Source organism: Microcebus murinus, chromosome 2 (genome assembly GCF_040939455.1).
Source record: "Microcebus murinus isolate Inina chromosome 2, M.murinus_Inina_mat1.0, whole genome shotgun sequence".
Lineage (NCBI taxonomy): Eukaryota > Metazoa > Chordata > Mammalia > Primates > Cheirogaleidae > Microcebus > Microcebus murinus.
Window position 1 is genome coordinate 100,840,082 of NC_134105.1, and position 125,925 is coordinate 100,966,006.

Consider the following 125,925-nt stretch of genomic DNA (forward strand, 5'->3'; position numbering starts at 1 on the left):
GGGGAGAAGTGAGGTAGTGGCCAGAGGTGGAAGTAGAATCAAGAGAGAATTTTTAAATTAGAGAAACAATGGAATGTTTGTATGCTGATAGGGAAGATCCAACAGAAAGGGGAAAAAATGATAATGTGGGAGAGAGAAGGGAGATGTATTGGGACAATGCTCCTGAGTAAACAAGAAGAAATGAGTGTTGTGCATAAGAAATAGGGCTAGGGGTCGTCCTTTGCCTTCTGTGTGGACAGATTTCCCACAGATACTGGAGAGAAGGTACAATAAATGGGTAGAGGTGGCAGGTGGAGAGATGTGATGGTGGGAGCTTGTCTCTTCTGAATGCTTCTAATTTCTCCATGTCACAGGAAACAGGGTTATCAGCTGAGTGATGATCAGTAGAAGGTGGTGGTAGGAGTTTGAGTAGAGAGGACCAGGAATGCAACTGTCACCTAGGAGAGCAGGAGAATGAATGGCCTAGGGAACTCAGGGTAATTGCAGGGCAGCATTGCAGGCTGAGGGGTAGTGATCATGACTTTAAAGTGTAACTGGACAGCATGGTTGTATGTTTTTTCTCTGGCTGTGTTCAGCTGTGCAATGTGCAGGGGGAGAAAGGGGGTAGAGATTTGGATTTAGCCAGGATTGCGCTTACTGTTTGACAATTCACTTTTCTGCTTCCTCTCTTCTTCCGTTTCCTTCTTTTTGTGAACAGTAATTTAAGGTTGTGTACGAGGCTGCATACCATCGGGGCTGCACAGCAGTGGGATTGAAAACTGACTACAGATATCCACAGCCTGGCTGTATTAGTCAAGGTCTGACCAGGAAAATGGCATGTGCTGCATGGCTTGACAAGGGAGTTTAACACAGGAAACTTGTTACAAAGGCGTTGGAAGAACTTAAAAGGCAAACAGGATGGTGAAGGACTGACTAGAAGGATTTGTAACTATGGATACACAGTCATTACTTAAGTTGCCTCCCAAAGCAAAGAAAAGGGGAGAAATACTCTGGCTTCTCCCTTCTTCCAATCTGCTGCCAGAGCCTTCCAAAGCCAGATGACAAAGGAGACTGGAAAGTGTAGTTTGCAGGCACTAGCCCTCTGCAACATAAAGCAGGATGGGAGGCTGGGGATCTGTGAGCAATCAGACAAATGACTGGCAAATGCATAGCCAAAAGTTGGATTGGAACAGTAAGACAACTGACCTGGAAGGAACTTTGATGTCACCTCACCTACCCTCATTTTTGCAGAGCAGGGAACAGATCTAGAAAGAAATTATATGCTAAACAGTACCAGAGTTGAGACTAAGTCCTAGATTTTCTATCTTGAAGAGTACTGACTGTTCTTTCTTGTACCCTAAGGGTCTTTGGATTCAGGTAGAGCTGCTCCCTTGAGTGAGGACTCAGAGTGCTGCCTCCTCCCCTCCCTCTGCACCATTGCTGCCACCCCTCGAGAACTTCTCAAATGACCCAGGGGCCGTCTCTTGCTGGTGCCGTTGTAGAAGGACACTTAAGAGCCTGGGCAGTACAGAGTGCTTTCCTGGGTCCACGCCAGCTGGACCTTTCCTCCAGGTAGGCAGGCAACTGCTACAAGGCTCCCTGGCCTTTTGGGTCCTGTGGCCTTGAGTGGTGGCCTCATGCAGTGTGACTTGGCCACCAGTGTTCACTGTGGGCTCTGGTAAGTGATGGGGTGGTGACAGACTGTGTCTTGAAGCTCTGGCTTCTCACCCAGGACCTGTAATGAATGACCTGTCTCTGTAGTCTCAGTTCCAGAAAGAGCTCAGGGGGGCCCTTCTTTAAGAGCTGGTATGAGCTACTGACATGCCCTGCCTTCTCGAACTGGTTGATTTTACAATGGCCGTATTCATTCTTTGGTTTCTCTTGGCACTTGACTCAGGCATCTGGAGAACATATATTCTCTGATATATTCTCTGCTTTAAGCAGAATAAGCTGCCGCATTTGCCTGGGTGGCCTGCTGGCTTCCACCCTATCTACCTCTGCAGTAGCTGCGTTCCAGATAAATGCTTGACATACGGGAATGGGTTTGCAAATGTGATGGCAGCAGCTCCCCTTGCCTCTGCCAGACAGCTGCAGTACTTGGCCTCCTGGGAGAGGAGAGGCATCTCCCAAAGCCCCCTAGACCAGGCGTCCTCAAACTATGGCCCGAGGGCCACATGCGGGTGTTTTTGCCCGGTTTTTTTTTTTTTTTTTTTTTACTTCAGAATAAGATATGTGCAATGTGCATAGGAATTTGTTCATAGTTCTTTTAAAACTATAGTCCAGCCCTCCAACGGTCTGAGGGACAGTGAACTGGCCCCCTGTTTAAAAAGTTTGAGGACCCCTGCCCTAGACACTAGAGAAGTATCCCAGCAGCCGATGACCTTATTTCCCTTACCAAGACCCCTGCCTACCCAGCAGGCCTGACCCAGTCCAGGCTGACACTCTGAGCCTGGCTGTGGGGCCCTGCCCGAGAGGCTCCCACCTCTCGGGCAGGGCCCCTTGACTGGTGGCCAAGTCACACTGCATGAGGCCACCACTCAAGGCCACAGGACCCAAAAGGCCAGGGAGCCTTGTAGCAGTTGCCTGCCTACCTGGAGGAAAGGTCCAGCTGGCGTGGACCCAGGAAAGCACTCTGTACTGCCCAGGCTCTTAAGTGTCCTTCTACAACGGCACCAGCAAGAGACGGCCCCTGGGTCATTTGAGAAGTTCTCGAGGGGTGGCAGCAATGGTGCAGAGGGAGGGGAGGAGGCAGCACTCTGAGTCCTCACTCAAGGGAGCAGCTCTGCCTGAATCCAAAGACCCTTAGGGTACAAGAAAGAAGTGCCTATTTCTCTTAGAAACTGGCCCCAGCAGAGAAATGCCTGGATGCATTTAACCTATTATGGAAACTCAAACACAACTGTTTTATTTTTCTTCCTTTTCTTGCCTATGTAGGAAGGATGGTATATATTTCCCTTCTCGGGAATGTTAGAATGAAGATTAGGCTCTCCTTGACCATGAATAAAGGGAGATGAGTTTTTCAGTAGACTCTGGGTTTAATAGATTATCGTGGGCAACCGTGAAGGAACAAAAGGAGAAAGGGATTTTTGTGTGTATATGGGGGAGGGGATAGTAGATTGTGATAAGGTTTTTGGCCATGGCCTCCAGTACATCTTTAGCTTTTGGAAGGCACTGGGTCAAGGCCCTTCAAATTCATGTCCACCTGTCCTTTGCCCATCATTTGAGATGGATGTCCTAGGAAGTGTATGGTCTAGGTCCTGGAAAGGGAACCTGGTCCACATAACTCCCACCACTGCTGAAATTATTTATGTACAGCTCTCTGACCCTGTTCCATGAAACAAAGGGTTTCATCTCTCTGATCTCCTGAATCCCCAGCCCCAGCTCCAGATCCTGGACCCCTAGCTTAGGCCTGAAGCCGGCCAAATCTTTCACCTGGCCCCTGGATGCCAACACCCAGCATGACTTTGGAGGTCAGGTGCAGGATATGGTGGAGCTTTGTCAGCGAGGCTCCTGAATGACTCCTAGACACCACCAGCTGGACTTTCTGTGAGTAAGAAATACATTCCTTTGAAGATGGATATTAAGCTATGGAGATTTAAAAATTTATCCACTTTAGCATTTGGCTTTGCTGTACCTAATAATAAAATCCTTTATGATATGGCCCTAGAAGCTCTCATTCTTTGGTAAAACTTCCCCAACCTTGACCTACATCCCCTCCCCCTACTGGCCTTAATGGAATTCTGGCTATCTCAGGACAAGACACCTCTTCTCTTACAGCCCTCCCTATAAAAGCCGCTCAGTTTTTCACCCTTCCCCTCCCCAGGCCCAGAGGAGCTACCGGCTTCTCCAGGGTAGCCATTGCCTGCTCCACTCTGCTGTTCTCCCTCATGGCAAATCTCCTCCTTAGAAATGTGCCCCAGCCATATTGCTCTTTCCTCCTTTCCCACCGTTCTCACCTGACTTACCTGCCATGCCCCTGGGTTTTGCCGGCTGGCTCCCATCTCCTGTCACCCGAGGTGCCACTCCAGACCCCTGTTTTATTCCAGCAGCGGGGCCCTCAGCATGCCTCGACCACACAGGTGATCGGCCAATTTGTTTTCCTGATCTCTCCAGTGGCTTTCCCAAGACATTCCCCTTTCTTCAGACCCCTTCCCCAACTGATGGCCTTGGCCCCTCTTTCACTGAGAAGGCTGAGGTGCTCTGGCACGAATCCCCCAACTTCCTGTCCTGCTCTGCACCCCACCTCCTTCCTGCTGGGCTCAGAGTCATGCTGATGCTCTCCCATGACCCCGTCTCCACTCATGCCTTGATCCATCTGTAAGACCAGAGAGCTGTTCTGCTGGATGACACCTCTCTCCTAAAAGTTTCAGCTTCTCTCCTCTAGCAATGTATAAACACAGTCAGATCGCTTTCCTTGAATAACGACAACAAAATTCCTAGAGTTATCTACATGCATTTCCCCATTCCTATTTTTGTCCACTGTAATCTGGATTTTGCTCCTACCTCCTAAAATGGCTCTGGCAAAGGAGACCACCACCTTCCTTACTGCCAAAGCCAAAGCCAAAAGCTTTTGTTTTCATCTTCCTTGCCTTCTCTTTAGTATTTGGTACCACTGACTTTGCCCTCTTAGGACAGTCACTCCAGTCCTGTTCTCAGCCTCCTTCGTGGGTCTTTGGTCTTCTGTCCCAGCCTTAGTGTGACCTAAGGTTCTATCTTTGACCTCTTTTCCCCGTCCACTGACACTGCCCTGCCCCCTCCTCATTTTCACTCTGCATAAGCCATTCCTAGGGGTTCCATGTCGGATTTTATATTGACTGACAGATGTCTCCTGAGCTCCGAATCACAATATCCAAGTTCCTGCTGGCACATGCCACTTGGAGAAAATTCCGTGGAGCAAGTTCCGTGGGCACTTCAAGCTCAATGCATGTAAAACTGAGCTCAGTCTCTGCCCCCACCTCAAACCTGCTTTTTCTGTACTTCCAGTGATACCACTTGGAACCTCCCAAGCCAGAAGCCTGGAGTCACCCTAGATGGCTCTCCTTCACTATGTTCAATTAGTGGCAAAGTCCTGCACTTGTTTTATTGGTAACATTTCCCGTCTCTCTCAACTTCGCGGCTCTGACCCACACGGGCACTACGGTGTCTAGTGGAGCCTGCAGGGGTTTCTTAACCAGGGCTCCTGCCTTCAGCCAGTGACCTCTTGCTGCCACCAGAGTCATCTTTCTAAATAACAAAGCTTTCTGCGGCTCCCCAGTCCAAGCCCTTCAAAGGCTCCCTGTTGCCTGCAAGACAAAGTCGAAGCTCCCTCCCAGGGTTTGTGAAGCCTTCCACGGCTGCTCCCTGCCCACCTTCTGTTCCCTCTGCTGCAGCCCTGCAGCCTGCTCCACACCTCGCTCCTCCCGGAGGCCTTGCCCGCTTTCACACCTCTGTACCTTTGTCCTTACGTTGCTCTGCCTGGAATAGCCTCCCCTGCCTGCCTGCTGAACGTTACTTAACTTTTGAGACTCAGTGCAGGCAGAGCTTCCTCTAGAGAACCTTTTCTGATCTCTTCATAGAGTAGAACTGACTCTGCTCCCTTTGGGCCTGCCCTGCATTCACGGTGGGAGCCAGGGTGGGCCTGGGAGGAGCTTGATGGGGCACTCTGTGCTCTCAGCCACTGGCCCCGGCCCCCAGTTGTGCATCTTGAGGCTGGGGACCACGTCTCTCATTGCAGCTGCCGTGCCTCGTGCCTCACCCAGCGCCTGGTTCCTGGCAGGTGCTCAGTAAATCTTTCCTGTTGGTGCTGAAGGAAGGTGGGTATGTGGGATGCCTTAGACAGAGTTTGATTTCCAAGCACTGAAAGGTTTTGGGCTGAGAATGGGGCTGTGAGACTTTATTTACTTGGAAGCCAGGGCCCTCCCCCTCCCCTCGCCAATTCTTCCTGGGAGACCTCCCCGCCCCACCGCTCCCACTCTCCAGTGGGTCCCAGGCAGGCAGGGCCGTCGGCAGTAGGCTCTCCTGAAGGCACAGTGACTATTGCTGGGATGACTCTGTTTCCAGCTGCAGCTGAAGGAAAACACCTGCAAGAGAAGAGTAAGCTGAGTGGCTAGGGCTGGGACTGAGGTGGCAGGAGCTTGAGGGGGTGCTCTGAGTGAGCATTTGGCTCCAAATTACTGGTTACCTGTATGCTGTCTGTGCAGTATGGGTTGGGTAACTCACAGGTAGAAAGAAATCCTAGTTGGCTTCTCCTGCACTTCACTTGTGCCTCCAGTAGGTGCCCAACCCCATTCCTAAAAGAGCTGGAGCCCAGCGGGGGACCAGATCCTCTCACCTGTTTGTCCTGGGGGTGGGTGGTGGCCGGACAGGGCCTGGGGCTGAGGCTGGGGACTTCTTTACCTGAGGACTTGGCATACACTGTCTGCTGGTCTCTGCTCTGCGTGACGCAGGATATATAAAGCTTCTGGTCCTCAATCTTTTCCACGACAACGTTCAGGACAGCCAGAGAGCCCACGGGGATCAAGCTGGGAGAGGAGGTGGAGTAACCCGTCCCTTCCGTGAGCCCCAGCCCCCCCATCCCTTCACCCTCTGTGCCCACCCTCTTCATCCCACCCTGCCTCAAGGCTCACAAGTGGCCCTGGGCTCAGGGTCAGCCTGTCAGCTCTCAAAGTTGGGTGGCAGGGTTTGCATCCCAGGGGAACTGCCTGGGCTGGGTGTCAGCTGGGGAAGGAGTGTGGCAGCCAGGGCTCCAGTGCCAACGATGGCCACCCCCAGAAGTGAAAAGGGCCATGACTTTAGCCAATGCCCTGAGGATCCGCACTTACTTTTTGAATCTGATGTTGAGGCTTAGTGTGAACAGCCCCTCTCCAGCCAGGTAGGCAGTTTTAGAAAAGGTCTCGTCCATCATGGCTGCTAGGGACCCGCCGTGGGCAAACCTGGGGTGGGGGCAGGGAGCGAGGCTAGGGCTGGGGTTGGGCAGACCATCCCCCTGGGCCTTCCGTCCACTCTGTGGTGGAACTCTGCCTCTCCCTTCCCCCAGACCCCTCCCAGCACTGATCTTCAGCCTCAGGGCAGCCACAGAGGAAAGGAAACAGGGCTGCATCCCATCTGATCAAACTGGTCAAAATCAGCTGAGCTTTTCTCCTTTTTTGCCTCAGCATGTGTTAGCAGCCACTGATACAATTATTAATATTTTAATTCACCAGGAAAATTTATTTTTCTCATTAGAGTTGATGGAAACATTTTTCTTATTCATCACCTAATGGCTGGCAACAGTTGCTGTAATTTGGAAGGGTGCACACATACAGGGAACCTGAACTTTTTTTTTTTTTTGAGACAGAGTCTCACTTTGTTGCCCAGGCTAGAGTGAGTGCTGTCGTGTCAGCCTAGCTCACAGCAACCCTCAAACTCCTGGGCTCAAGCAATCCTATTGCCACAGCCTCCCGAGTGGCTGGGACTACAGGCATGCACCACCATGCCTGGCTAATTTTTTTTATATATATTAGTTGGCCAATTAATTTCTTTCTATTTATAGTAGAGATAGGGTCTTGCTCTTGCTCAAGCTGGTTGCTCACTCCTGACCTAGAGCAATCCCTAGGCCCTCCTCGGCCTCCCAGAGTGCTAGGATTATAGGCGTGAGCCACCACGACCAGGGGAACCTGAACTTTTTGACTTAGACTTTGGAGCACAGCCTTAGGCCATCTCTCACCTTACCAGTCACTATGGCCAGTGCTGGGCCCCACATTTCAAGGCAGGTAAATGTGAAACGTTACTTATGCTCTAAAAAGTGCTGGCAAGGTAGACTCCTGAGCAGCGCTGCCTGCAGAAAGCCAAGAGCCACTTCAGCAGGACCCCGCAAACATTTGCTTTATTTAAAGTGCTTACAGTTTTCATTCTCTCTTGTGCGAGCTCCATGCCAGGTACTACATTGTTGGTAGAATTGGGGAAAATAGAAAAGTAAAATAGAATGCAAATAACACCAAACATTTGAGTTCTGATTTTCAAATGTATAATCCCAGTTCTGTGGGGACCCAGGCCAGGTGTCCTTGCCGTACTGCACGGGTTACCCTCTTGCCCCTCCTTCCTCTGGTGGAGAGAGCTGGAGGCAGAGCAACCACGCCCACCCGGTTTGAGTCCTTGCTCCACCACTCATTACCTGTCTGATCTTGAGCAAGTTGCTAAACCTATCTAACCTTAGTTTTCCCACTAGGAATTGCGAATAAAAATAACTCCTATTCGTCAGATTAAATGAACAAATGTTTGCAAAATTTCATGCACACTTCCAGGTACTTTCCTCTCTACCTCCCAGATTGCTTCAAAGAGGTTAAAAGGAATGTGTCAAAGAGCCCTGGACCTGCTCTTCCCTCCTCGTCCCCACTGGCCAGGCAGGGACACATTGGCATTACGTGAGTCTGCAGAGTAGCTCTTGACCAACAATTTTGTCCCTCCTCCCCTCTTCCCATTGCCCAGGGGCCTGGTGGGTACTGTGAACTAAAATGCTCACCCGTCCCACAGGCTGACTGAATGGACCCCCTCATGGCCAAAGGAATATCCTAAAGCAAAATTGCCTGCCAGGAGGAGGGAGGTCAGACTTGCCTTATCATGCCCCTCTCCCTTCTTGGAGAATTTTTTTGTAACCCATTAACAGGCCTAAGGGTATGCAAGACAAACTTGCAGGTCCTCAATTTGGGCAACAAATGGTGGCTTATCTCTGATAACAACTCCTTATGTTGAAACATTCCAGGCCTTTAGACAAAGCTTCACGTCTTTAGTCTTTAGCCAGTTACAATCCAAAGAATCTTTAAACCCACCTATAACCTGTGAGTCCCCCCCAGCACCTCTCTTCCATATGACCCACCTTTTGGGGCCAAACCAATGTATGCCTCCCACATATTGATTGATAAGTTTACCTGTAACCCCTGTCTCTGAAATATACAGTAAAAACCAAACTGTAACCCAGCCACAATGAGTCCACTTGCCCAAGGTCTCTTGGCAGTGGCTCCGGGTCATGGTCCTCAAATTTGGCTCAGAATACATCTCTTTAAAATTATTTTGCAAAATTTGGCTTTTTTCCGTTGACAGTACTGATTTCTTCTTTGGACCCCTCCCCGATCCATTAACTGGCCTTGGTGTTGGATGGTTCTCCTCTGCCTCTTCAGCCTCACCTCCACGAGCCCCTAAATAAAAGTCAGCCCCACTCCTGCCTCCTTGGGGTTTTCCTCTTTGGAAAGGAGGGTGCCAGGGCTCTGCTGTACCCCCAGTGTCTGCATGCACTCGTTTGAGGAGTGGTGCCCCATGGAGAATGCCTTCAGGATGGCCAAGGTGACGGAGGGCTGTATAGTCTATTTAGCACTCTGGATTCTGTTCAGCCCCGATTGAGCCCTTCTCCGGCCACAGGACCTTAAAGCTGCTTTGACTCTCTCTTGCCTCACTCTCCCCTGCAGGAGCTCCAGCACCACCAACAGCCTTCAGTCTGGAGCAGGAACAGGGATACAGGAGAAGGCAGACAACCACATCTTGGTGACCATGTGACATTAGGCAAGCAGCCCAGGCCTGGTCTGATTTCCCTGTGGAAGTATTTATGCCCCTTGTGAGTTCTGCCCTACTTCTGTTCCAAGCCCGGAGACAGCAGAGTACAGTGGAGAGAACAGTAGACTTGGAATCCCAGCTCCTAGATTGGAGTCCTGGAATTGACTTCGATTGCCTGTGCTATCTTGGTCAAGTCCCTTTACCTCTGTGCACCCCCATTTCCCTGTGGATAAAATGTGGGGTTTGGATAGATGGCGTTTGATAGCTAGATCATGCTTTATGGTTCACGAGCACACACATATAGGCCCATAAAATCATATCTCAGTCACCCTGACAGGTAGATATTATTGCTCCAGGTTTAAGGTAAGACTAAAGACCAGAGGTCAGATTGCTTGCTTGCAGTCCTGAGGCCAGCAGCAGCAGAACAGGACTGGAAGTTGGGCTCTGAATGCCAGATCTTGCCCTCTGGAATGTGTACCACATTCTTCTTAAAGCGGACTCTCAGGTCCTTTGCCTAGAAAATTCTGAGACCTCAGTAAGGGGGCTCTCCCCTATCTGCACAGTGGGGACTAGATTGGATGACCCAGTGTGTCCTTCCAGGCCTGGCCTTGTGAGGCTGAAGCCCAGTGCCCCACACCCACATCCTCACTCCTGCTGAGCCACGCCCAGGAGGCAGCCAAGGGCCTGCCTGTGGCCTTACCCTGGGGCCCCCTCCAGGTAGGGGCCTGGCTGGAACAGACAGACGGATTTCTTCTCGGAAGGGTGGAAAAAGATGGCATACTCATAGCCTTGTCCTTCCACTGGGATGCACCTGGTGAAGATGCGCCAGTCACCTTTGTCTGGGGAGAGACAGGCAGTGTTGTGGCTGGAGAAGGGACGGTGTGGGGGCGTGGGGCCTGGTCAGGATGCAGCACCGTGGTGGAGCCCTGCCTTGGGTGCAAGGTCAAGGAGGGAGAACCAGAAGAGACCAGGCTCTGCCCTCAGGAAGCCTTTCTTCTAGGAGCAGAGGCATGCACGGTCCCTGTCCTTAGAGAGCCCTTGGTCTAAGGAAGTGTCCTGGCTGAGGGTGCAGATAGGATCAGGGCCAGATTGAGACTTTAAGAGATCATAGCATTGAAAACTAAAGATGTAATTACTCAGCCAGGAGCAGTGGCTCATGCCTGTAATCCCAGCACTCTGGGAGGCCAAGGCGGGAGGATTGCTTGAGCTCAGGAATTTGAGACCAGCCTCAGCAAGAGTAAGACCCCGTCTCTACTAAAAATAGAAAGAAAATTAGCTGGGCAACTAAAAATAGAAAAAATTAGCTGGGCATGGTGGTATATGCCCGTAGTCCCAGCTACTTGGGAGGCTGAGGCAGGAGGATCGCTTGAGCCCAGGAGTTTGAGGTTGCTGTGAGCTAGGCTGATGCCATACAGCACTCTAGCCCGGGCAACAGAGCAAGACTTTGTCTCAAAAAAAAAAAAAAAAAAGATGTAATTACTTATGGAATCCACATATCAAAATAACAATACTAAACAGTAAAATACGTGCAGAAAAATTCACCAAAGTTCTGATTTCTTCCCAAGACAACTACAACAACAACATCCTTTTTGGGAAGTATCAAATTCCTATAAAATATTATTTTGTGTACCTGCTTTGTTTGCGCCATAAACCCAAGGGCATCTGCCCACTGTGCCACCCATTTACCACTGGGCAGGACGACCACATGGATGAGTGAGAGTGACAGGAAGACACAGACAGACAGACAGACACACCCAAAGACAAAGGCAGAAGGTCTACCAGCGGGATGCCCTGGGTGTGTCAGGAGTGCCGGGCCGGCAGAGCAGGCCGGTGTGCCAGGGCCTGCAGGAGATGAGGGGACCCAAAGGCTTTGAAGGGGCTGGGGAGGAGGGTTGGCAGAAGGGAAGAACAGCCAGGGAGAAGCCAGAAGGGGCAGGGCTGAGTGGCAGTTCTCAGTGGGAACACGCTTGGCCCGGAGCAAAACCAGGCCCGCCAGGGTGTGTGCGCTTCACAGGGAAGGTGGGAGCCAGAGACCTGAGCAGACGCTCACCCACCCCCTGCCTGGGGCCCAGAGTGAGGGTGAGTTAGGCAGCAGAGAGCACTAGGCTGAGAACTGTTAGGGAGCTTGTGAATCTCCAGCCAAGAGTCTTGGAACACAGGTAAAGGGGCTGTGTGTACACACGGGCCCTCGCAGGCCAGCCTTACCCGAGGCGACTGCCAACCCGGATGGGAGCTTGAGCCCCTGGATGTGGTCTCTGTTGGACTTGAAGGAGGGCAGTTTGATCCAGCCTCCAGACTTGGTCTTCTCCAGAAATTCTTGGTACAGGCTCAGCATATCTGGACACCAGCTGGCATTGGGAAGGGCATAATCCTTCAAGTCTGTCTTCTCTGGACAGAATCTTGAGACCTGTGCAGGAAGAACCAGGGGGACTAGCCAGTGTCCTGAAGGATGAGGGCTGCTGCCTGGGCTGCGGGACCTCTAGGTAGCCAGTTCCTGGGTTCCTGGACTCCTTGGTCCCTTCTGCCTGTGTTAACCTGGGGGGGAGGGCCCATCTTCCTGCAGAGGGTGCGGGACCTCTGTGGGTGACTGGGCAAGGAGGCGCTAAAGAGCAAAGGGAGGAAGGAGAAGGACTGGGCGCCAGAAATTCCAGGCATGCTGCTCCGTGGTGGTGTATTACCCTCCTTCTGCTTTGAAGCCAGAAGGGGCAGGGCTGAGTGGCAGTTCTCAGTGGGAACACGCTTGGCTGAGAACTGCCAATATTGGCCCCACTGTACAGATGGGGAAACTGAGGCAATACCACCAAAGTTGCCAAGCTTGTGAGTGTGAGAGTGGGCAGTCGCACTGGACTTGGTCTGCCCTAGGGAGTGAGGCCACAGTTGGTGAGGGCCACTCTTCTGAGCCCTCTCTTCTGGGGTTAACCCAGGGCTGTCCCCAGCTGTGGGCCTGCCCAGGCAGGGCGGCTCCTCTGAAACACATTTGGGTCCCCACAGAGGTGTGGTGGCATGGCTGGGGCAGAGGCAATGTGTCCACATGTGGAACAAGGGGTGTCCTGTAGCATCAACTGTTCACACACCAATCACAAGTGTGGGCAGCAAGCGAGCTGCTTCTAGCTGGGGATACCCCAACTTAGCTGCAACACTCTGAGCGAGTAGAGGAAGGTGATTTGTTGGTGGCCACACAAGGTTCAGACCAGGATGCAAGTATTTTGCTGGTCTTAGTTTTGAACCAGGGCTACTTGGTATACCAGAGCACCCCCTCATGCCAAATCAAATAGCTCCCCAAAGCCAGCGAGGTGGCTCACGCCTATAAGTAATCCTAGCACTCTGGGAGGCTGAGGCGGGAGGATTGCTTGAGGTCAGGAGTTCCAGACCAGCCTGAGCAAGAGTGAGACCCCCGTCTCAACAAAAATACAAAAATTAGCTGGGTGTGGTGGTGTGCACCTGTAGTCCCAGCTACTCAGGAGGCTGAGGCAGGAGGATTGCTTGAGCCCAGGAGTCTGAGGTTGCTGTGAGCTAGGCTGACGCCACGGCACTCTAGCCTGGGCAATAGAGTGAGGGGAGAAAGGAAAGAAAGAGAGAGAGAGAGAGAGAGAGAGAGAGAGAAAGAGAGAAAGAGAGAAAGAGAGAAAGAGAGAAAGAGAGAAAGAGAGAAAGAGAGAAAGAGAGAAAGAAAGAAAGAAAGAAAGAGAAAGAAGAAAGAAAGCTCCTTAAAACATTACCCGCCTCCCCAAGCCTTGAGCTGAGAAGAGATCTGGGTGCTCCTTAAACTCTAGGCTCCCCAGAGAAAGGCTGCTTGTCTGGCTGAGCTGGGAGCTCACTCACCAGGGAGTCTGTGGAGGATCCAAATGCTGAGGCAGGGTTGAGTCCAGGCAGGATACGGGGGGCCCTAAGGAGGGCTCCCTGTTGGCCACATCTTGCTACCACCTGGAGGGCTCTCCTTAGCATGGCTGGGTGCTGGGATCCCAGCCCTGCCTGGATGGGGACCGACTCCTGAGGAGTGCTGTCAGCGCCCCTCCGGGTGTAGGTGCAGCCGCGTCCCACAAGCCTCTCCCTTCTGTCACAGGCTGTCTTTCAGCAGCAGCTCCACTGCAGAGAGACTGGGCAAGGCCGGGCTGGTTTGGTGCAACACCCACAGATGCCTGCAGCCTTTATCTGGCCCCAGAGCCCCACCTAAGCGCTTGGGGTTGGGAGGAGCAGATGCTGCTTGGGCATGAAAGAGCAGCAGGACTGGCCTGAGTTGCTAAAGGAGTAACAGTGTGCTTGAACAAAAGGCATGGGGCACCTGGAGCCTTGTGGTTTCTAGTGGAGGATCCAAGAATATTTCCAGAAGCACAACAGAAATCTGTTCTGTGATTGGAGGGTATTATTGGTGGAACATTTGTGGTATGTGCTCTGCAGTAAGACTTAGAAAGCTCTGGTATGATTTAGGGACTCAGAAACCCAACTCACAACCCTTAGACACCCCCTTCCTATATCCCAGATAAGGATGAGCGCAGGGAAGTCTCACCTCTGGTCCCTGGCTGGGGATAGGAGTTGGGAGTTGGGGAGGGCTTGAGGTGGGAGCACAGAAAATCATCTGGGAGGAAGCAGCTTGGCAAGGAAACACTCATGCTTTGGGAACCCCAGGGAGGGGGTGGTGGCAGCAGATAGTGCTGGGAGCCCAGTGGGAGTGGGGCAGTGGGGACTCTGCCGCCGGCAGGCCTAGAAGCTTGGGTAGGTGAGTGGGAGGAGTGCTCTGCCACTGTCTGCAACCGTGGGCTTTTTTTGGTGGCATTGTTTCTTCAATTGAATTAAAACTGCCCATTTTCAATTGGAAGTCACAGTTTTTAATTTATTAAAATAAAAGCACATTCTAAAGATCGGAACTGGGGCGGGGCATGGTGGCTCATGCTTGTAATCCTAGCTCTCTGGGAGGCCGAGGCGGGACCATTATTCAAGGTGAGGAGTTCGAAACCAGCCTGAGCAAGAGTGAGACCCCATCTCTACTAAAAATAGAAATAAATTAATTGGCCAACTAAAAATATATAGAAAAAAATTAGCCAGGCATGGTGGTGCATGCCTGTAGTCCTAGCTACTCAGGAGGCTGAGGCAAGATGATGGCTGGAGCCCAGGAGTTTGAGGTTGCTGTGAGCTAGGCTGACACCACTGCACTCTACTCAGGGCAACTGTCTCAAAAAAAAAAAAAAAAAAAAAAAAAAGATCAGAACTGGGCAAAAGTGGAATCATAATGATGATGATGATGACAATAATAATAGTGACAACTATGATAGTTTGGCAGTTTCCAAAAGATCAAACTGATTTAATTTGGAAATTTAAAGGGTTTGTCTCACCCTATGGATTTGGCTGCCCTAGAAGACTAGAATATAAACATCTCCCCTTACCTCCTGTTAAGGTTTGAATTAAACTTCCTTAAGGACTGGGGGAACCAGTTTTTTGATTGATTCAGGCTCTGGGTCTAACGAGAGATATTTGAATTAGTGGCTGACATTTAAAAAACAGGAAGTTTCCTATAAAGCAGAAGGTCGAGGATCTCCAGAAAAGTGGGACGATCTGCCAGCAATCACCTTTGTTCCTGGGCAGCAGGTTGCTGCGCCTGGCGCCCTGTGGCTGTGCTTGCCCAGGCCTCCCCAGGACTGGGCACCCTCCGTTCCCTTGGCCAGCCTCTGTCTGTGGTCCTTGACTTGGAAGGTGGGACTTGAGGAGGAGACAGGACAAAAGAAGAATCCTAGAGAGGGTAGAGGGACTGGGGAGGAGACAGGAAAGGGGAGTGGGGAGAAGGGGGCTCCTCGGGTGCCCCCCACGGCTGGGGCACCGTGATCCCAGCAAGGAGGACCCAGGAGGAGGAACGGGCTTGTCTTTCCAGGAACAGTGGGCAAACCTGGGGAGGAGATCGCTGGGAGCCCAAGAGCCACCTGGGAGCTGGGTTATCTTCCTGGCAGGGGCAGGTACATGCAGTGGGATCTGATTCGCGTGTTGCCCGACTAGAGGAGTAACACCCTCCCACTTTAGTCATTTCACAATTTTTTGTTAAATTGACTTTCAAATATTTACATAATTATTATGCAACATTTGTTCTCGGCCTTGCCACACGCTATGCTTATATTTCCTTTCTTGTACGACTTTTATTTTCCTGAGTTGATAATTTCAAAGGTTCAGGTGGGCGATGTGTGCGAGGGAGCGCAGGGGGGCGGAAGGAGCTGACGAGTGGCTGAGGTGACCATTTCCCAGCTGCGGGGGGCGGGGAGAGCATCCAAAAGGGAGAAAATAAAAGAAAGGAGGGCTTTCCGCTCGGCTGTTCTCCTGCGCAGGAGGGCCGTAGGCAGCCATGGCGCCCAGCCGGAATGGCATGATACTGAAGCCGCACTTCCACAAGGATTGGCAGCGGCGCGTGGCCACGTGGTTCAACCAGCCGGCCTGGAAGATCCGCAGACGCAAGGCCCGGCAAGCGAAAGCGCGCCGCATCGCCCCGCGCCCCGCGTCGGGACCCATCCGGCCCACCCATCGTGCGGTGTCCCACGGTGCGGTATCACACCAAAGTGCGAGCCGGCAGGGGCTTCAGCCTGGAGGAGTTAAGGGTGGCCGGCATACACAAGAAGGTGGCCCGGACCATTGGAATTTCTGTGGATCCAAGGAGACGGAACAAGTCCACCGAGTCCCTGCAGGCCAACGTGCAGCGGCTGAGGGAGTACCGCTCCAAGCTCATCCTCTTCCCCAGGAAGCCCTCAGCCCCCAAGAAGGGAGACAGTTCTGGTGAAGAACTCAAACTGGCCACCCAGCTGACAGGCCCCGTCATGCCCATACGGAATGTCTACAAGAAGGAGAAGGCCAGAGTCATCACAGAGGAGGAGAAGAACTTCAAGGCGTTTGCCAGTCTGCGCATGGCCCGCGCCAACGCCCGGCTCTTCGGCATACGGGCAAAGAGAGCTAAGGAGCCCGCAGAACAGGATGTTGAAAAGAAAAAATGAAGCCTTTTTGGGACTTTTCAATAAATCAGGAGAGAAGCTGGGAAAAAAAAAAAAAAAAGAAAAAGAAAGGAGGATCCGGCGATGTCGGGTGACGTTGAAGAGCAGACACGGAAAGACATCTGAGGAGAACACCTGTAGGTGACACCGAAACCATGGGCGTGGCCTTCCACTGGGGTGGCTGCAGGAGGTTGGAGGAGCTTATCCAAGTCCATCTGGGAAGAGAGTGGTTAGGACCATTAACAAAGTGCTCCTTTTCCCTTTTCCGACTCCTTTTCCTACCATACTGCACGTCTTGTGGATCTTCTCTGCAACACCGAGCCCTTCTGGGTGTGGGCTGAGTGGTCAGCGATCCAGGGAGGTGGAAAGGTGCCTGGCTAATACTTTGAATGGGTTTTCTTTTTTTCTTTCTTTATTTTTTTTGAGACAGTGTCTCGCTTTGTTGCCCAGGCTAGAGTGAGTGCCTAGCTCACAGTAACCTCAGACTCCTGGGCTCAAGCAATCCTCCTGCCTCAGCCTCCCAAGTAGCTGGGACTACAGTTACGCGCCACCATGCCTGGCTAATTTTTTGTATATATGTATTAGTTGGCCAATTAATTTCTTTCTATTTATAGAAGAGACGGGGGTCTCGCTCTTGCTCAGGCTGGTTTCGAACTCCTGACCTTGAGCGATCCACCCACCTCGGCCTCCCAGAGTGCTAGGATTACAGGTGTGAGCCACCGCACCCAGCCTTTGAATGGGTTTTGTTACAACATGAGCTTTGGCCCCCAACCCTTCTCCCGGTGTACGGATTAAGCTCAGAGAAAATTAAGAAAACTCAGCTTAGAGAAAGCCTCTCCTTAGACCAAGGCTCCCTGGACACACAATCAGAAAAAAGAGGAAAGTCAGTGAAGGTTAAGCGTAACTGAGAACTACTGCCGGATTCTGATTTAGCTTGTGGCCTGCCTGGGTCATTTCCAGCTTGGCACCCATGGGTGAATGTTGAGTCTGGGGGCTTCTCTTGCTGAGATACGACCTGTCAACACGTCCTGGCCCCGTCTGACTGGTGGTGCACAGGACAAGCAGTGGAGCACTGGCAGGTGTTTAACCATCTTCTCTGGGGTCAGGGGAAGGTTAGGGGAGCTCTGATTTGTAACATTTTGCCAATTTCTGCAGTGTAAATATTCCCACTGCAGCTGATTTCAAGCTGCCAATGTGAAGTCACCCATGCTGGGTATGAAGTGAGGAAGAGATGTGCACAGCTGGCTCTTGTAGACCAGTAGGAACTGGCTCTGGCCACTGCACTAGCGACTTCTCTGGCTCGGAGTGAAACAACAGGGGTAACCAAGGCCTTGGCAGTTTAGCTGATCAGTTCTTGGTTCTCGATCTAAACTTGCTTGTACTTCCCAATCTCTTGGGGTTTCCTTCCCTTGTAAGACTGACTGTGGAGTGCTTAGTCTCTCCAGCCTGTCCTTCTTGCTCCCTGCCTCCTAAACAATAAGACATTTTTTGCATGTTTAAAGATATGTAGTAATTACTAAGAGGAAAATTATTAACATTTCCAGAAATCTTACAAAGACCTCCACATCCTGGGTGGCTCTGAGAACCCTTCTTAGACGATTCTGAACTTGCGGTGGAGCCCCCTGACCTGGGCTGGCTGAGGCCCTGCTGCGATCATGGGAGTCCCAGCACTTCGGAGTGGTTCTGTCGGGGCTGATTCCTACCTGGCCTTTCTGAATGAGGAAGGAACTTCCACAGAACAACATGCCTGACCTCAGATCCCTCCTGAAGACTCAGCCCTGTAGGGTCACCGTAGGCGATTTCTGGAGGGTGCCCAGACTGCCCATTTCCCTGCAGTCTGTGGTTGACTCCCAAACTCCTACCCTCAGGAAAGCTGGGTTTCTTGATCTTCTAGCTAATGGCCAGAGGCCAGCTGGGCAGGAGCAGCTGTGTATAATAGTGGCGGTGGGCACACCTAGGGGTACTCAGAGGGGGTGACCCTTGTTCCGCTCCATGCAGGAGTTGCATGGTGGAATGTGTGCCCAGTTGCCAGCGCTTCTGATTTTCCAAGAAAAGCTGGTGCAAATCTAGACTGTGTGGAACCTTAGAACCTTTGGATGTTGCAACTAACTTATAAAAATACGGAATGAATGAGCCAAACTGAATGTCTCTGATTGGATCTTATCCTGTGGGCTACCTGGTTCTAAACTCATTCCCGAGCATCCCAGGAGTCTGCCCTTGTCTGCCCCAGATCTAGTTCTGATTGTTCCCAGATTAGCTACCATTTCCTGGTTCCCTCTGGGAGGGGCCTTCCTGAGACCTATTTTATACCCTGATGCCCATAGTGGACCCTTTGGAAAGTAAAATAATTGTCACATGTTAAGATGAATGAATCAGTTGGCTCTACACCGCCACGGGGTTTGTGCTTCATCTGGTTTCTAAGGGTTCTGGTTTTTGCTGTTAGAAGGTATTAATGTGCAGCTTGGGGAAGGGCCCAAGCTCAGTCTCAGTCCAGGGATGTCCCCAGAAAACTCTCTTGACAAAACCTGAGACATAGCATGGGAGCTAAAAGAAAAGGTTGCTGAGTGCTCTGCCCAGAGGGGCCCGAGGTGGTTGGACTCGATGTGCCAGCCTGGGTGAAGAATGGCCCAGGGCTGTGGCAGAGGACCCTGTGCCTAGGGCGGTCAGGGCAGCTGATGTATAGGTGCTGGCTCCAGGTGGCAGCTGCCAGTGTGGTCACAGGGCTGAAGGAGGGGGTCTCAGCAGAGAACGGGGACAGGGAACTGGGTTGGGGCCAAGGAGAACCTGAGGCCACTCCCCAAATGTCAGAGCCCCGACCACTGCTCAGCTGAAACTGAATTCCCGTTTGTGAAATGCTAAGAGAGGCAGGACCTCTAAGCTCAGAAAGCTGCAGTGACAAATCCTGAGGGGGGGTTGTGTGTCTGTACACACACCCAGGGTGGGGCTCACAGGCTCTGCCAACCCGGTTCCTGAAGTTTCCTCCTCCTCAAACCCAGGCAATAATTTGAGAGGCGACACCATCAAACCAATGCATGGGACAGCCACACGGTGCCACTGGCATATCTGCTTCACCAGCTTGGGTTACAAAGTAAAGCCACCTTCCTTTTAAAAAGCATATTAAACAACTGACACCCTGATATCCTGAGCCCCTTTCTCCCCTGAAAACTCTGAAACAGGGGTGTCACTAACTGTTGAGCCAGCCCAGGAGCCACGCTCCTGAGCCCTTCAGATGGTGACTTCATCAGCTGCTGGGAGTGCTCAGGACTCCAGCCCCCTTTCCTCAGGGTTGTGAGCATCTTGCTCCCATGGCCCTGACAGGCCATTGTCCTTGTGATGGCCACAGCAGGGGCTGGGGTGGGGCGGGGGTGCAGGTTAGTCCTGTTCTGGCCTCAGGGGTGACTCAGCTCCCAAGCCACTCCAGAGGGGCCCTTGAGCACTGTCCCTGCAGGGGAACCCCCAATGTTCTACCACCTCCACCCCTGCCTCGGAGCTCCCCGGCAAGGAGCTCTCTCCTTTTGGGGCAACTTTCCCTGACAAATCCCCTGTAGCCACCATCTCGGCCTCCCTTCTCCCAGCCAGTCCTCTGCCGCCTTTTGGTCAGGCGTCCTCTTCTCAGAATTCTTCTCATCTTTCACAAGAGTTCCCAGAGTATAAAACTTGGGCAGGAATAATTAACATCTAAAACACTGGTTCTTCTTTTCCTGGTAGGGCTCTATCTTCATGCCTCTAGAGGGTGAGGGGAAAGTTTCCTACTAAACCAGCCTGCCCATAGGTTTCCCTCCTCGGAGCTGGGCTGTCCAGGAGCGCCCGGCTTTGCAACTGTGGACACAGTCTGGGTTCTGTTTCTGAAGACAAAGAACCCATTGGGAAATCCCTTCCTTCCCGTGGCTGTGGCTCCTGGCTTTCGGCAGGGCAGGGGAGCTCTGGAGATGAGCCCTTCTTGGAGGGGCACCTCTCCGGTCCATGCCTGGGCACTGGGCACACAGCATCCCCACGGTGCCTTGGTGGCTCCATCAGTCATAGCTGCTCCAGTGTAGAGTTTCTCAGTGCCAGAGTGCGAGAGAAAGCCTTGCTCCCTCCCCAGCACCCTCTGTTAGGCTGAGCTGGCCTGCCTCCTCGGCACTATGGGCTTCACTCCGTGCCCCCGCCATCAGCAGCTGCGGCTTCAGAATGACATGGTCATTTAGTACATGCACAGGCACATGCACATACGGGGGCACATGCACATGCACACAGACACAAGTATGCTGTGTGGTCACGCACATACGCATAGTCACACATGCATGCACGTGTACTCACATTCACTCACATCCATAGATGTGGACACACACTCACAGAAACATACACATGCACATAGCACACAGGTTTATGCACACATACATACATGTACTCACACACACATGTATGATGCCCACACATGCACATGCACATGCACAGGCACTCAGCTTCCACCTCTTTCAGGTGGGAATCATAGCTCGTAGAGAGGCTGTGTGCTATTGGGAAATTTACTTAAACCTCACACAATTTGCTCACCTGTAAGTTGAGGGTATCAATAGGATCTAAGAAGTAACGGAGGTGACACAAATAATGTTTACACAATGCCTTGCAAATTGTAATTTTAAGTAATAACTATCATTTTTTTCACAGTTAATGACTTGTACTGCAGCAGGCTCGAACCACTGAAGAGCAGCGTTATGGGCTAATTCATCTTCATTCTACTCACGGATGGTTGATATGGTTTGGATATTTGGCCTCTCCAAATCTCATGTTGACATGTGATCCCCCATGTTGGATGCAGGAGTGGTTTGGGTCATAGGCACGGATCCGTCATGAATGGCTGGGCACCCTCCCCGGATAATGAGTGAATTTTCACTGTGTTAGTTCACAGGAGAGCTGGCTGTTTAAAGGGCCTGGCACCTCCTCCTCCATCTCTTGCTCTCTCTCTTGCCGTGTGACATACCTGCTCCCCCCGACCGGACTGGAAGTTCCCTGAGACTCCACCAGAAGCTGATGCTAGTGCCATGCTTGTACAGTCTGCAGAACCGTGAGCCAAATAAACCTCTTTCCCTTATAAATTACCTGGCCTCAGGTATTTCCTTTATAGCACTGCAAAATGGACTACATTGATGGATACAGTCCCTTCATAAACAGAATCTGTATGTCTTTTTTTTTTTTTTTCATTTAAAGGTTTATGGAAAAAAAAACAAGGTGGATCTAGAATCATAAGATTTTAAGAAAACCAAAGCAGTTGACAGATGAGAAAGCTCAGTTATAGATGCAAATTTACAACTAAAATACTATGGTAGTACAAAAATACATTTAACTGTATGTCATCTTTCACAAGATAAAAATCTTGCATTAAATCTGTTGCACATATGCTCATAAAAATGTTCTTTAAGGTCAAGGTAAATCACTGCCTCCGAAGCTGACATTCCTCCATTTTTGCTCCCTTCTTTCCCCACCCCTTCTGCTCTTGGTAGGACCGTCATGCTCTGGAAGCAGAAGGCTGAGCTCTGGAGAGACAGGGCTTGCAGGAGGGACGTGAGCTGCCACAGCTAAAGGGTGGGCACATGTCCCCAGGGGAGCCAGCAGGGACCCTCATTTTCATTAAAATAATTCATAATTGTACATACACTGTTCAGGGTATGAATACTGCTCTAATAGAAGATGTCCCAAGTTCGATCCATGAGCTGCAAAGCCACCCTAACCTGTGCAGGCAGGCCATGAGTCATATCTTACTCTGTCCCAGGGTTGCTTCCTGTAGCAAGTCCAGGAAGCCAGGAGCCACTAGGGCCAAGGGGACAGACCCAGTTCCTAACATGGAAAACAGGGTGGGAGGACTACTGAGGGACCCAGTAGTCTTTGATGCTGGTGCTGCTGTCACCTCTGCTGTGTCTCTACCCACTGTGTCACCACCCACTGTGGTGGGTGTCACTGTGGTGGGTGTCAGCGGGTGTCACCACCCACTGTGGTGACAGAGGCACATCCCCCACTGAGCCCATCTTTCCTCCACACTTATGGCCACCTAAGCACACCCTTGCCTCCATGATAACAGCCACCATGACTTTTTGGGGATGGGGTGAGAAGAGGAAGTTCCTCTCCCAAGAGTGAGGCTCCCTTCTGGGTGCTCCCACCAGGTGGGCCTGGGTCCGCACTGCTATGACACTCAACAGACAGCTTGTCAGCTGTGGTCACATATGCATGGCCACCTCCTTGCATTCAGACTCTGTCCCCAAAGGCTGAAGGGGCCCATTTTGGAGTCCAGCCACCTTGTGGCCCTGACTCTACAAACCCTTCTCCTTCTGGCTCTTGCCCACTGCTCCTGCCTTTTTCTGCCCTGGTCCCTCCCATGGGAGCCCTCCCCCCATGCCACCCAGATACTTCCAGACACAGTTCAAACACTTTGAATCTGGAGATCTTGGTCCTTTCCCTCTTAGAAAGACCCAGGATGCTTGTGCAAATCACCCCTCCCTGCCTCTGCGATTGCTCTCCAGCTGCACAAACCAGCAGTTAAAGGGGGTGTGCGTGGGAAGAAATGTGACTTGGCTCTACCTGTCCCTCTACCTGCCCGACAAGATTCCATGACTGGGGACATAAACAGGGATAAGTCAATAAGAAGTGGCTAAATCACCTGGAAAAATGCTTTGAAGTATTTACTCACCAAGCACTTCACTGTTGATATGTTGAGCTTATCTCCTCCATTGTCCTGTAAATTCCTTGACTACAGCTATGCTTATTTACTATTCAAGCTCTGAACACTTAACACATTTCTGTGTATTTTGTGGGTTCAGAAGTATGCTGACCTGGCTCCAAACCAAGGTGGGCAGAGTGACCATAATGGTAAACGTGTACATGGGATTACCAGGTACCCTTCTAATTATTTTATATTTGTTGACTCACTTCATCCCATGACAATCCTAGGAAACAGGGACTAATGTTACTTCCATTTTGCAGATGAGGACACAGGGGTGCTCAGAGGCGACCTAACTTGCCCAATGGCACAGAGCCAGGACTGGAACCCAGGCGTCGATCTCCCAAGCCCAGGCTCCGACTTTCTTTCACTGTAACAAAGACCGACGGGACATGGGCTGCCAGAGGACTCCTTGGAGGCAGTCTAGGCAGGATGAGGAGCCACCAGAAAAAGGACCAAGAGTTGCCGAGTTCTCCCACCAGCCAGAGGCTGTAACTCATGGCCCAAGGGTCTCCTTACATGAGCACGGAGCCCAGCCCTGGCCAGCAGAAGCCAAGTTTCAGTGAGTTTCATCTTTTCCGTAAGGATGGGGTGTCCACTTTTCTACCTGGGATGGGGTGGGGGGGATACAGACATATATTTACTGAACACTGGACATGTATTATTTACTCTTTTAAGCCCCGCGACATCCCTATGAGGTATGCACTATTTTAAAAATTCAGTTTTTATCAAAGTAGTAGTTGCATGTAGTTGAGAGTCAAACCTTGCAGAAGCAATGTTTATTACTGAAAACCTGCATTCCTTCCACCCTGCTCCATTTTCGACTTCCAGAGATTCTATCACATTTAACTATTATAGCTGTTTCTTTGGTTTTCAAAACTTTTTGCTTAAGGTGCTACATTTTTATTTTTTAGTATGAGGTTTAGATTTGACAAGGTACTCTGATTTCATTTCCCTTACCATCATTTCCACATTTTATTTTGAATTAGAACCCATGAAACTTCAACATACATACATTAGGTTGTTAAAAGGAGCTTTGTAAGAATTTGCGTATTTAGTGATTAGATGTTTAAGATTTCTATTATATTGGAGTGAATTATCTCTTTTTTTTTTTTTTTTTTTTTTTTTGAGACAGAGTCTCGCTTGTTGACCAGGCTAGAGTGAGTGCCGTGGCGTCAGCCTAGCTCACAGCAACCTCAAACTCCTGGGCTCAAGCAATCCTTCTGCCTCAGCCTCCCGAGTAGCTGGGACTACAGGCATGCGCCACCATGCCCGGCTAATTTTCTCTATATATTAGTTGGCCAATTAATTTCTTTCTATTTATAGTAGAGACGGGGTCTTGCTCTTGCTCAGGCTGGTTTCGAACTCCTGATCTCGAGCAATCTGCCCGCCTCAGCCTCCCAGAGTGCTAGGATTACAGGCGTGAGCCACCGCGCCCGGCTTGAATTATCTCTTAAGGAACAAAATAACTTAATACTGGCATTGGGAGGCTCAATCCTACTCTTCCAAATTCTCAGTCTTCCACCTCGCAATTTATCTGCTGCCAATTTTTAAGTCCTGATGGTTTTGTTTCAACAGCATTTCCAGGCTTTTATCACAAATATACAAGTTTCTGTGTGGATGTAGCTTTCATTTATCTTGGATTTATACCCAGAAATAGAATTGCTGGGTCATATGGTAATTCTTTGCCAAACTAGTTTTCCACAGCAGCTGCACCATTTTATATCCACCCAGCAGTGTATGAGGGTTTCTAATTTTCTATGTCCTTGCTGACACTTGTTATAGTATGGGTGTGAAATGGTATCTCATTGTGGTTTGATCTGTATTTCTCCAGTGATTAGTGGTGTTGGGCATGTGCTTATTGGCTATTTCCATATCTTCTTTGGAGAAATGTCTATTCAAGTCTTTTTGCTCATTTTAAAATTGAGTTGTGTTTTTATTGTTGAGTTGTAAGAATTCTTTACATATTCAGAATACTAAATGCTTGTCAGATATACAATTTGCAAATATTTTCCCCATTTTTTTTCACCTTATTGGTAATATTCTTTTTTTTTTTTTTTTTTTTTTTGAGACAGAGTCTCACTTGTTGCCCAGGCTAGAGTGAGTGCCGTGGCGTCAGCCTAGCTCACAGCAACCTCAATCTCCGGGGCTCAGCGATCCTCCTGCCTCAGCCTCCCGAGTAGCTGGGACTACAGGCATGTGCCACCATGTCCGGCTAATTTTTTTTTCTATATATATTAGTTGGCCAATTAATTTCTTTCTATTTATAGTAGAGACGAGGTCTCGCTCTTGCTCAGGCTGGTTTCGAACTCCTGACCTTGAGCAATCCGCCCGTCTCGGCCTCCCAGAGAGCTAGGATTACAGGCGTGAGCCACCACGCCCGGCCGGTAATATTCTTTAATGAACAAAAGTTTTTAATTTTTATGAAGTCTTGTACCCTGCAACATTGCTGAATTCATTTATTAGTGCGTTTTTTTCTTGTGAATTCTTTGGGATTTTCTATATGAAGGCATGTTGTCTGCAAATAGTTTTACTTCTTCCTTTCTAATTGCATGCCATTTCTCTCTCCTTAATTTCTATGACTGGGGCTTCCAGTACCACGTTGAATTGCAGTAAAGTAGAAATCCTTATCTTGTTCCTGACCTTAGAAGAAAGATTTCTGTTTTTCAACACTGGGTATGATACTAGCTATGTGTTTTTCATAAATTATGTTCAGGAAGACCTCTTCTATTCCTAGTTTTCTGAATGTTTTTGTAATGAAAGGGTGTTGGGATTTTTGTCAAGTGCCTTTTCACCTCAATTGAGATGATCATGTAGTTTTACTCCTTTGTTCCATGAATGTGGCATATTACTTTGATTTTCTTATATTGAATCACTTGCATTTCTGGAATAAACCCCATTTCGTCATAGTGTATAATCTTTCTAATGTGCTATTGGGTTTGGTTTGCTAGTATCTTTTTGAGGATTTTTGCATCTGTGTTCACAAGGGATATTGTCGCGCCCGCCTCGCCAGCAAGGAAGACGCGGCAACCGGAGTTCTTCTGACAGTGCTTTAATGGGGTTCCCTTTAGACTTACATGATGCGGAAGACCCAGCCCGGCAGCGCGCAGGCCGCTATATACCCCAGAAGCACAACCCCTAAGCTGGGATAGGCCGCTCAGCTGTCGAGCCGCCAAAGCATTAGTCCATAGCAGGACCCTTCGTTTGCATTCTCGCGCCACAGGGCAACCGACAATTGCGCATGCGCTGAACTTGTTAGCTGCTCTAGGCAAAGCCGGAAACAGGCGCCAACTTGTAAATGGTGTTGACACCGCGCCCCACAGGATATTGGTCTATAGTTTTGTCTTGTCTTTTTTCTGTTTTGGTGTCTTTGCAGCCCACCTAGTTTTAAATCTATATTTAAGAACAATTGGAATAAAACAATTCTATAATTCTAAACTGGCCATAGGAGTGCTAGACCAAGAATACTATCAAATGATATTTTAAACTTGAGGCATAAAATCCATGACTTAAATTTGACAGAGATTGAGTTGTTTCCTCCATAGATAATGTTGTATATACGTGGCACTGAAAAATATATGTTTGTGTAGGGTCCATGATGGCTAGTTATTAGGTAGAACAATAATCTGGCCTCACAACTCCCCAGTAGGGGGAGGGCCAAGGGTCTGGAGACGGTAATGGGTGGGAATCTTCATTCAAAATGTTATTTAAGGCCGGGCGCGGTGGCTCACGCCTGTAATCCTAGCTCTCTGGGAGGCCGAGGCGGGTGGATTGCTCGAGGTCAGGAGTTCGAAACCAGCCTGAGCAAGAGCAAGACCCCGTCTCTACTATAAATAGAAAGAAACTAATTGGCCAACTAATATATATAGAAAAAATTAGCCGGGCATGGTGGTGCATGCCTGTAGTCCCAGCTACTTGGGAGGCTGAGACAGAAGGATCGCTTGAGCCCAGGAGTTTGAGGTTGCTGTGAGCTAGGCTGACGCCACGGCACTCACTCTAGCCTGGGCAACAAAGTGAGACTCTGTCTCAAAAAAAAAAAAAAAAAAAATGTTATTTACCATGCAGTGCAAAGGGGGAAACAGGCAATGAGGAATAGTTTCATTAGGTCACACAGCAAGCTGGTGATGGAGGGGAACGAGACACAATTCTGATGGCATCTCCCTCCCTCCTTCCGACTGTTCAGCCACCTCTTGCCGTTTTACCTATTGGTCAAAATACAGCTGATGGGGGCAAGAAAGCCAGGGCTTAGGGAAGCCTACGAATAGGCTGCTATAAAGCAGGGAAACCCTGTGTTGACAGTGACTGGGCTTTTCTCTTGGTGGCTCTCGTGCAGCATCTCACTCACATGCTGCAACGACCTCGGACAGGCTCAAACCAGTGTGAAAACTAAAACTGTAAAAGTGGATAGAAAGCGGGGTGAGCATACTTAATAGGAAGAAGAAAAACTGGTCATTTGGCCTTCTTTAGTTAGGTTCTTCTGCCTTGGGTGGAGGTCTGATGTGCTGCTGCAGTTTTGCAAGCCTGTCAGCTAAACCAAATGATGAGAGTAAAGTGCTTTCACTGTTAAAACTTCCATGTGTTAAGTGAAACTAGACAGCAGTGCTGGCTCATTCCTTCAGCTTCACATTTTTCAACACGTGGGATACAGCTGTCATAAGAGCCCACTGTGTCTTGCAGTTTCAGAATTAGCTGGAAGGAAGACTGGGAATAAAGGCTGGCTGTTGCCAGACATGTAAATTGCAAGGCTGTGAGCTCAGCCGTTTGCCAGGCATGTTTCCAAGGAGAAGGAACTACCAGCTTCACCTCTGTCGTGTCCCTCCCCCCTCTGCTGGGCTCCCCATCTACTGGTCCCTTTCCTGCAGCTTGACACTGGAGACACAGCCTCCCGGACTTGGGTCTTCTTCTGGCTTGGCTATTCCAGGGTCAGTCGGCTCTGGCAGTGGAGGGCTCCTGCTGATATTTTGGCTATGGGAGGATGACTGGGTAGGTATCACAAGGCTTACCCTAAGTTATTAGGTAAGACCATAGGAAATTGTCAATATTTAACCATTCTGATCTTCAGAAATGGTGATTTCATATAGTTAAGCTTAAACTTTCAATAAAGGGAAAGAAAGGCAAGAAACTGAAGCCCAGATAATCTATTGCCTGCATTAGGAAGCAGACTATGTTTTCCAGAACATTAGTCTCCCCATTCATTTTTAGTCTTATCTTAATTGTGTCCCCCCCTAAAAAGGTAAGTTGAAGACCTAATTTCTAGTAGCATATAATGTGACCCTATTTGGAAATACAGTCTTTTTTTTTTTTTTTTTGAGACAGAGTCTCACTTTGTTGCCCAGGCTAGAGTGAGTGCCATGGCGTCAGCCTGGCTCACAGCAACCTCAAACTCCTGGGCTCAAGTGATCCTTCTGTCTCAGTCTCCTGAGTAGCTGGGACTACAGGCATGTGCCACCATGCCCGGCTAATTTTTTGTATATATATTTTTAGTTGGTCAATTAATTTATTTCTATTTTTGGTAGAGACGGGGTCTCGCTCAGGCTGGTTTCGAACTCCTGACCTTGAGCAATCCGCCCGCCTCGGCCTCCCAAAGTGCTAGGATTACAGGCATGAGCCACCACGCCTGGCCGGAAATATAGTCTTTACAGAGGTAATCGAGTTAAAATGAGGTCATTCAAGTGGGCCCTACCAATATGACTGGTATCCCCTGTATTTTATTTTCTTTCTTGCTTGCTTTATTTTTTGTTCTCCCCCTCCCCTGGTATCCCTGTAAAAAGGGGACATTTGGACACAGAGACAGATATGCACAGAGAGAAGATGATGTGAAGACACACAGAGAGGATGACATGTGAAGATGGAGTGATGCAGCTACAAGCCAAGGAATGCTTGAAGCTACTAGAAGCGAGGAGAGACACACGGACCAACCCCTTCCTTAGCACCCCCAGAGGGAGAACAGCTTTGTTGACATCTTGAATTTGGACTTCTGGCCTCCAGAACCGTAAGACAATGAGTTGATGCTGGTTTAAACCACCCAGTTTGTGGTGCTTTATCATAGCAGCCCTAGGGAACTCATTCAGCACACTTCCAGTGACAACTATGGTGCAGGGAACACGCAACAACCTATGTTAGAAATGGTACAGTAGTTTAATATCTAGAATCCTAGACAACAGATGTGAGGTATCCATTCCTACAGGAACTGGTTGTGTTTCCTACTCGGAAGAAAAAGATTTGTTCGCTTAGAGACAACAAGACTAGCTTTGTACTTACAATGTGTATGCATATGCACACACACCTATGTATATATTCCTTCATTTGGTTTTCTAGCATTTCCAAGTTTGCAGTAAAAGTTTCAACACAAATTTTTTCTCCAGGGAGGGGAGAGGCGCGGATAGGTATTTTCACACCTAATGGGTGTGGTGCACACTGTCTGGGGGATGGATACACTTGAAGCTCTGACTTGGGTGGGGCAAGGGCAATATATGTAACCTAAACATTTGTACCCCTGTAATATGCTGAAATTAAAAAAGAAATTAAACAAAATTATTAAAAAATTTTTTTTTCTCCAGTCTGCTGTGGGACAGACATCATGCTTGTGCAACTTTAAGGAGCCCATTCAAAGCTGAGGAGAACCAGACACATGTCCTAAGGAGACACAAAGAATTGCTGATACTCTCACTGTTTCTGTGCTAAAAAGTTTAGAAGGTGGAAACTTGGTTCCTAAAACTGTATTCAGAAGACTGCTTAGGAAGGTCTGCCGGCTTCTCCCTACGGGGGATTCAGCAGTGGGTGAGCAGAGTAGGTATGGAGATAACTGCTTCTTCCGGAAGGGGACAGCCTTATGCAGAATGGTGTGGAATTCACCAGTAGCTCTTTTATGTCAGACTTTTATCAGGATCCAGCTGTATAAATAAGCCTAAACAAACAAAATAACAGAAGATGATTATAAGTCAACTGACTTCAATCTGATGGAACTCAAAATAGACATATCCAAAGGAAGGCATTTAGATTCATATTTGTACCTTCAGTCTATATGCCCACTATCACTTTTTAGCTAAATTAAGAATCAACTTTTGACTATCACAACACTGTATTACCTCCCCCTGGGTAACCAGGTCCTCACCACTTGGCCATTTCACGGTTCATTACCACTTCCATTAGAGATAGTCAGGGAAATGAAAAGAAGTAAAATTACAACTGAACCATCTGGCACCTTTATGATACTGAAAGGTTTAGTAAGACAGTACAAACTACAGCCTGGAATGGAATTCTTAAATTGACTGTGGACTCAAATTATTATCTTCCTCCTGTGCCTTTTATCCATCATTCCTGCGAACAGCTGATACTTGGGAGAAAAACCAATTTCTTAAACAAGACACAAAAAGCATTAACCATAAAGGGAAAAATCTAATAAATGTGACTATATTAACATTAAAAACTTCTGTTAATAAAAAAGATACCTTAAAGCAAATAAAAGACAACTTATGTGCTGGAAGGAGATATGTACAACTTATATGTCCAATAAAAGAATTAGTCTAATGTAAAATACATAAGGAACTCCTAAAAATCAGTAAGAAAATGAAAAAATAGAATGAGCTGAATTGAACAAACAAGAATTTCACAGAAAAAGAAACAAATACAGTCATAAATATATGAAGAGACAGTCAATTCTTCAGGGAGTATCTCAGGGTAATCAGGGAATACAAATCAAGATTACACTGAGATACCATTTTATAACCATTTGATTGGCAAATATCAAAAAGTCTGACTTCACTAGTTGCTAGAGAATCAAAAGAATCTCATATATTGGGAGTATAATTTGGTACAGCTTTAGAAAGTAATCTGGCATTATTCCCCTGTGAAGTTGAACATTCACATACCCTATAATCCAGAAATTCTACTCCTGAAGTATATGCCAAGCTCTTGCCCATGCAGGCCACCAGGAGACATGAACAAGAATGTTCGTGGCAGCCCCATTCATAATAGTCAGAGGCCCGTCATCACAAGAGATAAATGCGTTGTAGTATAGTCACATGTGGAGTGTTACACAGCAGTAAAAATGAGTAAACTACACAGCCAACGATATGGATAAACCACAGTAACATAAAGCTGAGTGAAAAAAATCAAGTCCCAGGAAAGGATATGTTATGTCATGATCTCTTTTCTACAAAGTTCAAAAATAAACAACTGAATGAGATATTCCTTAGGGATACATATATTCTTTTTTTTTTTTTGAGACAGAGTCTCGCTTTGTTGCCCAGGCTAGAGTGAGTGCTGTGGCGTCAGCCTAGCTCACAGCAACCTCAAACTCCTGGGCTCAAGCAATCCTACATCCTACTGCCTCAGCCTCCCGAGTAGCTGGGACTACAGGCATGCACCACCATGCCCGGCTATTTTTTTTTTTTTTTTATATATTTTTAGTTGGCCAATTAATTTCTTTCTATTTATAGTAGAGACGGGGTCTTGCTCTTGCTCAGGCTGGTTTCGAACTCCTGACCTCGAGCAATCCGCCCGCCTCGGCCTCCCAGAGTGCTAGGTTTACAGGTGTGAGCTGGTTAATATTTGGATGGTAGAATGGGAAGAACCTCTCTGCTTTTTCTACACTAATGATAACATATTATATTCATTGTCCTACATCTTGTGTTCTTCATTCAATATACGTTAATAAGATAGCTCCACGTCAAAGAACTTCCTTATTCTTATTTATGGCACCACAGTATTTTTTATGGCATACACACACAATATAGTTTATAGATGAGCTGTAGTTCTTTCTCCTATGGATAGCTATGTTTTGACAATCGTTTGCTATTATAAATAATATTTAACGAGTAACACAATTACTGCAACCCACAGCAACCTAATACATTATTATTTTGCATACCTTAATGTACTTGTGAGATGAAGTCCTGAAGTGGGCCAAAGGGCACACAACTTTGTAATTTTGATAGATATTGGCAGATAGCCCTGTACCAGCAATGTATAAGAATACCTCTAACTTGTTCTTTGCATGAAAGGGAATTAAGAATTTCTAAGGCTGGGCATAGTGGCTCATGCCTGTAATCCTAGTATTCTGGGAGGCTGAGGCAGGAGGATCGCTTGAGGCCAGCAGTTCAAGACCAGCCTGAGCATTTCTACATAAAATAGGAAAAGTTGGCTGGCATGGTGGCACGTGTGTATAGTCCCAGCTACACAGGAGCCTGAGATAGGAGGATCACTTGAGTCCAGGAGTTTGAGGTTGTAGTGAGCTAGGCTGACGGCACAGCACTCCAGCCTTGGTGATAGAGCAAGACCCTGTCTCAAACAAAACAAAACAAAACCAAAAACAAACAAAGGAATTTCCGGGTTTGTGTGGGTTACAAAACCAAAGCAAAAAATCAAACTAAACAAACCCCGCTCAAAACCCAAACCAAAAAGCAAACAAACGAAAACCCCAACCCAACCCAACTCCCCAAAAGAAATAGTAGCAGCTTCTTACCTGTTGCCTCTGAGTGTAGGGTCTTCTCATCAGCACTTTGAACATTACCGGAAACAAAAATTTTTCTTCCTTCAACTTTATCAACTTGGCTATTTATCACAACAACAGAACAAAGAGGGATAGGTCTGCAGAGAAAAAGAAAAAGGAAAAAAATGAGTTTCAGAGTTATGTAACATTGAAAGATGATCAAGTGTATGACAAGGGGTGGAAATTTATAATATCTGATATCAGTGAGCATTGACTGCCCTGGGTAACACATTTCTCAAGGGCTCAGGCACCAATTCCCTCTCATGCCCCCTTTTCCCAAGCACCACTGTTTTCAGAGGGTGGCTCCTGGTCATACAGTCCTTGTCTGCCCTTCTGGGTTTGGTTTGAAGAGATTACCAGGGATTCCAGCTCTGTGATAGCAGAGACTGTCCCCTTTGGAGACCCAGAGCAAAGTCTGAAGGGAGCCGAAATCTTTTACAGAAGTGAAAATAGGGTCATGGGATAGTCCCAGGTAACTTCTCTCATTTCCTCTGTCATTATCAAAATTTCTTATCTAATTCCCTTTAGAGTACTGTCACTAGAATATACCTAATAACAACAAATTGCTGATAACACCTTACTGTTGTAGGCCAGTGCTGTTCAGCATAACTTTCTGTGATGATACAAATAAATGCTCCATCTCTGAGCTGTCCAATATGGTAGTGCACACTGAGCACTTGAAATGTGGTTAGTATAAATGAGAAACTGATTCATTAAATTTATTTAATTTTAAGTAACTTATATTCATATTTATTTATGTTTATTTTTGAGACAGGCTCTCGTTCTATTGCTCTGGCTAGCGTGCAGTGGTGTCATCATAACTCACTGCCACCTCAAACTCCTGGGCTCAAGTGATCCTCCTGCCTCAGCCTCCTGAGTAGTTGGGACTAGAGACAATGTCTCCCTATGTTGCTCAGGGTGGTCTCAAACTTCTGGCCTCAAGTGATCCTACTGCCTTGGCCTCCCAAAGTGCTAGGATTACAGGTGTAAAACACTGTGCTGGCCTAATTTATATTTAAATGTAAATAGTTACACATGACTAGTGGCTATAGTCAGCTCTGGGAATCTTGGATGTACAGTATCTTAATGAAAAAGATATCTCTTTAAAGGTGAAATTTCAGTGAGCAGAAACATAAGGTAGAGAGCATGGAAGCGCTCCTACAGTGCTACCAAGTAGATGATGGAACCACTCCAGGCAGAGAGGAAGTTATCACTGTGATTATTCCTCTGCCCAGTTTCCCTTCCTATAATCTTTTAATAACTACTTCTATTAGCTTTTCATGAACCTCTTGATGGAACAACCCAGCTTTGCTATTTTGTTGAGCCAATTCAAAATTGACTAAGACCCTGGGGACAGTAGATGTTCTTGCCTGGACAGCATCTCCCTTTTCTATTGACATTACTCTCTTCATTTACCTAGCCACTACGCCTCACTTCATTCTCTCTTTCACACACTCAAAGACTCATTCACTGGGGAACCATCTCTCCCTCATTCTTAGCCATATAGGGTGACTAGAGTTGACAGGTTGATGCTCCCCACCCACAGTGACTGGTTGTGGGGGTGGGCACAGGCTGAAAGAGTCAATCCTTGAACTTATGCTGGAGCCTTTGGAGCTGGATTCTTTTTCCCTGAGGTTGCTGGGCTTATAAGGTACAAGCCTGGCTGGTGGCCTTTGTGCCGCTCCACTAGGAAAGGCTACCTGAGGATGAAGCAGACTGAGAAGAAAGCGTGGCTGAGATCCCAGCCATACCTGACTTCTCAGCCACACAAACTTTACATTATGTTACCTTTTTTTTTGCTTAATCTAATGAGTTAAGAGTTCCAGCTCTTGCAATAGAAAGTCCTAGAATCTTAGAGAGGCTTATAGGAAGGATCTCAGAAAATACAAAATAACGTAACTACTATCACAACTATGTTTATAGAATACAATTTTCTATATGTAACTAATATTTAGGTGCAGGTTAGTTTGGTTGGCATAGAAAACTGGCTTTAGATCATTTTCCTTAGTCCAGTTTTGCCAGACAACTTAATTAAACTTGTTATAGAGGCTGAAAGGTGATAACAATGATAAAAGCAACATTTAAAAATAAAAGAGAAAACACACACACACACACACACACACACAACACTTCAACAAAACCGAAAGACAGCTCTTTGAAAAGACTACTAATCTTTGGCAAGACAGATAAAAAAAAAAAAAAAGAGAGAAAGCATAAATAAATACTATTCGGGCCCAAAAAAACCTACAGATTTAGCTGAGATTTTAAAAAAATGAGATTATGAATAACTTCATATCAATATATTTGAAAACTTAATTGAAATGAAAAAAATCTCAGGAATATGTTATGAAAATTGACAATAAAATGATTAGAAAGGCGAATAGTTAAATAAAGACATTAATGCCCTATGGGGATAGAACCACACTTGGGAATGAGCCTGGGTCTCTGAATCACTTCATGGGAATAGTCTCTCACTGACCAGTTTAACCACATGGGACTCTTATGTAAACAAAAAAAGTCTATTGGTTTAAGGTAGTAAAATATAAGGGCTGTTACAGTAGCTAGTGTTATTATAACTTACTACAGATTTTAAAAAAATTCTCTTATTTTTGACTTTCTAATTTAATGTGGCCAGAGAACTTGGCCTGTAAGATTCTAATTCTTTAAAATTTATTGAGATTTGATTTGTGAACCAATACATGATCAATTTTTACAAATGTGTGTTGGGAAAGTACCTTTTTTCTCTAATTATTGCATATAGAGTTTTACATTTGTCCAACAAGTCATTTTGTTATCTTGTAGTGTTTAAATCCTGTTTTCTAATTTTTTTGTTTGCTTGTTTTTTAGAAATGGAGTCTTGCTGTTACCCAGGCTGGAGTGCAGTAGCTATTCATAGGCATGACTATAGCACAATGCAGCTTCCAACTTTTGGCTCAAGTAATCCTCCTGCCCAGCCTCCTGAGTAGCTGGGAGCATAGCTACCACTGTAGCCACCACTGCACCACCAAGCCTGGCTCTAATTGTTTTGTCTGCTTGACCTATCAGTAATTGAGAACAGTGTGTTGGAATGTCCCACTATGAAGCTGGATTATTCAATTTCTCCCTACTATCCTACAAATTTTGGTTATTTATTTATTTTTTTTTGAGACAGAGTCTTGCTCTGTCGCCCGGGCTAGAGTGCTGTGGCATCAGCCTAGCTCACAGCAACCTCAAACTCCTGGGCTCAAGCAATCCTCCTGCCTGAGCCTCCCGAGTAGCTGGGACTACAGGTATGTGCCACCACACTCGTCTAATTTTTTTTCTATTTTTAGTTGTTCATCTAATTTATTTTTATTTTTAGTAGAGATGAGGTCTTGCTCTTGCTCAGGCTGGTCTCGAACTCCTGAGCTCAAACGATTCACCCACCTCGGCCTCCCAGAGTTCTTTCTTGCTTTTTAAAGAATCGAGTTTTTCTATTTATTTCTTTGATTTTTATTCTTTTACTGTTTTAGGCATTACTTTTATCTTCATTTTCTCTTAATCATGCTCCCCATTGAAAAATACAAGGATGTTTGAACATTAACTTTGTTTGCCCTCTCCCCAAAATGCTATTGTTGTCCAGTATTTTAGCTATCCTTTTGTTAATCCCTGGAATTTAGACATTATTATTACATATATAGAGACTCTATTTAGATTTTTGTTATCTACATGCTCACCAATTTATTTGCTCACAATTCCTCTTCCCATGCTCCTGCCTGTTAGAATTACTTTCCTTCTTTTTGAAGTATATCCTTTAGAAGTTCTGTGGGTGTTGTTCTGTTGTTCCACAAACTCCATTTTTGTTTGAATGAAAACACCTTTATTTTGCCCTCATTTTTGGAAGTTAGCTTTGCTGAGAGCATGATTTTAGGTTGATATGTTTCAGTACTTTCAAGATATTTTGTTGTCTTCTAGCTTCTCCTGTTCCTACTGAGGTTTACTGCCAGTGTTATGGTGCCCTCTTGCTTCCAAGAAGCAGGACTGCTGTGTAATGAGTGATCTTTTGTCTCTGCTTTTAAGATGAGCAGAGACATCTGCTCTGTGCCTTAAATATTTTACAATTTCTCTATATTTCTAGGTATGAATTTATTTTTATTTATCTTGCTTGATATTTATTGAGTTTTCTCTGTGCATTCATGATTTTCTTTTTTTAATTTATTTTTATTTTTTTTATATTTTATTTTTTTGAGACAGAGTCTCACTCTGTTGCTTGGGCTAGAGTGCCATGGCATCAGCCTAGCTCATAGCAACCTAAAACTCCTGGGTTCAAGCAATCCTGCTGCCTCAGCCTCCCGAGTAGCTGGGACTACAGGATGTGCTACCATGCCCCGCTAATTTTTTCTCTATATATTTTTAGCTGGCCAATTAATTTCTTTCTATATATAGTAGAGATGGGGTCTTGCGCTTGCTCAGGCTGGTTTCGAACTCCTGACCTTGAGCAATCCTCCCGCTTCAGCCTCCCAGAGTGTTAGGATTATAGGCATGAGCCACTGCACCCGGCCCATGATTTTCTTTAGTTCTAGAATATGTTGAATCCATTATTTCTTCAAATACAGGATCTCTTCCATTCTCTCTATTTTATTTTTCTAGGACTCTGATTAGATCATATGATAACTTTATATTTGTCCTCTATAGCTTAAGCTGTTTTTATACTGTCTATTTCCTTTTCTCTCTGTGCTGGATTCAGGGTAATTTTTCTTTCCTTCCCTTTCTTTTCTTTTTCCTAAGCCTAGATCTGAAAATAATAATTAAAAAGGCCCATTTGACATATTAAATTGCTAGCTCTAAGTACATTAACTGTGATTTTCAAACACTTCTCTAAGAAAAGTATTATTGTCCCTGGTGAATAGATAGGAAACTTTGGCCCAGAGAGGTTAAGTAACTTACCAAAGCCACATCTATTTGGTGGCACATGTGGGATCCAAATCATTATCAGTCTGATTGAAAGTACTGCTTCCCCTTTTGCACTTGGGCTTGTTAGATCTGCTAAATGACTTAGTGAGGTGGGAATTTTGATGTATTTATGGGATATATCTCAATATTACACTGCAACCATGGAGCTGGTGACTAATTTAGTGTTTTTACCAACACCATTACCAACACCACCACCGCTGAGCATATGGATCTGTTGATCCATATGGAACTCGTGATTAAATCTCAATGGAGTGGGAGAAGTATCTTGCAGGGAGAATTGATTTGAAGCTTACTGGGCTGTAAGATTATGAAAATCATTAGAGTTATAAATTATCTAATAAATTTTTAATAAAAATAGAGAACAGGATTTAATTGTGCATTTTGGAGGAATGAGCTCCTAAAAGCTCCAATTGGCTACAAAGTAGAGATACAGTTCCATGAAATTGTTTAAGTGATCTGAGCTTCTGAAAAACAAAAACAGAATGAAAAACAGTCTAAACTCTAAAAAGCAAGCAAACAAGAAACAGAAGACTAGGGCTTACCCTATTTTTCTTTCTCTTGAGAAAACTAGAGAATGCAGTTTTTAAAGCTTTGTTTTAAATTCTTATAATAGAATAAACAGAGAGAAACGCCTGTGTTATCTAGCCACAGGATTTCACATTTACCCCTCTTGTTCTTATACCATGCAGGCCGCAGTGAAACCTTTCTGAACAGACAAGGTGGGGTAGTTATAGTAGGAGAGAAAGAAATAACATTCCATAGTTTTGTAAGTTTCTAAATAGATTCAGAGGAAAAGTTGTTTCTTTTCTTTTTTTTTTTTTTGAGACAGAGACTTGTTCTGCCACCCAGGCTAGAGTGCAGTGGTGTCATCATAGCTCACTGCAATCTCAAACTCCCAGGCCCAAGTGATCCTCCTGCCTCAGCCTCACGAGTAGCTGGGACTACTGGCACTTGCCACCACACCCGGCTAATTTTTCTTGTTTTTTGTGGAGATGGGTTCTTGCTCTGTTGCCCAGGCTGGTCTTGAACTTCTGGCCTCAAATGATCCTTCCACCTTGGCTCCCCAAAGTGCTGGGATTGCAGGTGTGAGCCACCACGTCTGGCATGAGGAAAAGTTTTAATCTTCACCAACAAATATTTTTATCAGGATAATTTCTTCAGTTCTATATTTCTGTTCACTTTCAGCTATGTTTTTTTGTTTGTTTTGTTGTTCTTGTTGTTTTTTAAGAGACAGGGTCTCGCCCTATTGCCCAGACTGTAGTGCAGTGGCACGATCATAGCTCACTGTAGCCTCAAACTTCTGGGCTCAAGCCCTCGGTCTTCCAAAGGGCTGGGATTACTAGTATGAGCTGGCCCTCAGCTATTCAAATAGCCCTTTAACCTATTCACTGAGGTGTTTTTGTTTTTAAACAATTACACTTTTATTTCTAAAAGTTCTATTAGATTCCAAGGCAAATCTGCCTAATAATTTTTAGAGTTCATTATTGCTTTCTCTTTCTGTGATTTCATATTTTATTTCTTTAAACATCTTATACTTTGTTCGTTCATATTGTGTATTGATTATCATGATAACTTAAGTCCATGGGGGTCTAAATATGTTATTTATTGTTTCTGCTGATACTCACTCTTGGCAGTTTATTTCCTTGTGTGTTTGGTGCAGGATCTACTTGTTTTGAAGGAGGAACATCCTTCAGCATTTCTTATCTGCCATGTTGCACGAAGAAGACTAATCCAGAGCTTCTCAACTGATTTATCATGAATGGGTTATAGACATGCCTAGATATTGATCTTTTCAGCTGGCTAGTCACCACTAGTTATAAGCTGCTTTCTGTATCTGAATTTGCTAAGAAGAAAGAACTAAATCAAGTGTGACATTTGGATCAGAGGGCTGGAAATTATTTGAAATCATTAAGGAACACTCTTGCTTCTTAGAAACAGTAGGGTAGATTAAGGCACTTGATCCTTAATTGACACTGTAAATTATCCTCAATTAAAACTGAATACGGGGCCGGGCGCGGTGGCTCACGCCTGTAATCCTAGCTCTTGGGAGGCCGAGGCGGGCGGATTGCTCAAGGTCAGGAGTTCAAAACCAGCCTGAACAAGAGCGAGACCCCATCTCTACTATAAATAGAAAGAAATTAATTGGCCAACTGATATATATATAAAAAGTTAGCCGGGCATGGTGGCGCACGCCTGTAGTCCCAGCTACTCGGGAGGCTGAGGCAGCAGGATTGCTTGAGCCCAGGAGATTGAGGTTGCTGTGAGCTAGGCTGACGCCACGGCACTCACTCTAGCCTGGACAACAAAGCGAGACTCTGTCTCAAAAAAAAAAAAAAAAAAAAACTGAATAGGGGGGGGGGGGAATGGGCATTTATTGAAACCTTAAAATCTGTACCCCCATAATATGCCGAAATAAAAAAAAAAAAAGAAAATGTGGTACATATATACTACAGAGTACTACTCAGCCATGAACAAAGAATGAAGTAAAAAAACAAAAAACAAAAAAAAACTGAATACCAGGTTGTTATCTCTGATATCCTGAAGTGACATTAACTGAGCATATTAAATTTGGTTACTATTACTATCATTATTATGAACCTAAACAACTTTACACAAAACATAGGGCCCGATAAATGTTAAATTCTAACCTATGGATATAACCCAGGCTGAGTGTGGTGGCTCATGCCTGTAATTCTAGCACTTTGGGAGGCTAAGGTGGAAGGATTGCTTGAGGCCAGTAGTTCGAGACCAGACTGGGCAACAGAACAATACCACATCTCTACAGAAAAAAAAAAAAAAGAAAAGAAAAATTAGCCAGGTAACAACTTTCCTTGTCTAAAAGTGTATCCAGTAAAAAAAAAAAAAAAAAAGATGACAACTTTACCCAAGTTAATCTTTAAAGGCCATGTAATTGCTATCAAAATCTCACTTTCTTTTTGGTTACATTTTGACTAATTTATTCTAATGTTCATCTCGTTCATTCAAGTGGTACACAAGAGTGGTTGATGACACATAAAGATAATATGAGACAAGGAGGTACAATGATAGTTTGGGTGACAGGTTAAGGCACAAGTAGGAACAGAAGGAACCTATAATAATAAAGGCCATTTATGGAAACTACAATTAACATCATTTCTAAATAGTAAAAGACTGAAAATTTTTCCTTTAAGATCAGGAACAAGACAAGAGTTGTTGCCATTTCTATTCAACACTGTACTAAAAGTCCTAGCGAGAGCAATTAAGCAAGAGAAATAAATAAAACATATCCAAATTGGAAAGGAAAAAGTAAAATGATCTGTTTACAGATGACATGATCTTATACGTAGAAAATCCTACAGATTCCACAAAAACCTGCTAGAATTAATAAATAAATTCAGTAAAGTTATAAGATGTAAAATCAACACACAAAAAATCAGTTGCATTTCTGTACACTAACAATGAACAATCCAAAAAGAAAATTAAGAGAACAATCAAAAAGGATAAAATACTTAGGAATAAACTTAACCAAGGAGGCAAAACTGCTGTATACTGAAAACTATAAAACACTGATGAAAAGAATTAAAGATGACATAAACAAATGGAAAGACATCTTGTGTTCATGGACAAGAAGACATAATATTGCTAAAATGGTCCTAGTACTCAAAGAAATCTATAGATTTAATGCAATTGCTATGAAAATCCCAATGGTATTTTTTACAGAAGTAAAAAGAAAATAAAATTCTATAATTCATATAGAAACATAGAGACCTTGAAAAGCCAAACAATTGTGAAGAAAAAAGCTGAAGGCATTACTTTCAACGTATATTACAAATCTATAGTAATTAAAACAGCATGGTACTGGCATAAAAACAAACATATATGTTATAGACCAATGGAACGGAAAATAGAGCCCAGAAATAAATCCACACATATACAGTCAATTGATCTTTTACAAGGGTACCAAGAATACACAACGGAGAAAAGATAGTCTCTTTAACAAATGGTGTTGGAAAAACTGGATATCCACATGCAAAATAATGAATTTTGGACTCACTTTATACCATGCACAAAAATAGATTCAGGCCGGGCGTGGTGGCTCACGCCTGTAATCCTAGCACTTTGGGAGGCCGAGGTGGGCGGATAGCTCAAGGTCAGGAGTTCGAAACCAGCCTGAGCGAGACCCCGTCTCTACCAAAAATAGAAAGAAATTAATTGACCAACTAAAAATATATATACAAAAAAAAATTGGCCGGGCATGGTGGTGCATGCCTGTAGTCCCAGCTACTCGGGAGGCTGAGGCAGCAGGATTGCTTGAGCCCAGGAGATTGAGGTTGCTGTGAGCGAGGCTGACGCCATGGCACTCACTCTAGCCTGGGCAACAAAGTGAGACTCTGTCTCAAAAAAAAAAAAAAAATTAAAAAAAAAAATAGATTCAAAATAGGTTACAGAGTTAAACGTAAGACCTAAAACTAAAACTCTTGGAAGAAAATGGGGGAGGGGGAAATGTTTCATGACATCGGTCTTGGCAATGATCTCATGGATATGACACTAAAAACACAGACAACAAAAGCAAAAATAGACAGATGGGACTACATTAAACTAAAAAGCTTCTGCACACTAAGGGAAACAATCAACAGAGTGAAAAGGCAACAACCTATGGAATGGGATAAAATATCTACAAACAATATAGCTTATAAGGGGTTAATTTTCAAAATATATACGAAACTCTTACATCTCAAAAGATTACATCAGCAAAAGATTAACTACCCAATTTAAAAATGGGCTAAAGACTTTTTTTTTTGAGACAGAGTCTCACTTTGTTGCCTAGGCTAGAGTTAGTGCCGTGGCATCAGCCTCGTTCACAGCAACCTCCATCTCCTGGGCTCAAGCAATCCTGCTGCCTCAGCCTCCCGAGTAGCTGGGACTACAGGCATGTGCCACCATGCCCAGCTAATTTTTCTATATATATTAGTTGGCCAATTAATTTCTTTCTATTTATAGTAGAGATGGGGTCTTGCTCTTGCTCAGGCTGGTTTCAAACTCCTGACCTTGTGCAATCCGCCTGCCTCGGCCTCCCAGAGTGCTAGGATTACAGGCGTGAGCCACCACGCCCGGCCAAAAATGGGCTAAAGACTTGGGTAGACATTTCTCCAAAGAAGACATACAAATGAACAACAGTACAACAGTATATTACAAATGCTCAATATCATTAATTATCAGGGAAATATAAATCAAAACCAGAATGAAATATAACTTCACACCTGTTAGGATGGCTATTATAAAACAAAAAACCCAAAAGACATTAAGTGCTGGTAAGGAAGTGGAGAAATTGGAAGCCTTGTACACTGCTGGTGAGAATGCAAAATGATGTAGCCACTATGGAAAACAGTACAGAGGTTCCTTAAAAAATTAAAAATAGAACTACCATATGAACCAGCAATCCTACTTCTGGGTATTTACCCAAAAGAATTGAAATCAGGATCTTTTTTTTTGAGACAGAGTCTCACTTTGTTGGCGGGGTTAGTGTGCCATGGTGTCAGCCTAGCTCACAGCAACCTCAAACTCCTGGGCTCAAGCAATCCTTCTGTCTTAGCCTACCGAGTAGCTGGGACTACAGGCATGCGCCACCATGCCCGGCTGATTTTTCTATATATTTTTAGTTGGCCAATTAATTTCTTTCTATTTTTAGTAGAGATAGGGTCTTGCTCTGCTCAGGCTGGTGAAATCAGGATTTTGAAGAGATATTAGTGCCCCATTGTACACTGTAGCACTATTCATGATAGCCAAGATGTAGAAACAACTTACATGTCCACTAATGGATAAATGGATAAAGAAAATGTGGCATATACATACAACAGAATATTATTCAGCCTTAACAAAGAAGGAAATCCTACAATATGAGACAACATGAATAAATCTTGAAGACATTACGCTAAGTAAAATAAACCAGCCACAGAAGGATAAATACTACATGATTCCACTTAGATGAAGTATCAAAATTAGTCAAACTCATAAAATCAGAGAGTACAATGGTGGTAACCAAGGGCTAGAGATTGAGGGAGAGGGAAATGGGAAATTGCTAATCAGTGGGCATAAGTTTTAGTTACACAAGATAATTGAGTTCTAAAGATCTGTTATACAACATTGCGTCAATTGTTAACAATACTGGATTGCACACTTAAAAATGTGTTCAGAGGGTAGGTCTCTTATTAAGTGTTCTTACTGCAATAAAATAAAACTGAAAGAAAGATGACATCCCTCTTTTCCCCATCCTCAGTCCTGCTGTCCAGGACATGTGATGGCTTTTGGTGCCATTCTGGACTGTGAAAAGGTGAGCTGGAAGGAGCCTGCATTTCTGAGACCCATGGGGCTGCCATACCAGCCCAGGATGCCTTCTTCTAGACTTCTTTCACAGGATAAATTTCTATCCTGTGTTGGCCACAATACAGCATGTGCGTGTGTGTGTGAGTGTGTGTCAGAGGGAAATACTCCCAGGGAAAACAAACAAAAAACAAAATAAGCAAATCGCCTTGTCTAATTTCTTCCAACTGGACCTTCATGTAAATAAAATGGGATGTAGCAAACTACAGCCCACAGGTCAACTGTGTTTTTGTAAATAAAGTTTCATTGGAACACCCATTTGTTTATGTATTGTCTATGGCTGCTTTTGTGCTATAATGGCAGAATTGAGTAGTTGTGCTAGAGACCATATAGCCCATAGGCATAAAATATTTACAGCAAAGGTTTCCTGATCCCTGAAATAAACTAATGATAATTTCTAGGGGGGCAGAATCCTTTTCTATTGAATGCCCTTAGTAGGACATGCTTGGCTATGGATTTTTTATAGCAAATAAACCCATACCCTATAAAGTATGGCTCCCTGACAATGGCCACACAATCCATACAACTTTCAGGGGTATTAAATGGAGATGTTTTGTAACTTAAATGGTTCCTATTGTGTGAGGTAATAATCCACAAAACCTCATCGATTCAACTCTTTGTTCCTAAATTCTGTTCTGTCCTGTTGCTATCTTAATCCTGTGCCAGTATTCATACTATTTTGTTTACTGTAGAGGTAAAGCTGTATGGTTGAAGAAATAAGATCATACCAAGCTTTATTTTTGATGGATACCAAACTCATCTGATGTCCTTTTATTTCCTTCGTTTTTAGAGACCGGGTCTCACTCTTGCTCAGGTTGGTCTTAAACTCCTGAGCTCAATCAATCCTCCCACCTCGGCCTCCCAGAATGCTAGGATTGTTGTCCTTTTATTTCTATGTTAAACATGTATTTTTTTTAAGGAGTGGATGTTGGTGCTCCATCCAGAGCTCCTTGGATGCTTTTCTCACTTTTTGGGGGGTTATATGCCCTACAGCTTGCTATGCTGAAAAACAGAAAGTCTTAGAAGTACCTGAGGATTTATAGTCCCCAAGATGGCCCTTATCTTAATGACTGATGTATATAAGAATATGAAGACCCTCTTCATGAGGGAGGAATTATTCTGAGGCATAAATTTCATTCCAGAGATCCTTTGTGTGATGAGGCTAAAGCTGCCCTTTGCAGGACTTTGAGAGCTCAACCTTGGTTGACTTCCTCACCTTCCCTGTCCTCCTTCTCCCACTCCTATGCTAGTTTCCTCTGGGAACACTTCCTTAATAATCACTTGCACACAAATCTTTGTCTCAGGACCTGCAGCTGGGGAACATGAACTTACAACATCTAAGGAGAAGCAGAGAATGATTATGAATTTACCTTTTAAAATTGATGTTGAGATTTGCAGTCATGACAATTCCCCCAGCTATTAGCGCAGACATACCAAGAGTACTATCAATCATGGTTGCAATGGCACCTCCATGAAGAAATCTAGTCACAATAGGAATAGAGGAGAAATGTTTGCAGAAGTTCCAAAACAGAGAGCCTCTCAAGAGAAATTATCCAAGCCATCTTCACACAATTTACTTATGAAAGGTCCATTTAGTCCATGTCCAGTATAGTGAATGTCAAATAATACCCATGTCCCTAAGTTTATTTTGTTTATAGCATATTTTTATTATTTTTATTTATTTAGAGACATGGTCTTTCTCTGTCACCCAGGCTGGAGTGCAGTGGCACAATCACAGCCTGGGCTTAAGTGATCCTCAAACTCCTGGGCTCAAATGATCCTCCTGCCTCAGTCTCCCCAGTAGCTGGGACTACAAGTGTGTACCCTTATGCTCGGTTAATTTAAATTTTTTTAGAGATAGGATCTTGCTGTGTTGCCCAGGCTGGTCTCCAACTCCTGGGCTCAAGTGATCCTCCTGCCTTGGCCTCTCAAATTTCTGGGATTACAGGCATAAGGCATCATGTTTGGCCTGTTCATAACATAATGGTATAGTCTTAAGCAATTGTAATAAAACCAGAACTTAATTGTAATCAGATTGTAAGCAAGAAAAAAGCTAAAATATAATTTAGAAAATTTATATTATGTTTTTCTTTAAAAAACTATACACATTCATTTTTTTTTTTTTTTTTTTTTTGAGACAGAGTCTCGCTTTTTTGCCCAGGCTAGAGTGAGTGCCGTGGCATCAGCCTAGCTCACAACAACCTCAAACGCCTGGGCTCAAGCGATCCTGCTGCCTCAGCCTCCCAAGTAGCTGGGACTACAGGCACGCGTGACCATGCCCGGCTAATTTATATATATTTTTATATATATATATATATATATATATATATATATATATATATACACACACACACACACACACACACACACATATATATATATATTAGTTGGCCAATTAATTTCTTTCTATTTTTATAGTAGAGACGGGGTCTCGCTCAGGCTGGTTTTGAACTCCTGACCTTGAGCAATCCGCCCGCCTCGGCCTGCCAGAGTGCTAGGATTACAAGCGTGAGCCACCGAGCATGGCCTACACATTCATTTTTTATAAATTCTAAAAATGCAGATAAACAGAAGAAAAAAGAAAAGAAAAAAAACGTAAGGCCCATAATACTACCATCTAGTCAGTGATAAGCCACTGTTAATATGTTAATGACACTCCTTCAGATTATACTTTATTGCCATGTCCTATAATAATATATCATATATGCTCTTTAATATATTAAATATTTAATAAATATTAACAATATAGATATCCTTTAATAATATATTATAAACATCTTCTCATGTCAATAAATATATATCTACATTACCATTTGAATGCCTTCATTGTAGTCTATGGATATGTGGGGGCGCTATAAGATAAAAATCTTTTAGATCCACATTTCTAGACTATCCTTCTTACCCAGGCATTCCTTCCAGGTAAAGACCTCCTTGAAACAAGCAAACTGTCCTTTTTTCAACATCATTATAGAACATCGCATGTTCAAAGCCCAGGCCCTCCTCAAAGCTGCTGGTGAAGAGACGGGTCTGTGTCATTACATCTTCTTTTGTAAATTTTGGGTCTGCAGGAAAATGAGGTGAATGGGCACATGAGAAACAAGTGTGATCCCACATCAATTATTAGTGGCCAAAAAAAAAAAAAAGTGTGAGAGAAATACCATGACAGAGCCAAGCACCTGTACTCTCACATGTCAACAAATGATTGAATTAAAATGTCAAATAGGTCCAAAACTGAAAAGAATGGGAGGGTCCAAAGAAACAAGAATATAGTATTTTTTTTTTTTTTTTTTGAGACAGAGTCTCACTTGGTTGCCCAGGCTAGAGTGCCATGGCATCAGCCTAGCTCACAGCAACCTCAAACTCCTGGGCTCAAGCAATCCTTCTGCCTCAGCCTCCCAAGTAGCTGGGACTACAGACATGTGTCACCATGCTTGGCTAATTTTTTTCTATATATTTTTAGTTAGCCAATTAATTTCTTTCTATTTTTAGTAGAGATGGGGGTGTCACCCTTGCTTGGGCTGGTTTCGAACTCCTGACCTTGAGCGATCTGCCCACCTTGGCCTCCCAGAGTGCTAGGATTACAGGCATGAGCAACCACACCTGGCCATCATGAATATGGTGTTTTAACAAGCTATTCAGGAGAAAAAAAAGAATATAAGATCTTTGGCCTCGTAGAATTAATAGTTTAACTGGGGACAGAGTAAACATATATGAAATCAAAACAAAGTATTTACCCACACATGGCAATCAGGAAATATAGTATACAAATGCAAACAGTATGCTGGCTAAAACAGTAAGGTATAGACAGCAATCCCTCTTGGAATAAGTGGTTAAATGGGATTTAGAGAAAATGAATAATGTAACAGAAAGGAGAAGGTTTTGCTGGCAGGCATGAGTTTAGCTTGTCAGTTATACTGAATCAGAAACAGGCCAGTTCAACCCAATATTCACCAAATATTTAAGTGTGATTGTGACTCTAGGCTCCCAAACTGGGGGTTGGAACCATTAGGGGTCATGAAATCAAATTAATGGGTTGTAACAAGACTTTAAAAAGACAAAGAATACTTCCCATATATCCTGGGTGACTACTATACTTGTTTAGATATAGTTTTTTCAACTGTGAGCAAAGAGGGGGTACTGAATTGAGTCAAAATGTAGGTCACTTCAAAATAAAGACTGAAAGCTACTGCTGGAAGGATGGGTATATTTGTGCTTTTATATCCATTTCAAAATTTAACCCTCCATACTCTGCGCTTGCTTTCACAGCTCATCATGATTTGCCATATATAAAATTATCTAAGTTTCTTTTATTTCTACCAAATTTACATTTACAAACTTAGAAAAAGTTATGTGATGAGAAGATCCAGGAGAAGTGAAAGACAAGGGAGGATGCCTTGCGTCCTGGGGCACGCACTCTGTCTTTTAGACTACGTACGCCCAACAACTGGCACCAATATGCACATGGTATGCGTACTCAAGCAGTTGTCGAGGGAATCAATGACTTAGAAGGCCAGACAAAAAAACATAAAATTGGGGATCGTATTATGGTATAGTGGAAAGAATCTTTGCCTGGGAGTTGGGAAAATTAAAATCTTGGCCCAGCTCTGGCCTAGAACTTGCTCTTTTGCGCTAAGCTTTATTCATACAATGAGGAGATAAACCTAAATGACCTTTAAAATCTCTTCCAAGTCTGACATTCTGGGACTTCAGGAAAATATAAACATCAAAACCCTCTAATTTTTTACTTAGAATAGGAATTCAAAATTTCTGGTCTAGGCTGGTCCGATGGTAGTGGGTTATCAGAACTTACTAACATTAGCACCATTAAAGTTAGTATACAACCCCCCACTGCTAAATTTGGCTTTAAAAAAAAATTCTGGTCTAGATTACTAAACTTTGAGGTTATCTGATGAAAATGAGAAAAATAAACATGGTGAGACAAGTTTGTTAGAAATACAGAATCTCAGGCTCCATCTCTGACCCACTGAAGTGGAACCTCCATTTTAACAAGGTTCTCAGGTGCTTAATATGCATTTGAAAGCCTGAAAGGCACTGGTCTTTTAAGACAGTGGCTAGCACTTAAGTCAGCAGTGGAGTAACATAATGAGGTCTGCAATTTTAATCACTCTAACAGTTGAAGAAGGTTTTGAGGAGGATAAGAATGGAGGCAGGAGATGAGTCAGAAGACCACTGTAACAATATAAAACCACAATCACCAGCAGGGTGCGGTGGCTCATGCCAGTAATCCTAACACTCTGGGAGGCTGAGGTGCGAGGATCACTTGAAGTCAGGAGTTTGCGACCAGCATGAGCAAAAGGGAGACCCCATCTCTACTAAAAATAGAAAACTTAGCTGGGTGTGGTGGCCCATGTCTATAGTTCCAGCTGCTTGGGAAGTTGAGGCAGGAGGATTGCTTGAGCCCAGGACCTTGAGGTTGTTGTGAGCTAGGCTAGAGCCATGGCACTCTAGCCTGGGCAACAGAGTCAGACTCTGTCTCAGAAAACAAAAACAAAAACACCACAATCACCAAACTTATCTGCTAGGTGGGGCAATTTTCTCTAGCAATGCCTAGAGATGCAAAGAAGAGATGATAGGTGGTTAGATTCGCCCAGGACTGGGGTTCTCCTATGCAAGTGGGCTGGAGAAGTTCAGATAGAAGAAGGCTATGAGACAAGGAGAAAGTAAAAGACTCTATGAACTGAAGGTCTTAATGAGATCAAAGAATTGTTTCTGAGAGGCCTTTGAACAAATAAGCTAGAAGGAAAAAGGCTGTGGTGAGAAAGCAGGATGTCTACACGTGTGCACTGGGAGACTGTGCACTTTTTGAAGATGTCAAGGTTCAAGATGTTCATGGGAGTGTGTGGCGGGGCTGGGGAAAGAAAGTTCAGAGGTGTGAAAAAGCGAACACACCGAGGAGCCATGGGTGTGCGTGCTGGAGCTGCTGAGAATGGTGAGCGGAGCTGGGCAGAGGGGAGATGGACACCCAGCTGCTGAAATACCCAGCATTGAGGGAAAGCTTGGCAGATGACAGCAGCATGGAAGGGAGAAGAAGGTGATAAAGTCAGACAGTAGAAAGCTCAAAGGAACAGAGGGTTTTCTAAGATGAGGGGCAAGTGATGGTTTGAAAGCAAGTGTGGGTAGCAAAGAAGATCCCAAACTCCTCTCAATTCTGAGAGGGCCAAGTTTCAGTCAAGAGCGCATGGGGGTTGGATGAGGGGGTGAGCAGAGCCATGTAGGAACGGAATCCTGGAAAACACTGGTATTTAAGGAGCTGGCAGAAGGAGGAGGCAAGACTGGTCTGAGAAGTTTACGAAAGCCAAGAGGGAAAAAGTGTCAAGGAGGAAGAGACCACCAGGGAGGTCCAGTACAGTAAAGGCTAACAATGCCCAGGGAATGTAGCATGTAGATCACCAGTGGCTTCAGTGAAGACACTTCAAGAGGGCTGTTAGGGTAGAAGACAGATTGCACTAAGCTAAGGACATTCAATTAATTGTGTGATGTGGTAACAGTTGGAATGGAATCAGCAATACAAACTACCAATTCTTTTCCTTCATTTATAAGATAGAACAATTCTTTTCTCTGTATATATTGGAGATTCTGCAGAGAAATTTAAGAACTCTATCATTTTCTCTTTTTCTTCTTTTTTGAGTGATTAGACTGTTAGAGTGTTTTTTTGAGTTTTGAGAGTTTGTTTTTGAGTGTTAGAGTTATTTTTTTTGAGTTTAAATTGACATAACTTTACTTATGTTTTTAATTTTTAAATTGACAATAGTAGATATTCATAGGATACACGGTGATGTTTTGATGAATATAATGCATAATGATCAGATCAAGGTAATTAATATATCTACTATCATATTAAACATTTATCATTCCTTTGAGTTGGGAACGTTCAATATCCTCTTTCTATCCATTTGAAATATATATTATCGTTAACTGGACTCACAGTGGCATAGAACACTACAATTTTTTCCTCTTATCTAGCTGTAATTTTGTATCCTTTAACAAATCTCTCCATATCCTTTCCTTTACCATTTTTTCTTTATTAAAGTAGTTTTATTTTTGTTTCATCCATTCCTTCAGCAAATACTAAAGTATCTACCATGGGGAAACTCAGGCACAGAAAGGTAAAGTATTAATAACTTGCCCAAAGTTGCACAGCTTTAAATAGTGGAATGAGAATTTGAAGCCAGCCACTAAATTTCAACCATTCAATTGGAAGCTATCAGCTTTTGGATGGCCTCTAAAGCCATCTAAATGAGATTATCAATGGAGTAAAGAAAGGAGTATTAAGTACTGAGACATGGGGGTACCCTAACATTAAGAGTTTGAGGATAAAGAGGAATTGGCATAAGAAACTGAAAAGGAGGGACCAGTGAAGTCGGAGACTGTGGTGTTCTGGAAGCAAAGTTCAAGGAGAAAGGAGTTACCAGCTGTGCCAAGAGCTGAGAGAAGTTACTGGATTTAGCAACATGAAGGTCACTGGTGCCCTTGACAAGAGTAGTTTTGATGACACAGTGGGTGTGAAAGAGACCAAGAAGAGAGAAATGCAGTTGTGGCACACCTGTACACTGATGACAAAGACTTAGCAGAAAGAGATGTCCTTTAGTAGGCCAAAGGGATGGAATGCAGTGCACAAATGGAGCATCTGGCCTCCCCAAGGATCTGGACAGTTCATTCATAGCAGACAGGCAGCAGAACATCCGGCACAGGTACAGGGAGGAGGCTACGTGGGGCAGTGGGATTTTGGAAGTTGTCTTCTGACTGCTTTGCTTTACTCTTAGTGAAATAGGAAGTGAGATCAGCTGAAAGAAAGAATGGGAAAGAAAGTATTAGAGGCATGAAAAGAAAGAAAAAGGTAGGAAATAGGAATCAAGGAGGGCAGGAGAGAGAATAGACTAGGGAAATATAAAATATGATTGTCAGGCATTAAGGGCCTACTTGAGGTCATTTAAAAAAAATCATCACAATCCCCAAAGTACTACCTAAAGATGTGTTTAGATGATTAAAAGATAATGAGTAACTTGGAAATATCTGTGAAACAATTCAGTATGATACTATGTTAGATACCTGTCATTTTATATTTTTCAAAACCCATAGAAAATACAGCACAAAGAGTGAACCCTAATATAAACTATGAACTTTAGTTAATAATAATGTACCAATATTGGCTTATCAACTGTAACAAATACACCACAGTAATGCAAGATGTTAACAATAGAGGAAATTAGGCCGGGCATGGTGGCTCATGCCTGTAATCCTAGCATTCTGGGAGGCCAAGGCAGGCGGATTGTTTGAGCTCAGGAGTTCAAGACCAGCCTGAACAAGAGCAAGACCCCATCTCTACTAAAAAAATAGAAATTAGCTAGACAACTAAAAAAAAAAAAAATATATATATATATATATATATATATATATATATATATATATATATATATATATATATATATATATATATATAAATTAGCCGGGCATGGTGGCGCATGCCTGTAGTCCCAGCTACTCAGGAGGCTGAGGCAGAAGGATTGCTTGATCCCAGGTGTTTGAGGTTGCTGTGAGCTAGGCTGATGCCCAGGCAACAGAGTGAGACTCTGTCTCAAAACAAACAAACAAAAAAAGCAAATAACAGAGGAAATTAGGAGAGGGGAGAGATAAGGGATATATGGGACCTCTCTGTATTTTCTAAACATTTTTCTATAAAACTAAAACTGCTGGAAAAAAAAAGAATGTCTTAATTTAAAAAAACAAAAACAAAACCCAGAAGGATAGAAGTGTAACGTGTTGTGAGTGTTGGGTATAGGGTGGGTGCCTTAAGGATGTAGTCTGGGAGACAGGGGATGACCTGAGTTTTCTGCAGTTCTTAGAGTGACATAGCCAGATACTGGGATAAACGGCAAAATGAGAGTTGATGACAACCTCGGGACAGAGGAGTAATAAGCTTGTGGGAGGGTGGAGCTCTCTAGGGCACCTTCTCCACTCCTGCTATTGGCATGAGGATGCCAGGTGCCAGGGCGGGGCGGGGCAGTCTTACTCTTGACAATAGGCTTTATGCTCTCCCACAGTCTGCAGAATTTATTGAGAGTTCTGGCCTATAAAACTGGGGACTACATAAATACTCTCCTGCACTATTCTCCTTTCTTTTTCATGCGGTAACTAGTGTTTTAATCTGTCCTTAGTTTTATATTTGACATTCAAATATTATTCATGGGAAAGTGGCCATTCCTACCATGAAAAAATGTTTTGAAGTCTTGTATCCTTTGAAGGGATCCATGTTTATATAAAGGCAAACATTTCCAGGAGCCGTCTTCACATTTCTTCATAAACTGGTCAAAGAGGAGTCTTAGGTCCTTACTCCAGCTGGGATTGGGGATAGAAAAGTCCTTATAAATGACTTTCTCAGAAGAAAATGACCTCTAAAAGACAGAAAGAAGAAAAAAGAATAATGGAAGGTGCATCCTATTTCATAATATATTTTCCCACTTTCTAAGACTACCTTGCTACTTTTGTTCTCCCCAGAAGACTGTCATTTCAAAATGGAAGGGAATTTCAGGGATCACCTGGTACAATCTCCTTGGAAATGGTAGACTTAGAAAGGTTTGCCCAATGTTCCCAGCTAGCTAATGGCAGAGTTAGCCCAGGTCTTCTGATTCCATTTGTTTTTCAAACCTTAATCAAGCATAGGTGAGCCAGCACACTGGAGATAAAGAGAGACGAATGACAGACACAACCCTCCACGTAAAAAGTGCTATCAGTGGGTTATGCACAGGGAGCTAGAGTACAAGGAAAAGGTATCCCTCTGTGATTTGGGGGCGGGCAGAGATGTAACTGGGTCCCCTATTGAACAAATTTCAATGACCCCTATATAATCCTCTCCCGTGACTACTCTTGACCTTTTGAGTCATTTCCCCAAAATGGTGGATCTTCTGCAAGACAAACGAACTGAGATTCTGAAGGCCCTTGGGCAGACTCACCCTCTCCCATCCCCTGTCCCAGGGCACGTGACCCCCTCCCTTAAAAGCCCATGATCTCCTTTGGTGTGAGAGATGGATTTCAGGCAGCTTCTCCCTTCTCCCAACAAGACACCTGTCATATTAGAAAATTCCTTTCTTTTCCTTGGCAATCCTTATTGTCTCAATAATTGGATCTTTGTGTGACAAGCAACTGGACCTAGACAGAAACTCCCTGTGGTTTTAACAATAGGCAGGAGAAAGGGCTGCTCCAAGCAAAGGCATAAAGGGATGAAACAACCATATGACACATTGGAGAACTGCTAGGATTTCAGCCTTCATGGATATTTGGTACAAAGAAAAGAATGGCAAGATGTGGCTAACAAAGCATAAGAGGATTCACACCACAGAGATTGGCCCTAATGCAGGGCTTAGATTTCATCTTCTAGGTCAATATTTCCAAAGACCAGTATGAAAGATGATTTTTAGATGGCATAAGAACAAAGACAAGTATTTTTAAGTATTATAAAATACTTATATTTTTATATAAAATATATTTATATAACATAAAAGAACTTAAGTAGAAAATCACACTTGTGATTTCACAAGTATTATTACTTAAGCAGAAGCTAATGAACACATTGACTGCCACGTGAGTTGTATTTAACTCAGGCTAGTTTTAAACCAGGGGGTTCGTGAAGCAAAACCCTGCAGCTGGTTTGTGAAAATCTTACTTGTTGATATTCTCATTGTTAAAATTAATATTGACAATTTAATTTTAAAAACATGGACTGTGTTGCATATAACTCATGCACAGAAAACAATAAAAAATAACAAATTAGAAAAGATTGTTTTGTTTTAATAAAACACTGTGGCACCAGTGAAAAAACTTTTTTCCTACTATGGCAGTCAATGTGCTAAAGACAGAGAGTCTTTCGATTATCTTCAAAATTCTTGAAAAAATATTTTTTTAAAAAAGGGAATCTTTAAGGAATTATGAAGGTATCTGAATGATAAAACACCTTTTTCTCTTATATGGAGCCTTAAGGAGTTTTAAGCAAAGGAGTAACATGAGCATAGGTTTTGGAAAGCTCCACCTTGTGTAAAGTATGAGTTAAAATGGTGAGATGCAACAGCAGGGAAAAGACTGTTGCGAAGGTCCAGGTTGGGTATGGTCAGAACCTGAACTGGGTTCAGAGGAAATGAGGAGAAAAGTTTTAAGATATTTAGGACACTGGAAATAAGGGATGTGGGGAGTTACTGACTATGAGGAATGTTAGGGCCTAGGGACCATAGGTAGCCAATAACCAGCCATTAGCTTCTATATTATGCTTGCTCGCTTGCTTAGGAGAGTGGAAAAATTTTCAGCTGACCCTTATCTGACTCCGGACCTGCTATCCTGCCTCTGCTAGCGTGATTAAGTTTAGAAACTAAGGAGAAGGGCGGTGGTGCATGGCACAACTGCCCACAAGATATAGCTGCTAGTCCGAGGTCGAAACGTCCTGGACTTCTGAGGCATCTGACATGCTTTATGTACCTAGTGAAATGCGCTTGGGTTTAGATCACAGAATGCAGAATGTATTTCAACTAAGATTAATGTCCGTAATTAGGCTACATCAGAGGCTTCCTCTCGGCTGAATCTTAGCTGCAGCCGGTGACTCCCACAAAACCCATCTCAAGGCTCCAAATGCCCCCCCCCCATCTGTGCTAAAACACAGAAATGTAAGATTAATGCTTTCTCTCTCTTTTGTAAAAGTGCCTGCTAATTAGATTTTTAGAGTGTGGTTTTTGCTTTTAAAAAGGGGTCGTTTTTCCTAGCTCATTGCTACTTTCTGTGCCTGCCACTCTGCAGGATAGAAGTAGTCCTGGCCAGTAAATAAAGACTCACAGTTTGACTCATTTTGATTTCTAAGGTGGTCTTTTCCACTCCGGACCATAACAAGGAAGAGAAAGCAGAAGAGTCTTGCATGATTCCAGAGTTATGGCTCTGAAGATTAGGGTGGATAGAATCAACAGAAAGAGGTGGTTTTTGTTATTGTGTGAGTGTTGGTCAGGAAGGAGAAAATAGCCGTGGAACTATTAATTTTAGTTTGGGGCATACTGAGTTTGTTACTCCAGACAGGCACTCTAATGATGTAGGAAATACAAATAATAAAAGTTTTAGTTCAAGGAAGTAAGAACTAAGAGATACCTGAATGCAAAGGCACTTGTAAATTCATAGCACAGACTATACAAGAAGAATAAATGTTAGGACTAATCATTGCCTTTTGTTGTCCTGAATAAAGGAAAAGTCTTGCTTGATCTTTGGTTATACATTCATAAAGCAGGACTTGTTAAGAAAAGTTACGACTTTTTTCCTTTGATTCCTTTTAAGATTAAGTTAGTAAACAGAAAGATACATGATTTATAAAGCTTGTAAATATGAATAGTTAAATATTATCAGCACAGATTACAAGGCTCAACACATAATTAAAGATATGAATACATCTTTGTTATAGGATTTTCTTTTCCAATGTGCAAGCTGGTACAGGATTAGTGACTAAACTCTGTATTCATTATGCTTTGAAAGAATGCTACAAAGTTCAAAGAAACAGTATAACTAACCTAAATTACTGAAGTCCCCTGTGTTCCCCTAGTACCTTATTATAGCACATAGTACATACATGTTTTAATTTTGCAAGTTTACTACTGTTAAATACTTATAGTAGGCCATTGGTTTGGTTGGTGACTAAAACATTCACACAGGGCTCTTTGATGGACACTTAGCTTCCTCAGGGGTCAGCAGAGTTATTCAATCTTATTTTTTTTTAATGTACAAGTTTATATAAATAATAAAGAACTTCCTATTTTGTATTACATCTAATGCTTTAAGCATTGGTCTTGGAAATCTGATGTTTCATGTAGAAGTTGGACTCTGAGAAACATTCCAGTAAAGCCATGGCAGCATGGACAGCCTCTAAGTCAGAGGTCCCCAACCTTTTTGGCACCAGTGATGGGTTTCATGGAAGACAATTTTTCCACAAACCAGGGTGGGTGGGTCGGGGGGAAGATGGGAGCCCTGAGCTTGTTTTCCTGGAACTAGAAGGTCCTATCTGGGGGTGATGGGTGACTGATCTGACAGGAGATGGAGCTCAGGAGGTGATGCACATGATAAAGAGCAGCTGTAAATACAGATGAAAATTCAGTCCCTTGCCCCACAGCTCACCTCCTCCCATGCACCCCAGTTCCTAACAGGCCAGGGTTGGGGACCACAGCTCTATGTGATTGTGTCTGCAGTATTATTGTGGAAGCTATACCTTTTCTGTTGTAAGAAAAGCTTGAATTGCTTTTGTTGTAACTTTTCAGCCCCAGTGACTTTTTATTTATCTGAGTCTTTCATGGAAGCAGCAGCAAAAAGTATGTTGAGTGTTCATTTTGGTGACTGTAACCAATGTCATCTTGCTAAATTAACATTTTGTACAATCACTAAATTATATACATATTATTATAGAGTACTTTTTTCTAGTTCCAATAAATTATGGAAAGGAAGTTAATACTGAAAAAAAAAAAGAATGAGGTGTTGCCTTGCTCACCTCTAGAATTGCAGATAAAAGCCAATTAAGATCTTTAAACCAAATTTGTTGTACTTTTGTCCTTTGACAGTTTGGAAAATGACAAATAGACCTGAGGGTCTTCCCTATGGAGTCTCAAGGGTTCCTCTAGGGTCAGACTTTGCTTTTTGTATTGATCTCCCCGATTATCTGGCTTTCAAATCCAGGGTTAGTTTGTGCTGTGAGACAGCATATGACCTTTTGGGATTTCCAGTGGCTAATGAGTCACTGGCAAGGACAGAAGTCACGATGAAACATAACTGGGCCCTGTAGGGAGGGTCAGACAAAAAGTGGCAGTAAATGGCAATTACTGCAGGGGATGTGACTCCGGCTTTCAGAAATTTTACAGGGATTTTATATCCTATCCTCTTTGTTTCTTTTTCTTGTGTGCTTAGGTAGGGGGGAAATCATTGGCTGAATTAGTTAAGGGGATTTCAGAACCAAAGCCACAACTTGACTGGTGGGCATGAGTCAGGCATTTGAGAGCATCAGAGTGCTTGCCACACCTAACTCCTGTTAGGATAAGCTGGTAATGGAAATGGGTTAGTTGACATTTGGTCATCCGCAGCTTCAAAAAAACATTCATGCAATGAAGAAACACTGTGAAAACATCAATGACTCAACCCTGTGGCATTTCCATTATAGGCTTTTATCTCAGCTGAGACTTAAGATTCAATACAAAAATGGGATCCTTAATTTATTTTTCATTTTTATAATTTTTTTTCTTTTAGAGATGAAAGTCTCACTATATTGCCAGGCTAGACTCAAAAGTCCTGAGCTCAAGAGCTCCTCTCAGGCCAGGTACAGTGGCTCACTCCTGTAATCCTAGCACCCTGGGAGGCCAAGGTAGGAGGACTGCTTGAGCTCAAGAGTTCTAGACCAACCTCAGCAAGAGTGAGACCCTATCTCTACTAAAAATAGAAAAAATTAGCCAGATGTGGTAGCACATGCCTATAGTCCCAGCTACTTGGGAGGCTGAGGCAGGAGGATCACTAGAGCCAGGAGTTTGAGTTTGCTGTGAGCTAGGCTGATGCCACAGCATTCTAGGCCCCCGCCCCTCTCAAAAAAGAGATCCTCTCACCTTAGGCTCCTGAGTAGCTGGGACTACAGGCACACATCCCATGGCCCAGCTTTCAGATTCTTACTTTTTAAAAAACTCGGTACTCTACCTTCTGGGTACACCTATCTTTTATATGTACAAGAATTAGTCCCTGGGTTCTGCAAATACTTACAAAAATGGCAAAATCTTACTACTGAAGATAGTTTAGAATTATACTGGCCATTATGTGGAACTTTCTAGACACTACACTTTAAGAAGTACATTTAAAACTGAAGGCTCCTGAATTAGGCCCTCCCACAGATGCCTATTGATATGCAGAAACTTCTAAAAAAATTCAAAGAAAATTTTATTGCTTCTTTTAAAACTCTTTATAAAAATGAAAAGCTTAATAATTGATAAGAAAATTGAAAAAAAAAAAGACAAAAAAGAAAATTGAATCTACCAACCTTTAGGCTATGTTACTGTCTACTCCAAAAGTGCAAAGAAAGCAAGATAAAGTGTTTTTGGCCTTCAAGTCAGGCAGGTTTGCTTCTTTTTTAGAGCTATTCATGCTGAGTCTAGGCATACAAAATGCTTTCTTTGCCCTATTCATTAATGGGTTCCTTCCACAATTTAGTAATCTAGTTAAGAAACTATTTACTAAGTTTAAAAGACCACCTATCAAACTAACTTAGTCTTCAAGATACATCTCTCTGGCATTCACCTGGCTATTTTGAAACTCAGATTATCTAAACACCTTTGACCATACTGTCTTTTTTTTTTTTTTTTTTTTTCTTTGAGACAGTTTCACTTTGTTGCCCAGGCTAGAGTAAGTGCTGTGGTGTCAGCCTGGCTCACAGCAACCTCAAACTCCTGGGCTCAAGCAATCCTTCTGCCTCAGCCTCCCGAGTAGCTGGGACTACAGGCATGCGCCACCATGCCCAGCTAATTTTTTTTTCTATATATATTTTTTAGTTGGCCAATTAATTTCTTTCTATTTATAGTAGAGACAGGATCTCACTCTTGCTCAGGCAGGTTTCAAACTCCTGACCTTGAGCAATCCGTCCACCTAGCCTCGGCCTCCCAGAGTGCTAGGATTACAGGCCTGAGCCACCATGCCCAGCCATGACCATATTGTCTTAACTGGGCTTCCTACCTAAACTTTTCTTTGTCTAGACAAATAATAGTATTTAGGCCTGAAACTGAAATTCTGTGTCTTTCAGACATAAATTTTCTACCTTGTTTGACCTTAGAGTCATCCCTTCAGAAATGCAAATTTAGGACAGAAAATATTTAGATGGTTATTAAAAATGGGATGAATAAAATGAACAGTATGGGGCTAAAACAAAGGTTAAAATCTACCAAAGGTTGGATGTACCCCCTGTTGGTTCCCCAACATTACAGGACCCCAAATCGGTCCTCTATTTACTCCAGTTTAAAGAAATTTTAAAAGTTAATGGCAGAGATTACAATGAGCAATGTAGAAAAGTATACTCCTATGAACAAAAATTAAAACATTTACTTTTTCTCCCTACCTGATCCCTCCAGAATTCATAAACTATTATATGTCTGAGTATTCTTATTTTTATGGCAACATAGTTATTTGAATAAATTCAATAAGAATATATTCTCTTTATAACAGGATACAATTGGAAGTAATTATATTACCTAGGCTTTGACTGGGTTGGCATATTTGGAAATGTACACTAAGTGAATCTGTAAGTACTGCAGGTGAAGCCTGGAGTCTGCCTTCGTCTGGCTTCCTAACCTCAAGAGGTTTTTAAAAGTCCAATCAGATTCCTTATCAAAAGTTTTAGTAAAGCACACTTTAAAAAAGCCTACAGAGTCAATCACTATTCTTGTTGCACTTATGTAAATAATCAGGTCAAGTTTGATGACATTAAACTTATTTTGCAAACAAATATGTTTTACTTTTTTATCTTTGGTAGGAATGGGCTGAGTATAGAGAGAAAAATTATTTTTTTGAAGAAAAATATCCGTATATCTGTTATTATATTGCAGCCCTGTTCATTGTTTTCAGGTTTTTATTATCACCCATAGACTGGACTGGATCCTGAATTATTCTAGTTTCCTCTGAAATCTGGGTACAATTCTCCAACTAAGAACAAGAACTGCTCTGTTCCTAAAGCTGAAGCTAGACAACTCGATGCAAATTTCAAAGGATAAGTATCACGCCTAATGCATGCATTACAGAGAGTTTACTACAACACCCAATGTCATAACCAGAAGCATTCAAACTGCAAACCAGGACAAGAAGCTGATGGCTTCATCCTGTGGAAAGCTTTCCCCAAAACACTGGAATGAGACTCCATATCATAATGAGACTCTTACCCCTTTTAGTATGTTCTTGCTCATGACTATCTTTTTTGCCTGGCAGGATAATGTTGTAGTTAGAATTTCATAATCAGTAGCTTTTGTCAGTAACTTTACAAAGTGTTGGGTTTGTCATGCCAAACACAGATCTCATGTAACCAAAGAGTAATACTAAAGTGGATCACTTTAGCAATACCCCTAGTGCAGCTGTTGTTTAAATTGTATTAGTAGTTCCTTTTACAGAATCAGACTTCTAAAACTACTTGTTCTCACCTCCTACTTGCCTATATGCCAAACACAGATCTCACATAACCAAAGAGTAATATTAAAGTGGATCACTTTAGCAATATCCCTAGTGCAGCTGTTGTTTAAATTGTATTAGAAGCCCCTTTTACAGAGTCAGACTTCTAAAACTACTTGTTCTCACCTCCTACTTTAATTTAACCCAGTCATGCAATACTAGATAATAGAATTGCTACCTACTAGCTGAACAGGGAAGAGTCTGTGCATTTGCCAACACTTCTTATTCACAAGGATAAATACATCTGAAATTGTAAAGACTTAGTTGCAAAGAATTAACGAATAGGCTATTTGGTTAAAAAGGGTAGATTTCTTGTCTGGCTCATTCTTTGATCTATTTGATTTTAGTTGGTTTGAGTCTTGAGGACCCCAGCTAAGGAGCATTCTCCAAACTCTTGGTATTATATTCCAGAGTCATAATAGTATCCCAGAGTTGTAATAGTAGTCTCTCTGATACACTCACTCACTGTATCCTCTCAAAAAGTCTTAAATGTCCACATGCAGCCATTTGCTGAACTCTAACAAGTCTCTACGTGGCAGGAATGATGAAAATTCCAAGAAACACACGATCATGAGTTTACTGTAACCTATGTTACATGAAAGTTCAGACCAAAAACCCAAAATGATGATGATTGAGAGTGGCCCTGATGTCCTAATTTTTGGTCACATTCACCTTGGTGGAAGCTTAACCCAAAGGGGGAACTATTAAATAAAATATATAGGAGGCCATTGGTTTGGAGTTAGTTCCTGCTCTAGGCTCAATAGACCAAACTGAAATGGAGTTGCTCATGTTAAAGTTCCATGCCACCAAGCCAAAACTAAGTAATCTGACTTAAAGAAAAATCAGGAGAGAGAGGTAATAGTCAAATCTCCAAACAATCCAGTTTTAGTGGGCATGCTTTAACCTTTAGAAGAAAAGTAATTTTGAAATGACCAATCTGCTTTGTGTTGTTTCAGCTTTCTTCAGCCTTTTCTGTCTAGAAAGCCAAACTCCTCTGCTGAAGTCATTGGAATAGTCATTTCATTTTATAGAATGAGGTATTGCTGGTTCTAGAATTGCAAGTCAAAGCCAATTAAGATCTTTAAACTAAATGTGTTGTAATTTTGTCTTTTGACCACCCAACTCTCCCACACTAGCTTGTAAACTCCTTGAGATAAAGGACTGTTTCTTACTCACATTGTTGGTGCTCAATTAGTATTGAATACATCTATGAAGCAAAACATTCAGATAAGAACAGGCAGTATTTCTTTAATACTATGATTCAGAAATTGTGTTAAACACTGTCCTTGCACTATCTCATTTAATCTTATAACAATCTTTAAAGGTGAGGAAACTGACCTAAGAGAGGTTATGATTGATTATCTGACAAGCTGAAGGGCTACCCACTTTCGGAGTTGGTTGCCATTCTCAGAAATAAGACAAGTCAGAGACAGGACTAAACCACTGAAGGAAGACACAGTGCTCTTTTCTTGAGGTCTGTGGTGATTACCAGCCAGACTGCCTAGGTTCAGAGGCCGGATCGACAGCGTGTTTTCTGCGTGACCTTGCTTAACCTTTCTTTATTACTACCAGTAGTAGTAGTGGTCCTTTCCCTCAACAGAGTCAACCATCCTGCACGCTGCTTCACAACTGAGTCAAGCACATATACTTCAAAACAGCATGTTATTATACGCGACGACTACATAGCTTTAGTTGTCAATTTAAAAATAAATTTCTAAAAAACGGAGTCACCTTCCTGTTCAGTTTCTTACGGTTTGAATGTCAGGACTGAAATATTCCTGAGCCCCTGTTTACCACTGGGGCCGTTGGGAGCTGGCGTTAGCTTTCATTCTGAGATGGGTTGGTTGACGTAATAGATAAACGACGAAGGGGACCCGTCCTCGCAGGCTGGTATCGGACTGTGAGTCCTGACCGGTCCCGCCCCTGCCCCCGGCCCGCGGTGTGCCCACTCACCAGTGCGGGTCGCGGCTCGCAGAGCGGCGGGCAGGCGCCTCCCCGCGGGCCGCGCAGGGCCCCCAGCGAGCGCAGAGGCGCGGCGCAGCTCCTCAGCATGGCTCCGGCGCGCAGGCCGCCGACCGCGCACTCTCAGGGTCTCCGCGCCGCTTCCCGCTGGTACCCCGGAGGTGGGCGGAGCGTGGAGCCTGGCGGAGGCCGCGCGCGCCCAATGGGGGCGAGCTGGGCGGGGCCTCGGGGAGGGCGGGCGCTGCTCTGAGACTAATTTGTGGCCTCAGCGTTTCCTCCCGGAGGCTCTCGGTGTCGCTGTGCGCCGGGTCCTCTTCTGGGCCACACAAAAGCCCGGGAAGGGCGGCTAGAGCGGCCCGGTTACGGCACTCGGCTCCTTGGCCCTTGAGCCCGCACGCTGAACCGGTCTATATGTAAATCACGTAGAGCCACAAGGCATACCCAGTAATCAAAGTCTGAGTTTTATAAAAAAGTATGGAGGTAGCCAGAAGGTAATCAGCCATCGTTCCCTAACTTCCTTGCAACGTTTACTGCTTAATGGCACTATTCTCCCCGACAGGCGGCGCAAGATTAGTGACTCCTCCCCACTACCTCAGATAGCAGTACCGCCACAAAGCCCAAGACTTGGATTCTAGAGATGACATTGCTGTCCTAAATCTCAAGGACTTGTGGTTACAGAGTTAACACTGCTGTTGTAAAACTGAACACCGGTCTTTAAGGTGTTTTTCAGACTCTGCATCCAGGAGACTTGAGGCCAGCCAGACCCTGGATAGGGCGTGGGAACGGATCCCACAGCCCTGAGACCCCTACTCAGGAAATCTCCCAACTGCGAAGATAATTTCTGCATCCCAGTCTGTGAGCTCATCCCCTGCCAATCAGCAGACCCAATTCCCTATCCCTTTTTGCCAGCCAAACTATCTTTAAAAAACCCTTTGTCTCAAATTTTCTGGCAGATGGATTTGAGAAATGACTTTCATCTCCTGCCTGGCGCCTTGAGAAATAAAAACTCTTTCTTCGCTACAACACCTGCTGTCTTAAGTATATTGGCCTTCACTGGGCGGTGGGCAAGGGACCCGGCTCGGCTGTAACAAGGCTGCTAGCGCAGTTTTTGGCCGTTCTTCCTTTCTGCGCAGGGAGAATGCAGGGCTCCGTGTCCACAAGTAGTTAATCCCTCCTGCAAAAGACTAAGTCCCACTTAGTCTTCTAAGACTAAGGTCCTGGGCAGGTAGGAGCACAGACAAGGAGTGGTATGACGCGTTTTCTTGTAGGCCATGGATAAGTCCCTGGGACCAAGCTGACAGTGTTGATTTATAGAGCGCCTCTGGGTGCAAAGGGCATTTATACAATTAAAATCTGCTACCCCTACCTACCCGCCATACTTACCCCTACCTACCCGCCATACTCCTCCCAAGAGCGAGCTTGAGCATTAGAGGACTCTTTAGTTTTGTAAACTTGCAATTAAATTATGTTAGAAACAAAGATAATCGATACTAAAAAGGCAACAGATACTGTAACTTCCTTATTATTTTACTACATTTGACTATTATCCGCACTCCTGAGGTTATTTATCTCCAGTTTAGTTGTATGATGGGATGTATTTAGGCGCATATCTTCTGAACTTCGAATTCATTAACATCACAGTGGTAGTGAAAGGACAGTGGGTCCTGTGAGCGAAATAACTCACTCTCTGCTCTTTCTCTGCTGTCTCTCTGCTCTCTCCCTCTCCACCTAGCTAACAGGTGCCCTGCAGAGCTCTGAACATCTCAAAGGAGCCCAACACACAAAAGGAAAATTTTAACAGTTACTAGACCTATTGACTAAAACTGCCATTTTAGTATCTGCTTCTACAGCCTGGAGTAGTTTCTGAGAAGTTCCTGGATGGCATGAGGCACAGCAAGGGGACAATCTCCAGACATCAAACCCAGCCCAAAATCATATCTTGAGGGCAAGGTCACTCCGCCTAAAGCAAAGGGAATGCATACGCAGTTTCACACAACAGATTCCATTATCTGCCTGCAGTTAAGAAGAAAAGGAGTAGATATGGCAATTAACTATTTTTCTCTTTGTCCCCATAAAGGCAGCAAGCCACTTGGCCTGGCTGCTGGCATCTCCCTTCTCTTTCTTTGGGATCCCATGCTGTCTCTCTGCTCTGCCCCCTTCTCTCTGTTTCTCATTTTCTCTGTCCTTCTAAAGGATAAAATACATTTTACTTTTATTAGCACTCTGGAAGGCCTAGGTGGGTTGATCACTCAAAGTTAGGAGTTCAAAACCAGCCTGAGCAAGAGTGAGACCCCGTCTCTACTAAAAATAGAAAACATTAATTGGCCAACTAAAAATATATTGAAAAAATTAGCCAGGCATGGTGGCGCATCTCTGTAGTCCCAGGTCCTCGGGAGGCTGAGGCAGGAGAATCACCTGAGCCCAGGAGTTTGAGGTTGCTGTGAGCTAGGCTGACACCACAGCACTCTAGCCCAGGTAAGAGAGTGAGACTGTCTCAAGAAAAAAAAATTTTTTTTTTTTACTTTTATATATCTTAATCTCTGTGTGAGAAATCTTTCTCCACCTGCACCATGAGCATCTACCAGGTTTTCCACCCTAACAGTAGCTTGAAATCAGACTGCATGGGAGTATTCACTTCTTTGATACAGCAACTTAGGCCATCTTCTCCCCCCTGTTTATTTTTAAACATTTACCAGTATGCCACAGCACTAGTCCATCCTGTGGTGAAGACTTGTTCTAATAGTGTTACTAGAATCACTTAGCACATTATTACACAATATTTTTCTACCAACACAGCTCGGTAACCATTCACATAGTAAAGGTGGGACTGGAGGAACCATAACCAGCAGAAATTTATTGGAGATAAATGAACTTGGCTTTGTGGCTTGGCTCTAAGTCATGAGAGCCCTCTTCAACTTTTTGGGATGTGTATGTAATTAGTATCTATCAAACTCTTAAGGACCTAGATGTATGAGATATTTTGCTTTGATTCTTTTCCCATGAAATTCTCCATCAGTTTGTTGGTAGGTAAAAACACTCAAATATAAATATATTTTAAGGCTACACTATTAACTGGGAGAAGGTGTAAGGTTCTGAGACAAAAGGTAGGAGGGGCCCTTGGAATCCTAGAGCAACTGAACTGAAGATCAGGCATAAAGGAAGGGTGGCTGTTGAGATTCTGTCATTTCAAAAGGCTGTGTCTCTCCCCTTCCCTGCAACACATATACCCTTTATCTCACTTGTCTTCTTGGAATACAATACAGTATTCCAGTTTCCTGGTGGCAGAAATGATGTCATATTGTCTTCGTCATTGTATTTTTTTGGTCATAACTCATACACAGTGCTTAAATACTTGTTTAGTAGCAAGAGCCCAAAGTATCTTTGATGTCTGTTGCCTTTCCATGTTGTGCATGGAGACAGAGGCACAAGCATAAAATAAACCCATAAAATCGAGATGACTTCTGTTAATGAATAAAAAATAGTTTATATAGATTACTTAAAATTGCATATATTTACAATTTACAATGTAGTCAGAGTTGATCAAAATCTATAAATAGACTTCAGCCCTGCTAAGATTGTCTGACAATTAATGTGCCAACAGATCACCTATCTGTGTCTCAAAAAACCTTATACTTAGAACAATTGCAGGTCAATTACACTCAGTTTAACCTGCAAATTTTTCAAGTAGTGGCAGTGCATTTAGCTACGTCACCCACACTCTCACTTGGCTTACTCTAGGGTAATTGTGTTGACAGCACATGTGAAATGTCTGGTCAAATTTGGAGGGGAAGAATGGGTTACAGTCTAGAAATAGGACTGAAAGTCTATGGAAGTGGAAGAGTTTTTCTTTGAAGCTTGTGTGGGTTAGGCAAAGAATAAATTTTCAACCTTGCTTTTGATAGAATTATGCTTTCAATAAGCCAATGGTATGAAACTTAACAGTGTTCTCCCTATAATCCTTTAATTTTGTAGACAGCTTTATGAGATGTAATTGACATAAACTGTGCATATTAAAGCATATAATTTGCTAAGTTTTGATACATTTGTATACCCAAGCAACCATCACCACAATCAAAATAATAAGCATATATGTTAATCACAGTTTGCTTATTATGCTCTTTTGTAAATTCTTCTTTCTATCCTTCAGGCAATGACTGATTTTCTTTCTTTTTTTTTTTTTTTTTGAGACAGAGTCTCACTTTGTTGCCCAGGCTAGAGTGAGTGCCATGGCGTCAGCCTAGCTCACAGCAACCTCAAACTCCTGGGCTCAGGCAATCCTCCTGTCTCAGCCTCCCAAGTAGCTGGGACTACAGGCATGAGCCACCATGCCCGGCTAATTTTTTGTATATATATTTTTAGTTGTCCAATTAATTTCTTTCTATTTTTAGTAGAGACTGGGTCTTGCTCAGGCTGGTTTTGAACTCCTGACCTCGAGCAATCCGCCCGCCTCGGCCTCCTAGAGTGCTAGGATTACAGGCGTGAGCCACCTCGCCCAGCCTACTTTCTATCACTATAGATTAATTTGCATTTTCTGGAGTTTTATAGAAATGGAGTCATATAGTATGTACTTTTTTTGTTGTCGTTGAGACAGAGTCTTGCTTTGTTGCCCAGGCTAGAGTGAGTGCTGTGGTGTCAGCCTAGCTCACAGCAACCTCAAACTCCTGGGCTCAAGCAATCCTCCTGCCTCAGCCTCCCAAGTAGCTGGGACTACAGGCATGTGCCACCATGCCCGGCTAATTTTTTCTATATATATTAGTTGGCCAATTAATTTCTTTTTATTTATAGTAGAGACGGGGTCTCGCTCTTGCTCAGGCTGGTTTCGAACTCCTGACCTCGAGCAATCCACCTGCCTCGGCCTCCCAGAGTGCTAGGATTACAGGCATGAGCCACCGCGCCGGGCCTGTATGTACTTTTTTGTGGTCTATATTTCTTTTATTCAGTACAATAATTTTGAGATTCATCCATGTTTTGCTTGTATCAATAAAATTCATTTTATTATTATTGAGTAGTATTCCACTGTATGGATGTACTACAATTTTTCCATTCACCTGCTGATGACCATTTGGGTTGTTTATAGTTTTTGTCTATTACAAATAATGTTGTTATGGGAGCAAGTCTTTGTATGGATGTGTGCTTTCTTTTCTCTTGGGTAAATATCTAACAGTGGAATGATTGGATCATGTGGTAGGTTTAACTTTTTAAGAAACTGCCAGTTTTCCAAAGTAGTTGTATCATTTTACATTCGCACCAGAAGTATAAAGTATAAATGGATTTCAGTTCCTTCATATCCTCAACAACCTTTGGTATGGTTGGTCTTTTTAATTTTAGCCATTATAACTGGATATGTGTAGGTACTTCATTGTGGGTTTTGTTTTGTTTTGTTTTTTGAGTTGGGGCCTGGCTCTGTCACTTGGGCTAGAGTCCGGTGGTGTCATCATAGCTCACTGCTATGATGCAACCTCAAACTCCTGGGCTTAAGTGATCCTCCTGCCTCATCCTCCTGAGTAGCTGGGACTGTAGGTGCATGTCACCACGCCTGGTTATAGTTGTGGTTTTAGTGGGCATTTTCCTAATGATAAATGATGTTGACCATCTTCTTAGATACTCATTTGCCTTCTGTATATCTTCTTTGTTGACATGTCTATTCAAATATTTTGCCCATTTTAAACAATGAAGTGTTTGCGTTCTTATTATTGTATTTTATATATTCTGGATACAAGTCCTTTATGAGATATATGCTTTACAAAGATTTTCTCCAAGTTCGTGATTTGACTTTTCATTCTCTTAAATGGCTTCTAAAGAGCAAAAATGTTAAATTTTGATATAGTCCAATCTATTATTTTTTCCTTTTATGGATCATGTTTTAGGTGTCATATCTAAGAAATCTTTGCCTAACCCAAAGTTACAAAAACTTTCTCCTCTGTTTCCTTCTAGAAGTTTTATATGTGCCTTTGGTTTTATATTTAGGTCTAAGATCCATTTTGAGCTAATTTTTTTGTATATAGTATGAGGTATGGATTGAAGAGTTTGTTGTTTGTTGTTGTTTCTTGTGTATGGATGTCCAATTATTCCAGCTCCATTTGTTGAAAAGACTCTTACTTTCTCAATTCAATTGCCTTTGCACCTGGGTCAAAAATTAATTAGTTCTCCATATATGTGTGGGTCTTTTTCTGTTCTGTTCCCATTGATCTATTTATTTTCAACTTTTTCCATCTTTTTCAAAGTTGTTTTGGTATTCTGGAAATTTTGCATTTCCATATGAGTTTTAGAATTGATACTGGACTTCAGGTTCTTGGTTCCTAAGTCAATAGGAATTAGCATGAGACTGAAAAGATTTAGGCAGGCAAGACTATATTTGAGGCTTTTTCTCAGACAAAAGGGAAGCAGTCCTGGTTAAGAAGCAACCAGACTGGCTCTTCAAAAGGGCTGGGGGACTTTAAAAGAGTAGAGAGAGAAGAACTTTAGCACCAGGATTGAAATCATAGCATGTAGAGGCAGGGTTTTTCTACACATGTGGCAATCATATTTCTTCGCACAGCACATGTTTCATTAGTGTGTTAAATTTCCCCCTTGACCATGATTTTTAGCATTAAAATGGGGGAAAAGGACCAGAGCTCTTAACTTTGGGCTTTGTCTTGGCAGCAACCAGTTTGTGCTGGCTTTGACTGGGGCCAGTGGGCCCCTGCTCCAGTGTTCTGTTAAAGAAAGCAGAACTACTTTCTATTGCAGCTGGATGTCAATCGTTTTCAAGGCTTTTGTTCAGTATTATAAGCAGACTTAAGCTTTGGCTCATGGCTCATGCAGGTGGCCAAAGTCTATCTCCTGCACTCTCTCAGAATCAGCTTGTCAATGTCTACCAAAAAATACGTTGGGGTTTTGAATTATTAGCAACATTAAGTCCGTCACCTATGAACGAGGTATATCTCCTTATTCATTTAAATCTGTAATTTCTTTTAGCAATGATTTGTAGTTTACAATATGTAGATCTGGCACATCCTTTGCCATGTTTATCCTTAATTACTTTGTATGTATTGGTGCTGTTGTAAGTAGTGTTTTTTATTTCAATTCCTGATTTTTCATTGCTAGTATATAGAAATACAATTGCTTTTTTTTTTTTTTTTTGAGACAGAGTCTCGCTTTGTTGCCCAGGCTAGAGTGAGTGCCGTGGCGTCAGCCTAGCTCACAGCAACCTCAAACTCCTGGGCTCGAGTGATCCTTCTGCCTCAGCCTCCCGGGTAGCTGGGACTACAGGCATGCGCCACCATGCCCGGCTAATTTTTTATATATATATCAGTTGGCCAATTAATTTCTTTCTATTTGTAGTAGAGATGGGGTCTCGCTCAGGCTGGTTTCGAACTCCTGACCTCGAGCAATCCGCCCGCCTCAGCCTCCCAGAGTGCTAGGATTACAGGCGTGAGCCACCAACCCGGCTACAATTGCTTTTTATTTTATTTTATTTGTTTAATTTTTTGAGACAGTCTCACTCTGTCACCTTGGGTAGAGTGCAGTGGCGTCAGCCTAGCTCACTGCAACCTCCAACTCCTGGGCTCAAATGATCCTCCTGCCTCAGCCTCCCGAATAGCTGGGCCTACAGGTGTGCACCACAATGCCTGGCTAATTTTTCTATTTTTAGTAAAGATGGGGTCTCACTCTTGCTCAGGATGGTCTTGAACTTCTGAACTCAAGCAGTCCTCCCAGTTCAGCTAGGATTTCCGGTGTAAGCCACCATGTTTGGCCCACAATTGCTTTTTATATGTTAATATTATTATCTGTAACCTTGCTAAACTCATTTATTAGTTCTAGTAAGTTTTTAATAAATTCTTTAGATAGTCTACATTGATGATCATATTGTCTATAAATAGTTTCACTTCTTCCCTTCCTATCTGGATGGCTTTTCTTTCTTTCTTTCTTTTTAACCTCATTACATGGGTTAGAAACTCCAGTGCAATGTTGAATAGTAGTAATGAAAGCAGACATGCTCGTCTTGTTCCTGATCTTATGGGTGGAGGAAGTTCCCTCCTCTTCCTAGTTTGCTGAGAGTTTTGACCAGGACTGGATGTTGGATTTTATCAAATGCTTTCTATATTTATTGAGATGATCATATGGTTCTGTTTTTAATTTTAATTTTTTTTTTAGGCTGGTCAAGTGAAGGAGTGGAGAAGGAACAAAGGAATCTGTCACTGATTGTGATCAATTAGTTGTAAACACTACTGTACTCAGACCAACCTCTTTTTAAATTCAATATTGTGAATTACCCTGGTTGATTTTTAAATGTTAAGCTAACTCTGATTTCCTGTGATAAACCACAAGGATATTAGCTTGTACTTTTCTTTTTTATTTATTTTTTATTTCAGCATATTATAGGAGTACAAATGTTTAGGTTACATGAGCCTGCACTTTTCTTGTAATATTGTTTTCTGGTGTGGTGTTAGGGTAATGTCAGTCTCATTCCATGAATTAGAAAGTATTCCTTTCTCTTCAATTTTCTGAAAAAGTTTATATAGAATTGGCATTATTTTTTTTTTTAAATATTTGGTAGATTTCAACAGCAAAGCCATCTGGGCTTAGAGTTTTGTTTTGTTTGAGTTTATACCTTAGAATTTAACTTATCCTCTTCCTTCAAGTGACATTATACTACTGTGCGTGTGGTATAAGTACCTTGCAATAGTGTACTTCCCTTTCTTCCCTGCTGGTCTTTATGCTATTTTTATCATGCATTTTACTTTTCCAAATGTTAAAACCCTCATGATACATTTTTTGTTGTTATTGTTTAGGCAGTCAATGATCTTTCAAAGAGTTTTAGATAATAAGAAAAAAAAGGCCGGGCGTGGGCTCACGCCTGTAATCCTAGCACTCTGGGAGGTCGAGGCGGGTAGATTGCTCGAGGTCAGGAGTTTGAAACCAGCCTGAGCAAGAGCGAGACCCCGTCTCTACTATAAATAGAAAGAAATTAATTGGCCAACTAATATATATAGAAAAAATTAGCTGGGCATGGTGGCACGTGCCTGTAATCCCAGCAACTCAGGAGGCTGAGGCAGCAGGATTGCTTGAGCCCAGGAGATTGAGGTTGCTGTGAGCTAGGATGACACCACGGCACTCACTCTAGCCTGGGCAACAAAGTGAGACTCTGTCTCTAAAAAAAAAAAAAAAGAAAAAAAGTATGTATTTATCCATATAGTTACCATTTCCATTGCTGTTTATTCCTTTGTGGAGATCCAGATTTCCATCTGGTATCATTTTCTTTGTCTGAACGACTTCCTTTAACATTTCTTGTAGTGTGGGTCTGCCGGTAATGAATTCTTTCAGCTTTTGTGTGTTTGAATATATCTTTATTTTGCTATAATTTTTGGAAAGATTTTTGCTGAGTATAGAATTCTGTGTTGGCCGGGTGCGGTGGCTCACGCCTGTAATCCTAACACTCTGGAAGGCCGAGGCGGGTGGATTGCTCGAGGTCAGGAGTTCGAAACCAGCCTGAGCAAGAGCGAGACTCCGTCTCTACTATACATAGAATGAAATTAATTGGCCAACTAATATATATAGAAAAAATTAGCCGGGCATGGTGGCGCATGCCTGTAGTCCCAGCTACTCAGGAGGCTGAGGCAGGAGGATTGCTTGAGCCCAGGAGTTTGAGGTTGCTGTGAGCTAGGCTGACACCACGGCACTCACTCTAGCCTGGGCAATAAAGCGAGACTCTGTCTCAAAAAAACAAACAAACAAACAAAAAAGAATTCTGTGTTGACGGGTTTTTCCTTGTAGCACTTTAAAGATACTGCTCTACATATTTTCACTTGCACTGTTTCTGATGAGAAATCTGATATCATTTATTTATTTATTTAGAAACCAGGTCTTGCTCTGTTGCCCAGGCTGGAGTGCAGTGGCATGATCATAGATCACTGTAACCTTGAACTCCTGAGTTCAAATGATCTTCCTGCCTCAGCCTCCCAAGTAGCCAGGACTAAAGTTGTGCACCATCATGTCCAGCTAATTTTCTGTGTGTATTGTATAAAGATGGGATCTTGGTATGTTGCCCACGCTGATTTCAAACTCCTGGCCTCAAGCAATCCTCCTGCCTCAGACTCCCAAAATACTAGGATTATAGGTGTGAGCCACTGTGCATGGCCTTCTATCTTTATTTATCGATACATGAGATGTCTTTTTTTTCCTCTGGCTGCTTTTAAGATTTTTCTCTTTATTACCAGTTTTTAACTATTTGATTACGAGGTAACTTTGTATTAGTCATGGTTCTCCAGAGAAACAAAACCAATATGATCTATCTATCAATCCATACAGAAAGACTTATTATGAGGAATTGGCTCACATGATTAACTATGATGGGTAGTCTTCTGTGTGCAAGCTAAAGATCCAGGAAAACTGGTGGTGTAGTTTAGTCCAATACTGAAAGCCTGAGACCCAGAGAAGCTGATGGTGTAAGTCTCAGCCCAAGTGCAGGAGAAGACTGATATTCCAGCTTAAGCTGCCAGGCAGAGAGAACAAATTCATCCCCCTCTTTCCTTTGGGGACTCCAAATACTTGTATATTAGGCCACTTAAAATTATCTCACTGTTCAGTGACTCTCTTTTTTCTAAATTTTATTTTAAAAATTCTCTTTACTCTGTTTTATTTTGGATAGCTATATTGCTATACCTTCAAGTATGCTAATCTTTTCTTTGGAAATATTTAATCTGCCGTTAATCTCATCTAGTGTATTTTCCATCTAAGACATTTTAACTTTTATTTAAAAGTTTGATTTGGGTCTTCTTTATATCTGCCCTGTCTCTGCTTTACCTTTTGTACTTTTGGAATACAGTTATAATCACTGTTTTAACATCATTTTATGCTACTGCTAATACTGGCCTTGTCACTAGATGCTAGTGGTACCTCCCCCCAGTCACAGGAGGAGGGGAGAAAAAACAGCCCTGGTTGAGAACCACGGGTATAACTCTAATTATCTCCCACTACTGAGGAGAGACTTTTTTGAATACTATACCTAATGCCCTGTGATCATCAGGTTTTCGAGTCAGATTGTTGGAAGCAGGCTCTATTCCCAGCTCTGTGTGTGAGTGCTGGGGCCCGTTCCTTCTAATGTCTCAAATACTTCTTTCCCTAGTGACAGTAGTTTCCTTACACATCCACCAATTTATACTCTGCTGAATACTCTCTGCAGATCTCCAGAGTTCTTTCACTCTGTGGGGCTCTCTTCTCCAGAACTCTGTCCTGCAAGTGCTAGCTACCTTGGTCTCCCCAAACTCTTGGCTGCACTTCCTCAACTCACAGAGTCCTTCCCTGTGCCCAGGCTGGACATTCTCTTAAATTAATTACAGGACTCTCTCCTCAATTGTTCCCGACTCTCAGAGATCATTGTCCTTCACTACATGTCCAGTGTCTTGAAAATTTTTGTTTCATAAGATATGGAATCAACCTAACTGTCCATCAATGGATGAATAGATGAAGAAAACATGGAATATATACACAATGGAATACTATTCAGCTTTTAAAAAGAAGGAAATTCTGTCCTTTGTAATAACATGGATGAACCTGGAGGACATCATGTTAAGTGCAAGGTAGGCACAGAAAGACAAATACCACATGATCTTACTTATATGTGACATCCAAAAGTCAAACTAATAGAAGCAGAGATTAAAATGGTGGTTACCAGAGGCTGGGGGGATGGGATAGGGTTGGAAAGTTGATCAAAGACTGTCATGGCCCATTTGCAGGACAGAGGATGAACACAGAACATAAAACACAAATGCAGAACACAAAGAAAAACACGGACACATATACAGACAGTTGACTCAAGTAATAATACACCGGGTCCGTTTTATTTTTATACTCTAAAAAATTAAAGTTAGTTCCTTGTACGTAACTGCCCAGGCATTGCAGCAACGGCCATAAATTCTGGAATAGCCTTAGGGAAGCAGATGTCCCCTGACTCAGAATCTCAAGGTGGTTGCTCTAGGCACTAGGCATAGCTAAAGGACCGAGATTAGCAAGGATGGGCAAGGTGAGCCACAGGGGGCATTTCTCATCCCCAGCTTCTCTTAGGGTGACCCCCTAAGATCTTGGGCTGAACCCCAGTGACTGTGCCTGGCTTAGGTCGCCCCTCCCTTGAGGGGTCTTACCCGTCATTGACTAACCAGCCATTTTATGGGGCATATGCAGCAATCACAGGGACAATATGTTTATTGTGTGGCCTCCAGCCCCCAATGCCGTGGGGCAGGGCCACTCTTGCTACTCGCAGCTCAGGTCCTTTGTTATGCCTCTAGGCAACACCTTTGTTTATCACAGGGAGTCTGTCCGGAACACATTACTTTCAAACACTCTGGGCAGAACATGTACATCACTCACTAACTTTAATTCTTAAACTAGGAAAATATCTGTCAGTCCCCTACAAAAGACAAACTTTCAGTCAATAGGAGAAATAAGTTCAAGAGGTCTATTATACCACATGGTGACTATAGTTAATAACAATGTGTTGTATACTTGAAAATTGTTAAGAGAAATTTTAAGGATTCTTATCACAAAAAATTGATATGTGAGGTAATGTATATATTAATTAGCTTGATTTAGCCATTCCACAATGTATACATATTTCAGATCATTATGTTGTACATCATAAATATATAGAATTTTTATTTGTCAATTAAAATATAAATTTGAAAAATCATTGTTCCATATATTTTGTCTGTGTGTGTTTATGGGCAAACTTTCTCAGAGAGGGTGTTCTTTAAGGTGAGAGGGCAAATCTAGTCCTGTTACTGCATCTTGCTGCAAGCAGGTCCTTGAGTTTTTTTTTCCCCCCTAATTTTTTTAAAGAGATGGGTCCTTGTGGCCAGGTGTGGTGGCTCATGTCTGTCTATAATCCTAGCACTTTGGGAGGACAAGGTGGGAGGATCCCTTGAGCTCAGGGGTTTGAGACCAGCCTGAGCAAGAGTGAGAACCCGTCTCTACTAAAAATAGCAAAATTAGCTGGGCATTGTGGCACACGTCTGTAGTCCCAGCTACTTGGGAGGCTGAGGCAGGAGGATGGCTTGAGCCGAGGAGTTTGAGGTTGTAGTGAACTATGATGAACATTACTACATTTTACCTGGGAAGACACTAAAACTCTGTCTCAAAAAAAAGAGAGAAAGATGGGTCTTCATTATATGGGCCTAGGCTGGACTTGAACTCCTGAGCTCAATTCATCCTTCCCACTGAGCTTCCTGAGTAGCTGGGACTATAGGCATGCACCTCTGTACCCACTTATGTCCTTGAATTTTTAAGTTTGGATTGGGTGTAATGTATTGTTACATCAGATTTTAATAAACTTTTACATTGCATTTTTTCATTGTGAAATTAGACCTCTTTATATATATATATATATACACACACACACATACACACACACACATATAAAGTCAGGATTAAAATGAATATGAGTAACTGTGTACCTGAAACATTCTTGAGAGTTAAATTTTGAGACCTTCATAAATCTCCAAATTTTTCAATATTATCATAATATACCATCTTCCTCAAAATATAATGAAGTATAACTGAAAAAATTTAAGGGGTATCTTAATGAATCAAAACATACATGAGTTTTGAGTGCACGTCAAAATTATATTTCCTGGTTAGAATCATGGAAATCACTCTCAACCTTTCCTTATGTTGCCCTAACCTTAATCCAGTCAGCAGGTATTCTTGAGTTTACCCTGTAAGCCAGTTGCCTTCATATTTTTGGTTTTTGCTAGTGTAACCTTAAAATAATTTTGAAAAACTGTTTACTCTCATACATCTTAAAGTCGATATCTAAATTTTTCCTCATAAGTTTAAATAGTTGCCAAGTTTATAATTTTTCTGTGTATTATATGATAAATGTATGCTTCAAATATGTTTTTATCAAAACCTTGGGGCTGCAGATTTGGCTCATTCCAGTTTTGGACTGTTCGAACCCTCTCAGTCCTTACTGAGGGCTTCTTGTACTTACTAGTATTGGAGAGAGCAAAATCCCTTTCTGCTGTGTCTTCCATACCTATTGCTATTTAGGGGTTCCCAGGTCCATCAGGCACTGTTCCCATTTCTTCCTTCTTCCTCCTTTCATACTGATGACAATGCCATGCAAGTTTTGTGACTGTTGGTTTGTCCCCACTTGCTTATATTTTGAGGTTGATGGGGGTACTTTATTATTTAGTTTTATTGTAAATGTCTGTAGGATTTTGGTTTTACTATCTAGTTGTATCTTAGTCTGTTCATGCTGCTATAACAAAATACTTTAGACTGGGTAATTTATAAACAACAGGAATTCATTTCTCACAGTTCTGAAGGGGGAGAAGTCCAAGATGGAGATGCCGGCAGAGTCAATGTCTGGTGAGGCCCTGTTCCTCATAGATGTCGACTTCTATGTGACCTCACACAGTGGACAGGGGCAAACAGGCTCTTTTATAAGAGCACTAATCTCATTCATGAGGGAAGAAGCCTCATGACCTAATCACCTCCCAAAGGACCCTCGTCTTAATACCATCACCTTGGACATTAGGTTTCAACACATGAATTTTGGGGGGGGGGACACAAACATTCAAATCATAACAAATCACTTGTCTGTTTTTATGTGAGGATTCAGAGAGATCAAACACATATATTCCCAGAATTCCCTACACTAAAGACACAGTTTGCTGTATGTATGTTACATATATATATATATAATATGTTTAAAGTAATAGACTTTAGCTGAGTGCAATGGTGCATTCCTGTAGTCCCAACTACTTGAGAGTCTGAGGTGGGAGGATCACTTGAGACCAGGAGTTTGAGGCTACAGTGTAGAATGGTTGTGCCTGTGAATAGCCACTGGACTCCAGTCTGGGCAACATAGCAAGGCACTATCTATAAAAAAAATTGATAGAGTTTATTTTTTAGAGCAGCTTTAGTTTCCCAGAGAAATTAAGCAGAAAGTGCACAGAGTTACCATACACCCTACCTCCCAACAGCTACTTCTATTAAATATTACCAGTATCATGCATTAGTGTAGTACATTTGTTACAGCTCATGAGCCAGTACTGATACATTAACTAAAGTCCATAACTTATTAATACATGAGGGTTCATTCTTTCTGTTGCACAGTTTCATGGTTTTTGACAGATGTATAATATTATGTACATTTTATTTCTATAAGAGCTAAAAAGAAAAACAACCCTTTGGTTAGAAGCAGCTTATCTATTTCTGGTACTGCCACCTTAAAATATGGATTTATATAGGGGTTCTCATGGCGGGGATTCTATGTAATGCAATCAATAACATCTTCAACGAATCTTTACTGTAAAGACAACAGAAAGTCCCACAGGGCTCTACTGTGTAATGTCTCTCCATATAAGCTGATGGCACCAAAATTCAGTGAAAGAAATTCAAGGAGAATAGAGGAGACCCAGCAGAGGAAACAAAACAGTACAGTACAGTTATACAGCTCCTGGGAATCTGGCCTAACTCAGAGGAAAATGTACTGTGACTTGTATATACTTCAGATAATCCTGCATAAAAATTGTGATAGATATTGAAAAGCAACCGGACCATTAGGTATCTGTTTGTTTAGTAGACATTCTTTCTCAAATGCAAGACACTATTTTACTTGGGAAATTGTAAGTCTGGGTTTCAAGACTGATATGAGGAGATGTGGGCTTTAAAAATAGCTAATAGTCCACTGAAAACTGTAACATCTTACCAGCTAGTGTAGAAATGCATTAGGGGGCTAGGCGAGGTGGCTCATGACTATAATCCTAGCACTCTGGGAGGCCCAGGCAGGAGAATCCCTTGAAGTCAGGAGTTCGAGACCAACCTGAGCAAGGGCAAGACCCCACCTCTACTAGAAATAGAAAAAATTAGCCAGGCAACTAAAAATAGAAACAAAAACTTAGCCAGGTGTGTTGGTGAGCACCTGTAGTCCCTACTACTTGGGAAGCTGAGGCAAGAGGATTGCCTGAGCCCAGGAGTTTGAGGTTGCTGTGAGCTAGGTTAACACCACAGCACTCTAGCCTGGGCAACAGAGTGAGACTCTGTCTTAAAAAAAAAAAAAAGAAAGAAAGAAAAAAATGCATTAGAATGACACCAGATTTCTTGTAGCCTTTTATTATTCCTTTTCTTTGGGTCTTTGTGTGGAACTGTTTGCAGCTATATGTTCCATAAAGTTTGTGGGGTTTTATTTTATTTTATTTTATTTTATTTTATTTTATTTTATTTTATTTTATTTGAGACACAGTCTCACTTTGTTGCCCAGGCTAGAGTGCCGTGGCATCAGCCTAGCTCACAGCAACCTCAAACTCCTGGGCTCAAGCAATCCTCCTGCCTCAGTCTCCCGAGTAGCTGGGACTACAGGCATGCGCCACCATGCCCGGCCAGTTATATATATTAGTTGGCCAATTAATTTCTTTCTACTTATAGTAGAGATTGGGTCTCGCTCTTGCTCAGGCTGGTTTCGAACTCCTGACCTCAAGCAATCCACCAGCCTTGGCCTCCCAGAGTGCTAGTATTACAGGCGTGAGCCACCGCGCCTGGGCAAGTTTGTGGTTTTAATCCTTCCAGTTAGACTGTAGTAACTCTGCCACCCATTTATTTCTTAAACTTTTTTTCTTACACTTCTTTTTAAATTAACTTATAGTACCACTGACTACATACAAATGGAACACTGCAGAATTCCTTGGCAATTTTGTATGTTCTCACCCAAACTGCACATTAACCTGAAATAGCCAAGAGTCTGTATTAATTCCTTATGGCTGCTGTAACAATTGCCACAAACTTAAGGTCTTAAAGCAACATAAATTTACTATTTTTCAGTTATGGAAGTCAGAAGTTTGAAATGGGTCTCAGGGCTGCTGAAATTAAGCTGTCAGCCGGGGCTGTGCTCCTGCAGGCGCTAGGAGAGAATCCGTGTCCCTGCCTCTTTCAGCCTCTAGAGGGCGCCCGTATTCTTTCGCGTCAGCCTCAGTCAGTAATCAGAGCACTGCTTCTGCTTCTGTCAGCTCATCTGACTCTTCCGCTGCCTTCTTCCACGTTTAACGTCCCTTGTGATCACAGTGGGCCCATCCAGAAAAGCAGGATAATCTCCCCATCTCCAGATGCTTACTTAATCACATCTGCAAGTCCCTTTTGTCCTGTTTGGTAACATATTCACGGGCTCCAGAGACCTGGCCCTCTGTGGGGGCCCATTATCCTACTTCCCATAAGTGTAGTTAGATAATCCTCTAGTTCTTACATTTATTTTCATCCGAGATCTTCTGAATTTGTGGTCAGTAGGTAAAAATTTCGGCTATTATAAATTTCCTTTGAGTAAGCAGGAAGATTTTACATATCTTTAATTACTTCCTAGTATATTCGTAGGCTAATTTTCCTCAATAAACTAATGTATTATATCTGCTTTAATACCTGATAGTTTGCACCTGTAACTGATGACTACTGTCTTATTAGGGGCTTAGGAGAACTTCAAAGCTTTGTCTGGTAGGTCTTAGGAAGTGACAGATTGCTCTGTCATTTATCCTCTTGTCTCCAAACTGGCTATAAAATAGTCAACAGATACATAAAATGAGACTGAGACTGTCTCCTCTTTTGCAAAGTGAGGGGTAAAATGCTCCTCACCTCTCCCTCTAGTTCTTACTTTCCATGGAAGGACTAAATGTGCCTAGAAGACATTAAAGTATGTTGAGTGATTCCAGCTGGCTCGGAAATTACCACCAGGAATACCCATCCTAGCTTTCTTTGAAACCCTGGACTGCAATGTTTGTGGTCCTCAAATCTCATGGAATATCAGAGGGGATAGGTTTTGAGCTGTAGCTTTTTGGGTACTCTGCTAGATAGTACTGTACAGCAGACACATTAAGAGTGGCTAAAAAGCAGTATCTGTGTTTTCCCCTCAGTGGGATTAGGGTCAGAGAAAAGCAGGTTCTAAGGCATAGAAATCTGTCATGTGAAAAGTCTATAGCTGAACAGTCTGCAAAATTTCTAAGGCTGCAAGAAAAGAGTCCTATGAATTGTAAGACACCTCCTGGAAAATGAGATATGAGTCACACTGAGGATATTGCTTCTCACAGAGGAGCTGGGGGTGGGGTGGTAACTGGCAGGACAGAGGGCAGCTGCAGGAAGCATGGGATCCGCCTGTAGGGTTTCTCATTCCAGAGCAGAAACCACGGAAATTGCAGCCAACTTCAGCATGGGAGGAATAGGCTGGGGGAAAAACGGGAGAATAAAGATTATTACAAGACTATCATTTATATTCCCTTGGTTTCTGGTATCATAAGGGATGTAGAGCCCCTAGCAATATAATTTTTTCTTTGGAAGGACGTAATAAAAACCACCACTTATTGAGGAGCTACCAGGTGCTAAATATAGAATGAGGCACTTTATAGCCATAATATGTCATTTAATTCTTACAGGTCGGTTTAGATACCTCTGGCTTTAAAGGTGGGGAAACAGCCCCAAGTGATTAATGAACTTTCCCAAGATCACACAGCTAGTAAGTTACGGGGAAGAAATTGAAACCCAAGTCTCTTTGACAAGGTTCATGCATTGTAACCAAATCACAGCAAACTATGCCACCAGTCTTTTGGTATTGTGAAATCTCTCATTTCATAAATATGAGGAATGCCAAAGCATAAATCTCGATATCATTCCCAGAAACTATACAACTGTTGAAACATGTACTCGTGTTCATTGTCAGACCTACGTTTCTACACAAAGGTCAAGCATGGTCTGATAAGAGACATCAGGAAAAAAAGAAAGCAAGTTGCCTTAAAGACCTGCAGGAAGGCCAGGGGCCATTGGATCTTGCAACTCATTTATTTTTAGCACAGTTCGAAAGGGCCAAAGGGCACTGTGACTAGGGGCATCCCTGGGCTTGGGGGATGTGAGCAGGAGCAAGACAAAGTGGAGCTTCCAGAGGGAAAGAGGAGATTTATCACTTTCCTCTCTGCTGTTTTCCTAACATGTTTCTCTTCCTTTTCTTTTTAATTTTTTTGTTTTCATATCGTCTTTCAACTTTATTCCTTATCCTGTTCACCATAATTATATTTTGCTTCTTACTTTACCTTGGCTTCTTTATTCCTAATAATTCACTCTCTTCTCTGCTCTTTTTTCTCTCTCTTAAAAATTTTTCCCTTATTTTTAAGAACCCTAAATTTCTCTTAAAATGCGCTCATTTAAAACTGTCTCTATACATATAAATTAAAGGTAACAACAGCAGCACTGATGTTGAAATTAAGTATTACTACCAAAAGAAGAAAATACTGTAGGTACTCACTACTTTTGGGGGCTGGGGGGTGGTGATCGTGGAGGAGAACATAATTAAAATTAAATGGAATTGAAAGTGACAGTAATACACCTTAGTTCAGGAAAAAAAGGAAAGTTTAACATAATTTGAATTAAGATAAATTGAGATTTATTTTGCTGTTTTAGAGAAAAATTTTTCAGTGATCTAATTTCACAAAACTGCTTCCTGTCATCTAAAAAATTTATGAACTCAGACAGCCTTACACATATACATAAAAGGTATAAAGCATTAGATTTTATTTAGAATAAAATAAAGTCATGGAATCATAGACTGTTAAAGCTAAATGAGACCTCAGAAGCATCTAGTCACCGTTTCTCTCCTGGAGTGACTGAGAACCTCCTTGAGATCAAGGACAATATCTTATTCTTTGACTCCAGAAAGCCCAGTGCCGAGCCTGGTCAGTACCAGGTGTTCTCTGATCATCTGTTTCCTGGATGAGAAAACTTGAGGCCCAGAGAGATGACTGGCTCCTGTAACTTCACACAGCAGGCTTATTGCGGAGTGGGGCCTGGAAACCTGACCCTTGTTCACTGGTCTGGCTGATCCATACTTGTCACTTGCCTGTCATTTAAATGCAGCTTCAGGCTGTGTGTGTGTGTGTTTTCAGAATTCTGCTTTTTTCATCTAGTAATATTTCATATATATTTTTTTCAGGTATATTGGCTCTCTATTGCAGCTATAACAAATTACCACAAATTTAGCAGTTTAAAGAACACAAATGTTATGTTACAGTCCTGTAGATTAGAAGACCAAACTGGGTTTCTTTCTTCTTCTTTTTTTCTTTTCTTTTTTTTTTTTTTTTTTTTTGAGTCAGAGTCTCACTCTGTTCCCTGGGCTAGAGAGCTGTGGCATCAGCCTAGCTCACAGCAACCTCAAATTCCTGGGCTCAAGCATCCTTCTGCCTCAGCCTCCCGAGTAGCTGGGACCACAGGGATGCGCCACCATGCCCGGCTAATTTTTTCTATATATTTTTAGTTGGCCAATTAATTTCTTTCTATTTTTAGTAGACACAGGGTCTCGCTCTTGTTCAGGCTGGTTTTAACTCCTGACCTTGAGCAATCCTCCCGCCTTGCCTCAGCCTCCCAGAGTGCTAGGATTAAAGGCGTGAGCCACCATGCCTGGCTCCAAACTGGGTTTCAACAGGCTAAAATCAAGATGTCAGCAGGGCTGTGGTCCTTTGTGGAGGCTCCAAAAGAGAATTTGATCCTTTCCCCTTTCCCGCATTTAGAGGCCACCCATATTCCCTTGGCTGGTGGCTCCTTCCTCCATCTTCAAAACCAGCAACGCTGTATCTCTGTACCTTACTTTCATAATCACATCTTCCTCTACTCTCACTCTTCTGCTTCCCTCTTCCACTTTTAAGGACTCTTGGGACTACACTGTGACACCTGGATAATTCCTATTGCAAAGTCAGCTGATAAGCAACCTAATTCCATCTGCAACCTTATTTTCCTTTGCCATGTAATGTAACATATTCATAGTTCTGGGATTATGGACTATGGACAGAATCCCTATAATTCTGGGGATTCCGTCCATAATTCATGGACATCTTTGGGGTGGGGGCTATTATTCTGCCTACTACATCAAGTACCAATATAGTACACACTTTTAAAAATCATTTCACTAGTTAAAGAATGTAGTTGTTTGCACAATCTAGCAATTAATTAATTCCCTTTTAAATGTGGCTCTGTATGTCCTTCCATCACAATGGTCCAACAATCCCTTTCACAACAAATACCTTGTGATGCTCCCTTTGCTCTCCCGAAATGAAATTTATAGAGAATGTAACATCTACATGTATAACCTAAAAAACCAAATGATCATGTAAAGGAGAAATAAAAGGGAACTCATTTATAATAAATGGTATCAATTCCAATATATAATTTCTCAATCATAGCTATATCTAGAAGACATAATGATGAAATAAAAATCTTGCAAGTACATATAGAATCATGGTGACTGTAATAGCTATAGATACTGGCTGATACATATGAGTTACGCTGGTGACTCAAATTTGTTGTTAATCGCCTAATTTTACAAAATGGGAACAACTCTTGAGAACATTCCAAATAAGAAGTTTGACTTTACTTGATTTGCATAATAGTTGCATTCCTGGAAAATTCAGTAATATTAAAGCTATGCAAAAATGCTTTGTGTTTATATGTAAAATGAAATTAGGCTTCAATTTCAGATGATCATAAACAGGTTTTTACTTATGTAAAGACTAGGAGGACGTATAAAGTTGTGTAGCACATGGGGCAATTTACCATTACATTAACCTATGGATTGCAGAACACCTAGTATCTAAGCCTAACCTCATGAAATTCTGACGGTGCTTGCTAATCATTGTGACAACCAAAAAAACCATACTTGTTAATTTCAGACTCTTTCTAGAGGTTACATAATCCCTGTTGAGAATCATAGGTCAATAGGGTCAGCATTTTTGAATCACCAAGGATTTTCATTAAGAGAAATGATAACAATGAAGTTGACATTTGTTGAGTATTACTTATGTGGCACACATTGTTCTAAACATTTAATGTTTTCCTTAATTTAATCCTCACAACAACCCTACAATGTAGGGTCTATTATTATCCCCAATTTACAGATGGGGGAATTGAAGTTCAGGAAGGTTAAGTAACTCATCTAATAAAATATAGTTAGTAAGTAAAGACATCGGAATTCAAACCTAGGCAGTTTGATGTCAGAGCCTATGTGAGTAACCACTGTACCCTACTCCCTTATGGTAGGTGCTGGTCAGTCCTGAATCAGTTGCCCCTAAATACATAGTGATTCTAATAAAATGTATCAGAGTGTCCTAAGCTAAGCTGACTAAGGCTGCTGCTAGGGAAATTGATCACAGTCATTTTACTCCCTTTCTAGTTGCCCAATTCTCTCTCATTCTCTTTTTCTCTCTTTCCCCATCTCTCTCTCTCTCTCTCTCTCTCATGCACACACATACACGCACTCACATTGTTTCTTCTCCTCTGGTTCTAGGGAAGAAATGATGACATCATAGCTGCCACAGATCTGTGAATGGTGATACTAAGGACTGGTGAAAATGAGTCAGGGACCATTCATCGGAAAGATTGTGTATGCATGTGTGTACTGTATTTTCACCACTGATGTAGTAACTTGGTTACAGTTGCTTGGTAACTATACATGTTCTAAGTAATCTTGAAAAACTTATCCTGACTCTGGTAAATGCCCAGAGAGATTTTTCCACCCCCTTTTACAGCCTCTAGTTCTCACTACTATAACAGGGAAGCAAAAATGCAACAGGCCCCATTTCTTACCTTTCCCCTCACTCCTCCTTTGTGTTTGGCATCCACTCATAGCACTCTGCCAAACTTTGTAGTCAGAAACTTGAATCCATGGCATGAAATCACTTGCCAGTGGCTCTTAAAATTGCTATTTTTAGATATTTATTGGTAAAACTCCAACACTGCTGTCCTTCACTAAAGGATAATAATTAATAAATGTCCTGTTTTATATGGAAGACATCTGACCGCACCGAATTTGAATGTATTAGTTCCCCTAGTCCGAGAGGTGGGCTCAATGGGGTCCCAGGACTTTAGGGCTGGAGGAGCAAGTGGACCATCCATTGCCCCCACCTCAGGCTGCCCCAGGATAAATCCCTGTCGTGTGCTTTCCGTGTGACCTTGGGTAAGTTACTTAAACTCATCATGACTCAGTTTTCTCATTTGTAAGTGGAGATAATCCCAGTCCCTAGCTCACAGTGTTGTGGGGTATGCAATGAGAGGAGGAGTGTACAACAACCAGGGCAGTGGGCACCCAAGGCTGGTGATAACATGGAGCAATCACTGAATATCATGAATGCCCCAAAGTCACCCAACCTGTAAAGGTCAGAAGCAAATGTGCAGGGGGTGCCTTCATGGCTAGGTTATGAATTAGTGGTCTTAATGTGTTTGGTTGTCCTTGAAGGTCTTTAAAAACATTTGAATAATTTGCCAACCTTAAAAATCAGGATATCTTTAATATAATAACCTGAATTTTTGGCTTCTCTTGAAGCTATGGGAAGTTCTGAAAATTCCCTGCCCTCTTTTCTACGTGGCTGCGACAGACTGGAACTGCGTAGAGGTTGCCCGCAAAGGCACTCTCCCTTCAAGTGCTTGTGATCTGCCTGCTCAAAGGCATTGAGTCGGCTGCTGCCTGGCATGTTGAACACCTGGCCCAATGATTGCACACAGGAGTGACAACAGCCAACATGAGCCAAGCCCTTCTCCTGTGGAGAAGGTGGGAAAGCAAGAACCCAATCACTGGAAATGACTGACATCATCTAAGAACTCCTGTAGCTGAACTGGAGCACCAAGAATCTTCCCAGTTACAGCAGTTCTAGGCCCATTCATCAGAAACATTTCAAGCTAGTGGACAAGAATGTATTTATATGCCCATCATATTGAGGCATTTAGCTGGAAATTCAAAAGGAAGTTGTTGAATCAGGAAAATGACTCTGGTCAAATAACATTTCTCTCTCTCTCTCTTTCTTTCTGGCAGAGTCTCACTCTGTTGCCTGGGCTAGAGTGCTGTGGCATCAGCCTAGCTCACAGCAACCTCAAACTTCTGGGCTCAAGCAATCCTCCAGGCTCAGCCTTCCAAGTAGTTGGGACTATAGGCATGCACCATCATGCCTGGCTAATTTTTTCTGTATACTTTTAGTTGTCCAGCTAATTTCTTTCTATGTTTTTTTTTGTTTTTTGTTTTTTTTAGTAGAGACGGGGTCTCACTCTTGCTCAGGCAGGTCTCAAACTCCTGAGTTTAAACCACCCACCTGCCTCAGCCTCCCAGAGTGCTAGGATTACAGGCATGAGCCACCTGCACCTGGCTTTCCCTTTTCCAATACATCTAGAAAAAGCTTAGTTTTAAAACATTCCAGGGTGCCTCCTTGATCTTACTGGGGGAAGGGAATAATGGGAATGTATGAAATTCTCAAAATAATCTTAAAACATAATTAATGTAAATCCTTCATGTAACCTAACACTCCTGCCATTGAGTGGGGAATGAAATAAGTGGCAGTAAGCAAGTAGCAATTTGAGGGACTTCAGCCCCTCATTCCCACAAAGACACCTCGACCACACATAGACATGCACTCCAAGTAAAATAGTATTTTTGGCTATTGCAGACAAAGCTGCGAGACAAGTGCTCCACCCCTTCCCCAGACAGTTACCCCTGGGCCCGTCCTTTTTAGAAATCCCCAAGGGACCCCAGGAAGGCCCTGGAAGCTTGTGCGCCTCTCTCTGAAGGGACTTGTGAATTTAAACAACAGGGATTGGGTCTCATTTCACAGAGCTGGTCATCCCTGAATTAGTGAATTCATAGCAAACAAGGTGGCTTTATGGTTTGTTTTTTTCAGAAGTTCATCTGACTCCCCCTTTTGAACTTGATCCAGGTGCTTGGTTGGAACTGTGATCAGAATTACTTTAAAAAAGCGATTGTGCTTGCCTTAGCTCTGATGGGGCGCCAACATTCTGGTGAGGCCCCTTTGGCTGTAAATACTTAAGAAAAACCAAATATGAGCAAAATAGAGGTGAACTAGGTGAACATGGCTTTTGTATACAGTGGTGTCACAGGAAGCAGGCACACTGATACTCGCCCACACCCTGTCTCAGAGGACAGGCCGAGGGGAGCTGGGGTGGAAGTACGGTAAGCTCAGCTGAGTGGCAAGTTCTTCAATCCAAGATTGAAGTGTACGCCAGGATGTGCCGGGAACTGTCACAGCACTTGGCATGACTTAGCTTCTTTGATCCTCACGACAACTCTAAAAGGCAGGACCATCATTGGGCCCCTTTTACAAGTGAGGGAACTGAGGGGCAGAGAGGGAAAGTAGCTTGCCCAGTCACACAGCTGGCAGGTGGCAGCGGCGGGGCAGGGGCCAGCACTGTGACGATGAGACGAGTTTCTGGCGAGCACGTTTTGCTGACCTCTCCACAGCAGCCTAACGGAGTGACTAGCTTGCTTACTGTGACACGGCACAATGCTGTAAGCCCAGAGGAGCTTCATATTACCTTTAATGACCCCAATTAGACCCAAGAAAATTGTTAGCCGACAATGACAATCCTTCAATCACACCAGTGCTTTAAAAAGCGGTTAAATTTGATACTCACTTTGCTTTTGAATTTAGGCTCCCCTAAACCTCCACTCTGAGCTGTGCATGAGATGAATGTAGAAATTGTCTTTTTTATCTTGAGTCTCAAATAACTGCTCCGGACTCAGAGCTAACAGCCCTCTCGAGTTCAAGCAATTCAAGCAGCCAATAGGGCGTTGTGGGAAATGAGGGCATTTCTTCAGGGGGATAAGGTTGTCCTCGGTGCCCCAAGGGCCCTCTGTCATGGGGTGGGGGGTGGGGTTTTCTGTGAGTCGTGTCTGCAGCCGTGGCCATGGGCGTGTGCTGATTTGTCCCAGCAGAACGCGCTTGTGGTGATGGCGGGACGGATGAGAGGCCTGGCAACAGCGGCAGAGTCTGCGGCTGTGCAAGAGGGTGACGCTGGGGGTGTAAGGAGGAATTGATGTTGACGGCACCACACAGAGGACTTTCTGCATGCGTCCGTGAGCTGAGCATATCCATCCTGCCAGCCAGGTCTCCACCACACACTTCAGTTTTTCCTTCCTTCACAGTCAACTGTCAAATTAGAAATCCATCCTGTTTTAGTCTTTAAAGCCTTAATATACTTTAACGACAGTCAGCAAAACCAACCAACCAAATAAACAAAACCCAACAACATCGAATGGGGATCTTGCTTTCCTATAACCCAGAGCAATCAGACACGGTGGTTAAGCGTGTCGGTCCCTGGAATCAGACTGCCTGGGTTTGAATCCTAGCTCTGTTACTCGCTAGGTGTGCAACCTTAAGCTCTGGATGTCTTAGGTTTTTTTTCTTTCTTTCTTTCTTTCTTTCTTTCTTTCTTTCTTTCTTTCTTTCTTTCTTTCTTTCTTTCTTTCTTTCTTTCTTTCTTTCTTTCTTTCTTTCTTTCTTCTTTCTTTCTTTTTTTTGAGACAGAGTCTCACTCTGTTAACCTGAGTTGAGTGCTGTGGCATCAGCCTAGCTCACAGCAGCCTCTAATTCCTGGGCTTAAGTGATCCTCCTGCCTCAGCCTCCTGAGTAGCTGGGACTACATGCATGCACCACCATGACACCAGCTAATTTTTTTCTATTTTTAGTAGAGGCGGAGTCTTGCTCTTGTTCAGGCTGGTCTCCAACTCCTGGGCTCAAATGTTCTTCCTGCCTCTGCTTCCCAGAGTGCTAGGATTACAGGTGTAAGCCACCGGGCCCAGTCTGGATGTCTCAGTTTCTTCATCTGTAAAATAGGAATAAGATGCCTCATAGTAAGACCTCAGTAACTATCACCTGTTTCTCATCATCCTCACGTAGTTCGGTGAGTGTTGTCTGTGAGTAAAGTCACAGCAAATACATATACCGAATAGTAGCTGTTAAGTAACTGGGTTATTTTGAATCCCCTCTTTTTCTCTTTGTTCCTTGCATTGCTGTGTGACAGCTCTCTGGTGCCAAGTGGCCTCTTCCTGTGATTAATGTTTCAAATTTATAACTAGTCAAACAAAGAGAGACCAGAAATAAATAAATAAATAAATAAAGCTGTAGTACTTAGTCTAACCACACCCGAGTGAGGGCAAATGCTGGGGTGTTGCCATGGTGAGACAGAGTGTTTTGTAAAACACTTGGCCTGGGGACAGTTGGTGAGTCATACTCACGGGTGGGTGGGGAAAAGGCAACTGCTTTCAATTAAAACCAACAGACCAATAGCTGAATTGGGAGACTGCTCGGGTTCCCACAATTAACCGGACACATCTTGCACCTGGGGGTTTGGTTGTATATTTGGTTTATATATTGTGTGGACATTTCCTTCTGAAAGGATGGCCTTACTCTCTAGCGAAATAATAGAAAAATTATTTAATCCATGATAAGGGCTAAAATCAATCATGAGCCCTGCCTCTCTCTCTCTCTCTCTCTCTCTCTCCCCCCAACCAGCTGACAGGCACCCTGTGGGTTTTTACAACATCTGAAAAGAATCTAAGGAACGGAAATGCAAATCTTTCTCTTTTAAAACTGCTTTTGAGAATCTGCTTTGTACAGCCCCAAAAAGTTCCTGAGTAAACAGTGCGAGTTTTCAGGCCTCAAAATCATATCTTAGGGACAAAATCTCCAACAAGATCTTTGACATTGGATAACCACTTCTGTCAGCAGCCTACCACTAAGAAAAAAGGAAAAGAAATGGATACAGCAGTTTCACACAGCTGCTTCTGTTATCAACTGACAGAAATCACTATTTTTTTCTTTTTCTTTGTCCCCATAAAAAATGACAAGCCACTTGGCCTCAGCGTGGTGGCACCTCCCTTCTCTTTTGGATGACTTGCCATGTCATTGCCTAGTCAATTCTTTTTCCTTTTGTTTCCTTTCTCGTTCTCTCTCATTTTCTCATTTTCTCTCTCTGTCTCTATATCTCTCTCTTTCTAAAAAGATGAAATAAACTTTATACTTCTATATCCTAATCTCTGTGTGAGAAATTTTTCTCCACTTGTACCATGAACACCTAGTGAGGTTTCCAGCCTTACACCTTCCTCTGTGTAGAGAGAGCTATACAGCAGATTCCCTTCGACTCTTCCACATATGCTCAGAAACCACACATTTAGTTCTGATTAAATAAGTTCTGTTTTCTTGTCAAGTCTTGACACAACTAAACTTAGCAAAAGGATTTTTGCAACTTTCTTCTCCTAGCCCCTGTCTCTTCACACATGTTCATTGTCTACAAGTAAGGCTGAAACATATTATTTAGTGTTTTCTTTTTAGTTAAGCACATGGGAGGAAATTTTTTAGCTGGAATTATTTGAACAACCACCATGTAATTTAGGATGGAAAACCAGTACTGTACATGACTCCTCTAAAATTTACTAGCTGGCTAAAGTCAGCAAATCTGCATCAAGCAAGCTGGAAGCAGAGTTACATGCTACCTCCTGATGTGTCATAAACCTCACGTGGTTATTACGATTTTGTGAACTAAAAATCTTAAGGCTTCCCCCCACTGGCTGACTGAATGGACTCCCTCTTGGCCAAGGGGATACCCTAAAACTGAGTTGCTGGCCATGAGAAGGGAGGTCACACATGCCTCATCGTACCCCTTGGAGATATCTTGGAGATATCCTTTGTAACTCATTAACAAGCAAAGGCCATACAAGACAAACCTATAGGTCCTCAATTTACACAACAAATATATGGTTGGTAGCTTGTCTCTGATTAACAAACATATGCCAAGCCTTTAGACAAAGCTTCATTCCTTTAGCCAATTACAAGTCAAAGAGTCTTTAAACCCACCTATAACTTATATATCCCTGCTTTGAGATGTTCCACCTTTTCAGGCCCAGCCAATGTATGCCTTCCATGTATTGATTTATGGCTTTTCCTGTAATTCCTGTCTTCCTGAAATGTATGCAACCAAACTAACGCAACCACAGTGAGTCCACTTGCTCAAGACCTCTTGGACGTGGCTCTGGGCCATGGTCCTCAAATTTGGATAGGAATAAATCTCTTTACATTATTTTGCAGAGTTTGGCTTCTTTTCTGTTGACAGATTAATATTGCCCAATCTTCATTGACTACCCATAGCATATTGAGCAGGAGCAGATTTTAGACACGACCTCTAGGAAATGACAGGCTAATAAAAGTCGACCACTCTATCCCTTACTAGATCTCACTGAGCTGTTGCCAGGCGAAAGGCACCATACTAGGGCATAAGCAGGAATACAAACACTGCAGAACACAGCTCTTGCCCTCTGGGATTTTATGATATAATCTAGGTAAGGAAAACAAAAGCCCCAAAAAAGTAGGAAAAAATACCTAGCAATGATATGATGAACATGGCAATATTAAATGAATAGTGCCAGGGCCGGGTGACATGTGTGGAGGAGGGAGAAATCACCATGGGCCGTGGTGGTCAAGGAAGGTGAGATTTGGCATGAGACTTGAAGGATGGATAGGGAAGAGGGAGCCGGCATTCAGAGAAGGAGAAAAGACGAGAACAACAGCACAGAGGTCAGGTCTCAGCACTGGAACTGAATGTTAGGACAGGCCCAGGGAGGGCCAGAAACTGGGGATGAGACAGGCCGTTGGTGTGGGGTGCGGTTAGCATATCATGGGGGGGTCTCAGCACAGAGCGTGGTGCTTGTGGACCAAAGAAACTAGGAGAGCTATGTGGAATTCAAAGGGGGCTATTTAAACACTTGTGAGTTATGGCCCTGCCAAGGAAGGAAAAAATGAAAAGAATACAGAATTCAGTCAACTTAAATCATGCAATAAAGTGCAAACATTTATAACGTAATTCCATAAGATGTAAAAGATCCTATGAATTGGCATTATGCCATTAAAATGACTTGAGAGCCAGATGGAAGGTCTTATTAATCAGAAAAATAAATTAAAAAGAAAAGTAAAATATACTAAATCTACAAAGTCAATTTTGAAATATATAAGGGTATTTAATTTGTAAAGGCACTCCTTAAAAGTGATTGTTGAATTTTGCTTGATTAATAACTAAAATATGAAGATGTATATTGAAAGTACAAAAAGATTAAAATCCCAGTTTGTTTTGTTTTGTTTTTTTTGAGACAGAGTCTCACTCTGTTGCCTGGGCTAGAGTGCTGTGGCGTCAGCCTAGCTCACAGCAACCTCAAACTTTGGGCTCAAGCAATCCTTCTGCCTCAGCCTCCTGAGTAGCTGGGACTACAGGCGTGTGCCACCATGCCCGGCTAATTTTTCTATATGTTTTTAGTTGTCCAGATAATTTCTTTGTATTTTTAGTAGAGACGGAGGGGGGAGGGTGTCCTCACTCTTGCTCAGGCTGGTCTCGAACTCCTGACCTGGAGTGATCCTCTCGCCTCTGCCTCCCAGAGTGCTAGGATTACAGGCATGAGCCACCATGCCCAGCCAAAAACCTAGGTTTCTTAAATTTGATTTTAATAAACCAAGTATTAATCTTAAAAATTGAAATTCTGCAAACAATTTTTTCTATGTACAACTGCTGCCTTCAAGGACACGAACATCCACACATTGGCAGGGGGCAGGTTTCAGTAGCAGACCTTCAGGGAGCAAGTTGGGAGGGGAGGTGGGCTGCTCTGGGAAGGGCGGAGATTGCTGCAGGTGAGCGCAGCATGGAGGGTGTCTATGGTAAGTGAAAGGTATGATTCAGGCAAGCAGGTGGGGGGCACTAGATAGAGGGGCTGGCAACCACTGCGAGTGGGGTTTCGGGAGGGACTTTTGTCCCTCAAGGCATTGTAAAAGTTGACAGAATCAAAATGGAATCACTTGTGTTAAAAACCCTGACAAACGGAGCCAGGGAAGGCCACGAAGGGAGGGTTCTCACAAAAGACTGAAAAATCTATAATCTTGCACAAAGGCCATTGCAACCTTACACAACATAATATTTTTGCAAGGACATCTACCAACCTCGGACTGATGCTGACCTTGTTATTGATCCTTGTAGCCAAGGAAAATTGCTGCAAAACAATTATACAATATTCATTTTTCCTTTAAAAACCTTTGTCTTTCTTTATCTCCCTCAGTATGCACGCAGTTTACATGCATGTTCCCATTGCAATGTCCGTTTCTGAATAAACATAATTTTGTTTTAAAGAGCCTCTGTCTGTCTATTTTTCAGGTTGACATAACTAGTGTCAGAAGCAAGACTGAAGCAAGCTCACCTTGGACAGACCAGCAGTCCCTGGAATCAAGTGTGGTGTAGACTGAACCATTTGCACTCTGCGTCCCCAAGTCACCTGTTCAGGCTGGTGAATCTCCTCTTGAATTCTTGAGGCCCCTCCCTTTGGTGAATTCTTTTGCCTTTATTTGGGATCTGTTTTGGTTATAAAGCTGCCTTAAATAAGGGCCCTTGCATCCCTCTTGGTATTATTATAAAAGTCTTTTTTTGGCAAGCCCTTTCTGATAAGTGTCCTTTTGGATAGTCCTCTGGTTTCTATAGAATTTGCATCCTGTCTGTGAGGCATGTCTTTTCTGGTGAATTCACTTTTGTTTTTTTCCGTTCACCTAATTTATTACAATATTTTGTTGGGTCTGCATGCCTGGCTTAAAATTTTTGTGAGCACTCTTATTTTGGTTTCGTTTGTTTTGGTTATGTACATCTGTAAATGATTTGGTTCTCAAACTTTTTTTCTCCTTGCTGTTTCTGAACATCTTCTGAGAGCAAAAAATAAACATTCTAAATGGTGGGTGCAAGATGGCTTATTAGAAGCCAATAGGGTGGTCGCCATAATTTAAAACACTAGTCCAAACTCCTGACATTCTCTGGCAGAATTTATAAGATTTTCTTTGTTTTTGGAGAAATTAGTAAGATATGGAATGAGATTCGCAAAACTTTAAAGGATGCCAAACCCTCTGGAATTCCAGCCAGCTATATATTCAAACTTTATGGCTCATTCTGAACTCTTATACACTGTTAGTGGGAATGGAAATTAGTGCAACCTCTATGGAAAACAGTATGGAGATTTCTCAAAGAACTAAAAATAAAACTACCATATGATCTAGCAATCCCACTACTGGGTGTCTACCCAAAGGGAAAGAAATAAGTATATTAAAGATACCTGTACTTGTATGTTTATCACAGAGTATATGTGTCCATCAACAGAGGATTGGATAAAGAAAATGTGGTATATATACACAGTGGAATATCATTCAGCCATAGAAAAGAATGAAATCATGTCTTTTGGGGCAACATGGCTGGAAATGGAGACCGTTACCTTTTTTTTTTTTTTTTTTTTTGAGACAGAGTCTCACTGTGTTAATGGGCTAGAATGCTGTGGCATCTGCCTAGCTCACAGCAACCTCAAATTCCTGAGCTAAAGCAATCCTTCTGCCTCGGCCTCTTGAGTAGCTGGGACTCCAGTCATGCGCCACCATGCCCAGCTAATTTTTTCTATATATTTTTTAGTTGTCCGACTAATTTCTTTCTATTTGTAGTAGAGACGGGGTCTCGCTCTTGCTCAGGCTGGTCTTGAACTCCTGAGCTCAAATGATTCTCCCACCTCGGCTTCTCAGAATGTTAGGGTTACAGGTGTGAGCCACTGTCTCCAGCCAAGGCGACCATTATCTTAAGTGAAACAACTGAGACATGGAGAGACAAATACAGCACGTTTTCACTTATAAGTGGGACCTAAATAATACATAGCAGAGTGTGAAATGATGAGGAATGGAGACTCGGAGAGCTGGGAGGGTGGAGAGGGTTGGATGATAGGAGGTTGCTTGGTGGGTACAATGTCCATTGCTCCAGTGATGGACACACTGAAGACTCTGACGTCACCATAACGCAGTGTATCACTGTAGCAGAATTTCACATGCATCCCATGAATATATATACAAAAAATAAATTTTAAAAATGTATGACCCATTCTCTTGCACATTTTTAAACTGATGGGCAAATTACATCAATAAAACTTCAGAGCTCAATGGCTATTATTTGAATTCTCTAAGCTTGTTTTTTTTTTTTTAAAGCCACAACCAACTATAGATTTAACATGCAGAGCCTTCTAAATTTTCTATTTTTTTTCTGCCTACTTTGCATCTGCTGACTTTTCTGCTAGTATTAAGATAAACTCATTGCTTATGACATTCCAGGCAAGATTAGAAACATGTTTTGAAGGCTTTCAAATTAATGGCATTGCAAAATACAAGAGAGCCATGGCAACCAATAACCTAGACAACTAAGAGTCATGCCTTTTGAAAATATAAATTTAAGAAAAATATATATATATAAGTTTACGTTTGCCTGGCTAACAATCTCTTGGGGGTGATGGAACAGTTAATTAAAGGATGGATATTCTAAAATAAAAGAACTATATAAATGTTTATGAAAGTTAGTCTCAGATCAATTAGGTTAAAATCTTGAGCTCAGAGCAGTAATATAAGGTATCTCTGTTCAGCCTAAAAATTGTTTTATCTGTGATGCAGGAACCAGAAAAGCTGGAAAAAATTGCAAATAACTCTTTCTAAAATGCTTTTTAACTTGCTTTGATTAGTCAAGCAAACCAGACTAACAAACAAAAGGTAGACTTATTACTAATTCAAGGCTATTTGGAGATTTTGTTTTTCTTATACAATTCAGACAGTTCTAGCTAAAATTTAAACACTTAAAAAATTTAACTCCCTAAATTCATTTGAAACTGAAAAAAAAAAAAGTAAAGAGATTTTTTTTTAAACCAAATTGCTTTACCCCAAATTTTGGTCCACAGCCTTCTGAACAGGTCCCATTTTGTCAAAAACATAATTTGTATCCAACTGTCATTTATAAACTGGTGAGTTTGTATGTGAGTTTGAATGTTTTACTGTCGCATGACAAAAATTCTAAAATAAAAACTATAATATCTTTGTGTGTCTATATATGTGTTTAGATATATTTATGTATATTTACATATATTATGTTGTATGTTGTGTCTACACAGTAAAATCTGATATAGTTGGTCATAAATCTCTTAAGGAATTCTATTCAGATTGACTTAGATAAATGAGCACTTATGTAAAGTGCAAAAATATATAGTGATTTACCCAAATGTCTTTTATTTTTATTTATTTTCTGTAGACATCTTCTGTGGTCAATTTTCTCCCCTCCTTCCCTCCCTCCCTCCCTCCCTCCCTCCCTCCCTCCCTCCCTCCCTCCCTCCCTCCCTCCCTCCTTCCTTCTTTCCTTCCTTCCTTCCTTCCTTCCTTCCTTCCTTCCTTCCTTCCTTCCTTCCTTCCTTCCTTCCTTCCTTCCTTCCTTCCTTCCTCCTTCCTTTCCTCCTCCTCCTCCTTCTTCTTCTCCTTCTTCTCCTTCTTCTCCTTCTTCTCCTTCTTCTCCTCCTTCTCCTCCTTCTCCTCCTTCTCCTCCTTCTCCTCCTTCTCCTCCTTCTCCTCCTTCTCCTCCTTCTCCTCCTCCTCCTCCTCCTCCTCCTCCTCCTCCTCCTCCTCCTCCTCCTCCTCCTCCTCCTCCTCCTCCTCCTCCTCCTCCTCCTCCTCCTCCTCCTCCTCCTCCTCCTCCTCCTCCTCCTCCTCCTCCTCCTCCTCCTTCTTCTTCTTCTTCTTCTTCTTCTTCTTCTTCTTCTTCTTCTTCTCTCTCTCTCTCTTTCTTTTTTTCTTTCTTTTTCCTTCCAGAGATGGGGTCTTGCTCTATCTATCACCTAGGCTAATTTCAAACTCCTGGCCTCAAGCAAGCCTCCCATATCAGCCTCCTGAGTAGCTGGGACTACAGGCATGTGTCACTGTTTCTAGTTCCAAATCCCCCTTATTTCACATGACTTAAATAAATCTTTGATAACTAAGCTGATTTTAAATCTGTTGATAATATAAAAATAGAAGTGTCTTCAGAGTTGTCAGCATACATTTTTGCCTGGGCTTATTGGTTGGAAAGTTTTATAATTGTCTCTGCTAAATGCTTTAAGGTGTCTGGATTTGACACAAAGATTATAAAACTATAAATCCAGCCTAAAAACAGAATAATCTTTGTGTAACTCTTTAATAAATGAAACTACTTTAATATTTTTTATTTCATAAAAACAGCTGTATCTTCTGAATTATGGACAAAATACTCACATATTTAAATTTAAGATTCTTATTAATACTTAGGTGAACACCTTACATTCACACACTATAATAATGGTTACCAGAAAAATAATTTGAAATGACTAGCTTTGTCTAATATCTCAGTTTTCATAAGTAATATAGGTTTAATTGTTAAAAATAAATAAGGTAAATATAAATAAATTAAATGTTTATACAAAACTTTTCATGTAATTTAAAATCTTAAGGTTATGTTATGTTTTTTTTTTTTGAAGTAGAATTTTGCATTGTAGGTTATGTTATGTTAAATGAATTAATAGATACTCATTAATGTCTAGGTCATTTCAAAATAAGTTAAAATACTAAAACATAAATTGCTGAAAATAAATATGTTTCTTTTTGGCTTCTTAAATTTTATAAGAAGGCTAAATATATTTAGATGTATTAATACAAACAAAAATTATGAGAAAACATATTTCTAAAAATTATAAAATAGTTTTCATCTATAAAATACTGATAGTGATGGATATTCCAATATTTTTGCCTCCTAGGTTTTCACTAGAAATTAAAGTCACTAAGAGCTAAAAATTCTAATTAATGTATAATTCTGTATACAAAATGTACCAAAAAAGTAAGATGTGTTTTTGGTTAGAAACTTATAAAAAAGCAGAAAAAGGTTTTCATTAAAATTTTTTGTCTAAAGTGAGAGGTTACTTAAGGTTGTTTCAAAAAGTAAATTTGAAAAAAGAAATAAAAACAAGATAAAAAGAAACCAGCAAGTAGAAAGGAGAGATGCAAAGAAAGTTATAGGTATAAAGATGTACTTTTGGCATGAAAGGTTAAAAACAAGGGAGGATAATTTTGTTTGAGAAAGAATCTTATGTGGTCCTAAAGTGAAATGGCTGGTTACTCAAGAAAGAAGACATGTAGGACAAAACTAAAGATCTAGGCATGTTGTGGGCCGTCTGAGTTGTGGAAGTTTTGTGAAGAAGGTTCATGAAGAATAAATTTATGAAAAAAAATTTGTGCAGGATCAAATTGGTTATAATTAAAGGGAATTACTTATAAATGTTATATATAAGAAAGAAAGAAATGTTATATATATATATTTCTAAAAATTAAGCTTGGATAAATATATGTGTATATATATAAATGTAAATTCATTGATACAAAACTAAAATTTTGATCTCCTATGTTAGAATAGCAATATTTTCTTGAAGTATTGACCTACTCTTACTAAAAGTTTCAAGAAGTTTTAATTGAATTCTGAAATGTTTCTTTAAATTTTCAATCCTCTTCTGAACTGCAGCTCTACAGCTTTCTTTTCTTTTTTTTTTTTTTTTTTTTTTTTTTTGAGACAGAATCTTACTCTGTTGCCCAGACTAGAGTGGCGTTAGCCTAGCTCACAGCAACCTTAAATTCCTGGGCTCAAGCGAGCCTCCTGCCTCAGCCTCCTGAGTAGCTGGAACTACAGGCATGTGCCACCATACCTGGCTAATTTTTTCTATTTTCAGTTGTTTGGCTAATTTCTTTCTATTTATAGTAGAGACGGGATCTTGTTCTTGCTCAGGCTAGTCTCGAACTCCTGACCTCGAGCAATCCGCCCGCCTCGGCCTCACAGAGTGCTAGGATTACAGGTGTGAGCCACTGCGCCCAGCCAACATTCCTTTATAATATGATATACATTCATAACCTTTATCACACACTCTTACTGTATCTGATTAAATTCAAGTACATTTTCTTTTCTTTCTTTCTTTTTTTTTTACCACCATATCAAATTTATTATTCCAATGCCACTAATACAGCTGGACGTGCTCATGATCACACTGCATAGGACTTCCTGCAAGTACCTTTTCATCAGTTTCAAATTCCAGGTTATCTAAATGAGCTTCTCGTAAGGAGACACAATCATGGTGCAGGGTTTTCCTGTACCTTTTTTGTAACTGGTTTAAGAAACAAAGATTTATGTTTAATCAAGATAATTTCCTGTGATTTATGTTGTCTTTATTTCTTAGAAAACTGACTTTTGGGGCGAGTGCAGTAGCTCAAGCCTGTAATCCTTGCACTCTGGGAGGCTGAGGCAGGAGGATTGCTTAAGCCCAGGAGTGTGAGGTTGCTGTGAGCCAGGCTGATGTCAGGGCACTCTACTCAGAGCAACAGAGTGAGACTCTGTCTCAAAAAAAAAAAAAAAGAAACATTCATGGAAAATATTCTCAACAAGGACTCTTTAATACAGATTTCTGATAACTTTAAGATCTTACCGGTGAACTAAGTAAAAATTTCCAAAACTCTAATAAAGAAACTGATAAATTTGTAAACTGCTAATCAAGATCAAGCAAAAAGAAAATTTTATTTGAGCCATTTTTGGTTTTTTGCTTAAATGTTTTTTTTTCCAGATTTAAGGAAACTTTTTCCTCTTAAACTACCTATAGCTTATAGTAATTTGATAAAGTAATACTTTTAGTAATAAAAGTGAAAGCATCTACTTTTTCTCCCTACTTGATCCCTCTAAAATTCAGAAATTATTCATGCATATTTTTATTTTGTATGGGAATATGGTTATTTTCGTATGTTCAATAAGAATTTGCTCTCTTTTTACAATAGGATACATTTGACAACATTGATTATATCACCAAGGCTTTGACTGAATATTATATTTGAGAATGTGCATAGAATGCCTGGCTTCAAGGGTTCCCAGCCTTACAGTGAATGAGTAAAAATTGCTACTTCCTAGCAGACTGTAGGTGAAATCTAAAGTTTGCCTTCTTTTGGCTTCCTCGCCTTAAGAGGTTTTTAAATCTGAGATTCTATGTGACTAATCACTATTCTTGCTGCCCTTATGTAAATGACCAGGCCAAAACTGGATGAAACTAATTCTATAAACAAATTTATCTTCCTCTGATTATCTTTGGTAGAAATCGGGATGACTATGGAGATAAGTTATACTTCTAAGAAAAAGCTATAATGCACTTATTATTTATACTGTAGCCCCATACATTGTATTTGAGTCTATATCTATTATCTATATCATCTATCATCTATATTTATTATCTATACATTGGACTGGATCCTAAATTCTTCTAGGTCACTCTGATCCAACTTTCTTCCACAGAATTACTAAAAAATGGGAACTTCTCTGATCCTGGAGCCCTATAAACTGAAAATAGACACAATTTAAAGGACAGTTCTCATGCCTGATGTGTGGCCACAGAGAAAGTTGACCAAGCCTCCAGAGCCACAGCCAGAGACACCTGAACAGCACACCAGGATTAGAAGCTGATGGCTTCAGGTGGTAGATAGCTTTCCCCAGGATATCAGAATGAGACCCCATATTGCAGTGAGACTTTTAATGCGTGGCAGGATAGTGGTGTAATTAAAATTTCACAATCAGTAGCTTCCATCGATAACTTGATGGAACCTGATCTAAAAGATCCTTTAGTCCACCTGGTGGGTAACTTTGGCAACATCGCTGATACAGGTGTTGCTCACTCTCTGCTTTAATTCAACCCAGTCATGGGATATTAGATGATAAAATTGTTCTGTATTATTTATTGGTTAAGTAAAGAAATATCTATTACTAATACCACATGCTGTACCTGGATAAATTTCTCTGGGGAAGTTGAGACTTATATACACAAATAAGAAGACAGGCCACATGGCTACAGCAGGTCTTACCTAATTCCCCATGGTCATTTGATTTATTCTATTTGTTGCCTGTAAGCCTAAATGCTTGGCTTAAAACTAGTATGTAAACTGGGGTTATCATATTACTATTAATTTTACTTTGTATTTTCCTTTTTAAACTTTGTACCTGTTACTTGTTAAATTTCTGCAGAAGTACAACTCCTAATAGAATAATGCTAGCCCAGCACTTTAAGATAATAGCCAAATCCTATGGAACAGATAAAATTAGATCTAACAATAGACTCCAGGTAGATTTAGCCTGAGATCCACTCCCTACAATCCTCCCTTGTTGCTCAAACATGGCTAAAAGTGTTTTGACCTTGAATCCTAGTCACCAATTACTCCCTCAAATGTGGGACTGGACCAATAACCTGGGATAGGTCCCTTGTGGTATCAAGGGACAATCAAAACCTAACTACAGGCCGGGCGTGGTGGCTCATGCCTGTAATCCTAGCACTCTGGGAGGCCGAGGCGGGCGGATTTCTCGAGGTCAGGAGTTCAAAACCAGCCTGAGCCTGAGCGAGACCCCATCTCTACTATAAATAGAAAGAAATTAATTGGCCAACTAATATATATATAGAAAAAATTAGCCGGGCATGGTGGCGCATGCCTGTAGTCCCAGCTACTCGGGAGGCTGAGGCAGGAGGATTGCCTGAGCCCAGGAGTTTGAGGTTGCTGTGAGCTAGGCTGATGCCACGGCACTCACTCTAGCCTGGGCAACAAAAGCGAGACTCTGTCTCAAAAACAAAACAAAACAAAACAAAATCTAACTACAGGATGATTGATCAGTGACGCTTTCAGAGAAGGGGGGGAAATGTGAAAGCTGTCAGAATCAACATGGAGTCACCTGTGTTAAAAACCCTAGCAGTGGCTCACGCCTGTAATCCTAGCTCTCTGGGAGGCCGAGCTGGGCGGATCGTTTGAGTTCAGGAGTTCGAAACCAACCTGAGCAAGAGCGAGACCCCGTCTCTACTATAAATAGAAAAATTAATTGGCCAACTAATATATATAGAAAAAATTAGCCGGGCATGGTGGTGCATGCCTGTAGTCCCAGCTACTCGGGAGGCTGAGGCAGGAGGATTGCTTGAGCCCAGGAGTTTGAGGTTGCTGTGAGCTAGGCTGATGCCATGGCACTCACTCTAGCCTGGGCAACAAAGCAAGACTCTGTCTCAAAAAAAAACCAAAAAAAAAAACCCTGGCAAATGGGGTGGAGGAAGACCATGAAGGGAGTCTTCCCGTGCACGAATGCCTGATAACAAGAACTGTCATGGAAGACTCTATAAAAACCCTAACTTGGCACAAAGGCCATCATAACCTTATACAAAAAAATACTTCTGTGAGGACATCTGCCCAGCAACTGCCTGTCCAACCTCAGACTGGCACCACCCTTGTTATTGATCCCTGTAGCCAAGGAAAATGGATTCAAAACAATTATGTAATCCTCTTCATTTTTCATTTAAAAACCTTTGTCTTCCTTTACCTCTCTGAATATGCACAGTTTACCATGGCACTCACGTTCCTATTGCAATGCCCATTTCAGAATAAATATCGCTTTATTTATTTATTTATTTATTTTTTGAGACAGAGTCTCACTCTGTTGCCTGGGCTAGAGTGCTGTGGCATCAGCCTAGCTCACAGCAACCTCAAACTCCTGGGCTCAAGTGATCCTCCTGCCTCAGCCTCCCAAGTAGCTGGGAATACAGGCATGTGCCACCATGCCTGGCTAATTTTTTTTTCTATATATATTTTTAGTTGGCCAATTAATTTATTTCTATTTATAGTAGAGACAGGGTCTCACTCTTACACAGGCTGGTCTCGAACTCCTGACCTCGAGCAATCCTCCCGTCTTGGCCTCCCAGAGTGCTAGGATTACAGGCGTGAGCCACCGTGCCCGGCCAATATCACTTTATTGTAGAGAGCCTCTTTCTGTCTGCTATGTAGGTTGACAGCATTGAGAGGAAACAGAAACATTGACACCACAGAACCAGTGGCAGGAAACGGAGTCAGATGCCAGAAATTATAAATGGCAAAATGTTCTCTCTCACAAGGTAAACAAGCTCAGGGAAAGAGAACTTCTATAATGAAAGAACATGTGGAAATCCAGTGAAATATTTTGCTTTTACTTTGCATCAGATAAAAAGCATATAGTAAGCAGGAATAAAACTGATAGTGGTCTCTGTGTTATATTGGGCATTTATTGTCATTAATCTAGACCTTTAAGTAGAATTCAGCATGTGCTGAGAGTGGGCCAAAATTGTAAGACACTGTGTAAAGCAGCAGTCCCCAACATATTTGGGACCAGGGACTGGTTTCAGGGAAGACAGTTTTTCCATGGACGGTGGGTGGGGTGGAGGCGGAGCTCAGGTGGTGACGCCACTTCCTAAGTTTCACGGAAGACAGATGGAGGAGAATTTTTCCATGGACAGAGGTGGGGGGGAGTGGAGCTGTAAGGTCTGGGGATTCGGGACCGCAGGTGTAAAGCATGTTAAGATAAGAGAACTTTTAAGAAATAATGCTGGCCGGGCGCAGTGGCTCACGCCTGTAATCCTAGCACTCTGGGAGGCTGAGGCAGGCGATCGCTCAAGGTCAGGAGTTCGAAACCAACCTGAGCAAGAGCGAGACCCCCGTCTCTACTATAAATAGAAAGAAATTAATTGGCCAACTAAAATATATATAGAAAAAATTAGCCAGGCATGGTGGCACATGCCTGTAGTCCCAGCTACTCTGGAGGCTGAGACAGAAGGATTGTTTGAGCCCAGGAGTTTGAGGTTGCTGTGAGCTAGGCTGATGCCACGGCACTCTAGCCAGGGCAACAGAGTGAGACTCTGTCTCAAAAAAAAAAAAAAAAAAAAGAAAGAAAGAAATAATACTGATTTGGGCCCCCACCCTGACCAATTGAATCAGAAACTCTGGGGGTCAGGGTCGGCATCTGTTGTTTTATAAACACTCCCCAGGTGACTCGATGCACATTCAGGGCCGGGAACCAGCAGTGTGATGGATGACCTCAAGGCCTCTAACGAGCCCCAACATTCTTTGATTCACAGAGGAGAAACTGCCTTCACCGTGAGCTCAAATACTGACCCATCCAACCCAATGACCCATTCATTCTTGAGTAATTTCACACAGGAAAGAAGATGCTAGCAGTTACTCCAGGGAGCCTTAGGTAAGGACTTTAATAGGTGATCAGGAAAACAAACAAAAAAACAACAAACAGCAGCAAAAACAAGCTCACTTCCCTCAGCTTGCCTGTATACTTGTTTCTAAAGTGAACTTGAACAGGGAGAGAATAATTAACTCTCAAGTGGAGGCTTATGTCTCATAGTTTTCTATTATTGTTATAACAAATGCCACAAATTGCACAGCTTAAAAGACACATTTGTTATCTTACAGTTATGTAGGTCAGAAGTCTGACATAGTCTCATTGGGCTAAAATCCAGGTGTCTACAGGGCTGCATTGCTTTCTGGAGGCTCTAAGAGAGGACCTGCTTCCTTGCTCATTTTGGTTTTTGGCAGAGTTGAGTTCTTCGCTGCCGTGGGACTGTGACCCCTTGTTCTAAAGACCATCCACATTTCTTGACTTGAGGTTCCCCTCTCCATTTTCAAAGTCAGCAACAGTAGTTTGGTAGCTTGAGGCCCTCTCACCCTTCAAATCTCTTCTTCTTCTCCCCTCTCATCTCTCTAACCCAGGCAGGAGAGTTTCTCTGTTTTTAAGGACTAACATGATAAAATTGGGCCCGTCCAGCTGATCCAGGATAACCTATCTCCCCCTCTCAAGATCCTTCACCTTAATCACTTCTGCAAAGTCTGTCTTGACTTGTAAGATAACACTCACAGGTTCTGAGGTTTAGAATGAGGATATCTTTAGGACAGGGGAGTATTATTCTGTGTACACTATGCCTCTAGATAAAGATTTTTTATAAATTAAGGAACAGGAACTAATATGATTTGAACTCACTCATGTTTCCAAGAGGGTGTCAAATTGAGAACCAGGCAGATCCATCTACTCTAAAATGACCCTAAAGTAATTTGCTTGAATAAATTAGATCCCAAAGATTCTCAATGGGGAATTTAAGTTTTCATCAGTATGTCCATATTCAAGTGGAGATAAAAGAAGCCAAAATAAAAGAAAAAGGATTGTGGCAAGTAACTTCTGGGCTGAGAGGACAACTGTCGATTGAGGATTTGTTCTATTAAACAGGGCTATCTTGAAAGTAAATCTTGAAAGACCCCAGGCTTTGAGGAGCTAAGCCTACCCTTGATGGACAGTAGAAGGAATCACACGTGAAATTCTTTGAAAAAATTTTATTCACTTTAAATAAATAATTTTGCCTAAAGTCATCATTAAAAATAACTCTTTAAAAAACACAAAAGATAAGGAACAGGAGTTGCTGTTTGTGGAAAAAGGTAAGTCATAAATTTCTCTTCTGAGTCATTGGCTATTGATCCTGGGGGAGATAAAAATATTTATCTAATATAAATGGTTTACCTGGGGTAGGTAAAGTGGAATCCTAGACACTCTGAGAATTCTAGGCATTGCTTTTCTTTTTAGTTCAGGGATGAGAAAATAGCATGCCTAATTCTGTTATTGCACGTTCTTTGAGATCAGGCATCAGTGAGACACCCTCTCTTCTGGACCAGAGCTTTTCATCCCTGTTCCATGGAATTCTTTGTTATTTTAGGGATTCTTTAGAAAGAAAGCCTGGCCCTGTTGGTCATGTTTAATTTGCTCCAGCTCATCTTCTTCAGCACTAATAACATTAGGGAATGGAATTTGGCGCCTTAACAAAAATGAATGAATTCTTTTGACACTACGCCCTCTAAAAGGATTAAAATAATTTTTATTTTTCAGATCCTCCATCTACTTAGGATCTGAACTCCTGGTTAGATGGCTTTGAACTCTTAATATAGGATTGGTGAAAATACATTCATTCAATAAATATTTATTGGGTGCTTATTGTGTGCAAGACCAAGCAGTCCAAAGACCTCTGAGGATGGGGCAGGGTGTTTTTCTAGTCCAAACAGTCATCTAGCCAACTCTGTGTTCCTGTGAAAAGGCTGGCCTTGTTCATTTGGAATTTGTGCACCGCCCAGAATTGTTTAATGATAAGACAGGAGCCCAGCTCTTCCTAGAGTTATGTCTGGTTAGTCAATTAATGATTTAAAAGATTGTTTCCACTTCCTAGCAGGAAGAAAAAAGATTCTGTCCTGATACTTTTTTCTTAGCATTTTTTAAGAACAACATTTTTTTTTCCTGGCATATTCTGGTAGAGAAAGGAAACAGATTTTGTTTTGAAAAGGATGGAATTATTGCATTCTGATGCTTTCCACTATGGTGGTTGATTCTGATAAGCAGTATTTGGGAAACTTTGTTGGAAAAAAATGATTTTTCCCAATCTTCCATTAGAATGGCAGGCATGACGTTTTTTCTGTATTCATTTAACAGCATCTTTGATGTGAGCAGTTTTTCTTCATGGAGAAAAATGTTTCGGTTCTGGATATTGCAGATTGCTGAGGGAAGAGCACAGACAAGAGGCAAACAGGCCTGGGTTCAAACCCAATCCTGCTACTCCTTAGCTATGTCTTATTTTGTAGGTCACTTAACCTCTCTAAAGCCTCAATTTCCACATCCAGGAAATGAGATAATATCCACCCATATCAGAGTTCTTAGTTTATAAGAACATAAACCAATTACATGTTTAATTGCACATTTAAGCAGAAAAGGAATTTACTGAAAGGGTATTGGATAGCTTACAGAATCTCTAGAAAGGAAAACATACAGGAACAAGGTAGGCCATGCAGCCCCCAGGATTGCAGCTGAAGTACGTCACAAAGCCTGTCTGGTGGGGACAGTGATGCCCTGTAGCTGGACACTGATGCTAATTGGCACTCCTGCCCCCTCTGCCCATAAGAGCTCAGGATTGCTGCCCTCCTGCCCTGCCTGCCTATGCAGTGGTTCTCTGTAGTCTCTGCTATTTAGTGTCATTCACTTCTAATTCCATGTTTGGGGCAAGGTGTGTCTGTTTGGAGAATTTAGGTTATCTGCTATTCCCTGTCAGTGAAGGAGCCTGGGGGAAAAATATCTAGTATTTCAGCTTCTATAGTGCAAGGTGGCTCTTCCCGTCCCCCAAAATTCCGAAGCCTGGAAATTTTCTAAACATAGGAAGGAGAATCAGATGCCAAGTGATCCTCCCACAACCACCAAAAAAAGAAAAGAAAAAAATTTTCCACTATAGTCCATTCTTTTGGTTGTCTAACATTGACCTAGTTACTTTACCCTCTATTTACACTTCCAAAAGGTAGTTTTTCTCATACAACATGATGCCCTGTGCTTTGTGTAATTGAAACTTCTCTCACCCCTTCTTCGAGGGGCACATGCCAGTCTCATCAGCTATTGTGTTCAGTTCCATCCCTCCTGCAGTCCTGACACCATCCCATCTCAATGTTCTGTAATGTATAGACTGATTGTAAAGTTAGCCACCACTGGCGTATCTTATATAAATGAGGGAGAAAGAGAAAATTAGTTTAAATTTGTAAATACACACGTGATGTAGCAGTAAAGAAGACATTGATAGATGCCCTATTCCATGCTTCTGCATCCAGTCACAAGGCTACAGTATTTTAGATTTCCCGCCTTCCTTCTGCATTCTACATCCCTGTACCTTCAAACCTTTACCTTGGCTAACTGATGTTCTTCATACAGTGGTATGAACCTCCACTCCTGGGGAATCTAAGCCTTTGGTAATCCTTTATAAAATAGGATAAAAAATATAAATAGGATAAAATATAAAAATATAAAATATAGTTTTTTTCTTTTTTTGAGACAGAGTCTCACTCTGCTGCTCTGAATAGAGTGCCCTGACATCAGCCTAGCTCACAGCAACCTCAAACTCCTGGGCTCAAGGGATCCTCCTGCCTCAGCCTCCCAAGTAGGTAGGACTACAGGCATGAGCCACCCTTCTGGCTAAGTTTTCTATTTATAGTAGAGATGGGGTCTCGCTCTTGCTCAGGCTTGTCTCCAACTCCTGACCTCAAGCGATCCTCCCTCCTCAGCCTCCCAGAGTGCTAGGATTACAGGCGTGAGCCACCATGCTGGCCTATATGTCTTTTAATCTTGGCTACTGGACATGGTGGTACTAGGAGTTGCCCCCAAAATCTCTTGGATCCAGCCATATTCTTCCAGCCTTATTATGTGGCTGTATCTCTATTTTCTCAGCATGTTCATGATCAATTATCTGCAGGTAGCACAAAACCCATTTCCCCAGAGGCATGAGGAATCTAAAAATGGTAGTGCTAGTTTCAAATTAAATTGAAAAATTATTGCTTCTTTTGGTAGGGACCTTTGGGTATCAATACCTATAAAATAGCAAAACGCAGCCTCATTGAGATGGAAAAGGAAGTTGAACAAATCTCACAGACCAGGTCACATCTTGTCCATCTGTTTACTTAGAGTTTTCTGTGCAGAGGAGATCTTTTGGTGAGCATAGACATGGGATGTACACAGTCGCACACTCTGGGCCCCCCCTAAGAGACCATCCCCATATTGTCCCCAAGTCTCCTTCTTATCAGGGATGGTCAAAATCCCTGACCATCAGACAAAACCATTAGTCACTGCCCATGATTAGTGTAGGTGTTTACATGGGGCCATCTCTTCTCCCAGAAAAAGCAGATGATGGGATTTATGGCTCAAAGTTACAGCCCCAGGAGGTTTTTCCTTTCCTGTTGTGCTTTTTAGTGCTACCCATAGTGGAGCTGAAAAGATGCTACCTCCACTTCTAGGTGGTACCAGCATATCTTGCAGAGTGAGCTATAAAACTAGGCCCTAATTTTTCCTTCCGAAGTCAAGAAAAAATTCAGTCATTAGTGAACTAAATCTTTATTATTTTCCAAAAAGAGGAAATAACTTTCCATGAGGTTGCAGGTGAGGGCTGAAGGACAGGTGACACTATGGCAAGAGTGGGTGCTCTCAGTGTGAGCCCCTTGATAGTGAAAGTTATTTGTGCTTCCTAGGGCCTGGCCAAGTTTCTTCCACTTCCATTTTGTAACAGGTGTTGCTGAGCACTCTTAAATTCTTGGCTAAGGGAATAAAATAATACCTTAGTTCCTGATTGGCAGTTGAGGTCTCATGGTGCTCTGATATTCCATGGCGAACTTGACCAGCCACAAGCCTAGGCTAGTTTCAAGGATTAGCAAGAATGATGATTAGGACCTGGCCAAGGTTACATTCATTTTAGTTTACTACAAAACCAGAAGACCCAAATTGCAAAGGATATTCACTAGGTCAAGAATGGTGTTGCGAGTGATTGCTATTCCTTGGTGCCACCTTTTTGGTTTTGTGCCTGAAGTTCAGTGGTCTCAGAAGCCCCTGCAGAATAAAACATTCAGTAAAATAGAGGAGCCCAGAACCACAGGATTTCTGCCTTTTAGACCATTTTAGGCTGGAGGATGGTGGGATGGTGTCACATAGAACTCAGTGATCCAGTGTGTTAGCATTGTAGAAATTTCTTGCTATACGACACGTGTATAACTTGGTTACTTTCGTGTTGTATGTATTACTGCAAAGTTGGGCTGAACCAAGGAACCAGTGCAGTAGGTCTGGCCATGCCTTACCACACATGGTCAGGCCATCAAAAACAGGAGGATAATAACTGCTTGAAGAGACCATGAGTTAGTTCCAAAAAACCTAGGGGATGCCACTGTGATTCTCCGATTGGAGTTTGCCACAGGCTTCATAGCGTATCTTGGTCTTCCACAGTCAGTTTGAACACGACTACATCCACTGGGTCATGTGGGCCATGTGGCAGAGCTGTTTGCACTATAGCGTGGTCCAGCTGGACAGCCTTTGCTGCTCTGGGCTTCACTCCAAGTTGTCAGTCTTTAGGATTTCCCTGGAAATGGAAGACCAGCTCATCTAATTGTGCTGTCTTTTGACTCCTAAATCCAAAGAATGTCACTGTGCCCATTGTCAATTTGTTCCTTCTCAGCTCAGATGCACCCTTCATAGACTTGCTTTATGACATTGGAGCCTGACTTGTAAATATTTCTGCCTACCACCTGGCACAATGTTACACTTTGTCAACAGAGGGAGCTGGCGGGACATTGAAGGCAGAAGGGGTTTCTCTCTTCCTGCTTCCAGTGTGCTTTCCTTGCTGCTTCTGCCTGCAGTGAGCAGCAGCTAGTACTGTGTGGGACACACACCCCCACCTGGAAAATTTCAGTAGCACCCTTGGGGGTGGATGCCCAGCAAATTCCATCTGCATCCTGCAGGATTTTTTCCCAGCGAGTTCCACTGGCATCCCTGTAGGAGGCTTCCTAGAGACACCCAGCAAGTCTTGCACATATTCCAGTGAGCTGCTTTCTGGCAAGCTCCTCCCTACCCTAGAAGGTTCCCTGCTTACCAGCCCCAGCTTGTGGTACCTCAGTAAGCTCTCTGCCATCCAATGGGCCACAGCCAAACCCTTTCCAATGAAGTCCCAACCAACCTTATTGGCAGCAGCAGGGGTGGGGGGCGCTTCTGAATTAGATCTTCCCTTATGTACTGTGATATTGAGAAATTAATATTTGATATTTGTCCCAGTTTCCTGACAAAAAGATCCTAAAACTCCCGGAATCTCCAGAGTAATGAGTGTCTTTTGTATGCCAATGAGATGACTGATGGCTGGGGGTCCCTAAATAGCTTCAGGATGGGGGCTGGTGCCCAGAAAAACCCACCATGTGATTAGAGGGTTGGAATTCTTAGCCCTATCCCACAATCTCTGGGGAGGGGGGATGGACTGACGTTGGTTTGATCACCAAAGGCCAATGATGTAATCAATCACGCCTATATAACGAAGACTCAATAAAACCCCAAAAAGACTGGATTTGGGTGAGCTTCCAGATGGCTGAACACGTGGAGGTGCCCAGAGGTTGGCACACCCAGGGAGGGCATGGAAGTTTCTTTCTCCCACACCTCGCCTTGTGCATCTCTTCCATATAGCTGTTCATCTGTATACTTTGTAACATCCTTTATAATAAATAGGTAAACACAAATAAAATATTTTGCTAAGTTCTGTGAGCCACGCTAGCAAATTAATTGAACCCAAGGAGGGTGTTGTGGGGAGCCTGACTTATAGCCAGTCGGTCAGAAGCACAAGTCACAGCCTATGCTTTGGACTGGTCAAGCTTTGGACAGCTCAAGTGAGGAGTAGTCTTGTGGGACTGACCCCCAACCTGTGGGATCTGATGCTGTCTCCAGGTAGAAAGTGTCAGAACTGAATTGAGGACACCTAGCAGGTGTCTGCTGGAGAATTCACCAAAGAATTAACTGCTTCCTGGTGGGAAGAAATGCCCACACGTTTTGATGACCAGAGGTCACAGAAGTATTCTGTATTGATCGTTGACTGAAAGAATAGAAAAAAACACTTTGGTTTGTTTTTTTCCTACCTCCAGAGGTACTCTGCCTCAAGCCTAGATGTAGTAGCTTCTCCCTATATTTGCTATTTCTGTATTCCCTAGAGTACTTTTTATCCCTTAGTTGTTAATTTCCCATCACCGGTTAGTCATTTTTTTTTTGGACAGAGTCTCACAGTTGCCCAGGCTGAGGTGCAGTGGCTATTCACAGGCACAATCATAGCTCACTGCAACCTCAAACTCTTGGCCTTAAGTGATCCTCTGCCCCAGCCTCTTGAGTAGCTGGAACTACAGGTGCACTACCGAGCCCAGCCTAATCATTCTTTAAATTAAGCTTTCTCTGTTCAAATCACTGTGTGGTTTCTGTCTCCTGAATTACCCTGATTGACACAATCACCAAGCATTGAGCATTTTTTTTGGATGCTCAAGTATCTAAGAAAGACATAATAGCTTATTTTTAAAAACTCTTTAACCTATTGATTTTTGCATAATAATTGTATTGTGGTTATGTTTAAAAGGAAGAGTTCCTTATCTTTTCGAAGTACATACTGAAACATTTACAGACAAAATGATTGCTGTCTGAGATTTCTTTTTAAATAATCTGAGGAGGAAAGAGGAAGGTAGAGAGTAAAGAGGAAATAAAATTATCCTTGAGTTAATAATTATTGAAGTTAGCAATGATTATATCATTATTTTTATATTAAATATATTTAATTTTGTATATTTTAGAAAATTTTATAATAAAAAGTCAAAACAAAAACAAAGAAAAATATCTTAGCAAAGGCTCTGGGATGGCTGGACTTTCAAAAATACGTTATGAATATTTATAAAAGACAAAACTCCATTAGTCACTTATTTCCATAAGAGTCCACTCTGGCTGGTGGACTTCAGTGATATTCTAGGTCCTGAGGAGTTAGGGTTAGCTCAGAGCTAAAGACCAATATTTCCAAAAGGTTACCCTAGTGAATGACTGTAGGTTCCTCTGGGGAGAGCTAGAAAGATGTACAGTATGTGCTTGATCTGTTATGGTAGGGTCCTTGTTCAAGTGTACCTGAACTCCTCTTCATTCAAGAGGCAAGGTGTCTGTGCACTGTCTCAGGTCTGGGAGTTGGCTTGGAGGCAATGACTTTCTACCAAAGTGACTCAAGTCAGGTCTCTGTTCAGACCTGGAATGTTTTCAGATATACACATAGAGTTGAATGACTTTGGTCTTTAGGACTCTATCATTAATAAGCCACCACCAAAGATCCCCTTGGACATACCATTCTGATAACCTTGACAGTCCAATTGCCCATTATGTTCAACTGGCATCTGGCAGTGAAGTTCTGCTAGTTGGCTTCTACAGCTCTGAGGTCCTTGTAATCACATGGAAATAAGGGAGCTCACTTCCTCTGCAGTGTCTCCCACTTGCCCAGCCCCCCAGCGGGACAGTCAGTCACTAGAGCACTTTTCAAGGATGATGGCATTTCCTTCACCAACGTTATTTCTCAAGGCCTTGATGAAGGGAATTTCTCTGGGGGCACTTTTAGGGAATGTATAGGCAGGTTATACATGATAAGACCCCAACATTCTTATCACCATATGAATGGATTTATTTCTGAATATTATAACAGATAATTTCTTCCTGAACGTTATAGCAGAGAATTTTTGGCTTCTTAACTTCACTGAGCATGGGCCACCATTAGTCCAGGCTGCAGTCAACAACTGAACAGGAATTAGAACTCCTTCCAACTGTTCAAGCTTGCACAGTGAATCAGAAAAATTGGTAAGTGCATCCACATTAATAGAGTTTAATCTAAAATTATGCTTTTTTTTCTCCTTAATTAGTATAATCTATTAATATATACACTTCCATATACATTTCCCAGTTTTTTTCCAAAGTAAGTGAGTAGAGTCTTACAATTTCCATGTACATAAGCCTTCTTTTCCTGGGATTGACTTTGTAATTGGCCCTTTGGGGCATGCTGAGATCTGACTGTAGTTGTAGATCCAATCAGGTACAGTGGCACCAAATCCTACCATATTTTCCAATTCCAGTACTTGCAGTTAAATTCTTCCTACTCATTACCCTAAATCTCACCCCAAAGATCTTGTAAGGCTCTGGATTAAACAAATAATTTAATAATCCACAGAATCAAACTTTGTGTTGTTTTTTAGACTATCTCAATTTTGTGGATGATAAGAAATAAGAATTTTTTAAATTAAAAAAATGTTTTCATTGTGGTAAAATATACATACGAGAGTTTTATTTTTTTAATTATATAAAGTTTTGGGTTTCAGTCCATGTCATGAAGAGAATATGTAGGAATTTGAGCTTATTATTGCCTTTGTTTATTCTATCCAGTGACATTAGAAGAAGCCACTCCAATCCACAGTCCTTGAATTCCCCATGCTGTTCGTATTGGTCTGTGACTACTTTGTCCCTCAAATGTTCCTTTCAGTGGGTTATTTATCCAGGTGACCACAGGTAATAATTTGCTGCTTCTCTGGGTCACTGGCTCCTGATTAAAGTCTGGATCAGTTTATCTGATGTGCCTTGGACTGGGCCTCTTGCTAACTTCCTGGTTGCAAGGGAGTCTTGGAAAGTGAGTACCTGGCCTTTTATCCTTCAGAGGAAGGAGGACTCTGCTCCCAACAAGACTCATAAGATGGGGAATTCCTCAAACACATTAAGGGAGTTCAGATGCTGAGTAGCCTGAAACTTGTCCAAGATCTACAGCACCTTCTGACGAAGTCATTAGGGAGTGTAAATGAGATGACATATATAAAGCATCTAACATAGTACCTGGTATATATTACCTCTCAATAAATGCTATTTCCCAGTGTCTTCCTGGTTAATAAAATAAACAGGACTGAGTCATAAAGAATGGAACTGTGAACTCAAGCATTGAAATTAGGTTGCATGATTTAGATCAAAGTTTAACACCAGGCTAGGAAAGATTACATTAAGGCACTGTCTTTTGATACTTAACCTCTATTTGGGGGCCAGGCTCATTGGCTCACTCGTATGATCCCAGCGCTTTGGGAGGCTGAGGGAGGAGGATCGCTTGAGGCCATGAGTTCAAGGCCAGCCTGGGCAACATAGCAAGACCTCGTCTCTGCAGAAAAATAAAAAAATTAGCTGAAGTGAAAAAAAAAAAAAAATTAGCTGGTTGTGGTGGCATGTGCCTGTAGCCCTAGCTACTTGGGAAGCTGAAGTAGGAGGATTGCATGAGCCCGGGAGTTTGAGGTTGTAGTGAGTTATGATTGGGCCATTGTACTCCTGCCTGGGTGACAAGTGAGATCCTGTCTCTAAAAACATCATCTATTTTTGGTGTAAGCATTGACATTTTATTTGAGAAAAAGTATGAATATTCAATGTCTTTTTTCCTAAAAAGTCCTTTCATAAAACCAGCTTACCTTTTATCTTGTTCTTATTGTAAAAAGGAGATAAAAATAAAAAAATATTTGAATCCATCTTCATCCATAGAAAGTTGTTCAGACTGGGCATAAATTTCCCATTGTGCTGATTTCTGGGATTGGACAGGAACTCCCTCCTCCTTGCTGTTCTATCTGGGTGTCTCATGTTTGGTTTAAACTTATGAATATGTATAAAAGGATCAGCAGAAATGAGAAAACACTATTTTGACTCCCCAGTTGAATTTGAAATTAGAATGAAATTGTTCATGAATATTTTTTAGTCATAGTTGCATTAAAATTAGATGCCCCAGAGGCATATTTATTGGCTTGGAAATACTATCTTCATCTGTTGTTTTCATAAGCAACAAAAGAATGTCACCACTCAAGCTTAACTCTGCACACCTTGTGATTCCTTCACATGCATCTATGAGCATTAACTCATTCATCACACATTGGTTGAGCTCCTAGTACATCTTGGATATTATGTCAGGATCTGAAAGCACAGCAATGAAAAGACTTGGTCCCTGTACTTAAGGCGTTCACAGTATAATAGGTAAGACAGGTGTATAAACAAGTATTTATAGTGTGATAATCAATACATGTGCAAAGAAAAGTGGTGGCTCCAAGAAGAAAATAGTCAACTATCATGGAAGGGGAGTGGATTTAAAGAAGTATTCACAGAGGAAAAGAGACTTGGGCTGAACCTTGAAGAATAATGTAGGTGTTTCCCCAGGAGAAGGGGAGAAGGGAGTTGCAGGCAGAGGCATGGCGTGTGCATAGCAGGAAGGCACGAAGTAGCCTGATGCTTTGGGGAACTGCAGGTAGTTTAGAGTGTAGAGTGGGAGAGGGAGTGACAGGGGTGCAATTGGAGGGGTAGGCAGAAGCCAGAGCACAGGTGGGCCTTTAATGCCATGCTGAGGAATTCATGCTTCATTCTAAAGGTGCCGGAGAGCCACTGATAGGTTTTAAACAGGGCAGGTTTGCCTTTAGAATGATTATTCTGAACGCAAACTGCATGACCAATTGGAAGGGGCAGTGAGGGTGGAATGGGGAGAGACTGGAGGCAGAGAGATCAATGAGAGCAGAGAATGTTGCAGCTGTCCTTGTGAGAGAAGCTGGCAATGTCCGTCTTTGTGTCCATTTCACAGGACTGCACTAACAAGGAATCCCAGTGCTCACCGGATCCCTTCAGTTTCCTAAAATAAAGTCATACTCATGGCAGGGTGGCAGAAACAGCGAGATGACCACCAAGATTCATCTGCCCTTCCATGGTGTGGAGCAGTTGCTGGGAAGCAGACACCCAGCTGAGAAGGACATTACTAAGCCCAGGGTGGGCTGTGTCACCTTTTCTCGGCAGAGGAATGTAAATGACAGGGGTGAGTTTACTTCAGGGCTAAGGTGATTAGGGGTCACATGCAAGCTCCTTCACACTTTCTGTCCCCTCCCTGCCCCTCCCTCTTGCTCACTGGAAGCGAGCATTTGAAAGACAGTGGCCAGACCCACCGGTATTTTATTGTGCTGTTTGACCCAGCGGTTAACCTACCGTGATACGCCCCTGCCTGCTCTGTTGCCAAATTACAGAAATTTGTTATTAGACTTTGAGGACTTGCTGCTAAATCATTAAGGCTAACTCTTAATCAGTTCATCAATTGTGAATTATTTTGACAGTGACACTCTCCGTAGACCCATGTAGTTTCTTTCACTTTCGTTGAAAGCTATCTCTATGATTTTCTGGGTTGGAAGTCTGTATTCCCCAGAATAACTCAGGTGAGAAATATTAATAGCAGGAAGTCGAGTCATAGCATCTCATGCTACTCCTCTGATCTGCATCACGCCAGTTCAGCGAAGTCACGCCATAACTTGCTTTAAGCGCTGTTTCAGTTTTTTCCTTTCCATTTTCGCAAATGTATTTTGGTACCTAATATGCACTGGACCAATTCGTAAAGTTTTACTTCATGCCTAGAACTGTGCTAAATTGTTCTGGTGCAATAATGAACAAGAAAGAGATGGTCTCTGCCCTCCTGAAACTTAGAGTACTGGCAGAAGCAGAGAATTAAGGAAACTGCTACAAAATGATGTAAGTGCTTTCTTTGTTTGGAGAAAAACGGGATGCCTTCAGAGCAGATGGAAGGGAAACAAAACTTGAACTTGAGAATTCAGGATGGCTTCCTGGAGAAAGTGACATTTAAGCAGATACATAAGGGTTGAATAGGAGTTAGATGAAGACAAGGGGGTAGTGCTCTAGTGGAGAAGAATCGTTGTGCAAGGACCTAGAAGAGGGAGAGCATGAAAGAAACCAAAATAATTTTTTTGTTTAATTTTTTTTTTTTTTGGAGACAGTCTTGCTCTGTTGCCTGCTAGTGCCGTGGCGTCAGCCTAGCTCACAGCAACCTCAAACTTCTGGGCTTAAGCAATCCTTCTGCCTCAGTCTCCTGAGTAGCTGTGAGTACAGGCCCACACTACCATGCCTGGCTAATTTTTGCTATTTTTAGTAGAGATGGGGTCTAGCTCTTGCTCAGGCTGGTATCGAACTCCTGAGCTCAAGCGATCCTCCCACCTCGGCCTCCCAGAATGCTAGATGACAGGCGTGAGCCACCATACCGGGCCAGGAAGAATGTTTTAAAAGAGGGAATGGCCAATCCGAGTAAGGAACAGTCAAATAAATTAAGGGCTAAGAGTTGTCTACTGGAGGGAGCTTTTTGGTAGTTTGGGTGAAAGCATTTTCAAAGGGGCGGTGTGGGCATGATGCGGATCAGAAAGAATTGGGAAGGAGAAGGTGAGAACATGGAGAAAGCCAGTAAGGGGTCAATTCTTTCAAGAAATTTTCAGGACACAGAATTGAGGGACCTATTTTTTTTCTTCTAATGGCAGAGACTTAAACATATATAAATGCTAATGGGAATGAGTGGACTGGCCTGGTAGAAGGAGCAATGCAGAGAAGATAAGGAAGAGAGTAGATGATTGGTAGAGTGCAATCTCTTAGGAGGCAGGGCAGAGCACAGTAGAAGAGATTAACCTTAGAGAAGAGGAAGAGTGTCTAGTCCATTTAATAGAGGAAAAGCAGGAAACAATGCATTTAGGTTATACATTATCATTTAATCCTTACAAAACTCTCTAAGGGTAGATATTTTTCCCCTCAATTGGCAAATGATGCAATGGAGGTCCAGAAAAGTTAAGTAACTTGCTCAAAGTTACACAGGAGAACCTAGGTCTGATCCTAGGGCTTGCTTCAGCCCAGCTGTCATGCTCATTTACCTGCAATATTTTAAAAGCTTAAGTGTCCCATAGGAAGTGCTCTGATAATGACTGAAATTTAGTGGGTCCTTGTTTTACGACTTGATAAGCCAGAATGCAAAGAGCTTTTACTGGAACAAAGGTGCAGTGCCATTTGGTAGTGATCTAGCAAAAGAGACTACACTTAATTAATGTTTGACCAACTTGGTACCAAAGGTCTGACTTTTCTTTCTGAGCAAGGCTTTGCTGGAATAAACAAACTTGCTTCTGCCTCTGTGTGCGGCTAAAATCACAAACATGTGTATCTTATATAATTACCTTCTTTACTTCTTCTAACAATCCTGCCACATGGATACTATTATGTCTGTATTACAAATGAGAAAATAGGCTCAAAAAGATAGAGTAACTTGCCCAGGCCACAGAGTAGGTGGTGAAGCAAAGAATTATTAACAGAATTCAAGTCTTCCTGCCTGCAAATCTCTTGCTCTTTTAGCAAAGCATTGCTTTGTGTGGCTTGGGGACAGAAAGGGACCTGCTGGTGGGAGGATGAATTATGAGGCTTTGTAATATTGCCTGGCATATAACTTGCCTCCTAGGATTTTGTCTTTCTTCTTTTAACTTCCTAAACTTAAACTTAGAAAGAGTTGTAGGACTAGTCATGGTCAGTATTTATATAGTGCCAACTATACACCAAACATTGTTCTAGGTGCTATAGGTATAATAACTTAATCCTAGAGTAACCCAGTGAGGTAGGTTCTATTATTTATTATCTCCATTTTATAGAGGAGAAAACTGAGGCACAGTTAGGCTGAGAAACTTGCTCAAGGTCACACAGCCTGTAAGTATCAATAGTCAGAATTTGAATCCAGAAAGTCTGGCTCTTGACCTGAGTTTGGGCTCTTAAATGATTATGTTGTTGCCTCTCAGGCAGGGACCATTGGTCTCTGATGAGGAGAATGACTAGATTTGCTTCTCAAGTCTGGTTTTCTGACTTCTTCCCCATGTATTCAACAGTTATTTGGAAAAGGCATAGACTTTGGAATCAGACCTGGGTATGAATCATGGCTCTACCATTTAAAAAGTTGTGTGGCCTTGGACAAATTACTTCTCTGCAGCTCAGTTTCTTCCTCTGTAATGTGGGGACAATAAGAATACTCAACTCAAAGAGTCATTGTGAGAAGTAAATGAGATAAAGCATGTAAAGGGTGCTGTGGTATAGAAGGTTCTAGATATCTTGGGGTGGTCTGAGAAAATAGATTAGGGAGAATCTCTTTTATGAAAGAAGTCAAGATTTTTAGCATGTAAACCGGGGTGAGGTTCAGGTCCTAAAGATGAAGTAGGGACATAAATAAGGCGGGAATAAGGAGGTCAAAGCTGGGACCACAGGAGCTGGTCAGACTGTCAGCAGCCCAGAGGGTGGAGTAAATGGTGGCAATGCTGGGTGTCTGCCACGTGGGCTGTTTGCATGGCATGGGGTGAACTTGGCTGCTTGACCTGGACTTTTCAGTTCTTCCTGCAAAGTGTTCCTCATAGCAGAGGAAGGGGGTGTTCAGAAAGTGCAGCCCAAAGAAATGCTCTTTAGGAAGGCATATTCTTTGCAGCCCTGCGTTTTATACGGGAGATCTGCCTATTTATTTTCATATAAAACTGTTTTGAATGATACCATCAAATAAAGGGGTGCTCCTGAAAAGTGCTCCTTCTTTATTTTATAACTTTAGTAAACTCTGTCACTGCCTCTCAGCTCCAAACGCCCAACCATACTGTGAAAAGCGTGGGTTTAAGGGACCCTGGAGATGATATTTTTGGCTTCAGTATTCTCGTCCAAACTTTAGCTTCTCTAACTTGGATTATTGACATATGCACTTAAAACCTTTAAAAAATAACATTAAAATGTAATTTTTAAAAACAATACATGTTTACTAAAGACAGAAAATTTCTTAAAAATATAAAAAATCTATACTCAGATTTCTCTTCTGATCATATAAATCTTTTGCCTTTTAAAAAAGCTATGAATTATTTTTAAAATTATAACTTTATTAAATTTTCTTGGTATCCTTTTATGAATTCAAATTCTTTTCTTTTCTTTTTTTTTGAGACAGAGTCTTGATTGTTGCTCCAGGTAGAATGCAGTGATGCGATCATAGCTCACTGTAATCACAAACTCCTAGGCTCAAGCAATCCTGCCTCAGCCTCCTGAGCAGCTGAGGCTACAGGCATGAGCCACCATGACTGGCACCATTTTTCTGTTTTTAGTAGAGATGGAGTGTTACTCTTGCTCAGGCTGGTCTTGAACTCCTGGCCTCGAGCAATCCTCCTGTCTCAGCCTCCCAGAGCGCTAGGATTAGAGGTGTGAGTCACATCTCCAGGTCTCCAATTCAAATACTAATGGTACAAAAGAACACTCTTCTTTCCACTGCCTCTACCCTCAGCCCCGCTGTTTTTTCTGGGTGCATTCAGTTTTATCAGTTTCTTATATATTCTCCTGGAAATGCTTTTTGCATATCAAAGTAATAATGCACGTATACTCTCCAGTATCATTTACCCCCAAATAGTAGTTTAACAGACAGACAGACAGACAGATGCACACTGTTCTGTACTTTATTTTTCACTCCCACATTGTGTCTTGGAGATCATTCTAAACCAGCACACGGGCTCAGTCTTTTTCACAACTGCACAAGGAGCAGTGCACTCCTAACTGGTACTCCCTTCTTCAGCCTCTCCCACATCTGCCATTTGGTGTCAGATCAACGGTGCTGAAATATTGCTCCCTTGTTCAAACACCATTGGCTACAGACCACATGCAGGGCCAGCCGCATCTACCAGGGTGACTATCCCTGACAGGCTGGGCTTCTTATGGCTCCTCTGCTCTGCTCCTCATCCTCCCCGCACTGCCCTGCCCCTAGTGGATCTTCCTCTCTGTTCTTTCCTGCCCAAATCTTTCCTCTGCGAAACTGCCAACCTTCAGAGCGAACACCAGCATTTACCACTCACTAACGATATTTCTTTACCTAACACACTGTCAAGTGTCATTTCTTTGAAATGCACAGTCTTGTTCCACCAGACTTTAAACTCTTTGTACACCAGGGACCACATTTTCTGTGTCATTTGCTACATTCTCTGGTGTTTTAAATCACATCATTGGAGGGAAATGTCAATATTCATGAATTTGTCATATGGTCAAGAAACGGGGCTGTCTTCACTGACTCGCTCTGGCATCTCAGAATGGGGTAGGACAGAGCCGAGTCCTCCCTGCAGAGACCAAAGCTGAATCATCCTCCTCCTCCTCCTCCTAGAAAAACACACTTGAGGCTGTTCTCTTAATGCTTGTCAGAGCCTTGATAAATATGCCCAGAAGAGGCTGAAGGGAGTTGCCCAAGCCTTTGCAGGAAGAGCAGGCGATGCAGGGCTGTTCTCCTCGATTAGCTGCTTTGGGTAACATGACAAATAGGATTTTTATACTGAACAGGTCAAGTTCTGTGTCCAAAGAATAATTGAACTATCCCCGCCCCCACCTTTGAAAGGATGACGCAATAATATTAAAGAAAACATTGATAACATGACCGTTTTTACTTTTATAATCCTTTCTCGACTTTGCCCACTTTCATGCATTTAAAAAAATATACAGTCACTGCAGTCGGAATAAACACACCACTTTGCAGATGAGTTGCAATATTAGTAGGAAACTAGATGAACTAGTGTTCTGTGGGGGAGTGGGGGTCTTTCTCACCCAGACCCTGTGGCCCTTTTTATCTTGAATTTCTCTTTCTCTTAATTTTGGTGTGACTTGCCAGAGGACAATTTTTTTTTCTTTTTCCTGTGTTCTCAGAGCTTCTCAGGAAGATAAATATCAATCCCCACCCTGCTGTATCTTTTGTAGCCAGAATGTGATTGGAATGTGAGCACTGGAACAAAGGGGGGTGAACATTCACAAGAATGTACTTATTGATTGTCTCCTTTTAGACAACAGTCATCTCTTTCCTCCAAAGGAGTAGTAATAACCCAAACCTTGGATCTGTAGAGTGACCTCACCCACAGCATATCACATATCCTTTATTACTTACCATTTACCATTCATTTAACACCTCCTACCTGTCCTAGCCCACCTACATGTACTTTCTTCGGCCAACATATGGCACTTCAGACATGTTAAATTGCACATGGCCTTAGTACTCTGTCTCCGGGGCATTCCTTTGCTCCATCATTACTATGTCTGGGGATACGGCAGAGAAGAGTGGCTAAGACCTTAGACCAGCAGTCCCCAACCTTTTTTGGCACCAGGGACTGGTCTCGCAGAAGACACTTTTTCTGTGGACTGTGGACGGAGTGGGGGAGCGGGGATAGGAAGTGGAGCTCAGGTGGTGGTCCAAGCAATGGGGAGTGGCTGTAAATACAGATGAAGCTTCCCTTGCTCACCACGCTGCTGTGTGCCCAATTCCTAAGTTTCATGGAAGACAATTTTTCCACAGAAGTGGGGTATGGGGGGTTGGGGGTGGTGGTGAGGGAGGTGAGGAGGTGAGAGGCAGAGCTCAGGCAGTGATGTGAGCCCAGTTCCTAACAGGCCACAGACTGGTACCGGGACACAGCCAGGGGTTGGGACGTCAGCCTTAGACCATCTGGATTCAAATCCTGCCTCCACCATTTATTAGCTCTGTACCTTGGTCAAATCACCTGTGAAGTGGGAACGGTATAGTACCTACCTCATGGTTGTTGGGAGGAGCAAGTGAGTTAATACTTGTAAAGCACTAGAACGGAGCCTGAAATGTAGTAAGAACTCAGTGAATAGTAACTATTATCCAAATTTCCTCTAATCTTCAAAGACCAGATAACATCCTATGTCTGGCATAAAATCTTCTCTGACTAGTCACATCCTACCCACAATAATCTCTTACTCTTTTGAAGGAGTAACATATTTGATACTTAATTTACTCGAATAGCACCTTGGGACAGCTGCAGAATAGAAGGAAAGAAACAGAGTATCTGGGTTTAAATCTTGACACAGTCAGTACTGTGGGACTTGGGGGAACTACTTAAGTCTTAGTTTTGTCATCTGTAAAATGGAATTATAGTATTTTAACAAGGTTATTGTGAAGACTAAATAGAATGATGCTTAAGAAGTATCTCATACAGGTCCTGACTGATGGTAGATCCTCAATAAATACACATGCTCTTTCAAAATATATTCATTAGAATTTTGTTTTATAAATTGTAAACGTAGAATGGCTGTAGAAAATTTAGATAACATAGCAGTGTATATAAAGAAAATTAAAATAATCCCATAAACATCCTTCTGTATACAACAATTCCTAGTCAGTAATTCCTGCCCTGGAAACTCAATACAGCTGGGCGTATTTGCTTTAGTTGCCCCCCCCCCCCCCCCCCCGTGTGTTCAAATAGGCACAGACATTTTATTTTTTTTCTTTGAGACAGAGTCTGGCTTTGTTGCCCAGGCTAGAGTGAGTGTCGTGGCCTCAGCCTAGCTCACAGCAACCTCAAACTCCTGTGCTCAAGCAATCCTACTTCCTCAGCTCCTGAGTAGCTGGGACTACAGGCATGCGCCACCATGCCCGGCTAATTTTTCTATATATATTAGTTGGTTAATTAATTTATTTCTATTTATAGTAGAGACAGAGTCTCGTTCTTGCTCAGGCTGGTTTTGAACTCCTGACCTTGAGCAATCCACCCGCCTCGGCCTCCCAGAATGCTAGGATTACAGGCGTGAGCCACCACGCCTGGCCCGCACAGACATTTTAAAAACAAAGAAATCCCCATTATATTCCCATTTTGCAGCCTGCTTTGCTTTGCATAGACATTTTCCTATCTCACTTAATATTTTTCAAGGTCATGGTTTTCATGAGCCTTATAGTACTCCGTGTACATCTAAACATAATTTATTTAACCGTAACCCTATTGTTGGACATTGATGTTTTACTCAGGTTTTAGCTGTTCTAAATTATGCTGCAGCAACTATCTGTGTATACGAACTTTCTTAGTATTTTTGATTACTTTGTTAAGATAAATTCTTAGGAATAGAAATACTGAATCAAGGAGAGCACATTAAAAGATTCTGGCACATACTGCTATCTTTTGCATTCCCAAAACGTTGTGTAAATTGCATTACTATCACAGTGACCAGAAGTGCCCTTCACATGTCACCCTTGCCATTGCTCTGTTGTGTTGTTATTTAACTTTTTGTCTGCCTGATCTATTATCTTTCAACCCGGATTGTGATCTCCTTGAGCAGACACTGGCCATCAGCTTCCTTCTACTTGCCTTTGTACAGAACTTTGCTTGGTGTCATTCACATAGTAACCGTTGTCAATATTTGCCAAATAAACAAATTTCTATCCACAACTATCCCTCTGGGGTTAAGAGCTGGAGAAGGTACTTGAACAATCACTTTCAAATTGGTCAAATTGAGAGAGAGGGGTTTACAGACTTCTCCTCGATCTTCTGGTGAGATAGGTTGGGTAGAAAAGTATTAGGGTATTTGGCTGATGTTCAGGGGACTTGGACAAGGGGATGGGGGGGCCCAGAGAAAAAAATGATTTGTTTTTCAGGGTCAGCGCTGCAGCGTGTTTGAAACTGACTTTCTGCACTGCTATTCATTCTTCCCTCATAACTGGGTGTGGGGAGGGGCGGGATCTGCTTTTACAACTCAGCCATGTAGCAGAATGAGTGGAATTTTCCAGATGGTTCCTCTTGACGGCTATTGGCATAATTGCAGCTTTGCCCTCTGGGAGCCGTTAGGCTGCAAGGCTGAAGCCTAGACAGCGGCTTCAGCGGGTCAGATTGTGGCATCCATGTGTTTTCGTTGGCACAGAGAGTCATGTGGGATTTCAGACCATAAATACCATTTTTATTTTCCTCATCCGAGCTCCTTACTAAATGCTTTGAGCAATGGGGCTGAAGTGAGGAAGGTGTCATAACCCTTCCCCTCAACACACATACACATACACCCATCCCAGATGCAGTGACTCGGATGATTCCCTGGCATTGGGCACCTCTCTGAATGCCAGAAAATCTGGGAAAACCTGCCAGGAATAACACAGTGCTTCAGAATCTTTCTGAAGCTACACACCCACTATCACAATGAGTGGATACTTCCCTTCTCCTGCCCCGGCAGCCCTTCTTCTGGGATAGTTCTCTTTCTGTTTTCAGGTAAAGAGGCTTTGAGTGTGACACTTTGCCATGGATTTGGGGACATATGCACTCGTAATATCCCTGTGTTACAATTTTACCTGCCCATTTGTGAATTGACCATGAATATTTACAGTA

At 42.6% G+C, this 125,925-nt stretch overlaps 3 protein-coding genes across 4 annotated transcripts; 1 reads left to right on the forward strand and 2 right to left on the reverse strand.

Annotated features, from left to right (window-relative positions):
- Positions 1-5,822: 5,822 nt before the first annotated feature.
- THEM5 (thioesterase superfamily member 5) lies at positions 5,823-13,553 on the reverse strand. The gene is made up of 6 exons (XM_012767625.3): positions 13,306-13,553; positions 11,689-11,890; positions 10,184-10,322; positions 6,780-6,890; positions 6,355-6,479; positions 5,823-6,038 (listed from the first exon to the last, which is right to left on the reverse strand). Exons 1-6 carry the CDS (start codon positions 13,426-13,428, stop codon positions 5,992-5,994), a joined length of 747 nt encoding a protein of 248 aa, XP_012623079.1. The 5' UTR covers positions 13,429-13,553; the 3' UTR covers positions 5,823-5,991.
- Positions 13,554-15,758: 2,205 nt separating this feature from the next.
- Positions 15,759-16,484, forward strand: LOC105882403 (large ribosomal subunit protein eL13). The gene is given in 2 exon segments (XM_012784744.3): positions 15,759-15,976; positions 15,978-16,484. Coding segments are annotated over 2 exon segments (639 nt in total). The 5' UTR covers positions 15,759-15,808; the 3' UTR covers positions 16,449-16,484.
- Positions 16,485-29,251: 12,767 nt separating this feature from the next.
- THEM4 (thioesterase superfamily member 4) lies at positions 29,252-63,323 on the reverse strand. 2 transcript variants are annotated; one of them, XM_012767626.3, is made up of 6 exons: positions 63,086-63,314; positions 53,148-53,334; positions 46,824-46,983; positions 45,292-45,402; positions 32,603-32,727; positions 29,252-30,043 (listed from the first exon to the last, which is right to left on the reverse strand). In XM_012767626.3, exons 1-6 carry the CDS (start codon positions 63,182-63,184, stop codon positions 30,003-30,005), a joined length of 723 nt encoding a protein of 240 aa, XP_012623080.1. In that variant the 5' UTR covers positions 63,185-63,314; the 3' UTR covers positions 29,252-30,002. The 2 variants fall into 2 exon arrangements, with proteins under 2 accessions (XP_012623080.1, XP_075856247.1); XM_076000132.1 differs by lacking the exon at positions 45,292-45,402 and having other exon boundaries at positions 63,086-63,323.
- Positions 63,324-125,925: the final 62,602 nt, after the last annotated feature.

Coding starts and splice junctions, on each gene's coding strand:
- THEM5 (XM_012767625.3), bottom strand. CDS start 13,428: ATGCTAAGGAGAGCCCTCCAGGTGGTAGCAAGATGTGGCCAACAGGGA. Junction 10,323..11,688: donor CGGGTTGGCAGTCGCCTCGG/GTAAGGCTGGCC, acceptor GTCTCTCCCCAG/ACAAAGGTGACTGGCGCATC. Junction 6,891..10,183: donor TACCTGGAGGGGGCCCCAGG/GTAAGGCCACAG, acceptor CCCCCACCCCAG/GTTTGCCCACGGCGGGTCCC.
- THEM4 (XM_012767626.3), bottom strand. CDS start 63,184: ATGCTGAGGAGCTGCGCCGCGCCTCTGCGCTCGCTGGGGGCCCTGCGC. Junction 46,984..53,147: donor CTTCAAAACATTTTTTCATG/GTAGGAATGGCC, acceptor ATTTTCCTGCAG/ACCCAAAATTTACAAAAGAA. Junction 32,728..45,291: donor CTCAACATCAATTTTAAAAG/GTAAATTCATAA, acceptor TTTTCTCTGCAG/ACCTATCCCTCTTTGTTCTG.